A 135251-nucleotide genomic window follows, 5' to 3' on the forward strand; every position below is an offset into this window, starting at 1 on the left:
ATTTGTCTCTAAAAGCAAAATTTACTTCTATAAAAGGAAACACGAGGCAGGAGGGGAAGCTTCCATGGCCTGGATCATGCATGCTGCAAACCCTGCCCCTTGTAAGTGTCCCGTAGCATAAAATCTTTCCAGGGTTGATATTAACACTCAAAGGAGACCAGAAGGCCCTCACCCTAGACTTGCAGCTTTGACAAACACGAACCCTGGTTGGATTCCTTTCTATTCAAAGAACTAGAAGATTCACAGTGGGTAAATTGTGAATGTGGGCCGGCCAGTGGTGGCCCGCGCCTTTAATCCCAGCACTCGGGAGGCAGAGCCAGGTGGATCTTTCTGAGATCAAGGCCAGCCTGGTCTACAGAGTGAGGTCTGGCTTCCAAGTATTTAAAGACTGTCAGACCAATAACCCGATTTTTGTTGTGTTGTTTTAGTTTTTAAGCCGTGATTTCACTCTGTGATCCAAACCGGCCTAGAATTCACTGAGCAGACTTGAACTTTGGGCAATAGTTCTGCCTCAGTCTCTCAAAATTTGAAGATTACAGTCCAAGCCACTATGACCAGCTGAATAAACTGTTAATAAGATATATTCTATCCTCATAGCCTGGGGGAGGGGGGAAATCCCCTTAACTGGATAACATTTAAATGTGTTTCCAGCTATTTTTGTATATGACAGAAAGTAAAATATCAAAGACAGCTGAATTTAATTCATTTAATTCTTCAGGATCAAGTGTCTGTTTACTAAGGGAGCTGCTGACCATATTGGCGACTTACAGAGACATATTCAATATAAAGTGATTTGCATTTTTGTTTCTGAAAAACTTGTATTTTATGCAGTGATCTGGTCCTGAGTGGCAGTTCCTAGGGACAGCAGCTGCTACTCAGGGCGAAGGGACAAGGTACTACTACCCTACTTCCCATTGAACCATTCTCTGTCACCGCATGTATTAATTGGCTTAGTTATTATGGTGGTGTTTTTGGTTTTTCCTTTTTGTCCTGTTCCGGAGGAGTGGATAATCTTCAGACCTCCACAGGCACCAGACATGCACATGGCTCACAGCAACACACACACATAGATAAAATGAAATTTTTTTTTTTTTGGTTTTTTGAGACAGGGTTTCTCTGTGTAGCTTTGCTCCTTTCCTGGAACTCGCTTGGTAGCCCAGGCTGGCCTTGAACTCACAGAGATCCACCTGCCTCTGCCTCCGAGTGCTGGGATTAAAGGCGTGTGCCACCACCGCCCGGCCGATAAAATGAAATTTTTTAAAAAATAAATTTTTAGGGGTTAGGACGTAACTCAGTGATTATACCTGTGTCTAGCATTCTTGAAAACCTAAGAGAGATCCTCAGAACAAAGGGGAAAAATTATTATTTTTTTAAAATTTCACATGCATTGGTGTTCTCCCTGCATGTATGTCTGTGTGGGGTGTCATATCCCCTGGAGTTACAGACATTGTGAGGCACTACATGGGCGCTGGGAACTGAACCCAGGTCCTCTGAAGGAGCAGTGTGCTTAACTGCTCAGCCATCTCTAGCCCCTCCTTTGTTTTTCAAATGCAAGGTAGCCCTGGCTGTCCTTTAACTCAGACATCAACCTGCTCCTGTCCCCAAACGCTGAGATTAAAGGTGTAAACCCCCGCACCGGCTCAAAGTTGAACGTTTAAAATAATTTAAGCCGTTTAAAATAATTTAAGGCGGGAGTAGTGTCCAAAAGGTTTTAGTCCCAACCCTCAGGAGGCAGAAGCAGGCAGTTCTGGTCTACAAAGTGAGTTCCAGGACAGTCAGGGATATACAGAGAAACCCTAGCTCGAAAAACAAAATAATAATAAAGTAAATATAATTATGTATATTTAACCCTACTGCTATATTTCCATTAAAAAATATGGTTCAGGAGACAAAGACAGGCAGACGACTGAGTTCCAGTACCAAGAGGAATAACACCAGGAAACCAAAAGAGGAGAAAAAGCAGGGCATGGTAACACATGCCTTATAATTCCAGCAGTTTGGAGGCACCTATTCGACTTCAAAGGCAGCCTACCCTACATACTTTCACGACAGCCAAAACGTTTGGAAACAACAGAGGTTCAAGGTTCTGCAAGGAACAAAAGAAGCAGAGATACATATGAAGTCTAAACAGAAGCTAATTGGCGAAGACTGTACAAGAGCTTCCCTTAAAACCAGCGTCAGAGATTCCCCCGAGGGGGTGCACCGTTCCTGGAGGTACTGCAATACCAGGTCGATGCGTGGAGTGGACGGAGCAAGCTCCTATTCCAACTCCTACTTCCAAAAATCCATTTAATATATTGTCCTCGGATAGAGGACGTATCAGATATTAAACTGATAAGAACAGATACTACACTTGATCTTAGCCAAAAGGCCGAGAAGCGATGCTCACCACACCGCCCGGAACCATGCCTTACTGGCATCCTCCCTCTTGAACTCGTGGTGAGCTTCCAGCGTGGCTCTGTCTCCCTTCTGTGCCCCCCTCCTCTCCCATCACCACCGATGGCCTCTGGGACAAATTTGTCATGCCCCGCAGGTTTCACAAGAAACTTCGCGTGCGTGAGAGACCCTCGCTTTTCTCCACAACGGGATCATGGTCTCCGAGAGATTTGCATGCCCCGCCCCGCCCCACCGCGGAGGGGCGTGGCCGCCGTGAGCCGACTCCACCCCGGAGCTGTCCAAGGACCCCTGTGTGACAGGCTGGGGACTTCCTCTTACATTGCAAGTGAAGGACGGGAGGGAGCTCTTGGAGGCCGGCTCTTTGTCGAACACAACACGATGACGTACAACACGCACAAGAAAAGCCCAGACTTTAGTATACTTAGTTAATTAAGTAGCTAATTAGGTTATAAACAAGATTTCTCAACATAGCCCTGCCTTGTTTCAAATTTGTGATTTCTGCCTCGGTTTCCCAGGTCCTGGGATTGTAGGTGTGGCATCTAACAGCTCTTCATATGTTGAGAAGCACTTTTCCCGTGGTGTGGCTTGGATTCTTCCTTCGTTCGTTCCTTCCTTCCTTCCTTCCTTCCTTCCTTCCTTCACTCCTTCCTTCCTTCCTTCCTTCCTTCCTCCCTCCCTCCCTCCCTCCCTCCCTCCCTCCCTCCCTCCCTCCCTTCCTTCCTTCCTTCCTTCCTTCCTTTCCCCTTTTTCTGAGGTAAGGCATTCTGGGACTCAGTATATAGTCCATGTTATGGGGTAGTCACCAGGTAAGACTGCTCAGACAAGGGTTTAACCAAATAGAAAGTCTGTGTTAAGCCGGCCAGCAGCTACACTGCCTGTTTGGGATCCCAGTGTACCCCTGAACCTTTCCCAGGGTGAGCTTTTAAGCACAAAACCCATACCCTGGGTTGACACACTTCAGCTAACAAGAAGTTAGCCAGAAGCAGAATTGCAAAAGCCAAAAATCAAGATTACTACATTTATAGACTTTGCCAGAACTGTGGACTTTGATGGAGCAGGCCTTTGTTTTAGTTCAGGCAGGTGGTGTTGTCTATATGCCGAGTTTTACATCCTGAATGGTGCTGCCATCATGGAGTCAGTTCTGCTAAGGCCTGGAAGCCTACTAGGGTCTAGTGCCCTGTTACAGTCCATACTGGCTTTGAACTTGAAATCCTCCTGCCTCAGCAACCTGAGTGCTGGAATTACGAGTTTGGACTACCACCCCTAGATTTTGTTATTTTTTGTTTGTTTTTTCCAGACAATGTTCTCTGTGTAGCCTTGGCTATCCTTGAACTCAGAGACCCACCTGCCTCCAAGTACTGAGATTAAAGAATTGTGCCACCATGGCCAGCTCTGAATTTATTTTTTCAAATGGTGGGGTTTTTTGTTTGTTTTTTGTTTTTGCTGTCTTCTTTTTAAGATTTATGTATTTATTATGTATACAGTGTTCTGTCTGCATGTATTCCTGAAGACCAGAAGAGGGCACCAGATCTCTTTATGGATGGTTGTGAGCTACCATGTGGTTCCTGGGAATTGAACTCAGGACCTTTGGAAGAGCGACCAGTGCCCTTAACCACTGAGCCAACTCTCCAGCCCTGTTTTTGTCGTCTTTATCTGAGTGTGTTGTTTTGGGTGGCTTTTCTTGTTTGTTGCATGGCACCACCACCCCACCGTGTGTGTGTGTGTGTGTGTGTGTGTGTGTGTGTGTGTGTGTATGTGTGTGTATATGTGTGTGTGTGTCTGTGTGTGTGTGAGTGTGTGTGTCTGTGTGTGTGTGTGTGTGTGTCTGTGTGTGTGTGAGTGTGTGTGTGTCTGTGTGTGTGTGTCTGTGTGTCTCTGTGTGTGTGTGAGTGTGTGTGTGTGTGTGTGTGTGTGTGTGTGTGTGTGTGTGTGTTGCTGGGGCTCTCATCCACACAGGTGCTCTACTACCACTCTGCAGTCTGGCTGGCATATTGGTCCTTCATCAAAGGTCACGATAACACTAGCTGTCAGACCCACATGATTTCATGGTCCTCTGAACCTTGGGATGGGCTCCACATTTCAAGAGGGATGAAAAGCTTCCTAGTTCTAGTTCAGGGGTGGGTGGTTTTCCTAAGTGGTGCTGTATCAAACAAGGATGCAGTGAGGGAGCAGCAGCTGGACTTGAAAAGCCTCAAGAGCCTCAAGTCAGGGGACTGTGAGAACCCACAGGGGCTTCCTAGTGAGAACTTACTCAGGGTCAGAGAACCTGAGCTTGCCTTACTCACCAGGGCTGCATATCGAGATGATTTGACCATGGGCGTGGTTACCAGGTGTTTGGAAGGGTCTAGGCTTGGCTGTACGGTGTGCTTTGATCTTGCGAGGGGGAGGTCTTTTGCTCCTCCCCTTGGCATGTTATAAAAAGCCCTTTTCAATAAAGGACAAGGCTGTTGGGTATTGACCCTGGCCATCCTGAAGCTATCCTGTGTTCTTCTCATTGGCTAGGTCTGTCTCTCTGTCTGATATTTCCTCATTCCTCTCTCCTCCACCTAAGAAGCCTCCAAAAGATGGGAGCTATACTCCCATGGGGACTTCCCCAACTTTGCCTTATAACCTTTCATGCTCCACGCCCCGTCAGACCCTAATACCTTCCCCCTCCGCATGGCCCCCATTCTGCCTTGCAGGAAGTCCCAGCACCAGACCTTGAATCCTAATTCAGTGTCTAAAATCACCAGGGGGTGATTGAGCTCCCTTTGCCTCTGCCGAGAGAACCTGGGGGTTTCCTTTATGTTTAGTAAGGGCTCTGTCTGTGAGCCATGTCACAGACATTGGTCTCTAGCTGCCTTCTGATGGCCTCCAGGCTCATGTAATCCCTCCATGCCAGCTTGATCTAACTATAAAACCTCTCAGTCTTCGGGGAGCCACTTCTGCACGGGCCCAGTTGAGGTGACCTCTGCAAATCTGCAGTTACCTCCAGGCTGTCCTATCTGCTCTTGTTTCTCAGCCCTTAGACACTGGGGACCACTCTCCTTTCCCTCCAAGAGTCCCCATTTTCCTTTGCTTCGGGCAGCACATTTGTGTGGTCTTTTAAAGTCTGTTTCTGGTGACTGAAGGGATGGCTCAGTGGTTAAGAGTGTGTCCTGTAGCTGGGTGGTGTTGGCGCACGCCTTTAATCCCAGCACCTGAGAGGCAGAAGCAGGTGGATATTTGTGAGTTCGAGGCCAGCCTGGTCTACAGAGAGAGATCCAGGAAAGGCACCAAAGCTACACAGAGAAAACCTGTCTCAAAAAAACAAAGACAAGAACAACAACAAAAAAGTATGTCCTGTGGGGCTGGAGAGATGTTCCCACTCCTTAGAGCACTGGCTGCTTTTTCAGAGGACCCGGGCTCAGTTCCCAGCACCCACATGGCAGCTCACAACCATCTGTAACTTCAGTTTTAGGGGATCTAATGCCCTCTGGCTTCCATGGGCACTGCAAATACATGGTGCCCAGACATGTATACAGGAAAAACACCCATAAACATTAAATTGTTTAAAAAAAAATTTCAAAGGATGCCTATTTCTCCTTTTCATTCCCAATAGCATGCTATTTTCATTTAGGAGACCTTGACTCAAGCTCTGGCTGTGTCACTGAGAAGTCATGGGGGCCAGGCATCTGAGAGTCTTGAAGAGGGTCCACGGAGGTAGACCCGGAGTCCCACCTCGGACTCTCTGCTGACTTGCTTCACTGTCTTGGTTGAATCATTTCTTCCTAGGTCTCTTCTCATGCAAACCTGGGAGGCCAGACTCATGGGCTCTAGGATTATATCAGTGCTCTGCCTCCTTGAGCACCCGATTTCCAACCTCCTAGCCTGTCTTTTAGGGAGGAGGAGCTATCCTTGGTGCCGAACCCTTGACTGTTGGACTCCCGGACTAAGTTGGAAAGTTCTCAACACACTTAGAGCTACTGGGCTCAGAACATCTCAGAAGCCCCAGAAACTGTACTAGGAAGATGGCTCAATACATAAAGCTCTTGTCATTCAAACATGAGGACCCAAGTTCAAATCCTCAGGCACTCTGTATCTGTTTATCTAAATCTCTAGGGCAAGAGATGGGATGCCCTGAGGAGACCCCTTGTGCCGTTTCCTCTTCCTTCCCACAGTGCTTAGGGCCAGCCTGTAGTCACATACACCACCTAAACATCAACAAAAAGAGGTTTCAGCAAAACGTATTATTGTTTAAAAAATGTATTCTTTTTTTAAATTTTTATTTATTTATTATGCATACAATGTTCTGCCTGCATCCCTGCAGGCAGGAAGAGGGCACCAGATTTCATTACAGATGGTTGTCAACTATCATGTGGCTGCTGGGAACTGAACTCAGGACCTCTGAAAGAACAGTCAGTGCTCTTAACCTCTGAGCCATCTCTCCAGCGCCTAAAAAATGTATTCTATGTCTCCAAGAATAAGTTCAAATACCTTTCTTTTAGGGGGCTGCAGAGAAGGCTCCATGGGTAAGAGCTCTGGATGCTCTTCCAGACGACCCAGGTTCAATTTCCAACACCTACATATAGACAGTTGACCACTGTCTATAACTCTAGTCCTAGGGTCTCCACCACCACCTTCGGGCCTCCTTGGCCACTAGGCATGCGTGTGATGCAAAGACAAACTCACACCTATATATGCACAAATTTAAAATGCCTTCTGTTTATTAATGTTTATGATGTGTGGGGCTGATGAGTGGGGACCTGTAGGTGCCAAAGCACATGTGTGGAGATAAGAGGACAACTTAAGGGAGTCAGTTCTCTCCTTCTACATTATGGGTGCCCAGGTTCAAGGTCAGGTTGTCAGGATTGGTGGCAAGTGCCTTTACCCACGGAATTATCTTGCTGACCTTAACATAGGTATTAAAAGAAGGCTACATATTTGTTGGATATTAATGCTTCTATATCAGTTTTATTTTCTTAATAGTTTCTGTGGGTGTATTTTTCCAGCTTGTTACTCTTACAAGCTTTCCATACTCTATTTTGGTACAGATCATACAGCTGGATTTTGTGCATTTGTGTAGATATGTGTGCATGGAGAGGACAAAGGTCAGTCTTGAATGTTACTCTTCAGGCACCATCCACCCTGTTGATGTTGTTTGTTTGTTTGTTTGTTTGTTTGTTTGTTTGTTTTGTTTTTTTTTTGTTTTTTTTTTTTTTTTGGTTTTTTGAGACAGGGTTTCTCTGTGTAGCTTTGCGCCTCTCCTGGGACTCACTTGGTAGCCCAGGCTGGCCTCGAACTCACAGAGATCCGCCTGGCTCTGCCTCCCGAGTGCTGGGATTAAAGGCGTGCGCCACCACCGCCCGGCTTGTTTGTTTGTTTTTAAACTGGGTCAAAATTTATTAACACTGTAGTGGCCCTTGAAACAGGTTGCCAAGTCACCCGAAAACTGAAGGCACAAAACACACTGGCAAACAGGAAAGTATCCAGAGTCCAGGGAGCGACATGTAAAAGGCACATGGACTAGGACAGACTTGTGCTGTTTGTCCTCTGGATGCCGGGGTGGCCAGAGACAGAAAGTGGTGCAGACGCTGTCGTTCAGCAAGCGGAGAAGCCATCCTTGAAATCCTTTGTTACTGTCTTGCTGCAGTGGGTAAAGGTAGAGAACCTTCCAGACTCTGCTGTGGCTGCATGGTGACCTTGTGACTCCATTCTGGGACTTCCCCTCCCTCCACACCTCCTTTCTTCTCCTCCCTTTCCTCTCCCCTTCCTTTTTTTGTTCCTTCCTTCCTTCCTTCCTTTCTTCCTTCCTTCCTTCCTTCCTTCCTTCTTTCCTTCCTTCATTTTTGTTTCATTTATTAGATCTTTCAATTAGGACATTAAAGGCTTTTAAATTTTATAGTTAATCTATTACTATGATTTCATTTGTATTATTATTATTATTATTATTATTATTATTAGATGGGGACAGAGGACTATGGCACAGTGTTGAGGTCAGAGGTCAACTTTTGGGGGTCAGATCTCTCTTTCTCCTGGGGCATTCAGGGAGGCACCTCAGGTCATCAGTTCTGTGGGGCCGGGTCTTTACCAGCTGAGCCATCTCAATGGCTAAGGGTTGGGTTTGTTTTTCTTTTAATTTCTTCAACGAGGAGACTGTATCATTGGAAATCATCTCCCTTTTCTCTTTTCTGCCCCGAAAGCAAATGTGATGCCCGGGGCTGCAGTGGCCATGTTAAGACTATAAAGTCACACAAATACAAGGGCAGAGCATCAGTGCACAGGGTGCCAGGAAGGGAAGAGAGTCCAGGTCCTTGGTACCGTCACTCACCCTCTGCCTGGCTCTGCTCTGCTGTGTGGGGGAAATGAACCCTTATCACCTACAGCCGTGGTAGGTTTTTCTGTCACTTGCCTCCTAACAGATTCGGGCTGTTAACCCATGTGCTGGCTTGCTCACAAAACCCTGGGGTTCAGATTCCTGTTCTGTTAGTTGGGAGCTTAATACCATCCATCTCCTTTTAGAGCAACACATTCACAGCATCACTCCACCTGTAACTCCAGCTCCAGAGGGACCTGACTCCTCTGGCATCCAAGAAGAACTGCTTTCCTGTACCTGCCCCACCCCCAACACACACAAAAGAAAAACATTTGGGATCAGATTAACCATCTGTGAATGAGGATATGACCAACTGTCACCTCCCTGAGAAGGTGACAATCTCTCAATATCATTTGTCATCAAAAAGTCTGAGAGATGTCTGCTGTCTGTAACAAGGAGAAAGTTAGTCGTTCTCCCTCGGAAACAGGATGGAGAGTTTGACCGAGAGTAAAGGGAATTCTCAGAGCAGAGCTGTGTGGCGCCTGCCTCCCCCCTTCACTGCCTGAGAGATGGCATTTTTGGGAATTGACTGAAGTAGGCAGAACCCCAGAAGAGGACCGTTCGGGGAGGGGAGCCATTTTATGAAGCACCATTTGTCTCTAAAAGCAAAATTTACTTCTATAAAAGGAAACACGAGGCAGGAGGGGAAGCTTCCATGGCCTGGACCATGCATGCTGCAAACCCTGCCTCTTGTAAGTGTCCCATAACATAAAATCCTTGCAGGGTTGATATTAACACTCAAAGGAGACCAGAAGGCCCTCACCCTAGACTTGCAGCTTTGACAAACACGAACCCTGGTTGGATTCCTTTCTATTCAAAGAACTAGAGGATTCAACAGTGGGTAAATTGTGAATGTGGGCCGGGCAGTGGTGGCCCGAGCCTTTAATCCCAGCACTCGGGAGGCAGAGCCAGGTGGATCTCTCTGAGATCTAGGCCAGCCTGGTCTACAGAGTGAGGTCTGGCTTCCAAGTATTTAAAGACTGTCAGACCAATAACCTGATTTTTGTTGTGTTGTTTTAATTTTGAAGCAGTGATTTCACTCTGTAATCCAAACGGGCCTAGAATCCACTGAGCAGACTTGAACTTTGGGCAATAGTTCTGCCTCAGTCTCTCAAAATTCGAAGATTACAGTCCAAGCCACTATGACCAGCTGAATAAACTGTTAATAAGATACTCTATCCTCAGGCCGGGCGGTGGTGGCACACGCCTTTAATCCCAGCACTCGGGAGGCAGAGCCAGGAGGATCTCTGTGAGTTCCAGGCCAGCCTGGGCTACCAAGTGAGTTCCAGGAAAGGCACAAAGCTACACAGAGAAACCCTGTCTCGAAACACCGAAAAAAAAAAAAAAAAAAAAAGATACTCTATCCTCATAGCCTGGGGGTGGGGGGGAGGATTCCGTTTAACTGGATAACATTTAAATGTGTTTCCAGCTACTTTTGTATGACAGAAAGTAAAATATCAAAGACAGCTGAATTTAATTCATTTAATTCTTCAGGATCAAGCGTCTGTGTACTAAGGTAGCTGCTGACCATATTAGCGATTTACAGAGACATATTCAATATAAAGTGATTTGCAGTTTTGTTTCTGGAAAACAGGACCAGTGGCAGTTCCTAGGGACAGCAGCTGCCACTCAGGGCGAAGGGACAAGGTACTACTACCCTACTTCCCATTGAACCATTCTCTGTCACCGCATGTATTAATTAGTTTAGTTATTATGGTGGTGTTTTTGGTTTTTTTCTTTTTGTCCTGTTCCAGAGGAGTGGATAATCTTCAGACCTCCACAGGCACCAGACATGCACTTGGCTCACAGCAACACACACATAAATAAAATGAAATTTTAAAAAATTCATTTTTAGGGGTTAAATTTCACATGCATTGGTGTTCTCCCTGCATGTATGTCTGTATGAGGTGTCATATCCCCTGGAGTTACAGACATTGTGAGGCACTACATGGGCGCTGGGAATTGAACCCAGGTCCTCTGAAGGAGCAGTGTGCTTAACTTCTCAGCCATCTCTAGCCCCTCCTTTGTTTTTCAAATGCAAGGTCGCCCTGGCTGTCCTTTAACTCAGACATCAACCTGCACCTGTGCCCAAACGCTGAGATTAAAGGTTGTAAACCACCGCCACCGGCTCAAAGTTGAACCTTTAAAATAATTTAAGCCGGGCAGTAGTGTCCAAACGGTTTTTGTCCCAACCCTCAGGAGGCAGAAGCAGGCAGTTCTGGCCTACAAAGTGAGTTCCAGGACAGTCAGGGATATACAGAGAAACCCTGGCTCGAGGGGGGAGGGGGGAACCAAAAAAAAAATGGTTCAGAAAACAAAGACAGGCAGACATCTGAGTTCCAGTACCAAGAGGAATAACACCTGGAAACACAAGGAGGAGCAAATGCAGGGTATGGTAACATATGCCTTACAATTCTAGCGCTTGGGAGGCTCATCTTTGAGTTCAAAGGCAGGCCACCCCACACAGTTTCACGACAGCCAAAATGTTTGGAAACAACAGAGGTTCAAGGTTCTGAAGGGAACAAAAGAAGCAGAGATACACATGAAGTCTAAACAGAAGCTAATAGGTAAAGATTGTACACGAACTTCCCTTTAAACCAGCGTCAGAGATTCCCCCGAGGGGGTGCACCGTTCCTGGAGGTACTGCAATACCAGGTCGATGCGCGGAGTGGACGGAGCAAGCTCCTATTCCAACTCCTACTTCCAAAAATCCATTTAATATATTGTCCTCGGATAGAGGACGTATCAGATATTAAACTGATAAGAACAGATACTACACTTGATCTTAGCCAAAAGGCCGAGAAGCGATGCTCACCACACCGCCCGGAACCATGCCTTACTCTCATCCTCCCTCTTGAACTCGTGGTGAGCTTCCAGCGTGGCTCTGTCTTCCTTCTGTGCCCCCCTCCTCTCCCATCACCACCGATAGCCTCTGCGACAAATTTCTAATGCCCCGCAGGTTTCACAAGAAACTTCGCGTGCGTGAGAGACCCTCGCTTTTCTCCCCAACGGGATCATGGTCTCCGAGAGATTTGCATACTCCGCCCCGCCCCGCCGCGGAGGGGCGTGGCCGCCGCGAGCCAACTCCACCCCGGAGCTGTCCAAGGACCCCTGTGGGAGAGGCTGGGGACTTCCTCTTACATTGCAAGTGAAGGACCGGAGGGAGCTCTTGGAGGCCGGCGCTCTGCTCTTTGTCCAAGAAAACATGATGACGTAAACACACACAAGAAAAGCCCAGACTTTCGTATTCGTAGTTAATTAAGTAGCTAATTAGTTTATAAACAAGATTTCTCAACATAGCCCTGCCTGGCTTCAAATTTGTGATTTCTGCCTCGGTTTCCCAGGTCCTGGGATTGTAGGTGTGGCATCTAAGAGCTCTTCATATGTGAGAAGCACATTTCCCGTGGTGTGGCTTGGATTCTTCCTTCCTTCCTTCCTTCCTTCCTTCCTTCCTTCCTTCCTTCCTTCCTTCCTTCACTCCTTCCTTCCTTCCTTCATTTCTTTCCCCCTTTTTCTGAGGTAAGGCGTCTGGGACTCAGTATATAGTCCATGTTATAGGGTAGTCACCAGGTAAGACTGCTCAGACAAGGGTTTAAGCCAATGGAAAGTCTGTGTTAAGCCGGCCAGCTGCTACACTGCCTGTTTGGGATCCCAGTGTACCCCTGAACCTTTCTCAGGGTGAGCTTTTAAGCACAAAACCCATACCCTGGGTTGACACACTTCAGCTAACAAGAAGTTAGCCAGAAGCAGAACTACAAAAGCAAAAAGCAAGATAATACATTTAGAGACTTTGCCAGAACTGTGGACTTTGATGGAGCAGGCCTTTGTTTTAGTTCAGGCAGGTGGTGTTGTCTACATGCCGAGTTTTACATCCTGAATGGTGCTGCCATCATGGAGTCAGTTCTGCTAAGGTCTGGAAGCCTACTAGGGTCTAGTGCCCTGTTACAGTCCATACTGGCTTTGAACTTGAAATCCTCCTGCCTCAGCATCCTGAGTGCTGGAATTACGAGTTTGGGCCACCACTCCCAGATTTTGTAATTTTTTGTTTGTTTTTACCCGACAAGGTTTCTCTGTGTAGCCTTGGCTATCCTGGAACTCAGAGAGCCACCTGCCTCCAGGTACTGCGATTAAAGAATTGTGCCACCATGCCCAGCACTGGAGTTAAATTTTTAAATGGTGAGTTTTTGTTTTGTTTTGTTTTTGTTTGTTTGTTTGTTTTTGTTGTCTTCTTTTTAACATTTATGTATTTATTATGTATATACAGTGTTCTGTCTGCATGTATTCCTGCAGGCCAGAAGAGGGCACCAGATCTCAATCCAGATGGCTGTGAGTTGCTGGGAATTGAACTCAGGACCTTTGGAAGAGCAGCCAGTGCCCTTAACCTCTAAGCCAACTCTCCAGCCCTGTTTTTGTCTTCTTTTCTGAGTGTGTTGTTTTGGGTGGCTTTTCTTGTTTGTTGCATGGCACCACCAACCCACCGTGTGTGTGGTGTGTGTGTGTGTGTGTGTGTGTGTGTGTGTGTGTGTGTGTGTGTGTGTTGCTGGTCCTCTCATCCACGCAGGTGCTCTACAACACTCTGCAGTCTGGCTGGCATCTTGGTCCTTCATCAAAGGTCACGATAACACTAGCTGTCAGACCCACATGATCCATGGCCCTTGGACCTTGGGATGGGCTCCACATTTCAAGAGGGATGAAAAGCTTCCTAGTTCTAGTTCAGGGGTGGTTTTCCTAAGTGGTGCTGTATCAAACAAGGATGCAGTGAGGGAGCAGCAGCTGGACTTGAGAAGCCTCAAGAGCCTCAAGTCAGGGCACTGTGAGAACCCACAGGGGCTTCCTAGTGAGAACTTACTCAGGGTCAGAGAACCTGAGCTTGCCTTACTCACCAGGGCTGCATATCGAGATGATTTGACCATGGGCGTGGTTACCAGGTGTTTGGAAGGGTCTAGGCTTGGCTGTACGGTGTGCATTGATCTTGCGAGTGGGAAGTCTTTTGCTCGTCCCCTTGGCATGTTATAAGAAGCCCTTTTCAATAAAGGACAAGGCTGTTGGGTATTGACCCAGGCCATTCTGAAGCTATCCTGTGTTTCTTTCTTCTCATTGGCTAGGTCTGTCTCTCTCTCTGATATTTCCTCATTCCTCTCTCCTCCACCTAAGAAGCCTCCAAAAGATGGGAGCTATACTCCCATGGGGACTTCCCCAACTTTGCCTTATAACCTTTCATGCTCCACGCCCTGTCAGACCCTAATACCTTCCCCCTCCGCATGGCCCCCATTCTGCCTTGCAGGAAGTCCCAGCACCAGACCTTGAATCCTAATTCAGTGTCTAAAATCACCAGGGGGTGATTGAGCTCCCTTTGCCTCTGCCCACAGAACCTTTATGTTTAGTAAGGGCTCTGTCTGTGAGCCATGTCACAGACATTGGTCTCTAGCTGCCTTCTGATGGCCTCCAGGCTCATGTAATCCCTCCATGCCAGCTTGATCTAACTATAAAACCTCTCAGTCTTCGGGGAGCCACTTCTGCACAGGTCCAGTTGAGGTGACCTCTGCAAATCTGCAGTTACCTCCAGGCTGTCCTACCTGCTCTTGTTTCTCAGCCCTTAGACACTGGGGGCCACTCTCCTTTCCCTCCACAAGTCCCCACTTTGCTTTGCTTTGGTCACCACAGTTGTGTGGTCTTTTAAAGTCTGTTCCTGGTGACTGAAGGGATGGCTCAGTGGTTAAGAGTGTGTCCTGTAGCGGGGCGGTGGTGGTGCACGCCTTTAATCCCAGCACTCGGGAGGCAGACAGATCTTTGTGAGTTGGAGGCCAGCCTGGTCTACAGAGAGAGATCCAGGAAAGGCACCAAAGCTACACAGAGAAACCCTGTCTCGAAAAACAAAAACAAAAACAACAACAAAAAAGTATGTCCTGTGCTCCTTAGAGCACTGGCTGCTTTTCCAGAGGACCTGGGCTCAGTTTCCAGCACCCACATGACAGCTCACAGCCATCTGTAACTTCAGTTTTAGGGGATCCAATGCCCTCTGGCTTCCATGGGCACTGCAAATACATGGTGCCCAGACATGTATACAGGCAAAACACCCATAAACATTAAATTGTTTAAAATTTTTTCAAAGGATGCCATTTCTCCTTTTCATTCCCAATAGCATGCTATTTTCATTTAGGAGACCTTGACTCAAGCTCTGGCTGTGTCACTGAGAAGTCATGGGGACCAGGCATCTGAGAGTCTTGAAGAGGTCCACGGAGGTAGACCCGGAGTCCCACCTCAGACTCTCTGCTGACTTGCTTCACTGTCTTGGTTGAATCATTTCTTCCTAGGTCTCTTCTCATGCAAACCCAGGAGGCCAGACTCATGGGCTCTAGGATTATATCAGTGCTCTGCCTCCTTGAGCACCCAATTTCCAACCTCCTAGCCTGTCTTTTAGGGAAGAGGAGCTATCCTTGGTGCCGAACCCTTGACTGTTGGACTCCCGGACTAAGTTGGAAAGTTCTCAACATACTTAGAGCTACTGGGCTCAGAACATCTCAGAAGCCCCAGAAACTGTACTCGGAAGACCGCTCAATGGATAAAGCTCTTGTCATTCAAACATGAGGACCCAAGTTCAAATCCTCGGGCACTCTGTATCTCTTTATCTAAATCTCTAGGGCAAGAGATGGGATGCCCTGAGGAGACCCCTTGTGCCGTTTCCTCCTCCTTCCCACAGTGCTTAGGGCCAGCCTGTAGTCACATATACCACCTAAACATCAACAAAAAGAGGTTTCAGCAAAATGTATTATTGTTTAAAAAATGTATTTTATGTCTCCAAGAATAAGTTCAAAAACCTTTCTTTCTTTCTTTTAGGGCGCTTCTCTTCCACACGAACAGGTTCAATTTCCAGCACCTACATATAGACAGTTGACCACTGCCTATAACTCTAGTCCTAGGGTCTCCACCACCACCTTCAGGCCTCGTGGCCACTAGGCATGCGTGTGATGCAAAGACAAACTCACACACATATCTGTACAAATTTAAAATGCATTCTGTTTATTAATGTTTATGATGTGTGGGGCTGATGAGTGGGGACCTGTAGGTGCCAAAGCACAAGTGTGTAGATAAGAGGACAACTTAAGGGAGTCAGTTCTCTCCTTCTACATTATGGGTCCCGAGGTTCAAAGTCAGGTTGTCAGGATTGGTGGCAAGTGCCTTTACCCATGGAATTATCTTGCTGACCCTAACATAGGTATTAAAAGAGGGCTACGTATTTGTTGGATATTAATGCTTCTATATCAGTTTTATTTTCTTAATAGTTTCATTGGGTGTATTTTTTCCAGCTTGTTACTCTTACAAGCTTTCCATACTCTATTTTGGTACAGATCATACAGCTGGATTTTGTGCTTGTGTGTAGATATGTGTGCATGGAGAGGACAAAGGTTACTCTTCAGGCACCATCCACCTTGGTGAAGGTTTTTTTTTTTTTAATGGGTCAAAATTTATTAGCACTGTCATGGCCCTTGAAACAGGTTGCCAAGTAACCCAAAAACTGTAGGCACAAAACACACTGGCAAACAGAAGCCTCACAGAAGACCTTGGGCTGCTAGGAGCTTGGGCCAGAGAGGTGTGCTTGGAAGCTGGATAGGGTCACATGCTGGTGTGTGTGTCACTGTCAACCAAAGGCACCCTGAGGTGCTTAGAGGGCAAGCTGGACCTTCCAGTTTCCCTTTCCAAGAGGTCTATCTTCAGGGAACATTCCGAGTCAAAGTTGGGAGGGCTGTATCAATGTGTTAAATAATTTTAGCCATTTACGCGAAATCCGAATTCATCTGGGCCCCTCTATATTCTAATTGTAACACTAGAGTGACAACACCCTCTCCTGGCCTCTAAAGGCACCACACACATGGTATACATTCACACACACACACACACACACACACACACGGTATACATTCACACACACACACACACACACACACACACGGTATACATTCACACACACACACACACACATGGTATACATTCACACACACACACACATGGTATACATTCACACACACACACACACACACACGGTATACATTCACACACACACACACGGTATACATTCACACACACACACACACACACACGGTATACATTCACACACACACAGCATACATTCACACACACACACACACATGGTATACATTCACACACACACACACACACACACACACACACAGACACAGTAATTGAGACAGTGTCTCATTGTATGGTCCAGGCTACCCTCAAACTTGTGATGATGCTCCTGCCTCTGTCTCTCAAGTGCTGGGATTACTGGTATGTGTCACTGTACCCAGTCTGGACTTTATACTTTAAGTGAATTAGTTGTGTGCAACATAAATTATATACTGTGCATCATACCTCAATAAAGCCATTATGAGAAATGCTGCTGCAGATTCGGCCCTTGGGTCCCCTTTGAGCTGGCTCTTGTCCCTTTGATAGACCCAGTCTATACTTTGAGTGCTTTGTTAACTTTCTGGTAAGAGATAATTAAGATTTATGCCATTCCTGCTTGCTCTAGGTCTCTTTGTGGTTTGTCTTTCTTTTTTGGGGTTGGGAGGTAGGATGGTTTCAGACAAGGTCTCTCTGTGTAGTTCCAGCTGCTTTTTCAATGTAGACCTGGCTGACTTTGAATTCACAGAGATCCACCTACCTCTGCCTCCTGAGTGCCGAGATTAAAGGAGTGTGCCGCCATGCCCAGCTTCCATCTTTTGTTTAAGACAAGGTCTCTCAGAGGAACCAGAGCTTGCTGCTTTGGCTTAACAGCCTTCCCGGTGAGCCCAGGGGATCCAACTGTCACCACCCTGAATGATGATGCTGCAGATGCATGATCACCCAGTGGGTGGATCCTCTAGAACTGGAATTACAGGTGTTTGTGAGCTGTCCTGTGGCTGCTGGGACTTGAACTTGGGTCTTCTGGAAGAGTAGTAAGTACTCTTAACTTCGGATCCATCTCTCTAGTCCCCATAGTTCAGTGGGGTTTTTTGGTTGGTTGGTTGGTTGGTTGGTTGGTTGGTTTGGCTGGTTTTTTTGAGAGAGGATTTCTCTGTGTAGTCCTGGCTGTCCTGGAACTCCAATCTGTAGACTGTGGTGATTCCCCTGCAGGCTTTGCAGCAGGCAGAGAAAAAAATCCACTCGATTATATTGTCACTCATGCTGGACCAGGACTTCTGGAGTCTGGCCCAGACCATTTTATTTTAACTGTATTTAGGCACAGCACAATTTTTGAAAAAAGTATTCAGATAGTGATTAACTCAGTCCCATGTGCACATCAATTTTTTTTTTTTTTTTTTTTTTTTTTGGTTTTTCGAGACAGGGTTTCTCTGTGTAGCTTTGCGCCTTTCCTGGAGCTCACTTGGTAGCCCAGGCTGGCCTCGAACTCACAGAGATCCGCCTGGCTCTGCCTCCCGAGTGCTGGGATTAAAGGCGTGCGCCACCAACGCCCTGCATGCACATCAATTTAAGACATGTTTACATTGAGATTCCTTACAAAGTCCATCTGGCTTCTTTCACAAGAATAGGTCCTGTTGATGCAGAGATAGTGCCCCAGATTTAGGGTCTAGGGAGTTTGATTGAGGTAAACATAATGCCTGTGGTGTCAGGATTGGCATGGCCCTAAGATAACATAGAAGTCACTTAGACTGTTGTAAAGCCTAAGTGACATCACTTATAAGAGTGGGTTTATGGTCTAAAAGCAATGCTCAAGATTTAGGGGAAAAAGGTCTTGGTAAGTAAAAACGTCAATTCTGGGAGTCCTGGCCCAGCCCGTCTCCTAGACAGCAAAGGATCGCCAGGTTGTGAAACTCAGCAGTCCCAGCATCCCAGGAAGAGCAGCTATGCACTTCATACACTGAAGAGATAAGCTGTGTGTTTAACTGTCCTGGCTTCTCCAGTGCTTACCTTTGTGCACAAGGCTTTTTGCTCTCTACATGTAGACCAGGCTGGCCTTGAACTCAAGAAATTCTCCTGCCTCTGCCTTCCAAATTCTGGGATTAAAGGAGCATGCTACCTGGCCATAGTTTAGTTTTTTAAGACAGGGTCTTGCCATATAATTCAGGCTGGCCTCAAATTCGTGATCCAGCTGCTTCAGCTTCCCAAGTATTGGAATTACAGGCATGTGCCATGTGTCTTGGTTACTTGGTTCTATTGCTGTGAAGCAATACCATGATAAAGGCAACTCATAAAAAGAAAACATTTGTCGGGTGGTAATGGTACATGCCTTTAATCTCAGCACTTGGGGGGCGGAGGTAGGAGAATCTGTGAGTTCAAGGCCAGCCTGGTCTACAAAGTGAGTTCCAGGATAGGCAAGGCTACACAGAAACCCTGTCTCAAAAAAGAAAAAAAACAATCATTTAATTGGGAGCTTGCTTAGTTTTAGAAAGTTAGTCCACTAGCATCATGATGAGATGCAGACAGGCACATTACTGGAGCACTTTTACATCCCGATCCACAGGTATTGGGGGGGGGAGAGAGAGAGAGAGAAAGAGAGAGAGAGAGAGGGAGAGAGAGACTGGACCCGGTTACATCCTGATCCACAGGCAGCAGGCAGAGGGACAGAGACACTGGGCCTAGTGTGGGCTTTTGAAACCTCAAAGCTCACCCCCATTGAAACACTGCTCTGTCTAATAAGGCCACATCCCCCAATCCTTCTAATCCTTCTTAAACAATTCACCAACTGGGGACTAAGCATGCTGTAGACCAGGCTGGCCTTGAATTTAGAGACCCACCGGCCTCTGCCTCCTGAGTTGTGGGATTAGAGGCGTGTGCCACCACAGTTAATTAACAATATTAAAAAGGCGGGGCAGTGGTGGCGCACACCTTTAATCCCAGCACTCAGGAGGCAGAGTCAGGTGGATCTCTGTGAGTTCGAGGCCAGCCTGGACTGCAGAGTGAGTTCCAGGAAAGGCGCAAAGCTACACAGACAAACCCTGTCTCAAAAAACCAAAAAAAATAAACAGAAAACAAACAAACAAACAAAAAAGTTAAAAAGAGCTGCACTTTATTTCTGTTTGCTTCCTCATTTTGTTTTTAAGATAAAAATTGGAAGCTGGAGAGATGGTTCAGTGATTGACAGCACTGGCTGCTCTTCCAGAGGACCTGGGTGCGATTCCCGGCACCCACATAATGCTCACAACCATCTGTAACTCTAGTTCTGGGATTCTGCGACCCTGGCCTCCCCGGGTGCCATCACTCACATATTCAGACAGAGGCAGAGGGCGATGTATCTCTGTGAGTTCCAGGACAGTCAAGGCTACACAGACAAACCATGTCTGGACCACTCCCCCTTAAACAAAGAAACATTCCTGCGGATGGAAACATTACCTCATTAGTGAAGGGGAAGCTTTATACAACTCACAGAAAATTACAAAACACATAAGAAAATACAAGACTCCCCCTGAGGCCTCTCTCTTAGGTCTGCCTGAGGTCGTCTAGCAATAAGCAGAATGTTTTGATTTCTTTCTTCACCCGGCTATATGGGAGCTGGAGAGGTTGCTCAGGTAGTAAAGCGTTTGCCACCCACGCATGAGGACCTGAGTTCAGATTCAGACCTTGGCGTGGCAGTGCGTGCTTTTGATCTCAGTGCTATGGAGGGGACCAGGCAGGTGGATCCCTGAGGCTCAGGGGCCAGGGAACCCAGCCTACTTGGTGAGTTCCAAGCCTGTAAGAGACTCTGTTTCGGGCTGGAGAGATGGCTCAGCGGTTAAGAGCAGTGGCTGCTCTTCCAAAGGTCCTGAGTTCAATACACAGCAACCACATTGGTGGCTCACAACCATCTGTAATGAGATCTGGTGCCATCTTCTGGCCGGCAGGTGTATATGCAGGCAGAACACTGTACATCACTCAGACAGGAGTGTGCCTGAGACCATGAGGCCTCGGTGAGTGAGGCAGGAAGAGACTCCCACTGCGGTGGGCAGGTGTGGACAGCTGGGTGTCCCCAGTGACCCAAGTGCCAGTCCCAGGAGATGGTATTAAGCTCTCAACTAACAGGACAGGAATCTGAACCCCAGGGTTATGTGAGCAAGCCAGCACATGGGTTAACAGCCCGAATCTGTTAGGAGGCAAGTGACAGAAAAACCTACCACGGCTGTAGGTGATAAGGGTTCATTTCCCCCACACAGCAGAGCAGAGCCAGGCAGAGGGTGAGTGACGGTACCAAGGATCTGGACTCTCTTCCCTTCCTGGCACCCTGTGCACTCATGCTCTGCCCTTGTATTTGTGTGACTTTATAGTCTTAACATGGCCACTGCAGTCCTGGGCATCACATTTGCATTCGGGGCAGGAAGGAGAAAAGGGAGATGATTCCCAATGATACAATCTCCTCATTGAAGAAATTAAAAGAAAAACAAAACCAACCCTGAGCCATTGAGATGGCTCAGCTGGTAAAGGCCCCCCCACATACCCGATGACCTGAGGTGCCTCCCTGAATGCCCCAGAAGAAAGAGAGATCTGACCCCCAAAAGTTGACCTCTGACCTCCACACTGTGCCATTGTCCTCTGTCCCCATCTAATAATAATAATAATAATAAATGAAATAATAGTAATAGATTAACTATAAAATTTAAAAGCCTTTAATGTCCTAGTTGAAAGATCTAATATTAAAACAAAAATGAAGGAGGGAAGGAAGGAAGGAAGAAACAAAGGAAGGAAGAGCCAGGCAGTAGTGGCCCATGGCCGGGCAGTGGTGGTGCACGCCTTTAATCCCAGCACTCAGGAGGCAGAGCTAGGCGGATCTCTGTGAGTTCAAGGCCAGCCTGAGCTACCAAGTGAGTTCCAAAAAAGGCGCAAAGCTGCACAGAGAAACCCTGTCTCGAAAAATCAAAAAAAAAAAAAAAAAAAAAAAAAAAGAAAGAAAGAAAGGAAGAAAGAAAGGAAGGGGGAGGAAAGGGAGGAGAAGAAAGGAGGTGGGGAGGGAGGGGAAGTCCCAGAATGGAGTCACAAGGTCACCATGCAGCCACAGCAGAGTCTGGAAGGTTCTCTACCTTTACCCTCTGCAGCAAGGCGGTAACAAAGGACTTCAAGGATGGCTTCTCCGCTTCCTGAACATCAGCGCCTGCACCACTTTCTGTCTCTGGCCACCACGGCATCCGGAGGATAAACCGCACAAGTCTGTCCTAGTCCGTGTGCCTTTTACATGTCGCTCGCTGGACTCTGGATACTTTCCTGTTTGCCAGTGTGCTTTGTGCCTTCAGTTTTCCGGTGACTTGGCAACCTGTTTCAAGGGCCATGACAATGTTAATAAATTTTGACCTAGTTTAAAAACAAACAACATCACCAAGGTGGATGGTGCCTGAAGAGTAACATTCAAGACTGAGCTTTGTCCTCTCCACGCAGACATACCTACACACAAGCACAAAACCCAGCTGTATGATCTGTACCAAAATAGAGTATGGAAAGCTTGTAAGAGTAACAAGCTGGAAAAATACACCCACAGAAACGATTAAGAATATAAAACTGGCCGGGCGGTGGTGGCGCACGCCTTTAATCCCAGCACTCGGGAGGCAGAGCCAGGCGGATCTCTGTGAATTGAGGCCAGCCTGGGCTACCAAGTGAGCTCTAGGAAAGGCGCAAAGCTACACAGAGAAACCCTGTCTTGAAAAACCAAAAAAAAAAAAAAAAAAAAAAAAAAAAAAAAAAAAAAAGAATATAAAACTGATATAGAAGCATTAATATCCAACAAATACATAGCCTTCTTTTAATACCTATGTTATGGTCAGCAAGATAATTCCGTGGGTAAAGGCACTTGCCACCAATCCTGACAACCTGACTTTGAACCTCGGGACCCATAATGTAGAAGGAGAGAACTGACTCCCTTAAGTTGTCCTCTTATCTACACACGTGTGCTTTGGCACCTACAGGTCCCCACTCATCAGCCCCACACATAAACATTAATAAACAGAATGCATTTTAAATTTGTGCATTTTTGTATGTGAGTTTGTCTTTGCATCACACGCATGCCTAGTGGCCAAGGAGGCCCAAAGGTGGTGGTGGAGATCCTAGGACTAGAGTTATAGACAGTTGTCAACTGTCTATATGTAGGTGTTGGAAATTGAACCTGGGTCGTCTGGAAGAGCAGCCAGAGCTCTTACCCACAGAGCCATCTCTCCAGCCCCCTAAAAGAAAGGTATTTGAACTTATTCTTGGGGACATAGAATACATTTTTTAGGGGCTGGAGAGATGGCTCAGAGGTTAAGAGCACTGACTGTTCTTCCAGAGGTCCTGAGTTCAATTCCCAGCAGCCACATGATAGTTGACAACCATCTGTAATGAAATCTGGTGCCCTCTTCCTGCCTGCAGGGATGCAGGCAGAACATTGTATGCATAATAAATAAATAAAAATTAAAAAAAATAATACATTTTCTAAACAATAATACATTTTTGCTGAAACCTCTTTTTGTTGATGTTTAGGTGGTGTATGTGACTACAGGCTGGCCCTAAGCACTGTGGGAAGGAGGAGGAAACGGCACAAGGGGTCTCCTCAGGGCATCCCATCTCTTGCCCTAGAGATTTAGATAAACAGATACAGAGTGCCCGAGGATTTGAACTTGGGTCCTCATGTTTGAATGACAAGAGCTTTATGTATTGAGCCATCTTCCGAGTACAGTTTCTGGGGCTTCTGAGATGTTCTGAGCCCAGTAGCTCTAAGTGTGTTGAGAACTTTCCAACTCAGTCCGGGAGTCCAACAGTCAAGGGTTCGGCACCAAGGATAGCTCCTCCTCCCTAAAAGACAGGCTAGGAGGTTGGAAATTGGGTGCTCAAGGAGGCAGAGCACTGATATAATCCTAGAGCCCATGAGTCTGGCCTCCTGGGTTTGCATGAGAAGAGACCTAGGAAGAAATGATTCAACCAAGACAGTGAAGCAAGTCAGCAGAGAGTCTGAGGTGGGACTCCGGGTCTACCTCCGTGGACCTCTTCAAGACTCTCAGATGCCTGGTCCCCATGACTTCTCAGTGACACAGCCAGAGCTTGAGTCAAGGTCTCCTAAATGAAAATAGCATGCTATTGGGAATGAAAAGGAGAAATAGGCATCCCTTGAAATTTTTTTTAACAATTTTATGTTTATGGGTGTTTTGCCTGTATACATGTCTGGGCACCATGTATTTGCAGTGCCCATGGAAGCCAGAGGGCATTGGATTCCCTAAAACTGAGGTTACAGATGGTTGTGAGCTGCCATGTGGGTGCTGGGAACTGAGTCCAGGTCCTCTGGAAAAGCAGCCAGTGCTCTAAGGAGTGGGTACATCTCTCCAGCCCCACAGGACATACTTTTTCGTTGTTGTTCTTGTTTTTGTTTTTCGAGACAGGGTTTCTCTGAGTAGCTTTGTGCCTTTCCTGGATCTCTCTCTGTAGACCAGGCTGGCCTCGAACTCACAAAGATCCACCTGCCTCTGCCTCTTGAGTGCTGGGATTAAAGGCGTGTGCCAACACCACCCGGCTACAGGACATACTCTTAACCACTGAGCCATCCCTTCAGTCACCAAGAATAGACTTTAAAAGATCACACAAATGTGGTGACCGAAGCAAAGGAAAGCAGGGACTTGTGGAAGAAAAGGAGAGTGGTCCCCGGTGTCTAAGGGTTGAGAAACAAGAGCAGGTAGGACAGCCTGGAGGTAACTGCAGATTTGCAGAGGTCACCTCAACTGGGCCCGTGCAGAAGTGGCTCCCCGAAGACTGAGAGGTTTTATAGTTAGATCAAGCTGGCATGGAGGGATTACATGAGCCTGGAGGCCATCAGAAGGCAGCTAGAGACCAGTGTCTGTGACATGGCTCACAGACAGAGCCCTTCCTAAACATAAAAGGAAACCCCCAGGTTCTCTCGGCAGAGGCAAAGGGAGCTCAATCACCCCCTGGTGATTTTAGACACTGAATTAGGATTCAAGGTCTGGGGCTGGGGCTTCCTGCAAGGCAGAATGGGGGGCATGCGGAGGGGGAAGGTATTAGGAGCTGACTGGGGGTGGAGCATGAAAAGTTATAAGCCCAAAGTTGGGGAAGTCCCCTGTGGGAGTATAGCTCCCATCTTTTGGAGGCTTCTTAGGTGGAGGAGAGAGGAATGAGGAAATATCAGACAGAGAGACAGACCTAGCCAATGCGAAGAAAGAAACACAGGATAGCTTCAGAATGGCCTGGGTCAATACCCAACAGCCTCGTCCTTTATTGAAAAAGGCTTCTTATAACATGTCATCGGGAGGAGCAAAAGACCTCCCCCTTGCAAGATCAAAGCACACTGTACAGCCAAGCCTAGACCCTTCCAAACACCTGGTAACCACGCCCATGGTCAAATCATCTCGATATGCAGCCCTGCTGGGTAAAGCAAGCTCAGATTCTCTGACCCTGAGTAAGTTCTCACTAGGAAGCCCCTGTGGGCTCCCACAGTCCCCTGACTTGAGGCTCTTGAGGCTTCTCAAGTCCAGCTGATGCTCCCTCACTGCATCCTTGTTGGATACAGCACCACTTAGGAAAACCACCCCTGAACTAGAGCTAGGAAGCTTTTCATCCCTCTTGAAGTTTGGAGCCCATGCCAAGGTCCAAGGGCCATGGAATCATGTGGGTCTGACAGCTAGTGTTATTGTGACCTTTGGGCTGGAGAGATGGCTCAGTGGTTAAGGGCACTGGCTGCTCTTCCAAAGGTCTTGAGTTCAATTACTAGCAACCACATGGAGGCTCACAACCATCCAAACACAAACAAACAAACACAAAACAAAAAACCCCACCATTTAAAAAAATAAATCCAGAGCCGGGCAGTGGTGGCCCACGCCTTTAATCCCAGCTTTTGGAGGCAGAGGCAGGCAGATCTCTGTGAGTTCGAGGCCAGCCTGGGCTACCAAGTGAGTTCCAGGAAAGGCGCGAAGATACACAGAGAAACCCTGTCTGGAAAAAAAAAAAAATCCAGAGCTGGACATTGTGGCACAATTCTTTAATCTCCATACTTGGAGGCAGGTGGGTCTCTGAGTTCCAGAATAGCCAAGGCTACACAGAGAAAACTTGTCTGGAAAAAAACAAAAAATAACAAAATCTGGGAGTGGTGGCCCAAACTCGTAATTCCAGCACTCGGGATGCTGAGGCAGGAGGATTTCAAGTTCAAAGCCAGTACAGACTGTAACGGGGCACTAGACCGTAGTAGGCTTCCAGATCTTAGCAGAACTGACTCCATGATGGCAGCACCATTCAGGATGTAAAACTCGGCATGTAGACAACACCACCTGCTTAAATTAAACAAAGGCCTGCTCCATCAAAGTCCATAGTTCTGGCAATGTCTCTAAATGTATTAATCATGATTTTTGGCTTTTGTAGTTCTGCTTCTGGCTAACTTCATGGTTTTTGTGCTTAAAAGCTCACCCTGAGAAAGGTTCAGGGGTACACTGGGATCCCAAACAGGCAGTGTAGCTCCTGGCCGGCTTAACACAGACTTTCCATTGGCTTAAACTCTTGTCTGAGCAGTCTTACCTGGTGACTACCCCATAACATGGACTATATATTGAGTCCCAGAACACCTTACCTCAGAAAAAGGGGGAAAGGAAGGAAGGAAGGAAGGAAGGAAGGAAGGAAGGAAGGAAGGAAGGAAGGAAGGAAGGAAGGAGTGAAGGAAGGAAGGAAAGAAGGAAGGAAGGAAGGAAGGAAGGAAGGAAGGAAGGAAGGAAGGAAGGAAGAATCCAAGCCACACCACGGGAAATGTGCTTCTCAACATATGAAGAGCTTTTAGATGCCACACCTACAATCCCAGGACCTGGGAAACCGAGGCAGAAATCACAAATTTGAAACAAGGCAGGGCTATGTTGAGAAATCTTGTTTATAACCTAATTAGCTACTTAATTAACTAAGTATACTAAAGTCTGGGCTTTTCTTGTGTGTGTTTACGTCATCATGTTTTCTTGGACAAAGAGCGGACCGCCGGCCTCCAAGAGCTCCCTCCGGTCCTTCACTTGCAATGTAAGAGGAAGTCCCCAGCCTCTCCCACCAGTCCTTGGACAGCTCCGGGGTGGAGTCGGCTCACGGCGGCCACGCCCCTCCGCGGTGGGGCGGGGCGGGGCATGCAAATCTCTCGGAGACCATGATCCCGTTGTGGAGAAAAGCGAGGGTCTCTCACGCACGCGAAGTTTCTTGTGAAACCTGCGGGGCATGACAAATTTGTGGCAGAGGCCATCGGTGATGATGGGAGAGGAGGGGGGCACAGAAGGGAGACAGAGCCACGCTGGAAGCTCACCACGAGTTCAAGAGGGAGTATGAGAGTAAGGCATGGTTCCGGGCGGTGTGCTGAGCATCGCTTCTCGGCCTTTTGGCTAAGATCAAGTGTAGTATCTGTTCTTATCAGTTTAATATCTGATACGTCCTCTATCCGAGGACAATATATTAAATGGATTTTTGGAAGTAGGAGTTGGAATAGGAGCTTGCTCCGTCCACTCCACGCATCGACCTGGTATTGCAGTACCTCCAGGAACGGTGCACCCCCTCGGGGGAATTTCTGATGCTGGTTTAAAGGAAAGTTCTTGTGAAATCTGCCTTCACCTATCAGCTTCTGTTTAGACTTCCTGTGTATCTCTGCTTTTTTTTGTTGCTTTCAGAACCTTGAACCTCTGTTGTTTCCAGACGTTTTGGCTGTCGTGATACTGTGTGGGTTAGGCTGGCTTTGAACTCAAAGAGGTGCCTCCCAACTGCTAGAATTATAAGGCATGTGTTACCTATGCCCTGCTTTGTCTCCTCTTTTGGTTTCCTGGTGTTATTCCTCTTGGTACTGGAACTCAGTCGTCTGCCTGTCTTTGTCTCCTGAACCATATTTTTTCATGGAAATATAGCAGTAGGATTAAATATACATAATTATATTTATTTTATTATTATTTTGTTTTTCGAGCTAGGCTTTCTCTGTATATCCCTGACTTTCCTGGAACTCACTTTGTAGGCCAGAATTGCCTGCTTCTGCCTCCTGAGGGTTGGGACAAAAACCGTTTGGACACTACTGCCCGGCTTAAATTATTTTAAACGTTCAACTTTGAGCCGGTGGCGGTGGTTTACAACCTTTAATCTCAGCGTTTGGGCACAGGTGCAGGTTGATGTCTGAGTTAAAGGACAGCCAGGGCGACCTTGCATTTGAAAAACAAAGGAGGGGCTAGAGATGGCTGAGCAGTTAGGCACACTGCTCTTTCAGAGGACCTAGGTTCAATTCCCAGCACCCATGGGGGGATATGACACCCTCACACAGACATACATGCAGGAAGAACACCAATGCATGTGAAATTTTAAAAAAATAATAATTTTCCCCTTTGTGCTGAGGTTCTCTCTTAGGTTTTCAAGAATGCTAGACACAGGTATAATCAGTGAGTTACATCCTAACCCCTAAAAATATATTTTATAGCTGGGCGGTGGTGGGGCACGCCTCTAATCCCAGCTCGGAAGGCAGAGCCAGGCGTATCTCTGTGAGTTCATGGCCAGCTTGGGCTATCAAGGGAGTTCCAGGAAAGGCGCAAAGCTACACAGAGAAACCCTGTCTCGAAAAATAAAATATATATATATATATATATATATATATATATATATATATATATATATATATTATTTTAAATTTCATTTTATCTATGTGTGTGTGTTGCTGTGAGCCATGTGTATGTCTGGTGCCTGTGGAGGTCTGAAGATTATCTACTCCTCTGGAACAGGACAAAAAAATAAAATAAAATAAAAAACAAAAACAAAAACACCACCATAATAACTAAGCCAATTAATACATGCGGTGACAGAGAATGGTTCAATGGGAAGTAGGGTAGTAGTACCTTGTCCCTTCCCCCTGAGTGGCAGCTGCTGTCCCTAGGAACTGCCACTCAGGACCAGATCACTGCATAAAATACAAGTTTTCCAGAAACAAAAATGCTAATCACTTTATATTGAATATGTCTCTGTAAGTCACCAATATGGTCACCAGCTCCCTTAGTAAACAGACACTTGATCCTGAAGAATTAAATGAATTAAATTCAGCTGTCTTTGATATTTTACTTTCTGTCATATACAAAAATAGCTGGAAACACATTTAAATGTTATCCAGTTAAACGGATTCCTCCCCCCACCCCCCAGGCTATGAGGAAAGAGTATATCTTATTAACAGTTTATTCAGCTGGTCATAGTGGCTTGGACTGTAATCTTCGAATTTTGAGAGACTGAGGCAGAACTATTGCCCAAAGTTCAAGTCTGCTCAGTGAATTCTAGGCCGGTTTGGATTACAGAGTGAAATCACGGCTTGAAAACTAAAACAACACAACAATATCGGGTTATTGGTCTGACAGTCTTTAAATACTTGGACAGCCAGACCTCACTCTGTAGACCAGGCTGGCCGTGATCTCAGAAAGATCCACCTGGGTCTGCCTCCCGAGTGCTGGGATTAAAGGCTCGGGCCACCACTGCCCGGCCCACATTCACAATTTACCTACTGTTGAATCATCTAGTTCTTTGAATAGAAAGGAATCCAACCAGGGTTCGTGTTTGTCAAAGCTGCAAGTCTAGGGTGAGGGCCTTCTGGTCTCCTTTGAGTGTTAATATCAACCCTGCAAGGATTTTACGCTACGGGACACTTACAAGGGGCAGGGTTTGCAGCATGCATGGTCCAGGCCATGGAAGCTTCCCCTCCTGCCTCCTGTTTCCTTTTACAGAAGTAAGTTTTGCTTTTAGAGACAAATGGTGCTTCATAAAATGGCTCCCTGCCCCAAACGTTCCTCTTCTGGGGTTCTGCTTCCTCGTCTACTTCTATTTGTAACACTAGAGTGACAACACCCTCTCCTGGCCTCTAAAGGCACCACACACACGGCATACATTCACATGCACACACGCGCGCGCGCGCGCGCGCGCGCGCGCGCGCGCGCGCGCGCACACACACACACACACACGTAAAAAAACTATTGGATTTTATACTTTACTTTCAAATTTATTTTCAGTAATTGAGACAGGGTCTCACTGTGTTGTCCAGGCTATCCTCAAACTTGTGGTGATACTCCTGCCTCTGTCTCTCAAGTGCTGGGATTACTGGTATGTGTCATTGTGCCCAGCCTGGACTTTAATCTTTAAGTGAATTAGTTGTGTGGAACATAAATTATATACTGTGCATCATATCTCAATAAAGCCATTATGAGAAACGCTGTTGTAGATTTGGCCCTTGGGTCCCCTTTGAGCTGTCTCTTGTCCCTTTGACAGACCCAGTCCATACCTTGAGCACTTTGTTAACTTTCTGGTAAGAGATAATTAAGATTTATGCCATTCCTGCTTGCTCTAGGTCTTTGTGGTTTGTCTTTCTTTGGGGGGTTGGGAGGTAGGATGGTTTGAGACAAGGTCTCTCTGTGTAGTCCCAGCTGCTTTCCCAATGTAGACCAGGCTGACTTTGAACTCTCAGAGATCCGCCTACCTCTGCCTCCTCAGTGCCGAGATTAAAGTTGTGGGCCGCCATGCGCAGCTTCCATCTTATGTTTAAGACAAGGTCTCTCAGAGGAATCATAGCCTGCTGCTTTGGCTTAACAGCCTGCCCGGTGAGCCCAGGGGATCCAACTGTCACCACCTGAATGATGATGCTGCAGATGCATGATCACCCAGTGAGCCCACCAGACCCAACTGTCACTACCTGAGTGGTGATGCTGCAGATGCATGACGTCATGGCCAACTCTTCTGTGGGTGTTGGGGGTCCGAACTCAGGCACTCATACTTTCACAGCAAGCACTGGGCCATCTCTCCGTCCTAATTATTCTTTCTCCCATTGTTCTCTAAGCCAGTCAGATATAAAAACTGTGCTGGGTTAAGGGAATGAGAAAAGAAAAGATACTGGATCAGGTGGTGGAGGGAAAAGATGCTTAAACAGACACATAAAACATTAGTAATGTAGGCCGGAGATACGGCTCAGTGGTTATGAGCACTGGCTACCCTTACAGAGGACCCGGGGTTCAATTACCAGTACCTACATAATAACTCACAACTCTCTTTAACTCCTCTTCCAGGGGATCTGGCACCTTCACATGGACATTCATGAAGGTAAAACACCAGTGCACATAAATAATTTTTTTTTCTTTTTTTGAGACAGGGTTTCTCTGAGTAGCCTTGGCTGTCTGTCCTTGGCTATCCTGGAACTTGCTCTGTAGACCAGCCTGGCCTCGAACTTACAAAGATCCTCGTGCCTTTGCCCCCTGAGTGCTGGGATTAAAGGCATGCACCACCACCAACCAGCTGAAAATAAATAAATCCTTTAAAAAATTTATAATGCACTGACTTGATTTGTATTATTCAAATTTTATGAATATACAATCCAATCTGAAAATGAAAGAGACAAGTAAGAAAGAATTAGTGGTATAAGAAATCCACAGAAGGCCGGGTGTTGGTGGCGCACGCCTTTAATCCCAGCACTCGAGACGCAGAGCCAGGCGTATCTCTGTGAGTTCGAGGCCAGCCTGGGCTACCAAGTGAGCTCCAGGAAAGGCACAAAGCTACACAGAGAAACCCTGTCTCGAAAAACCAAAAAAAAAAAAAAAAAAAAAAAGAAAGAAAGAAAGAAAAAAGAAATCCACAGAAGCCTGGCAGTAGTGGCACACGCCTTTAATTCCAGCACCCAAGACATAGAACCAGGGGGATCTCTGTAAATTCAAGGCCAGCCTGGTCTACAGAGCGAGTTCCAGAACAGGCACCAAAAACTACCCAGAGAAACCTTGTCTTGAAAAAACAACAACAAAAAAAAAGAAAGAAAGAAAGAAAGAAAGAAAGAAAGAAAGAAAGAAAGAAAGAAAGAAAGAAAGAAAGAAAGAAAGAAAGAAAGAAAGAAAAAAGAAATCCACAGAAGCCAGGCGGTGGTGGTACACGCCTCTAATCCCAGTAGTTGGAAGGAAGAGGCAGGTGAATCTACAGACTAGCCTGGACTACATAGTAAGTTCTAGGACATCGAGGGCCACACAGAGAAACCCTGTCTTGAAAAACAAACAAGAACAAGTAAATGCACAGGAATGTATAAAGTATGAGAAATTTACATTGTCAAAAAAGCTTGTTAATGGTGATGAGCGCCCAGTAGTTTTGGTTGCTTGTAAAAATTCACGGAGATGTGTGTATTATGTCCTCTAGCTGGGGCTGATGAGTTGGAGGTGGATTGACTTCATCTCACATGCTCCTTAGGTCATAATCTTGAGCAGGAGCTGCTAGATTGGAAGACTGACCTTTCTTTGCTGCTCACCACCCTGTGTGTTCTTCATCAGTGCTCACCACAGAAGGCAATTAATCAATTGATTCAGGCACATACTACTGCTCAACAGAGTATCATTGTGTAGGGCTAATCCCGAGTACAGTGCTTAAATATTCTCCCCGTAGCCTTTAGTCTCCGTGTCCACACTGTAAAATCAGCGCTGATAGGTCTCAAGCATATGCAAGTTAAAATCTCTGATATTTGGGTTCTTACTTTTGTTATTTTGGGTTTATCTTGGCAATAGGCATATGGCAGTTTGACATCAGCCCCTGCCCTAAATAGCTCACGATTCCAAGAACAGACCAATTATTACTTTGGGTTCCATAGATGGTCACACGGGATAATGAAGTAAACCTAGCAGATTTTCGTTGAATAACCACAGGATACATTATAGTCCTTGTCTTTAGAAAGAAGGGCTGAACTGGGTTGTGAGGAGGACGTGTGAGTTATTAATCACTGGTGAGAGTGAGTGATTGCATCTGATTATTAACAATTGTTTGCCAATCATCTCAGTTGCTTGGATAGCAGAATCCATAATTTCCAGTGTTTTCTGTGGTGTGAAATAAAAAAAGCACATTTCAAAGGGGCTGGGATGTAGCTCAGTTGGGAGAGTGTTTGCCTAGCATGCACACAAAGTGCTGGGTTCGATCCCCAGCACCCTATGAAATTGGGTGTGGATGCACAGGTTTGTAGTCCAAGCATGTTTTGTATGTGGGTAGGAAGATCGGGAGTTTAAGATCATCCTTGGCTACACAGAGAGTTGTGTAGCATGGGTTACATGAGACCCTGCTCACCTCTCAAAATAAAATAAAATAAAATAAAATAAAATAAAATAAAATAAAATAAAATAAAATAAAATAAAATAAATATAAATAAATAAATAAATAAATAAATAAATAAATAAATAAATAAATAAATAAATAAATAAATAAATAAAGACTGTGGAAAGTAAATCAAGAGAGGCATCCAGGAGCCAGATGTGATGGTGCACCTCTGCAGAGGCAGGCAGAACTCTGCGAGTTTGAAGCCAGCATGGTCTACATAGTAAGTTCCAAGTCAGCCAGGGCTACATAGTGAGACTTTGTAGGAAGAGAGAGAGGAAGGAACGGATGGGAGAGGGAGGGAAGAGGGGGGAGAGGAGAGAGAGACCCCGCCCACCAAGAGTGCTCTCCCTGCCTTCTCTTAGCCTGGAGTTCGGCCTGAGCCAAACCATTCCACGCGCTGCCTCCTCCTCGGGACCTGCCAACCGCCGCCAGTCCAACCGCCACCACCGTGGGATTGCGGCGTATGGAAAGAAGAGTCTGCAACGCCGCCAACCCACTGGCCTCCAGCAAGCAAGCCCCACGTCCAAAGCCCTGGGCACTCAAACGTCTCGGTGTCAGAAACGGATATAGTGCAAACGAGACCGAATTAGATGTGCTTGTACATCGGACTGCCACTGAAAAGAATCCACCTGAGAAACAGGGGCGGTGCAGGAGGTGGGTGAATGGCATGCGGCGTGCAGTGGTTGGAGGAGAACAGGTGGAGAAGCTGCCGCTGTGAGTGCCCCAGGGACAGCTCCAAAAGAAGGGAGGAAGTTGTTACCGGTAGAGAGAACGTCTCAGCCCGAGATGTGGATTCTTAAAGCTGTTTTTATGGTGGCTGCAGAGATGGCTCAGTGGTTAAGAGTCCTTACTGATCTCAGAGAACCCGGGTCCAGTTCCCAGAATCCAGCTGGTGGTTCAACCATCAGTAACTCCACTTCGGGGGATCTACCACCCACTTCAGAACTCCAAGCATGCGCACTGTGCACATATATGCATGCATACACACACACACACACACACACACACACACACACACACACACACACACTCATACACGTAAGTCTTTTTAAAAGTTTTTATGACCCGGGCGATGGTGGTGCACACCTTTAAATCTCAGGAGGCAGAGGCAGGCGGATCTCTGTGAGTTTGAGGCCACCTTGGTTTACGAAGTGAGTTTTCCAGGACAGCCAGGACTACACAGAGAAACCCTGTCTCGAAAAACAAAAACAAAGTTGTTTTTATGGATATTTATAAGGTGGGTGCCATTGGTATGTTCATGCCAGGGCCAAGCTTCCCTTGCGCCTGCAGAAGCAACAATCACTTGCAGGTGTGGTGGGTTCCCTGTTTCCTCCAGGTCTGTTGGCCACCGCGAGGGTGAAAGGGCGGAAGTGACGACAGAGACAGCTTCAGCGAGTCAGCTCAACTTTATTCCAGAGTGTAGAGGACATGTAGGATTGGGGTACTGGGGCAAACCCTAGTTTACATTAGGTGGCACTCTCCTGTCATAACGCTGGGTTAGCGGCAGCAGGGCCCTACGGAAATGGCTAGAGCTATTACTTAAGTACCACGTGGGCAGCGGGGGAAGCGCGTCGGCAGGGAGCTGTGAGACATCCTCCAGATAAGGCTGGGAAGAGAGCAGGAAGCCCGCTGGGAGGAGGGAGGGAGTCTTTTGTATTGTGCGGTTCGCGGGGTGGGGCGCTGCTAAGCTATGGTAGACTGCAACCTCTGACCAGAGGGGCCTCCCAACATGCAGGGTGTTCCTAAACACACGCACGCGCGCGCGCACACACACACACGCACGCACGCGCACGCACACGCACGCACGGAGGAAGGGAGGGGAAGAGGGAGGCAGGGGGAGGGGGAGAGGAGAGAAGAGATTAAGCAGCCCTGGAGAAATTATTTAGTTGTGACTCAATTCCCTGTAAAATGGAGATTATTAATTTTTTTTAGATTTATTTATTATGTATACAGTATTCTGCCTGTATGTATCTCTGCCGGCCAGAAGAGGGCATCAGATCTCATTACAGATGGTTGTGAGCCACCATGTGGTTGCTGAGAATTGAACTTGGGTCCTCTGGAAGAGCAGCCAGTGCTCTTACCCTCTGAGCCATCTCTCCAGGCTAGAAATTATTTTTTTTTGTTTTGTTTTGTTTTTTCAAGACAAGGTTTCTCTTTGTAGCCCTGGCTGTCCTGGTCTGTAGACCAGGCTGGCCTTGCACTCACAGAGATCCACCTTCCTCTGCCTCCCGAGTGCTGGGATTCAAGGCGTGCGCCACCACCGCCCAGCTCCATTCAGCCTTTTTTTTTTCTTTTTTCTTTCTTTTGGGTTTTTTGTTTGTTTGTTTGTTGTTTTTTCGAGACAGAGTTTCTCTGTGTAGTTTTGGTGCCTGTCCTGGCTCTCACTCTGTAGACCAGGCTGGCCTTGAACTCACAGAGATCTGCCTGGCTCTGCCTCCCAAGTGCTGGGATTAAAGGTGTGTGCCACCACCGCCCGGCTCCATGCAGCTTTTTTAAAGAAGGAAAATTTTAAGAAGAAAACATTCCATAATGTGAACAAACCTTGAGGGGAAAAGAACTGGCCAGTCACAAGAGACTAGCACTGAGTGGTTCTACGTATAGGTAGGATCCAGAATACTCAAACAGATCAGCTCTTTTAGAAAATGTGTGTTCTGGGGACTGAAGTCACCTTTTATCTTCTAAGCTATCTCAACGGTCCCATTGAAAGCTTAGCTTTTGTATTTATATGGGTGTTTGCCTGCATGCATGTCTGTGCCCCATGTGCATGCAGTACCTGTGGAGGCCACAAGAGGGTGCTGGGTCGCCTGGAACTAGAATTACAGATAATCGCTAGCTGGCATAAGTGTGCTGGACTTGAAGCCCAGGTGCCCTGGAAGCACAGTCAGTGCTCTTAACTGTTGGTATCTCTCCAGCCCGGTTTGTTTGGAGACAGTTCCCACCGTGCAGCCCTAGCTGGCCTAGAATATGATATGCAGACTGAGTTAGTCTCAGGCTCTTAGAGATCTACTTGCTTCAGCTGCCTGAGTGCTGGAGTTAAAAGCATGCTCCACCTTCCTGGTGTGTATGGTGTTTGTATGGGAATTGCGTGCACTTCAATGCAGTATACACAGAGGGAATTTGCTACCTCGGAACTGCTGTTACATGCAGTTGTGAGTTACTACCAGTCATGAGTGCTGGGAACTGAACTCAGGTCCTCTGCAAAAGCAGCCAGTGCTCTTAACACTGAACACACTGTCACAGATGAGACATGTCCCTAATACTTCAATATACAAATTTCAACAGTCTTGTTGCCAAGAAGGGAATACACACACAGCATTTTATTATTGGGCTTTTGTTGCTGTTGTTTGAATCCTTGGCTATCCTGGAACTCTCTATGTAGACCAGGCTATCCTTGAACTCACTGAGACCCACCTGCCTCTTCCTCACAAGGGCACCACCATGCCTAGCGTCCTACATAGCATTTCTGTCTGTTTAGAGAAGAAAATAGTGTATTCTTTGCTGTGAAAAGCATGTGTGTGTGTGCGCACATGTGTGTACATGCCAGGGTGCACATGTGGATGTCAGAGGACACTTGCAGGGGTTGGTTCCCTGTTTCTACCAGGTAGACTCTAGGACTGAACTCAGGTCATCAGGCTTATGGGGCAAGTGCCTGCACTCTCTGAGCCATTTCACAGGTCCTGAAAGCTTAATTTTACTCCTTTTTTGTTGTTTTGATTTGGTTTTTCAAGACAGGGTTCCTCTGTGTAACAGCCCTAGCTGTCCTGAAACTCGCTCTGTAGACCAGGCTGGCACTTTTACTCCTTTATACACAGGTCCAGAAGCATACACTTCATTAACCCTTATGGAGATAATTATTGACACGTTAGACAAATAGATGACTCTTTTAAGTGCAGGAGGGTGGAAGTAGATACAATGAGCCTCATGGGGGGCACTAAAAATAGTCCTTCTAGGCCCTAAGGGCCCCACCACCACCACTTTGTGGGTTTTTGTTGTTGTTTTTAAGACATGATCTCAGATGTAGCCCTGGCTGTCCTGGAACTCTATCTGTAGACCAGTCTGGCTTCGAACTCAAGACTAGCCGCCCCCTGCCCCTGACTCAAGTGCTGGGATTAAAGGCGTGCACCACCAGCAGGCCTTTGATTATTTATATTTTGTACACTAATTCTTGCATGTTATGATATGCATTCTCATTCTTTAAAAAAAAATGCCTAGCAACAACAACAATAGAAGTTAGTCTGTGCCAACTGCTGTCCCTAGGATTAGCGGCACAGAAGTGAGGGATACAGGGTTCCCACCTTCTGGAACTCATGGGCTCATAGGGGCACAGGCTCAGACGTGCCAACCTATAGGTGATGAGGGGATGGGGATGGGATGCTTTGTGTTCCGTATTATAGATAGGAATCTGTCTGTGTGTATTGGTAACTTAGCACATGAACTCTGTTAAACGGCTCACAGGCAGCGCTGGGGAGAAAGAGGCAGGCGAATCTCTGAGTTTCAGGCTAGCCTTGTCTACATAGTAAGCCAGCCAGGATGCTGTATAGTGAGACCCTGTACTGTTTATGGGTGGCAGTGGTGAGGGGCGCTTTGTTCTGAGTTAACTCTCTAGCCCTGGTGGTGCCTAGAGGAGTATGGCTTGATACTAGCATGTACTAACTAGACTGTTCGAAGGTGCCTAAGTCCAGGCATCCAGAGAATGAGGAAGGAGTCCGAGGGGTGATAACGAGAGTCAAAATGTGCATGGCCATGTGACTAGAGGTAAAACTGCGCTCTGGAGTGACTGCCTTTGTTCCCTCCTCCCTCCGAAGCTTCAGCTGGAGAGAAGACGCAGGTGTTTTCTTTTCAGGCTATTCATCCACTAGTTTCTCAGATAACGACTTTTTTAAAAAGTATTTACTTATTTATGTATTTTTTAGGTATGAATAGTCTGTCTGCATGTATGCCTGCATGCCAGAGGAGGACATCAAATCCACCATGTGCTTGCTGGGAATTGAACTCAGGACCTCTGGAAGAGCAGCCAGTGCTCTTAACCACTGAGCCATCTCTCCAGCCCCAACGACTTTATTAGTAGAGGCCAATTTAAAAATTCAGTTATTGGCTGGCTGTGGTGACACAAGCCTTTAAATTAACACCAGCACTCAGGAGGCAGAAACAGGTAGATTTCTGAGAATTTGAGGCCAGCAAGTTCCAGACCAGCCAGGGCTACATAGACTCTGTCTTGTCTCAAAAAGAAAAAAAAAATTGTCTCCACTGATTGGCATTTGTGATATCTGGTGGCACCAGCTCCAGTATTCTGGTTACAAAATGGTAACACTATAGATGTGCAAAAAAGGAGTCAGCCATGCCTAAACTGACTCCTTCCAAAATGGTCACTTTCCCACAACTCCCTGCCTCTCTATTTTATAAGCATGTGCAAATATTTTGTCACTCTAAAGCCTCCATGCTTTCAAGGAACTTCAAATTGGCAGAAAAAAAAGATACAAACGTAACTATTAGAAAGTAAGGAGGGACTGGAGAGACAGTGAAGTGGTTAAGTGCACTTGCTGCTTTAGCCGAGGACCCAGGCTGGGTTCCTATCACGCACGCACGCACGCACGCACGCTCGCACGCACGCACGCACGCACGGCTACAATGGTCTGTAACTCCAGTTCCAGCAGATCTGATCCCTTCTCTGGCCTCCTTGGGTACTAGGCATGCGCATGATACATATACATTCATGGAGACAAAACACCCATACATATTTAAAAAAAACTTTTTAAAAATCTTATTCTCGGCCAGGTGGTGGTGGCGCACGCCTTTAATCCCAACACTAGGGAGGCAGAGGCAGGCGGATCTCTGTGAGTTCCAGGCCAGCCTGGTCTCCAAAGCGAGTTCCAGGAAAGGCGCAAAGCAGGGTTCTCAGTTGAAGCTGGAAGAATACGGAATGACGGGGGAGCAGAGGAGCTCTGACCTTGCGCACTTCATAAAAGTTTGTTTTGGATTTACTTTATGTTACATGTATGAGTGTTTTGCCTGCACGTCTATATGTGAGCCATGATCCGCCTGTGCTAGCAGAGGTCAGAGGAGGGCATCGGCTCCCCTAGAACTGGAGTTACAGATGTGCTGTGAGCCACAGTGTGGCTGCTGGGAACCAAATGCAGGTCCTTCCTCTGCAAGAACAGCAATGCTTGTAACTGTTGGGACATCTCTCCAGCCCCTGATCTTGTGCATTTTAGGATTTCAAGTAATGGTCACCTGGAAACTGCTACTGCTCTGTTGATCAATTCCACATGGGAATAAACCAGCTAAATTAAACATGTCTTCACCTACACCACAGATCTCTGCTGATATTTAAGGAGGATATGGTGTGCTTTTCTGTAAAGAGCTATTTTTCTTTCTTTCTTCTTTTTTTCTTTTTTTTTTTTTTTGGCTTTTTCGAGACAGGGTTTCTCTGTGTATCACTGGCTGTTCTGGAACACGTTCTGTAGACCAGGCTGGTCTGGAACTCAGAGATTGCCTGTTTCTGCCTCCAGGATGTTGGGATTAAAGGCATGCACCACCACCACACAGCCTGTGAAGGGCTTTCTGTTAGGGGGGTCTTGGATACGTCGGGTCAGAGCTCCCCAGTAGCTAGGAAGACACTGTATGGAGGTGAAGAAGGGCTTGGCCTGCTGAGGGTGAGAGGCGGCCTCTTTAGCCCGTCTGCCTGTGATCCCTCAGAAGACTGCCTGCACCCTGTGCACGTGGAGAGGACAGAGGGAGCTCTATGCACTCTACATGAGGTAGACGGTGTGGGTGTGAGGAGCGTCTCTTTCAGTCACTCAGATCTGCAGATGTGGGCGAACATTTTCTTCCAGCCCTGGAAGGATGGGGCAATGGCCTATGCTCAGGAGCCTCCCTGTGTTCACGCCGCAGTGATCTGACTAGGCAGCTATTTGGCCAATGACACTCTGTGTCCCTGCCATTTCACAGGTTTAAGTCTAGGTCTGCTTTTCCCCACTCATGGCACACCAGTATTTGCTGGCCCCTGATTCGTTTGGCTGGGGACGGTGGAAGGGCGGCCAGTCCTCTCTTACCAAAATCATTCCTCTCTTTGTTGACAGTTAAAGAAGCATCTTTGGGGAACCCGGGAGCATCCATGAAGGTGTTGCAGGACTGGAAGAACACCAGCACTGAGCTCGTTACTGAGTCAGAAAGCTATTCAAGAAAAAGATTATTGGGGCTGGACAGATGACTCAGAAGATAAGAGCACTGGCTGCTCTTCCAGAAGATCCCAGGTTCAAATCCCAGCACCCACATGGCAGCTCACAACTGTCTGTAATTCCAGTTCCAGGGGATCTAGCACCCTCACACAGACGTGCAGGCAAAACACCAATGCACATAAAAATAAATAAATGTTAAAAAAAAGAAAACACTAAGAAAGAAAGAAAGAAAGAAAGAAAGAAAGGAAGGAAGGAAGGAAGGAAGGAAAAGATGTTCTTAGCTCTTCTTCATGACTTTAACAACGAAAGTGATGTTATTAGTGCCATAAATTACATACTGCCGTACTTCTCAGAGGGAAATCTGGAAGATGCAATGTTAATGCCGTCACCATTCATTATACTACTTTTTTTCCTAATGTACAAGATGTAGATAATACCCTGGGCTCTTTGCAAAATGACAGACTCCTCCTCTAATCCACATCTAATACCTTGAGCTACAAAACTAAGCTCTACTTTTCCAGCAAATGTTAGATGCAGAAATCGATGAGGTTAGAAAGAAAGAGAAAACCGCCATGCTTATGCAGCAGTCTAGCCGCTTGGGTTCCAAATTTAAATGGCGGATATTTGAAAAGAGATGGGAACCTGCCCAGGCAGAGGAAAGCAGTCTTGCAGAGATTGAGAAGGCAGAGAAAAGGCTCCACAGGATGAACAGAGTGCTCCAGGGGACAGGAAGCATACAGAAAAGGCATTTCAAGGACGTGAGTGCCAAGAGCCTGTGGAGCAAGCAGAGTGACCACGCACCTGTGGAGAACATCGCCAAAGACGGGCAGCTCAGGAGCCCACCCACAACAGAGCTGCAGCAGCTCCATCCGGGGCAGAAGCTCAGGAAGTCAGGGGGAAATTCCTTCCACTCAGAGCCCTTGCTCCCAAAGGAACACAGGGAGGCAGTGTCTTTTCCCCCAGAACAGTCCCTGGTGGACGAGGCTCCCACTACAAAGTCTCTACCTGAGTTCATAGACAGACGAAAAGACTTGTCTTACACCATTTATGTTTTAGAAAGTGCAAATGCCAATGTGAAAAGAACGAAGGGGTCTAATCCTAATTTACAGTCTGAAGAGAGACATCGAAACCTTAGGAAGAAAAAATCTCATTTCCAGTTGATTGCAAAGAAGCCAGCATCCTCTGCAGTGAGGAGCCTGGTAAATTCCCCTGCGGGAAGGGTCTTTTCATCTTTAGGAGACCCGAGTTATGCAGGAAAGCCTTTTTTAGAACTATATCTTGCTTCAGAACCTTCTACAGAAAAAAACCTTGAAGAAAATCAGATTGTAACAGATAATACTGAAGAAAACATCCTCAAACCAACCATCACTGTGCCTTAAGAAGCTGCATCAGAAAATGCACCTCCTGAGAATCCTGCTATGGATCATTTTTTTTTTTTAATTTTATTTTTCTGCTACGGATTCTAATGTGCCTGCATTCAATTTAATTCCAACTGTTCAGCATATCAGCCAGCCACATTGAGACTTCATCTTGGGGTCTGACTCACATGACCATTTCAAAGAATTTGCTTACCCACTGCTGATGTCACCAGGTGATCACTTTGAATCTCATCTAAACCAGCAGCTGCGGCCCCTCAACCCAACAACGATGTGAGGAGGCTTATTTCTCATGTTATCATATGGACCGCTCTGACTCCCACGTGCAACTGTCCTGTGCCAAGCTCTTCTCCAGGATGTGCCTCCTGATGAAGCTTCTCAGTGAGCAACAGGAATTCAAGTTGTCCAGGACTGACTGGGATACAGAGCAGTGGAAAACCGAGAACTACATCAATGAGAGCACAGAAGCCCAAGGTGAACAGAAGGGTCTGGAAACAAGTAAGAACAGCTCTGACACGTGAGGCCTCAACCTCCCCATTGTTTGGGAGACATGAGCTAACCTGCCAGGCTTAAGAAAGGGTTTTGAATAATTAGCTTATATCCTTCACATCTCTTAGTTACTAAACAAAATGTGTCCTTTTACCTTTTTAGCTCACAAAAGAGGTTCCAGGGCACAGCTATAACAACAAACTCATCTGTGACTGTAGCAGTAGCGACAGTTTTGTTTATAATTTGCTGTCTCACTTAAGGACAATTCAGGCCGATGTCAAAATATATCCAGAGCTGACAGTTCAGAAAGAAAAATTCACACTTTGAAATGATGTTTCCAAAGAGGACTCCATCCTCTCCAGTGAGAAGCCTCGGAAGTTCCCTTCAGGAGGGGCCTTTTCATCTTTAGGAGACATGAGTTCCCTGGAGAATTCTTTGTCAGAATTATATCTTCTTTCAGAACCTACTAAAGCCGTGGTTCTCAACCTTCCTAATGCTGTGGCCTCTGACTACAGTTCCTCGTCTGCAGTGACCCCCTGCCGTAAAGTTATTTTAGTTATTACTTCATAACTGTAATGTTGCTGTTATGAATCGTAATATAAATATCTGATATGCAAGATATCTGATATGTGACCCCTGTGAAAGTGAAAGTCTTCTGAACCCCAAAGGGGTCACAACCCACAGGCTGAGAACCCCTCCTCTAGAGACAGCATTCCTGTAGAAAAACCAGGCTGCTTCCGATACTTTTGAAACCTGAAAAAGATGGGAGAGAACAGGGTGAAGCAGAATTCACGGCTTCCCTTCTGTTTTCTAGGTAGGAGTTTTCTGACTCAGGAGAACCCTGAGGCTTGGGGATTTGTACAGACCTCTGCATGCCAACATGAGAAAAAATGCAGCTCAGAATCTACAAGGCAAGGAGTCCTCGAGAGAGGAGGAGATTGTCAATAAGGATGCAGGGGAAATGGCTGGGGTGATCAAACATTCCTAGCTAAAATGAAGAGCTAAGGACAAGCTTATTTGGTCCATCTAAGGTTAAAAGTTCTGGTATTACTTACAAAGAGCTGACAGAGACTCCCGGGAGCAGCAGCCCCTCAGTGGGAAGAGAGGGGAGCTCCTGAGGAAAGAGGCTAACTTGGCCAAGTCACCCCATCCTGTAAGTTTTTATTCCTCCGTCATATGAAAAATATTAATAAATTTATTTTTAATAGATTCGTGAGAATTAAAAGCCTTTTGTAAATAAAAGAATGTGTGGGAGCTGAGAATGTGCCTACTGATCACAGAAATGCTGCCATTCTGCTGATAAGAAGCCTGGTCCCAGTCAGGGATGGTCAGCAGCCTTGGTCCCCAGAGGAGCAGTGTGCCTGGGGAACCACTGGCCTGTGTGGCTGGCGATGGCTCCAAGCGGAGCGAGTGGCTCTCTAGCCCTCACCCGCCTCCCGAAAGCTCCTTCTGAGCACGGATATCGGATATCCAGTGTTTCTCCGTGTGTCAATGTCAGTCAGAAACTTAAAGGACAAGAACGCAGAGCGTGAAGACGTGGGAAGCAGTGGAGGTCACACCCACCACTGCCCCTTAGGAATGGCGTATAGACTCAGTGCCAAGGCCTGGGCTGTGACAGCCTATGCCATTTAAGCCAACAGTCCACCACGGCAGCATTGGTTACACTGTCTTCTGCTAGGATTGTAAAGCTGGCACTTGAAAGGCTGAAGATATCAATCACCAGCGTGGACTACACAGTAAACTCCAGGCCTTTCTAGACTACAGAGCAAGACCTTGTCTCAAAATTAACTGTTGACAGCTTGAAACAAAACAAAACAAAACAAAACAAAAACAAAAACAAAATAACAAAAAACGTGTAGGTAGAGAGGAGCCTACGAAAGAGCCCTGGATCATTCATCCAAACAAAGCCTTAGTTTTTTAAGGCAGACTCCATTATACTGCCCTGCTACAGGGTACAGGAAGCTAAGCTGCACAAACTACGTGGCTATCGGCCAGTCCTCTACCAGGCCCAGTGCTCGGCACTTTAGTTACAATGTTGTGACAAGGACACAAACTCTTGAGGTCAGCTCCCACTGAAAACAGGAACCGCAGTGTTGATGCTAATAATAGCTCTGGACACAAAAGAGCTGACAAGAAAGCAGGAACAGAGACTTTCCCAAGTCTAGCCCAGCATTCCAGAGAGCCACAGTTCGGGGATTGGTCGGAGGGGCAGATATGAAACCCAGAACAAGAAGCCTGTCTGGATGGATGTGGCAGTGGCTGTGCATCAAGAAGAGGTTTAGTTCTGTGCCGAGTCAGCGTAAGAGGTGCTTGGCGCAAGGGAAGTAAATACGGAGGGGCGGGGGTTGAGTTGATAAAAGGGAGGCGGGGCCAGTGCAGAAGCAGAGCCATGGCCCTTCCGGGTGTTTGCGCTAAAGCCTGACAGATGACAGACCCGATCCCTGGCCTTGGTGACAGCATGGGAACCGTGGTATAAAGTGGTGAGAAGACAGAACCGAGTTCAGGCTGAGGACAGTCCTTTGACGCTGGCCTAAAGACAGAGTTATGCTAAGCAGGACAGTGCAGGTACAGACTGAGCAGGAAGGAGGAGAATATGGGCACCAGACAGGAGGCCTGAAGAGCAGGGTCTTTGCTGGCCCAGCAGGAACCGGAGACACCAATGGGAAAGGTGGGCTCCACAGCCTAATGAGATGGTCATCACCGGCAGCCTTCTTAGTGGCACAGTTGTTACTTGCTCCCCCATCCCCAGAAACATGCAAAGGCGTTCTGAGGGAGATCCTCTCCCTGCAGAAACTCTGCCTTGGTACACAGGCTGCCCCTCCTCTGGACACTCGGGATGAGGGGGTGAGTATACTTACGCATTTTGCCATGCGTCAACCCAGTTTATATTTGCAGTATATGTTGATAGTGTCTCCTTTGTGAGACAGGAGGCAAGGGGATTAGGAAAGTCAGCGAGAGGCTGTCATGGCAAGGACTGCATGCAAGTAACAATTTGCAGTCTGGGGCCCAAGTCCCCATCCAGTCCATGGATGGTCATTACTATACTGGCTGAGAGGGCCTCCAGTCTATCTGATACTGATTCCTCCCCAAAACAGTGGCTTAAGATGACATTAAGCACCTATTCTACACAACCTGTACCCATTAGACACCAGGAGTAGCTTCCTCGGTTCAAGCTCTGCCTCTCTCATGAGGCTCTCAAGATCCTGGCCAGGGCTATGGCCATCTGCCACCTTCACAGAAGCCCCAGGTTCCACTTTCAATGTTTGTTTGTTTCGAGACAGGGTTTCTCTTTGTAGTTTTGGAGCCTGTCCTAGACCTCACTCTGTAACCCAGGCTGGCCTCGAACTCACAGAGATCTGCCTGCCTCTGCCTCCACTGGGATTAAAGGCGTGTGCCACCACCGCCCGGCTCAATGTTATTTGGATGTTTACTCATCCATATGCCTAGTAAGTGGTGCTGATTGCTAAAGGCAGGTCTCAGCTCCTGTCCGCAGGGGTCTGTCTGTCCACAGGCGTCGGGGGAGAAAGGATGAGGAGGAAGAAAAGGACAAAGAGGAGGAGGAGATGTTCTTTACAGCTTAGCTCCACAAGCCCCCAGCATTACCTCTGCCTCAGCACATGAACAGAAGCCAGTCACCAAGTCCAGCCACATCCAAGGGAAGGGGATGCTAGACGCCATCTTTGGAAAAAGCCAAACCTGTGGGCCCATTTTACACTACCTGGGTGCGGGGTGAGCACACTTTGCTCAGCTGCTTCACTATTCTCAGGACTTCTGACACAAGTGGAGAGGGAGGACCCACACCGAGAACTTCCCAGCTCTCTGGGGACACCAGCTGCATGTCAGCTGAACTGGGCTCTAACTGGAGTTGGTGGCAGACTTCCCAGAGAAGGCTGGGCTCTACCAGGGGCCGTTCAGATGGCAGTCCCAGTCCAGGTTGTCACCTCAGGGTTGGTCACCTTCTAGGAGGACTTGCCGAGCCCAGGAAAACAGTTCCCTTCCTACTGTTGATGTGTTCCACAAAGAATTCAGGGGCTCAGGGAACAGCCAGGGGAGGGGATGCACAGGTGAGGTGAGCTGGGAAGGCTCCCATGGAGTAAGGAGCTGGGGGGCAGAACATTCCTTCTGTGTGTGTGTGTGTGTGTGTGTGTGTGCACACGCACGCGCGCGCTCATCAACCCAGAACCGTTATGATCCTGGGTTTGGAGACTTTTTTCTTTCCTTTTTTTTTTTTTTTTTTTTTTTTTTTTTTTGTATTTTGAAACAAGATTCCTCTGCAACAGTCCTAGCTGTGTCCTGGAACTCACTCTGTACACCAGGCTGGCCTCGAGCACAGAGATCCATCTGCCTCTGCCTCCCCGGTGTTGGGATTAAAGGTGTGGGCCACCACCAGCCCGTCTTTGCGGATTTTTATGGAGCCTTCAGGCCTGGTTGACTGCTGAAATGTGTACAGTTCTGTCATATAGCCTAGGAAGAGGCTGAGAATGCAGAGAAAAAGAGGAGGATGAATGGAGGCCTCAAGTGGCCATAAAGCATCCAGAAATGGTACACCAGAGAAGGGACTGAGAAAAGGAAGGCCAGCATCCAGGCCCCTGTGAAGGGCACCAACTCAGGAGCTCAGGCCCCATGGAGCTGGCAGCTTGATACAGCAGGAAGTTAGTGGGAAACCCCTTCTGCCCTGAGTCCTCACTCACAGGAATGCAGGCTGCAGACTCCCCTCTGCCGAAACCGTCAGTGATGGAAGAAGCCTCCATCTGTAAAATTCACTAAAATCTATGGAGAGAAACGAAAGGAAGGACTTCACCTAGACTATTTTTGTTTTAGGAGACACAGCTGCTGGAGTTAAAAGCAGGAAGCCTGTCAAGCCAGTACAAAAGCCATCTCCTCTATCCTGTGGCAAATCAATGCCAAGGACACTCTTTATTTTTTTTTTTGTTTTGTTTTTTTGAGACAGGGTTTACTCCGTGTAATTTTGGTGCCTGTCCTGGATCTCGCTCTGTAGACCAGGCTGGCCTGAAACTCAGAGATCCGCCTGGCTGTGCCTCCCAAGTGCTGGGATTAAAGGCGTGCACGCCACCACCGCCCGGCTAGAACACTAACTCTTGAGAAATGCTCATGATTTTGATTGATGCTTACAAAGAGGCCTCCATGGGCTGCAGTGAATAGCCTTGTAAATTCCCTGTCAGGTCTGGGATGATTTTGCTCTTTGTGGTTGTGGACCCAGATCTGAGTGGATCTCAGTGAGGTGCCGAGATGCATCTTGGGAGAGACAGAAAAAAAAAATGATACGATCAATAGTTGTCTTGTGCCAGCCAGTGTTCCTGTTAGGGAGCTTCCTTTTGGTATCTATAGCACAGGTGCTCACAGGAACATGACAGTCTTGTAAGCTTGGGGCTTGGCACTGTGACTGGCGGGGAGGAGAACTCATATTTCCTTTTCTGTTTTCTGGTAAAACTTTTTTCTGGTTCAGGCAACTAACCTTTGAGACAGGTAGTCTTGTTATATAGCCTAGGTAGAGGACGCTTGGAAAAAGCTGAGGGATATGTACAAGCCTCACTGCCACACAAGAGAAAAAAATGTGGCCCAGAAGCGATAAGACCAGGACTCTTCCGACAGGGATGAGATTTTCCACAAGGATGCAGGGGAATCAGCTGGGGTGACTTAAAATTCCTAGCTAAGTCTAAGAGGGAAAGACAAGCCTTAACTGGGCATTTCAAGAATCAGCCTTGGCTTGCACTTTGTTGTTGTTGTTGGTTTTTCCAAGACAGGGTTTCTCTGTGCAGCTTTGCTCCTGGCTCACACTTCTTAAGAGCGCAATGAAGCCCTCACAGAAGCCCCACACAGAGCTGGCCCCTGAGAGGAGGAAGGCTCAAAGCGGCACTGACCCTGTTCCGCTGTCTGGGCAACAGGCACATTTTTATTTTCAGACACAGGATGCTCAGCTTTGGTTATAAAGTATCTTTTCATTCACACAGCACAAGGCGCCTCTGGGGGGCAGATGGCATATTATTTTAAAGGTTAATGATTTTTAACCAAAATCCCAGTTGTCTTGGTGCCTTCTCTGGTTCCTCAGGAGCCTGGCATTTCTAGGCGGCTAGCCTGTTGCCCTCAGGGCGTCTCCCTCCTCCTGGTCCACTCAAAGGAGTCCGGTCACTCGTGTCATTTGGTCTACCTCTCTGTGGAGCTGAGTCTTTTTTCCCCCAAGTCCTGAAACTCAAGTTCTGGCTTGGTAGGGTGTTCTCCACCCTAACAAACCGCTGGAAAATTCACATTGGTTTGTTTTACTTTTTAAAATATAAACCCATGGACAGCTAGAGGCAAGGTGTTAGGGGGACAAAGTAGAGACGAGAGAGATCACTTCGGGAGATTGCTCTCTGCAGGCCTCTATGGAGTACCTCAGCAGCTCTATACCCCACTTTGGGTCACATGCGTGCTCCTCGGCTTCCCCCAGCTCTGCCCAGCCTCAAATCTGCCTGCTTCCTGTTCTGTTCAAATTGGATGCACAGCTGTGAGATTCCCAAGGGATGGTTTGCTCACAATGTTCAGTGGACGGAGGGAGACTTCTGACTGTGACCCAGGACGTGGCCTTCTCAGGGATGCCAGATTAGAAGACAGCCTGCAAACAGAGGCCAGCAAAGCCTGGGGGGTTGCAGCAGGGAGGGCCGTCTGCACTGTACACATTGAGCCATTTGACATCCATTCACTCAGCGAATGCCGATTAACGGCCAGATACACACTGAGTACTGTCCTGGGTCCTAAATCCCACCCTTCAAGATGGAAAACATTAAAGCGAACGTGCATGTATAATTGTGAGCATATCTAATACCTGTGTCTGTGTTTCTGTTTCCAACTGCATACACACCAGAGGCTGACCAGTGTGTGAAAAAAAGGCAGGCGATGAGGGGCCTGAGGAAGAAAAGCCCTGGGTGGGTGGAGGTGACTCTTTACAGCACTATACTATAAACTGGATAGTACTTCTATTTCAGAAATGAGAAACAGCGGTGCATTTAAGAATGTGCATTTAAGTGTGCATTTAAGAGATGCCTATGCGGGACCGGTAAGATGGCTCAGCCAGTAGAGACACTTGCCGCCAAGTCCGATGACCCGAGTTTGAGCTCTGGGTCTCACAAAGTGGAAGTGTTGTGCCCAGATCGTGACCCCCAGAGAGACCACCAAAGACGAGCATGCCAGAATGCAAAAGCAAGGTTTAATTCTGGATATCCAAAAGCAATACAAGCCTAGGCAGGGACTTCGTCCAATACATCCAACGCAGTGGAGGCTGGAGGAAGCGCCCACCTGTCTGCAAGCTCAGTTTTTAAAGGGAAAAGTCACAAGCTTACATCATTTAGGGGTGCTAGTACGGGTACAATTCTGATTGGCTCGCTTCTAGGGACTTCTAGAAATTACTTCTAAGGGAGTGGTTGCCTGCCACCATTTCTCATTGGCTGCCCTCAGGTGGGGGCATTTCTGTGATCAGTTACCCTGGAAACCAGGGAGAGGACATTCCATAGTCTGGCAGGCATTACCTCGTGACTATCTTGTGACTCTGTACTTTTACACTTCCTGGTTTCTGGAATCTGAACTGACTGGTTTCAGTAACTAATGGCCTATTCCCAAAAGGAGAAATCTTAGGCCTTAATTTTAGGGTGAAAGCATTTTGGTCTTATTTCTAAGATGGCTCATTTTGGTCTCACAGAAGGAGGACTGTGAAAGTTTCCAACCGACCTCCACACACACGGCATGCCCTCTCAACGGCAGTGATCACCGGCCCCTGGGAGCCTGTACAGTGTGCTGCCTGAGGCTTGCGGTGGCCGCTCCCCGTCCTGGAAAAGAGCCGGGTACGGTGCATCACGGAAGGCACGCCAGCCCTGCGACCACCAGGCAGAAGGCTAGGAGAGAGTAAGAAACCTGTCCCAGCCCCACTGCCAGCGTGCCCACTCCATGCTGACTGTGGAGGATGTGCTTGAACCTGATACTACCTGTCAGCATTTTGGCATGTCACCACAGGTAGTGTCTATTCTTACCAACTTACTATGCGTTGAGCCTCCTATCCCAGCGTAACACCTTCAGTGGCCTTCAAGGAGACGGGACGGGAGCTTACTCCTCTGCTCCGCGCATTGATTTGATCAGTGTAGTAGAACCAGAGCTATAAGAAAACATTTCCTCCTTTTCTGTCCTATGGTGTTCAAATGCACCTGCTCTCCACCCTCGCACAAAAAGCTTTTGGGAGTCCATCTTATTAGTCTCTGGGCTCATCCACTTCCTCCAGGAGCCCCAGTTCTCCTAACTCCGCCTGGTTTCTGATTTCATGCCACAATTCCCTCTGCATCCGTTTTCACAGACTCTCCAACTCCACTGAGTTTTGGAAGCCTCATTCTCCCCTCCACACAGGGCTGGCTCTCACACCTCACTTTCCCCTCTGTAAATGTTAGGATTCTGTTGCCACTCCAGCTGCATGGCCACACATGCGCAGTTCAGCAGCTAAGTGAGGAGTCTTGCGTCTTCCGTCATCAATGCGCACTGGTGATCGCGTGAGCGCGGCATGGTCACACAATCAGTGCATGCATGGCACAGCTCCGTAATCCTACCTGCCCGTGTTCACGGGAATCCTTGAAAAACTGGACACAGACTCCTCCCCTTTCTCTGTTCTGCTCTCTCTTCCCCCCATTACCTCTGTCTGTCTGTCTGTCTCTCTGCTCTCTGCACATGCTTCTTCCCCAGGCCTGGTTCTTTTGTCCCCCTTTTCCTCCTAATAAAGCTCTGATACTGGGTTTTGCCGTGGCTCGTGCCTCATGACCTTCCTGCGCGGTAACTAGCGCTGCTTATCATTTTAAAAGAACAACATTGGTGCTCTGACGAGATAGGCTCTTCCAGCGCTCTGGGTCCTGGCTCTGCATCCGGGATCCTGTACCATGGTTTACTGGACCTGTGACGGCCCGCTCCGCTTTTTTCATTTGCCCAGCCACCGGGACTACTCCACACAACACACCCGCTAACCAGACTGGTGAGTTTCCTCTTTCCAATCCCTCACCATTTCCCGAGACTGTAGCCTGTGAGATATATTCCTCCCGCTGGACCCCCAGTGGGTCCTCAGCTGTCTGCCACGACACATTCTCTCTTGATGAAGTGTTGAATGCTGTCTGGACTCCCAGGGAATCCTCCGGTACATACACCCAGCCCTTGTTCTTCTCGTGACAATGATTGGGTAATTCGTGCTGTTAATTTATGCTGGTCCACAGACTGTCTATCTTCAACAACGCTTGAGATGGGAGCCTGGGATCCCATTTGTTATTTTAATTTTTTTTTTCCTCTTGGCTGCAGTCGTGGGACATGGAGGCTTCCTCCTCTTGGTTCCACTCCTCCTTTGAGAAATGCCTTAAATCCCAGATCCCAGTAAATTTGGCCATGTAATGGCTGCTTGAACGTGATATTTCACAGAAATTATCTAACCTCTGCCAGTGAATGGACAAATAAAATGAGTTACCTTATCCCCACGCTTTTTACCTAAGCTCTAAACCCTCCCTTTCTGATTCTCTCTCCTACCTATGTGCATTCCTGAACCTAAGGAATCTGACTCCAAAGACCCTTATCTGTTCTCTGGTACTGGGCAGGCTGCTAAGCATGGACAGGTCTGGGAGCAGGCTAGGATGCATGCAAATAAGTTTATGATCAGGACCCACAAATAATCTGGATGGCTCTCTAGCCAGAGATCAGTTTACAGCCTGCCTCCTGGCAGGTCTTCCTAAAGCTGTCCTCAAGCCATCACCCCCCCTCCAAAAAAAAAAAATCAAGACACAGAATAAAATCCATCTCTTGTTTCCCAGAACTCCCTCGTTAGGGCTAAAACTTGAGCATCTGGAGAGCAAGGCTCCTGACCCCACAGGCAGGAATGTTCATGGTGGCATTTAAAGTGTACCATGGGAGAGATGAAAAAGCCCAAAAGAGAAACTGCCAAATGCTGGCACACACTGTCCAACCGGCTCCCTGAAAGCCACCGGGTCCCTGTTTTAAGTGCAGGAAAGGAGGCCTTTGGGCTGGGGCTTGCACCTCCGCCCCATGGAGGGTACCGATAGGGCCTTGCCAAAATGCTGCCAGAAGGGCCACTGGTCAGCTGACTGCCCCAGGGCACCTAGCAGCATGGGGACACCAGATCAGGACGACCCTCCAGCTGATTTCCTAGGCTTGGCCTTCAGCGACGACTGAAGCTGCCCGGTTCCCAGCCCGGCTACTCCCATCTCACACAGGGAACCCAGGGTAGTCATAATAATATCTGGGTGATCCATCTCCTTCCTTCTGGACACCGGAGCTACTTACTTAGTCCTGGGGCATTTGGGGGTCACACCTCTCCTCATTTCCCTATTGTCGTGATAGGGGGACAGCCTTACCCACCTCACCAGACTTAATTGTTCTTTCAAGGTTACTTAATAGGAAAAAATTTTCCAGCTAAGGTAGGAGCTTTCATTTCATTTGCTCCCTCCATGTGCCTCGTTCCAGACCGGCCAGCAGTGACACAGACAGGGCCCTGCTCTCAATCCAGAGGACATCAGGATCCACTGCCTGTCCCCAATTCCAGAAGAATGAGACCTCACCCCACAAGCTTTTCTCTTCCTGGTTCCCTCTTCTAATTAACTGCCGCAGACCACCCAGAGGGAGACCACCACTGCGGGAGAACCAGGGAGAAGGCTCGAGGAGAAGTCAGGAATCGGCGAGGAAAATGACAGACAGACACACAAGGGATTGTTGTGAAGCTGTGTTTTTACTTCTGCAAAATCAATGCTTATATATTTTTACAATCAAGGAACTCGGCAGGGGATTACATCAGGCCTTTAACTTTTACAATTACTAAGAATCAGCAAAAAAAAAAAAAAAAGAATCAGCAAAAAACAATAACAGAGAACATCAGAATCTATTTCTGTGTATCACTTCCGTGGCTGCAGTTCATTGCGGTTATTGCTTAAGGGCATGATCTCAGAAATCTGTGAAATCTGTCTCGCACCAGAGACCACATCTGTGGGAACTTAATCTTTTACCAGCCAAGGTTTAACTCACCCTCTCTATACTTTTGTATAATTTCATTTATTTCTTCCTCACTCCTATATATCCACTTATCCTTCCAGTTGTCATATACCCTTCTATACCAATACCTTAGGGCTGGCTTCATATTTTCTATGATCTGCTGTCTTTCTTCTTTGGTGAGAATACACCAGGGCTTTCTAGCTCTAGCTAACCTTTCCATAAAAGGCAGGTCATTCCACAGTTGTTTTTTCCCTTCATGATTCACCCATCTATTCCTAAATTCATCATAACTTCCCGTGTAAGGGAGTGGGTCTCGGTAGTTTCCACTCTCGGGGGTCCATCTGGGAGCGGTCCACCAACGCCCTCCTATGTAATACTGTGTATACCCCCCAGGAATTGTACGCTGAGGGATTTTCCCTAATTCTTCTTCCCTTCTTGCTATGTTTATTCCCACGAAGCATTTCTATTTTTACTTTCAGTTTTTGATCCTCCGACTCTGTTTCTGATAAGAGCTCACGCTGTTCAACCTTAAAAAGAAATGCTCCTAAGGACATATTGGGGGTTACATTTTGTGCTTCCTCATATACTGATTTAATAAATGGAGGCGCCCCGGGTACGAGGTCATCTGGGTCAGACGCGTTGGCGCTGGCCAGGACTGGATGGGCAGTCATCTGAAGAGTACACAGATAAGACATCACAGATAAGACATACAGAGAAACATCATAATTAGTGCCAACAAGGACTGTCGCCCTGGAATCCTCAGGCTGCATGAGGACCGCTGATTGTGGGGGAACTGCCTGAGGCCCCGCTCCAGGAAGCTCCAACCTCAACCCTTCAGCTGCCGGACTCCAGCGCAGCTGCAAGCTTTGCTACAGCTACACAGGTGTCACAGCTGTGGGCGTAGCAGTTCCCCCTTTTCTGTTTTTAAAATGAAGCTCGAACACGTCCTGTTGCACTGTCTTTACAGAAGTATAAAGACACTTAATGAGACAGGGAAAGAGAAAAATGACAAGCACCACCAGTAAAATAAGCACTCCAATGACTATAAAATATTGAATCCAATCCATAGGATTTAAATCTTTGATTCTTTTTTTTACTTTTGATGCTAAATCCTGTAAACCCCCTATTTGTAAGTGAGCCTGACTCATAGCAGAGATATCTTTCTGAAGTGCATCTAAATCATGGGTGATATCTGTATCTTGTTAGACACCTTGTAAATGAGCTTTCACCTTGTCCCAAGGCTGAGAATTATTATAAGGAAGAGGTGTAACACAGATGGACTTAAAACCTCCGTGGCAGCGAGCAGACATTGTGGTCTTGAGATCTGAGATGTCCTGTCCCAAGGCTAGGACAACCTCTTCCAAGACATTAATTTTTGATTCTAATTTTTTGTCTATAGCTTTTTGTTCTAAAAGGGCCATAGTGGCATTCTTATTTAAAGTGTTCACATAATGAGCAGTATGAATTTTTTGCACCAAGGCTGTAGTTGCTACAGCAAAGGTAGTTATAATAGAGATTAAAGCAGTAATGCCCAAAATTAGTGCAGCAACAAACCGCTTTGGCCGAATTAAATCCTTTAAGGCATTTAAAACTTGAAGAGCTGAATCATCAGACCAAGGTTCAGTGCCTAACTCTACAGGCAGCATAACAAAAGGAGGCCGTCGAACTATAATAATAGTTCCCAAATGCTTCTGCTCAGCGGAAGTGACACACTCTGTTAACTTACAGGAATAACATTGTATTTGAAATGAATTACCAACTTGAGAAATATTTACAAATGACTACTGAGCCAATAATAAAGCATTAGGATAAGATGCACAGGCCCGAACACCAATGGCTTCTGATTTTGTATGATTAGGCCTCTTTTCTAACAGCATATTTGCTGCTGCCACAAGAATAAAGAGATCGGGATGTTTTCTAGGGATATTGCCTTGCTTAACAAACCAGGTGGGCTCCACAAGGCCTGGAGAAAACCACCTCCTAAGAGGTTCTCCATGTCCCTCAAAAACATAATTATTAAATTTTTTCTTGTGGGTATTCAGGTAATTTTTATAAGTCTCTCCTTTGTCATTAGAATTAGAGTAGTCCCAAACTTTAAGCACATCCAACGACCCCCGTGGTTCATACCACGCAGCAGCATTAGGAAAGCCACAAGTCAACCAAGCTGGAAACTTGGACAAGGAAGAATCCCAAAATTGATCTTTGTCTCTATATTTTTGAATGCAAGGAGTTATAGGAACAGTATTAACTTGAGTAAAATTATCTCTATACAGTCTGTCTCCTCAAGTTTGTATCCGTAGCTCCCAAACCCATCGGCTACCAGCACTCGCCTTGTCCGGACCGTCAGTCAGGAAGGTTCTGTAAAATGTCGGAAAGCAGCCGTCAGGCACTTTCCCCTGCAACGTCAGACAGATCGGTAGCCAATCTGCTCTGCCCTCAAAATTTATAAGAGAGGAGGAGCTGCTTCGTGCGTCAGAATCCTGAGCACCTCCCAATCTGACTGAATTGTTTAACACTTGAATGGGCTCCCGATCAAGCCATCCTACTGGCTGAATAATCGGGGGATTAGGAACATACACCCAATAGGAAACCCCCTGGACTGCGGGTAATGGAGCTGAAATTAGAGATAAGAAAGCAATAAAATAGAATGAAGCCGTGAGGGGTTTTCCTTGCTCAATCAGCTGCTTCTTTGCGTTCTGAGTCAGAAGCCGAACCTGCGACCAAGTCACTTTCATTTTCTCGCCGCCGAGTTTCATCTTCTTCATTTCCGCTACGAGGAGCTTCTTCTGCTGTTTTCTCCAGCGGCGCTTGCGCCTTCTTTTTTCCTTTTGCAGGTCGGATAAGGCGATCCGGGATCCAAATCGGGGAGTCGGCATCCTGTGGAAAAACACAAGCATACCCTCGTCCCGCGGTTATGAGGACATCCGGTCCCTTCCATGTGCCAGACAATAAATCCTTCCAGTACACTTGTGGCAGTGGAGTTTTATGAAACTCACGGTCCCAATGGATCAGGGCCGCAGTAAATCCTTTGTCATTAGTATTTAGATGGTTGAGGACAAACAAGGCATGAGATAAAACATAATGAGGAGTAAAATATGAATTAGAGGCTTGCAACCTTTCTATTTGTAGCTTTAGATTTTGATGAGTCCTTTCTATAATAGCTTGTTCCTGTGGGTTATAGGGTATTTCAGTAATATGCGTGATTCCCCATTGATTACTAAATTGTTCAAATGCCTTTGAAGTGTATGCCCGTCCATTATCTGTCTTTATTTGTGATGGAAGGCCCATAATCTGAAAGCATTGCGTGAAATGTTGAACCACATCTTTGACTGCTTCCCCAGTTCTGGCTGAGGCAAAAGTGAAGTGAGAATAAGTGTCCACTGTAATATGGACATATCCCATCCTACCAAAGGAGGAGATATGAGTCATATCCATTTGTCAAATGACATTTGGTTTTAAACCTCTAGGGTTTACACCCATTTTTGGTGGGTGATGAATAGGAGGGCAATGTGTACATTCCCTCACTATTTGTCTTGCTTGTTCCCTTGTTATTGAAAACATTTTTTTTAATGCAGATGCATTCTGATGATGTAGTGCGTGACTCTGTTGAGCCTCTTGTATAGTAAAGGTTCCTAATGGAGTCTGAGTTAAAAAATCTGCCATAGCATTACCTTCAGCCAGGGGGCCAGGTAGTTTGTTATGTCCTCTAATATGGCCTACATAAAACTTATGCGATCTTTTCTGTACTAAAGTTTGTAACTTTTGTAAAAAAGGTAATATGGGGGACTTTCCTGACAAAAGAGCAGTTTCCATAGCTGGAAACAAATTAGCTACATATTTAGAATCTGTAAAAAGGTTAAACTCTTGAGGAAACTTCTCAAAAGCTAAAATAGCAGCTCTCATTTCTGCTTGCTGTGCAGAAGTCTTTTCTTCTTCCTCTACCCACAGCCCATGTGTCTGGGTAAAAACCGCAGCTCTTCCTGAGGAGGAGCCATCTGTAAAAATATTTACAGCGTGATCTAGAGGGCTGTGTGAGAACCAGACAGGAAATATTAATTTCACATGCCTTGCAAATTCTATTATAGGATGTCTAGGGTAATGATACAATATTTGTCCTGTATAATATTGTAATGTCAATATCCAATCTTCATTAAATTGATATAAATTTTCCAGCTGTGCTTTATTATATGGAATGATAATAATATGAGGCTCTCTGCCAAATAATTTTTTGGACCGATTACGACCTTTATTTATTAATAGGGAACATAAATAAGGGTAATCAGCTAACATTTTTGCCTGAGTATGTGGTAAATGCAACCATTCCAGCACTCCGTCCTGCCAAAGGCAGGCAGTAGGGGTGTAGGAAGTTGCAAAAATCAATAATGACCATGGCTTATTATAATTTATTTGCTTAACCCTAGCAATGGTCAAGGCTTGTTCTACCAATTGTAATGTATTAATAGCTTCTTTTGTTAATTCCCGTTTGGATCTTGGATCTGAATCACCATGAAGAATGGAGTAAAAAGGGCTTAGCATTCCTGTAGTCATTTTTAAGTAAGGCCTAAGCCAGTTAATGTCCCCTAGAAGTTTTTGGAAATCATTTAAAGTCTTTAATTTATCCCTCCTGATGGAGATTTTTTGGGAAGTAATATAATCTTCCTTAATAACTTGACCCAAATAATTTAATGGTCGGCCCCTTTGTACCTTGTCAGGAGCTATCACAAGGCCATATAGGGTTAATGCTTCAATAGTTTTTTCTAATATTTTTTCTAATTGATCTTTATCCTTATGAGCCAATAATATATCATCTATATAATGTATGAGATAAAGATCTGGGTATGCCAATCTTATTTTTTGTAAGTCCAGATCCACAAATTTTTGACATAGTGTGGGTGAATTTTTTATTTCTTGTGGTAAAGTAATCCATTGATACCTCCTAAAAGGCTGCTTAAAATTTTCAGAAGGAACACTGAAAGCAAAATATTCACTATCTGAGGGATTAAGTTTAATGGTAAAGAAACAATCCTGTAAATCAATGACAATTATATGTCATCCTTGTGGTACAGCCACTGGTGAGGGGAGGCCTGGTTGCAAAGGCCCCATATCCTTCATAACTGCATTAATGGCTCTAAGGTCCTGTAATAACCTCCATTTTCCTGATTTTTTCTTAATAACAAAGACAGGAGTATTCCATGGACTATTGGATTCTATTATATGTCCTTTTTGTAGTTGTTCTTGTACTAATTGTTCCAGAGCCTGTATTTTTTCTGTTGTAAGGGGCCACTGACTCACCCATACAGGCTCCTGAGTAAGCCATTCTATCTTATCTGCATAAAGATGTTCTGCAGTGGCCCCTATGAAAAATTCTGATCACTAATCTGATCTGATGTTACCAATTTTATGTCCATGGAGTCTAGCATGTCTCTTCCCCATAAGGGAAATGGGAGAGAGGGAAGTACATAAGGCTGTATTCGTCCTTCCCTGCCTTCACTTTTCCATTTCAACAATGCAGTGCTTTGCATGACCCCTGAAGCAGAGCCTAATCCTAGCAAAGAGGATCCAGTCTTATGGACAGGCCAACTGCTGGGCCAGTCAGAGGCCGAAATGCATGTCCGGTCTGCACCAGTGTCCATCAGACCCCTGAATTTCCTTCCATTCAATATGATATATTTAAAAGGTCTTTCCCCAAGGTCTTGGATCATAAAGGCCCCTTCGGTGGATCCAAATTGTTCTTGTCCCCTAGTTCCCTTCATAACAGGATTAGGTAATTTTACAAAGGGCAGAAGGACCAACTGGGCCAGCCTTTGTCCTTTATGAATTTGAATAGTTTCAGCTAATGGTTTAACCATTACCTTTATGGTATTTTTTGTATCTGTATCAATTATTCCTGGTAGAACTTCAAAGTTCTTTTTATAGTTAGAGCTTTGCCCAATGACGAGCCCTACTGTCTGGGGCAATAAAGTGCCTTTTACATTAGTGGGAACTAAAGCTACTCCATCCCATCTTGACAAAATCATATCCTTAGTGCTAGCAAAATCCAAGCCAGCCCTCTCAGGAGTCGCCCTGGGCAACTCATGAATGGTAAATTTTGGAGCATCAGGGTTCAACCCTGAAAGAGGTGCTTTTTTTTTAAATCTCCTCTCCCTTGGGTGCGGGGTTAGTAGAACACCCCTGATTCAGTTTTTTGTCTCATCTTTGTCATCAAAACCCTCTTTCAGAGGCGTTCCGTCTTTGTGGAATTTTGATTTACATTCATTCCTCCAATGTTTACCCTTCTTACAGCGAGGACATAGTCCGGGAGCCCCCTCTTTGGGTCCCGTTTTGCCTCCCTGTTTGCAATCTTTTTGCATGTGTCCTTCCCTTCCACATTGAAAACATGTTGGTAATGAGGCGGTTTTCTTTCCACCTCCATATGTCTGTTTAACATAGGCGCTATATTTTTGTCCTTTCATAGCTGTGGCGTAGGCCATTCCTTGTACCACAACCGGTGAGGCATCTTGGCATGTTTTTATATAGTCCTGCAAGGTTCCAGTCTTTCTAATCAGATCTTGGCATAGAGCATTGGCATTTTTCCAAGCTAACTGTTTCAAAAGGATATCCGTTCCTTCAGAAGGAGGGAGCATTCTGGACACAGCTTCTTCAAGCCGGGCTATATATTCTGGATAAGGCTCCTCAGTGCCTTGCCTAATGCTAGCCAATGCTCCTCCCTTGGTTCCCTGAGGAGGAATCTTACGCCATGATTGTACGGCGTTGGTTGTTATTAATTGTAAGATATCTCTAGGTATCTTAGTTTGAGACTGTGGGGTGGCGAAATCCTCCGTCCCCATAAGCATTGACATAGTGGGCTTAGGGCCACGTTTTTTGAGAGACTGTACCACAGCTTTTTTACTCCTGTCTTCATACTCAGTCCTCCAGAGGATATAATCCCCGGGGCTGAGAGTGGCTTTTGCGGTTTGCATCCAGTCATAGGGTGTTAACCACGAGCTGGCAACCGCATCCACTATTTGTAGTGTGTGGGGAGCAGAAGCCCCAACACTTTTTACTGCAGATTTCAATTCTCTTAACACCTTTAATGAGAGGGGTTCCCATACAGGACCCTCATCCTCCCATGATTCTGTAACAGGAGACACCCCAAAAGAGGCGTCCCCCGTCCTGCGTGCCTCTGCCATAGCTCCCTGAAAGCCAACAGGTGGCAAAGGAGGATATTTTCTTGGCTTTGGCACCGGTCGCTTACTGGCTGCAGCGCCGATCACTTTGAGAGAGCGGGGATTATTGGTATGATCCCGATAACCATCTTCCCATTCCCGCTCTGCTTGTTGATCATCAAGGCCCCGATCATCATTAGTGTCTTCTATTTTCCTAGTGCTATATTGCAGAGGAGGAGCAGAGGCTGTAAGCGGCATACGTTCCTCCTCATCTCCTTCCTCCTGGCCTACTTCATCATAAATAGGGGATTCCCCCGGATCAGAAGCAGTTTCCCTGCAAAGTCCCTGAAACGGGGTTGTCTCTGACAAGAGATCTCTCAAATGAAACCATAATTGAAATGCCTGTGGAGGCAGAGTCTTCTCACCATTTGTCTGTACATATTTACGCATCTCTATCCCCACTCTCTTCCATTCATCTAAAGTCAAGGAGCCTTCCTCAATGAACCAAGGGCTAGTCTTTCTTAGAAATTCAATAAACTGTTCCACATCTGAAACTGATGTCCGGAACCCTGATTTGGTTAACATGCGTTGTATAATAGTAACCAACATTTTCTCATTCTTAGTCAATGCGTGCCCCATGATTCCTTGATTACTTACTCTTAACCGGTGATCCTTTACCGGCGGGACTACAGCTCCCTGGTAAGAACCGTACCTGACTTCTGAAGAAAAGAGAGAAAAGAGGGGAAAGATTACCTGTCCTTCAGGTCCCTGTTCGGGCGCCACCTGCCGCAGACCACCCAGAGGGAGACCACCACTGCGGGAGAACCAGGGAGAAGGCTCGAGGAGAAGTCTGGAATCGGCGAGGAAAATGACAGACAGACACACAAGGGATTGTTGTACTGCTGTTTTTACTTCTGCAAAATCAATGCTTATATATTTTTACAATCAAGGAACTCGGCAGGGGATTACATCAGGCCTTTAACTTTTACAATTACTAAGAATCAGCAAAAAAAAAAAAAAAGAATCAGCAAAAAACAATAACAGAGAACATCAGAATCTATTTCTGTGTATCACTTCCGTGGCTGCAGTTCATTGCGGTTATTGCTTAAGGGCATGATCTCAGAAATCTGTGAAATCTGTCTCGCACCAGAGACCACATCTGTGGGAACTTAATCTTTTACCAGCCAAGGTTTAACTCACCCTCTATATACTTTTGTATAATTTCATTTATTTCTTCCTCACTCCTATATATCCACTTATCCTTCCAGTTGTCATATACCCTTCTATACCAATACCTTAGGACTGGCTTCATATTTTCTATGATCTGCTGTCTTTCTTCTTTGGTGAGAATACACCAGGGCTTTCTAGCTCTAGCTAACCTTTCCATAAAAGGCAGGTCATTCCACAGTTGTTTTTTCCCTTCATGATTCACCCCTCTATTCCTAAATCCATCATAACTTCCCGTGTAAGGGAGTGGGTCTCGGTAGTTTCCACTCTCGGGGGTCCATCTGGGAGCGGTCCACCAACACCCTCCTATGTAATACTGTGTATACCCCCCAGGAATTGTACGCTGAGGGATTTTCCCTAATTCTTCTTCCCTAGAAGGAACTGACACGCTATGTTTATTCCCACGAAGCATTTCTATTTTTACTTTCAGTTTTTGATCCTCCGACTCTGTTTCTGATAAGAGCTCACGCTGTTCAACCTTAAAAAGAAATGCTCCTAAGGACATATTGGGGGTTACATTTTGTGCTTCCTCATACACTGATTTAGTAAATGGAGGCGCCCCGGGTACGAGGTCATCTGGGTCAGACGCGTTGGCGCTGGCCAGGACTGGATGGGCAGTCATCTGATAAGACATACAGATAAGACATCACAGATAAGACATCACAGATAAGACATACAGAGAAACATCATAATTAGTGCCAACAAGGACTGTCGCCCTGGAATCCTCAGGCTGCATGACGACCGCTGATTGCGGGGGAACTGCCTGAGGCCCCGCTCCAGGAAGCTCCAACCTCAACTCTTCAGCTGCTGGGCCCCAGCGCAGCGGCATGCTTTGCTATAGCTACACAGGTGTCACAGCTGTGGGCGTAGCAATTAACTATTCAGCTAATTGTTACAGGATCATCATAAAGCCAGAATCCAAGGACCATCAAATATATACCCAGGTGGTAACGGAACAATAACAGTTAAAAGGTATTTACATCCCCAGACCAAAAAGGGTCTGGGCTCTGTAAAACAAACAAACAAAACAAAACAAACAAAAACAGACTTTAATATAACCATCTATTACTGTTGAATGCTCTCAGCAATTGACCACCTGTATCTCCTAAATCCTAAACTGATAAAAGAAACAGGTGCCTTAAAATAATCTGTCTCTGATAAAGCTTATCTCAGGTAAAAATTAAAAACATAGTCTAAATATCTCCTCGCCCCCCTCACTAACATTAACGAGCAGAGTACTAAACACTGCAATGGTTACCAGACCAAGACTAATTTTCTCCTGGCTGCTTCTTAATATGTTCAAAATTTTCCCCAAGCTCCAGAAACCAGCTTAAACTCATCCAGCAGGTTGGATCTACTTCAAGGTAAGTGCCAAACCCAAACTTTTCTGGTCTTGGGACCCCCTCTATCACCCTGGGAACCCCCAAAGGAAAAATAAAAACAATTCTTTCTTCTAAGCTTGTCTCTGTCTCACCAGCATCCTGATAGACACAAAAACAGCCAGAGTGCCAAGCCAAGAGAGATGAACGGCTCTGAGGTAGCAGACGACAGCCCACCATCCCAGGACGCCTGTCTACCTCAGAAGCCCCTTTCCCTACCTGCCCCAAGAGTCAACCAACGCCCATCAAGTCAGCTGGAAGCAGTCCCCCCCCCCCCCCCGCCCCCGGAAGAAACAGCGTCCCTATTCCTGCTCACCTGCTTTTTTATAATAAACAAAAAGTCTGGAAATTTAGAATTCTGCCCCTGCCAGGAGCCATTCCCGGAGGTGGATGGGTCCTGCAGAGGATGTAAGGAGTCGGAGGGAGAAGGAAGTGAGCCAGGCCATGGTGGTCAGGAGAATCTTGCAGCCTGACTGACTAGGAGCCAGTGTGTTTTTTTTTAAGACTGATTTATTTATTATACATACAGTGTTCTGCCTGCATGTATGCTTACAGGCCAGAAGAGGGTACCAGATCTCATTACAGATGGTTGTGAGCCACCATGTGGTTGCTGGAAATTGAACTCAGGACTTTTGGAAAAACAGGCAGTGCTCTGAACCCCTGAGCCATCTCTCCAGCCCCCAGAGTGTTTATTTATACAGAATTTAATTAGCAAGGATACATTCATGATATTCCAAAACATAGATCATATCATTTTTGGTTTTGGACATGTGTTTTGCTTCCTTTTGCTCATCTTTTAGTCATCATTAATAAACTATGACAGAACAGAGTTATTATTTCCAATCTTTTTCCCTCAAGTTTTGACATCATTAATAAACAGAGTTATCATTCTTACTCATTAACCCCATAACCCAATTTTTGAGACTCTAGAGACATATGGCAGCCTGTGCTCAGGCTGGTTGCTTTGGTTGCTTCAAGGACACTAGACCAAAACAAAATCTTCAACTTCCCTGGGTATTTTGCCGTGTCTCAATCAATGTATTATTAATTCTTAGTGGTCAGAGAGCCCAGGAAAAATCCTCAGGCTAACGCTGCTGCAGTTATTATTCAAAATTCTGGCATAATACTATGTTCACATTTATATCTTTATAGAATTTGCCTATTTGTCTAATCCTGGAATTCTGTTGTTCCTTGGTCATATGACATTTTAGTGGCTCTACATGAGCTAACGTCTAAGAGAGGGAGGTCTTGCCGGGCGGTGGTGGCGCACGCCTTTAATCCCCGCACTTGGGAGGCAGAGGCAGGCGGATCTTTGTGAGTTCAAGGCCAGCCTGGGCTACCAAGTGAGTTCCAGGAAAGGCACAAAGCTACACAGAGAAACCCTGTCTCGAAAAACCAAAAAAAAAAAAAAAAAAAAAAAAAAAAAAAAAAAAGAGAGAGAGAGAGAGGGAGGTCTTAACACCTCATACTTTCATCATCTTTCCACTCCATACTTTGTTCATCAATGTCTCTGTGTAGGGCAGAGTTGTATGCTACATAATTGTCTGAGTGTACAGTGGGAAGAATAATCTGTAATCTGAACTGTGGCCAACTCCTCTAGCCCATTGGATCTTGTTGACATTTTTGAATTTATTTTGTTTTGAATATCTTGTTCCAGTGTAAGTACAGGGACAGATGTTTCAAGAATGTCTCATAGCCTCATGAAGAGACCTCTGTGTAGCAGGAATCTTAAAAGTTCTCGCCGGATCCTCAGCTGGTCTTGTCTCCTCAGATTGGAGGCCTCTGAGTCCTCATCCGGAATGGGTCTCAGCTGAATTACTGCTCAAAAGCCTGAATGCTTAACCAGCCAAAATCTCTTAGTTTCTGGTCCTCACGCCTTATATATCTTTTTGCTTTCTACCACCACTCCCTGGGATTAAAGGCTGGCTTTCTGGGATTAAAGGCGTGTGTCACCATGCTTGGCTATTTCCAATGTGGCCTTGAACTCACAGAGATCCAGAGGGATTTCTATCTCTGGAATGCTAGGATTAAAGGTGTGAGTGCCACCATTTTCTAGCCTTTGTATTTAGTGGCTGTCTGTTCTCTGACCCCAGATAAATTTATTAGAGTACACAATATTTTGGGGAACACAATACCACCACAGCTCTGGCTTCTCTATGTGTCACAACCTCCAAGGTGTAAGGAAGACCTTCAAGTAGATAAGGATATCTCCCTCAAAGTGGGGGCAGGGAACAGTATGTTCAGGACTGTCCTGGGGAAGCTTAGAAGCAGCATTCCTTTTTAATAATGTGTGTGGGTAGGAGCACTAAAGTGTAGGTGCCCATAGAGGCCTGAAGAGGGCGCTGGATCCCATGCAGCAGGAGTTACAGGAGGTTGTGAGCAGCCTGCAGTAGGTGCTGGGAACAGAACTCAGGCTCCCTGCATGAGCAGTGCAAACCCTTAACTGCTGACCCATCTCTCAATCCCCTCAACTAAATAGTTTTAGTTCCGCCAAGCATGGTGGAGCAGGCCAGTAATCCCAGCACCTGGGAAACAGGATCGGGAGTTCAAGCTTTGACAACTACATACTCCATCTCAAAACAGAAACAAAACTTATGATTTGTTTTTTAAGACAGCCTTGCTATTATAGCCCTATCCGCTGCTATTCTCTGTGCTAGCCTTGAACTCTAGCTAATCCTCCAGCCTCCTTCTCCTGAACGCTAGGATTACAGGCCTGAACACTGTGGACAGCTTGACATTTCTGTGCCTGTCTGCTCTTTGGGTGACCGCTCATGGTTTTAGCATCACTGTAACAAAGTCAGCTCAGAGCTGGGTCACGTGGCCCTTTCCCTTTGCACAGCCTCCCAGTTCACACGCATCTCCAGCAGCCGGTACCATCAGAACGGCAGCTGGGCTCAAGCCTCGGCACAGTCCTCTCTCTAGTTTCAGCCTTCCTGTTCCAAACAGGAGTAGTCTGCCCGTCGCAGCCTCTCTCTCCTGCCAGATCGCCGCTTTCCCTGCGCGCCCAGAGAATCGTTGCCCTTCATCTATATGGTGTCACTTTGTGGGGCTGGTGCTTGCTACATTTCTTGCAGAAAGTCTGGGAGGGTCGTGGGAATGTTCGCCATGTTTGCAGGAGTGCTGGCAGCACAAATGACTGGGTTTGGTTTTTGAGACCAGGTCTCACTATTTAGCCTGGCTAGCCTGGAACTTGCTGTCTATGTAGACCAGGCTGGCCTGGAAATCAGAGAGATCTGCTCGCCACAGCCTCCTGAGTGCTGGGATTAGAGATGTCCACCACCTTGTCTTGTACATTTTTTTTTTGTATTGGACAAAAACAATAATCAAGAGTAAAAAAAAATTACTGTTTCATATCCTTTTTCTTTCTTTTTGTTGTTTGTTTTTGAGACAGGGTCTATGTAGTCCTTGGTGTCCTTGAACTTGTTATGTAGGTCAGGCTGGTGGACAATGCCCAGCTTGGTGTCACATATTTTTAAGGGAGCCCAGTACTCTGCCATTTCTTTATTTACACGGTTTTTATATGGTCAAACGTATTCATATTGGGGCTGGAGAGATGGCTCAGTGATTAAGAGCACTGGCTGCTCTTCCAGAGGACCCGGGTTCAATCCCCAGCACCCACGTGGCAGCTCACAACTGTAACTCCAAAATCTGACACCCTCACACAGGCAAAATACCAATGTACATAAAATAAGAATAAGTAAGTTTTTTTTTTCTTACGTCTAGCCAGCGGCCTTCCAAGTTATTTTTTTAAAAGTATTCATATTGAAGGCAGAGTGTGATATCACAGGTCTTTAATTCCAGCACAGAGACAGGCGTATCTCTGTTAATTCCAGACCAGCCTGGTCTACACAGCAACTTCCAGGCTAGCGAGAGCTACATAGTGAGATCCTGTCCCCGGGGGTGGTCAATCGTCCTACTGAGATGCAGGGAAAGCTCTCAGCACGTGTCTTGCATTTGGAGGTGGTGGAAAGGACCCCCCCCCCCCCCCCCCGGCTGCTTTGGCATTCATCCAGCTGGTGATATCAGTGAGTGCTGCCATTTTGATGACCTTGGCCTTGGCTTGCTCTCCTCTCCCCTCCTCTGTGGGAGATTCCTATGTTACCTAACCAGATATTTGCAAAGACACATAGACCCCACTTCATTTTTTTTTTCCTTTGGTTTTCCAAGACAGGGTTTCTCTGTGTAGCTTTGCAGCCTGTCCTGGAACACACTCTGTAGCCCAGGCTGGCCTGGAACTCACAGAGATCTGCCTGCCTCTGCCTCCCGAGTGCTGGGATTAAAGGCGTGCCCCACCACCGCCTGGCCAGACCCCACTTCTTAAGAGCACCCTGTTCAAAGGAAGGCCTTGCTTCCCTCTGTCCTCAAAGCGCCTGTCACAAGCACACATGCCAAGCCATTCCTGACGCAGTCTCAATGACACCCCAATGAAAAGCTGAATTTGCTGCACTGCAGGGGGGTTCCTGGTGGTCTCTGGCTACAAGTTGTTAACAAGTTGTAAGAAACTCCCAGCAGGGCACAGTGGCCCATGGGGGTAATTCCAGGTACTTTGGAAGCTGAGGCAGGAAAGTCACCAATTCAAGGCCTAAGCAACATAGCAAGGTCCTGTCTCTAAATATTAAGAAAGGGCGGATGGTATAGCTCCATGGTGGAGCACTTGCCTGGAATGTGCAAGGCCTTGGCTTCAATCTTTAGTGCCACTAACAGGAAAAAAGTGTCTCCACTGTTGTGGAATACTCCTTTACACCGTGTGAAAATATGTCACTGATTGGTTTAATAAAAAGCTGTATGGTCAATAGCTAGGCAGGATGTTTAGAGCAGAGAGAACACTGGGAAGAAGGTGGAGATGCCATGAGATGCAGAGCGAGCAGGATAGGCAATACGGTGATGAGGTAAGGAAGCCACAAGGCAGAAAGTAAACTAATAGAAATGGGTTAATTTAAGTTAGAAGAGCTGGTAGAAACAAGCCTAAGCTACCAGCCCAGCTTTCTTAATAAGAAGTCTCCGTGTTGTTTATTCGGAAGCTGGCTGGCGGGGCAGAGAAATCCACAGACAGTGCTCATCCCAGCGTGGTGTCCGAAACTATTTAGCTGTCACTTGATTGTGGCTGTCCGACATCCATCTCTAGCTTGTGACTCCAAACAGATCTCAGAACAGGGCACACACCTCTGCAAACTTGGTACTCTCCAACTCAGCATATGGCAACCGTGTCCTTCAGTAGCTTTGGCCAGAGCTCTTGGAGGTACCCTCTATTTCTGTCTCTCAAACCCATAGCCCTCATGTTGGCAAGTTTGAGCATGCTCTGCTATCCCAGTACACTCTGAATCTGGTTACCTCTTACCTGCTACACTGCAAGTTCTAGGATCCAAGCCTAGTCATCCTTCCTAGAGAATGGTATCAGTCACCACCACTCCCCCACCCCACCCCACACCTGTCTTCACCTTGGGGCTGGTCTGAGCATTCCAATGAGGTCTTTCTTGGCCAGCTCGTCCTCCATCCCTTTCCTTAGCCTTTGGCCTTCTTCAGGGAGGCCGCCCCATTTAGGCCCTGGATCTAGTCCCCTGGCTCACAGCTCCACTTGGGTGTTGATTCCTTTCCAGAGGGAGGGAGGAAGCCTGTAAAGAGGAAGGAGGGGCTGACTGATGGCTCAGCAGTTCAGAGAGTGGCATGTGACATTTTCTGGGCAGATGTGAGCACAGCTCTTTCGCTCCAGAGAAAGCATTGATGACACACTGAAGAATGGATTCCATCTGAGTCTGGCTTGGTGAGCCAGTGAGTTTGCTGGGGTTACTTACAGGAGCATGGGTGGTTACTTAAAGAGCGTGGGTGACTCCCAGGCAGCTTCATCGCCAAAACGCCCAGCCTCGTGATACTGCATTCTTGGAGTTCTCTGAAATAACTCACAGGCGGCTGGGCTAGTGGGGAGTCTCCTCTGCCCAGTAATCATTACTGCAAACATAAGGTTAGAAGGACCTTGCTCTGAATCCTGTAGGTTTCCGCAGCTTTATACTCCCTGAGTCTTGTAAATTTTATTTACTTCTTATGTCTTTTTTTTTTAGATTTATTTTATTTATGTGTATGAATGCTTTTCTTGTGTGCTTTGTATGTATGTGTGCCACGTGTGTGCCTGTTAGCTCCCCCGGAACTGAAGTTACAGGCGAGCTACCATGTGGGTGCTGGGAATCTCCTGGATTCTCTCCCAATCAAGAGAATCAGATGACCCTGCCTCAAAACAAAAACAGTGAGGTGCATATCTAAAATAAGCTGGAAATCAAAAGGCCCCTTTCCTCAAGGATCCTTCTGTCCCTTGAGCTGGTCAGCGTGTGCTTTCTCCGGGGGTTATACTCACCATCAGCGCCCTACCCAACCCCATTGTTGATCTCGCCGCTTAACAACACTCAAGCCTATATATAAAGTGAGGGAGGCAGAAAATGGGAGGAAGGAGGGAGAAAGAGAGAGAGAGAGTGCGTCTTGTAATAGGTACTGTCAATTCTGTGTCTGAAATATCTCGAAGAACCTGGCAGCTCAGAGACTGAATATGCATTGGGCGGGGCATGCAAATGAGAAGGTGGCCGCGTCTCCCAGGAACTCTGGGAGCGAAAGGAGCAACAAAAATATCCTCGGCCCACCTGGATCTCGCAGGCTTTCCCTGGAGTGAAGGTCGTGGTCAGGGCAGGGCAGGAGAGTGGGTGTCGGGCGCGTGCCTTTGGTCGCGTGTGTGTTTGCGACCGTGATGTAAAGGTGTGTGCGCACGTAAGTGTCGCGGGCGGTGGTGAGGGCTGAGTTATCGCTTCTCGGCCTTTTGGCTAAGATCAAGTGTAGTATCTGTTCTTATCAGTTTAATATCTGATACGTCCTCTATCCGAGGACAATATATTAAATGGATTTTTGGAAGTAGGAGTTGGAATAGGAGCTTGCTCCGTCCACTCCACGCATCGACCTGGTATTGCAGTACCTCCAGGAACGGTGCACCCCCTCGGGGGACTTCTAGTGCGGGTTCGAAGAAAAGACCAACTCACCTCTTGACACATTGTTCAAGTCTTTTGTTTACTTTTAAAACTCAGTTTTCTTTTTCTGGGTTACTTCTCAAAAACGTCTGACTCTGTTGTGTCTCTATGTAGCTCCCTTTCTGGAGTTGGTTTTGTATGCTACCAAGTCGGCTTTGAGATCAGGGAAATGTCCCCGCTGACTCAAATGCTGGTGTTAGAGGCGTGCACCACTACCTTAGCTCCATATATGTGTTAGTTTAAACAAGAATTTCCGTTGCCAGTGATCTATCTGTAAGACATCAAAACCGACAGAGGAAACTTAGAGCAGGGGAAACTGGTTTGGTCGGGTTTGCCAAGAGATGTCTTGACTTTTAGTTGTTATAGCTCTTCAGGTTGTCTCTAGTTTGGAAGCTCGGCGCATGGATATAATTTGTAAGAAGCACTAGAGATACGAGTTTTAAAGATGTTCATATATAATTAGTCACCTAAACTCATTTAGCACTCGGTAGGATGTGTCTGAATATAGGCAGTTATTATTACGTAGTAAGGCAATGGTATCGAAATAAACTTGAAATACCTGGTCTGCGTTAAGTTTTAGGGAAGTCGTGGGAGTCTGGTCTCCGCCCCTCGCTCATCTGGCACCGCCTCTTGTGTGCGATTTCCCTCGGAGTTCGCGGTAGTTTCTTGCGCAGGCGCAGTGCCTTTACCATGGCGGAATTGATTTCTTTCGTGGTTCCCACCCAGAGTGACAAAGTTTTGCTGGTGTGGGAGCTGAGCGCTGGTCCCCCAGCCGAGGCCTTAAGAGTGAGGGGCTGCGCGGAGGGGCGAGGAAAGGGGGGGGTAGGGGAGAGACCCGGAGGCAGGAAGCAGGGGCGAGGAAAGGGGGGGGGGGTAGGGGAGAGACCCAGAGGCAGGAAGCAGGGGCGAGGAAAGGGAGGGGTGGGGAGAGAGACCCAGAGGCAGGAAGCAGGAGCCGGGGGTCGGTGAGCCAACAGGTCCCCGAGCCACCAGTCTCCCCAGGGCAGGTCCCTGTTCGTGCAGGGAGGAGTGCTCCGGGTGGAGAGGGGGGACTCGTGGGAACTGGGTTCGTCGTGGGGCCGGAGGTCGGCGCTCACGTCGTGCGCCCCCCGCAGCATTCTCTGTCTGCAGCGTTCTCCCAGTTTGGCCTTCTGTATTCAGTCCGAGTCTTCCCGAACGCCGCGGTGGCCCGCCCCGGCTTCTACGCCATCATCAAGTTTTACTCGTCAAGGGACGCGCAGAGAGCCCAAAGGGCCTGCGACGGGAAGCCTCTCTTTCAGACTTCGCCAGTGAAGGTGGGTGCCGATGCAGGAGCTGGGGTGAAGTTCCCAGTGCATCCGTGAGCTAGCGTTTGTGCGGCCCTCTGGTTCACACGGTGCTTCCAGGGGCGTTTCCACTGAGGCTCTGGCTCCAGGCATTCCTAGATGAAGAAACTCAAACTTGGGATGGCTGGTGATAAAAAGGTTCATCATGACAGTCGCTGCTCAAAGCCAGGTGTACCGATGAAATCCCACGTCCTTCTGTTGAAAGACCCCCGGCTGAGATCTTTCTCCGGGAGAGACCCCAAACCCAAGGAACACACCGAAACCACAGATCAGATGCAAAAGCAAGAGGGTTTATTTAGACCAGGTACCTGGGGCGAAGTCTCTTGGAGGACTTGCGCGCTTTCCTAGGGCAAGGGGGACTTTTTATGGGATCCCAGGGGCAGAGGCGCGGTTACAGAAGCAAGAAGCATAGTTACAGGGTCCCTATTGGTTGTTTCAAAGAAGGCCAGGGTGAACTTGGGGTCGTATGTGTGTGGCTGATTTGGCCTTGTCCAGGCCAGCTGCTTATTTCTCAAGGCCAGGGGGCCAGCCATAAAATATCCTGATTTGACTTAACTGTCTTTCTCTCAAGGCCGCCGACCACAGTTATCTTTCTCAAGGCTGGCCATAGCTATCTCTGTCAAGGCCGGGTGGCTGGCTACGGCTGTGAACTCCTGTTTTTCTGATTCCTTTAGAATGGCGTTTCTTAGGCTAAGTTATGGGGGGGGGGGGAGCTTTTCATTGGCCCAAAGCCCCATGTCCTCATAATGGAGCGGGGGTCTTTCACTGTTGCCTTAAAATTTAAGAAATATTCCATAAGCGTTTTCTATTTTACTTGGACTTAAAATACTGTGAGTTTGATAAACTGTTGTAACATAACGGATGCTTTATTGGCTTTATTGCCATCATTCTCAAACGGCCTATCCAGAAGTCCCCTCAGGTCCCAGAAGGTGGGCAGAGCATCTTTTAATACATTGTAGACTCCATTCCATATTAACAGCAAACCCACTGACTTGCCCAGAGCCACAGGACAACATCTCACTGTGTTTTCATTCCCACCACTTTTTTTTTTTTTTTTTTTTTTCCCGGTTTTCCGAGACAGGGTTTCTCTGTGTAGCTTTGTGCCTTTCCTGGAACTCACTCTGTAGCCCAGGCTGGCCTCGAACTCACAGTGATCCGCCTGGCTCTGCCTCCCGAGTGCCGGGATTAAAGGCGTGCGCCACCGCCCGGCCTATTTCCACCACTTTTTAAAGAACCATTTCAGTTTCTGATTGGCTACTCGATCTGCCCACTTGCTGCTGACCCCAGTCTATTCTTGTCCCTGGTGCTTTCCTCCTCCACTGAACCTTGATTGAATCTGAGAACTCTAGCCCGTAGTGACCCCAAGCATACAATCTCTACATCTGTACACTGTTCAGGACCACCTTCTCTCCTAGATCCAAGTACTGAAGTGATTATTGAACTTTGTATGTTTTTAACCTGTGACCATGTGTCAGTCATAAATATTGTATGTGGTACGGGGAAGATTACTAAGCAGTGAGCTTCCCGTGCTCTGGCACAATGAGACCGTTTTGATAGAGTGTTGAGGGAAATCTGGAGAGATGGCTCGGTCGTTAAGAGCCCTGCCTGCTCTTTCAGAGCACCCAAGTTCAATTCCCCGCACCCACATGATGGCTCACAGTCACTTCCAGTAACTACAGTTCCCAAGGATCCCATATCCCCTTCTGGCCTGGGCACCAGGCATGCATGTGACTCACAGGAATATGTGCAGGTAAAACACACACACACACACTTTACAAAATTCAATATTTAAAAAAACAACAATTCAAGGAGCAGGGTGTGAGTGAAAGGCTAGCCAAGTGAATGAATTCCAGGACAACACAGAGAAACCCTGTCTCAAAGACCAAAAACCAAACCAAACCAAAAAAAAACAATTCAAGGTACTGTTGAGGGTGAGAATAGTCACTTTAGTTTATTTACATATTTGTTTTGTTGGGCACACATACGTTCTGTGTGTGTTATAAGATCAAGGAAAGGCCTAAGGCACCTTGAGAAGTACCACCCCCACACACACCTTTGGCATTGTCTCAATCACGGTTATTAGTACTATGAAGAAACACCGTGACCAAAAGCAAGTTGGGGAGAAAGGACTTATTTGGATTACACTTCCATGCCTCTGTTCACCACTGAAGGAAGTCAGGGCAGAACTCAAGCAGGAAAGCAGGAGCTGATGCAGAGGCCATGGAGGCGTGCTGCTTACTGGCTTGCTCAGCCTGCTTTCTTGTAGAGTCCAGGACCACCAGCCACCCACAGTGACCTGGGCCCTCGCCCATCAGTCACTAATTAGGGAAATGCTTCACAGCGGAACCTTATGGAGGCATTTTTCTCAACTGAGGTTTCCTCCTTTTAGATGATTCTAGCTAGTGTCAAGTTGACATAAAACCAGCCAGTACATACCAAAAAGAAAAAAAAAACCAACAAGCCGGGGCGGTGGTGGCCCACGCCTTTAATCCCAGCACTCGGGAGGCAGAGCCAGGCGGATCTCTGGGAGTTCGAGGCCAGTCTGGACTACCAAGTGAGTCCCAGGAAAGGCACAAAGCTACACAGAGAAACCCTGTCTCAAAACAACAACAACAAAAAAAAACACCTCTTTACCTACTGCTCTGCCTCCTCTACCCCCCTTCTTTTTCTTCTCTAAAACAACTCTTGTAGCCCAGCCTGGCCTCCAACCTCATATTTAGTTAGAGATGATGTTCATTAACCTCCTAACGAATTTTTTTGTTTGTCTTGAGACAGGGTTTCTCTACATATCACTATCTGGAACTCATTATGTAGGCCAGGCTGGTCTTGTATTCAGAGATCCCCTTCTGCCTCCCAAGTGGAAGCAAAGATGTTTTTTGCCATACCCAGTGACATCCTAATTTTTTTAAAAAAATTTATTTATTATGTGTACCGAGTTCAGTTTGCATGTATCCCTGCAGGTCAGAAGAGGGAGCCAGATCTTTTTTTTTTTTTTTTTTTTTTTTTTTTAACAATACTATTCAGTTCTACATAATAGCCACAGATTCCCTTGTTCTCTCCCTTCCTGCCCCCCTCCCCTTCCCCCCAATCCACCCCCCATTCCCACCTCCTCCAGATCAAGGTCTCCCCTGAGTACTGGAATCGACCTGGTAGACCCAGTCCAGGCAGGTCCAGTCCCCTCCTCCCAGATTGAGCCAAGCGTCCCTGTATAAGTCCCAGGTTTCAAACAAACAGCCAACTCATGCAGCGAGCCCAGGACCTGGTACCACTGCCTAGATGCCTCCCAAACAGATCAAGCCAATCAACTGTCTCACCTATTCAGAGGGCCTGATCCAGTTGGGGGCCCCTCAGCCTTTGGTTCATAGTTCATGTGTTTCCATTCATTTGGTTATTTGTCCCTGTGCTTTATCCAACCTTGGTTTCAACAATTCTCGCTCATATAAACCCTCCTCTTTCTCACTAATTAGACTCCCAGCGCTCCACCCGGGGTCTAGCTGTGGATGTCTGCATCCAGATTCCTCAGTCCTTGGATGGGGTTTCGGGCCCAACTATCAGGGTGTTTGACCATCCCATCACCAGAGTAGGTCAGTCCCGGCTGTCTCTCGACCATTGCCAGCAGTCTTTTGTGGGGGTATCTTTGTGGATTTCTGTGGGCCTCTTTTTTTTTTTTTTTTTAGCTGAGGATCAAACCTAGGGCCTTGCGCTTGCTAGGCAAGCGCTCTACCACTGAGCTAAATCCCCAACCCCCTAATTCTTTTATTTTTATTTTTTTGTTTCATTTGGTTTGGTTTGGTTTTTCAAGACAGGGTTTCTCTTATGTGGCTTTGGAGCCTGTCCTGGAACTCACTCTGTAGACAAAGCTGGCCTCGAACTCACAGAGACACACCTGCCTCTGCCTCCCGAGTGCTGGGATAAAGTTAACCACCAGAGATGTGTTCTCCAAATAGGCCTACTACCCCTTCATCCATGTGTCGTTAGCCAGGCTTACAGTCCTGAGTCCCATCCTGTCCCTCAAGGCGTCTTCAGTCTGTTCAGGGAACAGTCAGTTACCGCTCAGCAGCCAAGCTGTCGCACAACCGGACAGATTATGCTTTGCAAATGGTTTTCTTTATATTCTCTTTATCCTGGATCATCTCCCCTTCCTCTCCCCAATCCCCCTGCCTCCCTCCCTGCCTAAGCCTTTCCACCCACAGTACTCCCCTCCCCTTTCATTTCCTTTACCTTCTGCTCTGCCACCCCCTCATCCCTCTCCTTTAAAGTAACCCTTCCTCGCCTTCCCTTCCTTGTGCCCTCATTTGCAAAGGAATTTTAGGTGTGTGTGTGTGTGTGTGTGTCTGTCTGTGTGTGTTTAAGTTCTGTATATGTATGTGTGTCTGGGGTGTGTGTGTGTGCACAAGTGAATGCTGGTGCCCAGGGAGAAGAAGATGTCAGACCCCCCTGGAGCTGGAGTTACTTAGCCATGTGACTTGAATGCCGAGAACGGAACATGGTCCTCTCCAAGAGCAGTCGCCACCTCAAGCTCCAGGGAGCTTTGAAAGTAGTGGCCGAGAAAGAACATGCGTAAACATAATCCATGGGTAATCAATACATTGACTTTATTTGTATTGTTCAAATTTTTCGAATACACAAAACTTTCTAATAATGGAGACTTCTAAGATGGAGTTAGTGGAGTACGAAATACACAGTAATGTGTCAAGTATGCAAGGCTAACACCTGGAGGACCTGTCAGATAAGCTTGACATGTGATTGTTCTGGTGAAACTCGTGTGTGTGTGTGTGTGTGTGTGTGTGTGTGTGTGTGTGTGTGTGTGTAAGGTCTCACTATGTAGCTCTGGCTACCCTGGAACTCTCTATGTAGACCAGGCTGGCCTGGAACTCAGAGAGATCTGCTGGCCTCTGCCTCTTGAGTGCTGAGATTAAAAATGTACACTGTTGGCCTGATGGCACATACCTTTAATCCCAGCACTCAGGAGGCAGAGACAAGGGGACTCTCTGAGTTCCAGGCTAGCCTGGTCTACAGAATGAGTCTAGTTTACTCAGAGAAATGCTGTCTCAAAAGAGGGTAAAAAAAACAAACCCGCACACCACGGTGCCCAGGCCTGTATTATCACTTGTGTGGAGTTACTGACTTGGAGCTGGCAGGAGCTACTGGATGGGAAGCCCGGAACAGTGTCCTGGCTAACTCGCAACCCTTGACTCTTTCTTCGGGGCCTCCTTGGTTATTTTTTCTAACCCCTTACACTGTAGGCTAACACTCCACCAACCGAGCTCCAGCCCCGCCCCCAGGACAACCTGCCACTTAACCAGGGATCCTAACCATGATGGTGGACAGCACTGAGGCTTAGATGGACAGATAGCATGTGTGTGGGGCTCACTCTGACGCAGGACTTGGAACCTCCTTCTGACCCCCTGATCTTCACTGTCCCTTACGGACTTGGAATTGATTGACCTCGTGTCTCCAAAGTAGAACCTGGCAGGCTGTGATATTTGTGGGTCTCTCTCCTGACTGCAGGTTCGTCTCAGCACTAGACATAAGGCCCTGCGACATCAGGCCTTTGCCCTAAACAGCTCACGATGCCAGGAACTGGCAAATTTCTACTTTGGCTTCAATGGATGGTCAAAAAGGATCCTCAAGGTAAGCCTTGTTCATTTTTCGACTAACCACACTCTCCCTTTTACATTAGAATCCTAGACTTTGAGGAGGATTGAACAGGGCTTCCGGGAGGACATGTCAGGCAGGGGCCAGCTATGGGGGGATTAGGTGGATGTGTCTGAGAGTTAGGAAAAACTGGTCCCAGTTCGCTGGCCGATGAAGTCCATAGTTTCTCAGTGTGTTCGCTAAGACTTGGTTGCCTAGAGCAGCATCCCTTTGCAAATCTTCCTTGCTTTTGAAGCTCTAGGGTGCTCCAGCTGTTAGCGGGGATCTGGGGTTTAGTTTTGTATGTTTCTCCGTTGAAGTCTTAGGCAGGCTGGGGATGGGGCTGAGGGGTGCAGAGCTTGCCTAGCAGGGTGAAACCTCGGGGCTGATTCTAGGAGGACTCGAATCCCACCCTTCCCAGCTGCAGGAGCTCCCTGGAGCGGAGGACAAGGCCCTTGCGGGGCCCGGGCGGAAGCAGAGCCTCAAGTTCTTCTGTGCTGTGGAGGTGGTGCTGCCGTCCTATGGATGCAGGAGCCCTGGAGTCGGCATCGCTGACGAGCCTCTGCACCAGCTGGAAGAAGGTCTGTCTTCGGCGCAGGGAGGGCTGCAAGAGTGGATATATCATGTGTCCGTCTGTCTGTCTTTTCTTCCTTCTCTTCACTCTCTGCCAGCTACTAGCCAGGCAGGCCCTTCCACCGCTGAACTACTGAAGTCCTAAGGCAGAATTTTTATGCCTTATAATATAGATTTTCACTGAAGCACGTGCCAGCCAAAACCTTTACATTTACAATAGAGCTGCCCTCCTGCCCAGAGGCTCAGGGGAGGCAGGACATCCTGTGCCTCTAGTTTTTGGTTAAGGACTTGCTTTGTGTTGAGATAATTGGTCAGAATCCTTTGTCTTCAGTTATCAGCAAGATCCTGCCGTAGGACGGGAGAAACAGCCCAGCACATAGGAGCACATACCGCCCTTGCAAAGGCCCTGCATCCTGTTCCCAGCACCCACTCCAGTGGGATCTCACGCCTCTCCTCGGGCACCTACACTAGTGTACACAGAGAAAGCCACATGCAGACATGGACATGCCATTTATCATTATCTAAACATTGCATAAACCCTTGTATAGACAGACACTTAATCCTTTGATAATGGAATGCTTGAACAGACAAAAAGGCCAATGTGAAAAGGTACTCTAATTGATTTTAAGCTATTTTTCTAGACTCCATGGTCCTCAGCATGAGGAGTCCAAGTCAGATGTAAGGAGTTAGTGGGGGGCGTGGAGTAGGCTCCTGAGGCTGCTGGATAGATAACACCCACCCTCAGGACCGTCACCTGACCTTGTTCCATCACCTGACCTTGCTCAGTGTGAGTCCAGCCCTGAGCTGTAGCAGGCAGAGTCTGCGGGGAGACCTGTCAGTTTGGAATTGGCCAGTGATAGGAGCTGTGTACCTGTGCCTCAGTTGGATCCCGTAGTTATTACATAAGGAATTTCAGAATACACTGGGCCTGTGAGATAATGGGCCCTGTCATTATGTACCTTCAGCAGACCCATTCAGCCAGCTCCTTGTGCTACATCCCTTTAGTTGCTCAAATAATGATCTGAGACTGAATCATAAATGTATTTTCTTTTTAAACAAAGAATAATTGCTATCCATACAAGTATTTACTTATTTTTTACTTTGTGTGTATGGTGTATTTGTGTGTAGTGTATGCAAACATGTGTGCACACAAAGTGTGTGGGCCTGTGTGTGTGTAAGCCTAGAAGCCAGAAGAGGGTGTCTGGTGTACGCTTCTCTTTTTCTCTTTTTTTTTTTTTTTTTTTTTTTTTTTTTTTGGTTTTTCGAGACAGGGTTTCTCTGCGTAGCTTTGCGCCTTTCCTGGAGCTCACTTGGTAGCCCAGGCTGGCCTCGAACTCACAGAGATCCGCCTGGCTCTGCCTCCCGAGTGCTGGGATTAAAGGCGTGCGCCACCACCGCCCGGCAATGTACGCTTCTCTTTATTCATTTGAGGCTAGGTCTCTTCCCTGAACCTGGAGCTTGTCTGTCCTTGGCCAGCTAGAATATAACAGCCCTGTCTTTGCCCGACTCACTGTGGGATTGCAGACATGCACAGGGTCGTGCCCAGCTGTTACACGGGCACTGTGTCCAAACATTGGTCCTCCTGCGTCTGCAGCAAACACGGAGCCTCTCGTCAGCCCCCATTCAGGTATTTGAAATCTGTCTGCTTTTGCTCGGCTCCAGGACAGCCATCGTTTCTCATGAGGAGGAAGACCGCTCAGAAGCTCGCGATCCAGAGCGCCTTGTCAGACGCCTTCCAGAAGCTGGCCATCGTGGTTTTAGGTGAGCCTTTCTTGATTATCCTGAGTGCTCAAAACTCAGCAAGCCGGAAGGTCATTTTAAAACATAAATAGTATGAAAATACTAATATCTGGAACATTCCGAATTCTGCTTTCATTCACGGAACTCTGCTGTGGCAGTGGCCTCAGATTTGTCCGTACAAATATATGTACGTAAGAGGGACAGGGCCTACCAGTGGGAGGCTGCAACTGTGAGACATTTCTTGTATCTTGTGGAAGCTCATTTCTTTTCTTTTTTTTTTTTTTTGGTTTTTTCGAGACAGGGTTTCTCTGTGTAGCTTTGCGCCTTTCCTGGAAGCTCATTTCTTGAGGAGTAGAAAATTGCCCATTGCTTCTAATCCAGTGTCCTCTATGCCAGGTCTGAATTCACTTTGTCTGCCACCTACGCCTCAGGTTTCAGCCATTTGAACCTTTTTTATTTCCAATTTCTTGCTATGCCCTAGTCCTGTATCTAAAATACCAAAGTTGTTTGAACTAACATGCTTGATACCTCATTTTTTTTAAAGACTTATTTATTTATTATGTATACAGAAGAGGGTGCCAGATCTCATTACAGATGGTTGTGAGCCACCATGTGGGTGCTGGGAATTGAACTCAAGACCTCTGGAAGAGCAGTCGGTGCTCTTAACCACTGAGCCATCTCTCTAGCCCCTCATTTTTTTTTAATGTGCATTGGTGTTTTGCCATGGATGTCACGTTCCCAGGAATTGGAATTACAGATAGTCATGAGCCGCCATGTGGGTGCTGGGAATTGAACCTGGATCCTCTGGAAGAGCAGTCAGTGCTCTTAAACATTGAGCCCTCTCTCCAGGCCCCCCCCCTTTTTTTTGAGAGAGTCTCTCTGTAGCCCTGGCTGTCCCGGATCTCATCATGTAGACCAGGCTGGCCCAGAACTCTCAGAGATCCGCCTGCCTGGGCACCACCATTCCTGGCCCTGCTCATATATTCTTTAAGCAGATGGTTCTGATAACTGCAGCGTGGGATGCGACATTTCTAGAGACATGCTCTCCTTTAGGCTTTAGAGACTATAAGCCTTCGTCGGGTGTGACTGTTGGACTGTGTTGACAAGTTTGAGAACAAGAAAAACTCTGAACCGATCCTCACTTTCAGAAAGTGGCAAGGTCGCGGTAGAGTACATTCCCAGTGAAGAGTCCATAGATGCCGAAAGTGAGGAAGAGCTACAGAGTTTAATCCAGGTACGTGGAAAACCTAAGCCGAGGTTTCCGTAGCTGGGGTAGCCAAGCCTGAAGCAGCTAGCAGGGTCCGGAAGACTGCACCGTGCAGCATCCTCAAGGAAGTGTGGACTTGAAGTCCATTGAAGTACAGACGATTTGGGGGCCTTTCCCTGAACTCCTAGCCCTGGCCTCTTCCCCCTTGTGTGGAGTTTGACGAGAACTGAGGTCCCTGACAGCATGACTGTGACTGTGGCCCCCAGATAGTTGGGAGGTCCCTGAGCAGTGATCATTTCAGAACTTCCTCCATGAGTCCCAAGAGCACATGGAACAGGGCAGGTCTCTGATGTGCTACCACCAGGGAAATCATCTCTCTCTAAATAACTGTGTTATTTAAACCCTTACATTTCCCTTCTCTCTAGCAGAAGAACTTCCTATAAGTTTTTTTGCCAAAGACCTTCTTATAAATCAGTTATATAAAAGGTCTTAATCAGAGAATAAGTTGCCAAAGTCACTTCAAGAAAACGGTCACTATTACATAGAAGATGTATTAAAAGCAGTAGTGGCCGAAATGTGTTCTGCCTCGTGGGGATGTCATTTGGGGGGGGGGGTTTGATTACTTACTGCACCCCAGAACTTTGAGGTGATTTGCTTTGAGCAGGTAGAGTGGTCGCTGTCTCAAAAAGTAAAGTTCTCCATGGAAAGCAATGGTTTGGTTCAGCTTCAACGGGGATCTCCTGGGTAAATGTTTCCCCATGGCTCCGTTCACCGCAGAGAGGTTGGGGTGGGCTGCCCCGAAGTGAGGACAGGGGCCTTGGGCAGTGGTGTCCATTTATTCTTTTACTTTTTACCAAGTGTGCCAGAGAGAGAGAGAGACAGAGAGAGAGAGAGGGAGGGAAGGAGTCAGTTACCACAATGCAGGTAATGTTACCCTGAAGCTGGTGTCTTGAGTCTGCAGACCCTTGGCTGGTAAAGGAATATAATTGGCAGTTGGGCAAGTGGGATCTTCCTTCTGTAGCCAGAAGATGTCTTCATAAGAGGCATTCATCAGGAGGGAAGGTCCCAAGGTTCAGCTGTGGTTTCTTTGGCTCCATCCTCGTTAGTTACCCTGCCTAAGAAGGAGACACAGCTACCAAGACATAGCTGCAGTTTGGTTTGGGTTTTTGTTTTTCGAAACAGGGTTTCTCCGTGTAGTTTTGGTGCCTGTCCTGGATCTCACTCTGTAGCCCAGGCTGGCCTCGAACTCACAGAGATCCGCCTGCCTCTGCCTCCCGAGTGCTGGGATTAAAGGCGTGCGCCACTATGCCCAACAGTGTTGTTTTGTTTTTTGTTTTTTGAGGCAGGGTCTTAAGTAGCCCAGGCTGGCCCTGAACTTTGATTCTCATACTTCCCCCTCCAGAATGTTGTTGGCCTTCCAATTATGTACTGCCAAACCTGGTTTAGTGCAGTGGTTTGAATGAGAATGGCCCCCATAGGCTCATATATTTGCATGCTTAGTCCCAGTTGTCGAGTTAAGGATTAGGGGGTGTGGCTTGTTGGAGGAGGTGTGGCCCTGGAGGAGGAGGTGTGGCCTTGGAGGAGGTGTGGCTTGTTGGAGGAGGTGTGGCTTGCTGGAGGAGGTGTGTCACTAGAGTGGGCTTGGAAGTTGAAAAGCTCGCGTGTCAGGTCCAGTGTCTCTCTCTGCCTGCTTCTCGTGGATCAGAATGTAGCTCTCAGCTACTTCCCCAGCACCATGCCTGCCTTGTGTACCACCACGCCCCCCACCATGACGATAATGAATAACCCTCTGAAACTAAGCAAGCTCCCAATTACATGCTTTATTTTTAAGAATTGCCTTGGCAGTGGGACCAAGTCCTGTGCTCATTCCATGAGTTGGCTGTTTGAAACCAGGAACTTATGCAGGGACACTTGGCTCAGTCTGGGAGGAAGGGACTGGACCTCCCTGGACTGAGTCTACCAAGTCGATCACAGTCCTCGGGGGAGGACTTGTCCTGGAGGAGATGGGAATGGAGGGTGGGCTGGGGGTAAGGGGAGGGCGTGGGAGGGGGGAGAATAGGGGAACCCATGGCTGATATGTAGAACTGAATGGTATTGTAAAATAAAAAATATATATCACAAAAAAAAAAAAAAAAAAAAAAAAAAAAAAGAATTGCCTTGGTAGCCGGGCGGTGGTGGCGCACGCTTTTAATCCCAGCACTTGGGAGGCAGAGGCAGGCGGATCTCTGAGTTCGAGGTCAGCCTGGTCTACAGAGTGAGTTCCAGAACAGCCAGGGCAATACAGAAAAACCCTGTCTTGAAGAATCAAAGAGTCGCCTTGGTGTCTCTTCACAGCGTAGAACAGTGACTGAGACACAGGACAAGCACGCTACTAAAGAAGCTCTACCCCAGTGACATTTATCACACTTTCAACAAGTCCAGCTTTCGTCCTGTGTGGTGACACACACCCTTAATTCCAATGCTCAGGAGGCAGAGGCAGGCAGATCTCTGTGAGTTCGAGGCCAGCCTGGGCTACAGAGTGAGTTCCAAGCGAGCCAGAACTACATAGTGAGACACTGTCTCAAAACCAAGTCCACCCTGGTGGTGTGGCCCACGCCTTTAATCCCAGCACTCAGGAGTCAGAGCCAGGCAGATCTCTGTGAGTTCGAGGCCAGCCTGGGCTACAGAGCGAGATCCAGGACAGGCACCAAAACAACACAGAAACTCTGTCTGAAAAAAAAAAAAAAAAACAAAAAACAAAAACCAAGTCCAGCTTTCTGTGAGTGTGAGACGGAGCAATCAGCACTGGATTCTGAAATCTGACTGCAACAGTAGATTATTCACCGATTAGAGAGGAACTATTAGAAATAATTCCATTTTAAAACCACCACTGCGTGCCCAGCTGTGCCAGGACACTGGTATGTCTGGTTATGTGCGCATGAGTGCAGATGTCCTAGGAAGCCAGAGCTAGAGTAACAAGTGGTTGTGAGTCACACATGTGGGTTGTGGGTCTTGGAAACCGAACTCAGGACCTCTAGAAGAGCAGTACTTGCTCTTAACTGCTGAGCCTTCTCTCCAGCCCCAAAATGAAGGCTCTTCTTGCAAATCATAATATACATTGTAAAAGCGGCTCCGAAGTAAGTCAGCTAGGCATCTTCTCTGTGTTGGTGTGTGAATCTCTGAAGTGGTAGCCATGCCTGTGAGTCAGTGTGGGATGCGGATGCTTTCCCGGGCCATTGGAAAGGCTCCCCACTTTGATACAAAGCTTCTGGCTGAATTACCCACCCCCAAATCCCTCTGCAGAAGTGGAGGAGTGGTCACAGATTCTATCCTGGCTCAGCCCAAGCAGTGGTGAGTTGGGAACCATGGTGCCGGATGGTGAGTGGCTGAGGGATAGCAACCCTGGAGTAACTGCTGTGTACTCTCCCACCGCCCTGGTGGCCTTCATCCTGCAGGTCAGCTCCTTTCCTTGGAATCAGCCCGGCCAAAGGGAGGAGGAGTGTCTCTCCGATTTCAGCTTGGAAGAGGAAGAACCGGAGCTGTAAGAACTGCACTAGCTCTGTGTCGAGGCAAGGCCCTGCCATCTCACTCTCCTGGGAACGTCTACATTTCTGATCTGTGGGCTGTTGGCATCCCTCAACACCCAAGTGTGAGGCCCAAGTCTTGCCCAGCACCTCGGAAGAGGTCTAAGAGGCTGGCTGCTGCCTTTGCCTCAGGAATGACCCTGGGATGGGAAGAGGTTCCCTGTGCAGAATGGCACTGGGCCCAGAGGAATAAAGGTCGCCTAACAAAGGTGTCCTGTTGTGTTAGTGGGTGGTTTGGGTCCCCGGCTTCAGGAGCGTCACTAAGGTTTAGTTCCACAGTGAGGCTGTCTTTGAAGGGACAGTCTGACCCACTTTTCCTGGGGCCCAGGTAGTTCTCCCAGAGAGAGCCTTGAGGACAACCGACCCCTGGTTTTTGTATTGCTTTGGAATTGCCCTGTAGCCTACAGCCCAGACAGCACCTGGCCGTTTTGTTTTTTATTCAGTGTGTCTCTGTGTGTGTGTGTGTGTGTGTGTGTGTGTGTGTGTGTGTGTGTGTGTGTGTACACGTACCAGAGTTGGCTCTCTCCTTTGGCCACTTGGCCTTTTGAGTATCTGGGGTCCACTACCCCCTCATTGGTGTTTACCCCACGACAGGCGTTCACAACAGTTTGCTTTTGTTCCAGGATACCAGTGTCTCTTGGCACATATACCCTGAATCAGATCAGTTGTCTGTTCCACCCCAGAATGTGCCCTGCTAGCCGACTCGAATCCCAAGGCTCCCAAAGGTGGTTCCGGTGCTGGGGGGATCAGAACAGGGCTCTGCTGAAAGAATCGGTGTCGGCTCAGGACCTCCAAGACCAAGTTCTCAGGACAAAGGAGATTTATCTGCCCCAGAGGGACAAAGAACAGGGAATAAGAGACAAAGACAGGAGACAGAGGATGAAGGGGAAGGGAATGGGGGGAGACAGACGGACAAAGGACTGCCTCCGGATAGAAAGAAGACAGATGTGGCTCATAGGCAAATGGTGGTTTATAAAGGGAAAGGGGGAAACCTTGTGTTAGATTGAGGTGTTTAATTTTAATTGGGCATGTTAATTAGGTGTGCCACAGGGGGCTTTTGATTGCTGGATTTCATTACTTTGATAGCTGGACCTTGATAATTGTTGGCCTCAGAAGGAGGACGTGGCCAAATAAGGGAACAGACCTTGGTGACTAGCTTTAGGGATGTGATCTAATGTTTTTTTAGCAAGGCAGAGGGAATGGGGGAGAAGGGCAAGGCCTGCCAGAGCGGCATGTTTGAGTGGGTTTCTTAGATCCTAGTTAGCAGCAGAAACTCTATTTTGTCCCAGTCTGCCCTGAGCTGCTACCCACAATTTCCTGAGGCCAGACGGCAGCCCTCGGAGCCCCTCAGACACGTGTAAACCACGACCGGTCCAACCCCTTCTGATTGGCTGAAAGTGTCACCTGGAGAGTCCCCGACCGCTTCTCCCTGCATAGGTTATGATTGGATGGGACTCCAGAGCTGTCTCTTTGTGGTTTTCCCCTTTAAAACTGGCTGCTGCCCCTGCCTCAGGAATGCAGGTGGAGCCCAAACCCTGTTGCCTCCCTGACACCAGTTTTTTAAAATAAATTTTGGCTTGCTTGAACCCAGTCTTTTGTGGTGGATTATTTATTCCCAGATAAATAATCTGGGACCCTAACAGGCTACTCTCTTTTCATCAACTGTGCTGCTTTCTTAAAAAAAAAAAAAAAAAAAAATGAGATAGGGTTTCTCTGTGTAACAGCCCTGGCTGTCCTAGAATTTTCCATGTAGAGCAGGCTTAACTTGAACACAGAGATCCACCTGCCCCTGGAGTGCTGGGATTAAAGGTGTGTGCCACCATACCCAGCCCTCAAAATATAGGTTTATTTATTTATTATGTATACATAATATGTGTTCTGCCTGCATGCATGCTGCGGGCCAGAAGAGGGCACCAGATCTCATTCATTACAGAAGGTTGTAAGCCACCATGTGGTTGCTGGGAATTGAACTCAGGATCTCTGGAAGAGCAGCCGGTGCTCTTAATCTCTGAGCCATCTCTCCAGCCCTCAAAATATTTTTTATTCTGTGTCCCAAGAGGCCAGAAGATGGCATCAGATCCCCTGAGCTGGATTCACAGGCAGTTGTGAGCCAGCTGACCGAGGGCTGGGAACTGAACTCTGGTCACCTGAGATAGCAGTAAGTGCTCTTAAGGGCTGAGCCATCTTTCCAGCTCCCCCTAACACCCCCTCCACACATTTTTGGAAACAGGTTCTCTTGTAACCTTGAGATGTCTAAAGTTCCATTGATGGCTAACTTCATGTTTAGAAGTTTAAAATTCCTGTGCTTTAGAGAACTGTAAAGCATCAGTGGACTTCCAAATGTTAAGGGCTGTTACTGTCTGTTCTTGTACAATTTTAACAAAACTGTTCTTTGTGCAAGGTCATAGGTCATAAGGTCAACCGCTGTTTCTGATTCTGTAAACAAAAGCTTGCTTTGCTCAAGATAACCTTCAGAATGTATCTTTGTCTTTACCTTTATAAACTCCTGACTGAGGTGGCTTGTCCTGCATTTGGGAATTCGGAGTCCCAGTGCAGACCTGGCCCCTGTATGTGAATAAAAGCCTCCTCTTTGTTAAAATGTATTCGTGGTCAGACTGGTGGATTTCTGAACGTTCCAGACCCATAACAGTCTGCACTGGTCTCAAATGATTTCTTTCCCTTCTTAGAAATAGGAACAAGAGGGTTTATTAGGAAAGGGTAAGGGCTGGAGAGATGGCTCAGAGGTTAAGATCACTGGCTGTTCTTCCAGAGGTCCTGAGTTCAATTCCCAGCAACCACATGGTGGCTCACAGCCATCTGTTATTAGATCTGGTGCCCTCTTCTGGCCTGCAGTCATACATGCTGTATACATAATAAATAAATAAATCTCTAAAAAAAAAGATTTAAAAAAAAGAAAAAAAAGGAAAGGGTAAGCAAGCACTCTGGAGAGGGGGGGCATTTGCTTCCAACTCAGGAGAGCGAGGGATGAGCTTGAAGGAATGCTGCACCCTCCCCTTCCAGGTCCGCTGTCTGCACCTCATCCACTAGGTGCCCTGTTCTCCCAGAGACTCCTGTTGCCCCCTGCCGCACTCTGCACTAGAGACTGTAAAAACCTCAGCTCACATCTTTAAGAGAATAAGACAGTTTATCCTAGAGCCATTGCGTGACCGTGGCCCGGGAGCAGATTTAGGTGCCCCCAAATTCCATGTTCCAATGTGAAAGTAGTTTCACAAGGTTTTTATAGTTTTACAGAACAAAGAAAGTCTTAAGGCAATTTTAAAACACATTGGTGAGAACCCCAGAGAGGCAGATACGTAGGGATGGGGGGCTATTTTACAGGCCTCATATGCTATGTACAATCTCAGCTCTTAGGCTGGTGGACACTTGCGTTCTGGTAAGTTAGTAGCTCCTAAGGTTTTTATTCATTATCACACACAAGGTGTTAGTTGAGATACAGAGTGGAGCAAGGCATGGCTGTCCAGAGCCGAACACCAGGCCAAGATGAAGTAATCAGGCTCTGAACCTACAAAATTCCAGTCTCGCCACAGTACTGAAATCCCATCTGTCCACCAGTCTGCAGACACAGACTCCTTCAGGAGCTTTGTGTTCATGGTCACACACGAACCTTTTTAGGGATTTTCATTCACAAGATCCAATCTGGGATTTTCACTTAATAGGTAAATGCTCTGTGACTTGTGATGGGCAATGTCATGTTGATGGCTAACTTTATGTTTAAAAGTTTAAAATTACTGTGCTTCAGGGAATCATAAAGCAAAATTGGACCTACCAAATGTTAAGGACTGTTAAGGGTTGTTTCTGTAATTGCCTAGTCTTGTACTACTCTAACAAAACTTGTGTATGCAAGGTCATAGGTCACAAGGTTAACTTTGGTTCTGATCTTGTAACCAAAAGCTTGTTTTGCTCTAGTTAATTGGGATATTTGCAAGACATCTGTTTGCAAAACAGAATGTATGTAACCTTTGCCTTTATAAACTCTGACTATTGTGGTTCGACACTGCACCTGGGAATCCCCAGGCCTGGTGGAGACCTTGAGCCAGTATCTGAAGAAAAGCCTCCTCTTCGTTAAAGTATATTCATGGCCAGACTGGTGGATCTCTGAATGACCCAGATCCATAAAAGACCGAGCTTAATATCCCAGTTCCTCTTTTTTTTTTCTCAAATTATTTATTTATTTTATGTACATTGGTGTTTTTCCTGCATGCATGTCTGTATGAGGGCATCAGATCCCCTGGAATAGGAGTTACAGACAGCTGTGAGCTGCCATGTGGGTGCTGGGAATTGAACCTCGCGGGTCGTCTGAAAGAGCAGCTAGTGCTCTTAACTTCTGAGCCATTTCTTCAGCCCCCCTTTTTTAAAAAGACAGTCTCAACCTGGTGGTGGTGGTACATGCCTTTAATCCTAGCACTCTGGAGGCAGGGGCAGGCCAATTTCTGAGGTCAGCTTGGTCTACAGAACGAGTTCCAGGACAGCCAGAGCGACAGAGAAAGCCTGTCTCAAAAAACCAAAAATAAAAATAGAAAGTCTCTTTCTATAGCCTGGAATTCCTCAGCTCAATATGTCCTGAAAACTTACTGTGTTGCCTAGACTGGTCGCAAAATTCACAATTTTCTAGCCTTCATTCCCCAAGTGCTAGGATTACAGGAATACAACACTGTTGTGTCTTTAGGGCTGCAAGAATATATTATAGAGATTTGGCTCTTAGTAAAGCTATACTTTGACTAGCCAAGGGTCCATCAAATGGGAAGCCATTATCATGGAATATTTGGTGTTATACACCTTAATATTTCAGCCGTCTTCTGGTATGAAATTCTCGCGTGCCCAAATACTCCCAGACCATATTGACAAACAGCTAAGCTTCTCAGATGCTGGTCCACTAGATAGCTAACACCCTTACAAGACCTAGGAGACTAGCAGGAGGCAGGTGCATAGCTTTGTTTCTTGTGCAAATGAAGCTCAGACCATCCCTTGCCTTCAAGGCTAGGGGCAATCTATTGAGGACAACAGGGCTTTTTGCACAACCAAAGACTCGAGTGGAACTCCACAGGGAGAGACAGAACCGCGTGGCCAGGGAGAGGAGAGGAAGACACAGATTCTGTAGAGGGTAAGGCAGATCTCGTGCAGAGTTTATCAGGGCCAGGGGTAAGGAGCCAGGAAATATAGATGGAGGACGAAGGAACAGAGGATGAAGATGAAGTCAAAAGCATAGGAGCTTATTAAAACTATGAGGACAGGAAAACTGGGTACAAAGAGGAACCGAGACTCAGGACAGAACTGAAGCTGTATAGAGTTTTGTCATAAAGGAATAAAGTAAATGGACAAAAGAGCATAGTGTACGTAGATTCCTTTCCCTCAGATACCCCACATTGTATGTAGTATCTTTCCCAGGACTCAGGGAGGAATTTTCTCAGGACAGGAACTTGGAGAAATTCTGTTATCCTTAGTTGTACAACAGTTTCCTCCAAGATTAAAACACTGCATCTTGCAGAGCAAGAAGGCAAACAACCCAAAATAGCTCCAGGAAGTCCCTGAAACTGACCAGAATCACTAGGCCACCCCCACCCCCGACCTGCCAGAGTAAACAAAAAAGCTCAGAGTCCCTCTCAGAGCAAAGCTGAGCTGCAAAGACTCTTAGACCAGAACAGTTCCCTGGAACAGGTTTAGACCAACTGAGGCGCCTGGAAAGGACACTCCAACCTGCTCATCTGCCTGCAGGCTGTGCAGTGTGCTCCAGGTTCCCAGCTTTGTGAGCTGTCACCCGTGCTGGGGTGGTCCGTGGTGATGCAGCTGTCTTTGAGACATTTCTGCTCCTGTAAGTGATCCCTCACCCATATTCCTGTAAGTGACCCCAATAAAACTCATGGTTCAGGAGAGCCACAGCTACACAGAGAAACCCTGTCTTGAAAAACAACAGATTACCAAAAAACCTCATAGTTCACCAAGTTGGACTTTGGTGGTCTCCATACGTGGGTCAGTTCCTCCTTTTCCTCAGCTCTATCCCTCTCCTGTGCTACTGTCATGGTGAAAAACCCCCGCTCCATTATGAGGACATGGGGCTTTGGGCCAATGAAATGCTCCCCACCCCAATAACTTAGCCTAAGAAACGCCATTCTGTAGGAATCAGAAAAACAGGAGTTCACAGCCGTAGCCAGCCACCCGGCCTTGACAGAGATAGCTATGGCCAGCCATCCAGCCTTGAGAGAGATAACTGTGGTCGGCGGCCTTGGGAGAAAAACAGTTGAGTCGAATCAGGATATTTTATGGCTGGCCCCCTGGCCTTGAGGAATAAGCAGCTGGCCTGGGCAAGGCCAAATCAGCCACACACATACGACCCCAAGTTCACCCTGGCCTTCTTTGAAACAACCAATAGGGACCCTGTAACTATGCTTCTTGCTTCTGTAACCGCGCCTCTGCCCCTGGGATCCCATAAAAAGTCCCCCTTGCCCTAGGAAAGGGCGCAAGTCCTCCAAGAGACTTCGCCCCAGGTACCTGGTCTAAATAAACCCTCTTGCTTTTGCATCTGATCTGTGGTTTCGGTGTGTTCCTTGGGTTTGGGGTCTCTCCCGGAGAAAGATCTCAGCCGGGGGTCTTTCATTTGGTGGCCCGTACGGGGATTGAGACCCCTCCCTGGGACCACCGACCCACCATCAGGAGGTAAGCCGGCCGGCCTTGGTTTATGTCATCCCTGTCCTGTCTGAGTGTTGTCTGTTTGTCTGAATGTTGAATGTTGTTTGTTTGTCTGCGCGCCTGATAATCTGTCTGTGTCAGTGGATCTGAAAGGGGGGGCCGACGGGCCCGGACTTCGCCACTGCGAACCTGGAAGACGTTCCACGGTTTGATCTGTCTGTGTCAGTGGATCTGAAAGGGGGGGCCGACGGGCCCGGACTTCGCCACTGCGAACCTGGAAGACGTTCCACGGTTTAAAGACCCCTCTGGGGCACGGTTTTTCTGGTTTTGCTTTCGGTTTGGAACCGAAGCCGCGCAGCGTATGTTAGTCTCATTTATGTTTGTCTGTCGTTTTTTTGTTTTCTGTTTAACCGTTCTCCTCCTAGAAACAGTCATAGGAAGCCGGATCGGCGGATCTCTCCCGCTCCCTGTTCCTCCCGACCCCTCCACCAGCGTGTCGTTTCCTCTCCCCGCGTTCTGCCGCTCTGGCGGTGGCGGCGGCGGCGGGCGCCGGTGCGCCCCGCGCCTCCTCCCGTCCGCGCGGCCGCGGCGCGGTCGCGGGGGTCCGGGGCGGCGCTGGGGGGGGGCTCCCCTCGCTCCCCGCTCTCCCCGGCCGGCCGCGTCTCCCGCGAGGGCGGAGGAGTCCGCCCCGCCGGGCCGCGGTTTTCCGCGCGGCGCCTCGCCTCGGCCTGCGCCTAGCAGCCGACTTAGAACTGGTGCGGACCAGGGGAATCCGATCGCGAAGGCCTGCGGCGGCGCAGGCGGGCACGGGATGTGGCTGGGGCGCGCAGGCGGGGCCGGGGATGGGGTCGGCGAGGGACTGCCCCCCAGCCGGCGACCGGCTGCCGAGAGCACTTCCGCGCGATCAGCCGCCGAGCGCACTTCCACCGCGGCGGTGTCCGGCTCCGGGACGGCTGCGGGACCGGTGTGGGGAAGGTGGCTCGGGGGCGGCGTCACCCGTGGACGCCGAGTCACCCCGCCCCGAGTGTTACAGCCCCCCCGACAGCGCCGGAGGTACCGGCAGCCCCCGCCGCGGCCTCCGAACAGCTTCTACAGCGGGAGCGGGAGGATGAGGCGCCGGTCGCCTACGAGGAAGGCATGACAAACCAGCCAAAGACAGCTAGTCTTCCTAGAGGCTCGGAGGTTCCAGGAGACAATAAAAGACCCACCCAATTGCCTAATGCAGCCTTTCCCCTCACCCGCCCGAACTGGGACTCCGCGACCCCAGAAGGTAGGGAACACCTATGTCTCTATCGCCAGTTGCTCTTAGCGGGTCTCCGAGGAGCCACTAGGCCCCCTACCAATTCGGCTCAGGTTACCAGGAAAAGACGCCGACAGCGTTTTTAAAAAGACTTAGAGAGACACGGAGGGAGAGGGAAAAAAAAAAAGTCCTGGCCACTGTAATGTCTCAGGGACAGGTCAGAGAGGGAGTTAGGACGGGAGATCAAAAAAGGACACTGCTTGACAAAGACCAGTGTGCTTACTGTAAACAGAGAGGACATTGGGCTCATGACTGATCAAAAAAAAGCCTCAAGGGTCTTAAAAAAACTAAGCCAAGGGCCACAGACCTCCTCAATCTAGAGGATTAGGGAGGTCAAGGCCAGGAGCCCCCCCCCCCAGCCTAGGACAACTCTCAAGATTGGGGGGCAGCCAGTGACCTTCCTAATGGACACCGGGGCTCAACATTCAGTCCTGACCCATACCGGAGGCTCTCTCAGTGACCGCACAGCTTTGGTCCAGGGGGCCACAGGTAACAGGAGGTATCGAAGGACCACCGAGAAAAAGGTTCAGCTGACATCTAGACAGGACCCAAAGGGACCCCCCTACAAGTCCTAGCCCTTTGAACTGTTCGTGGACGAGAACTCAGGCTTTGCAAAAGGAATGCTGGTACAGAGACTGGGGCCATGGAAGCCCGGTAGCTGCAGGATGGCCCCCCTGTCTGCGCGTGGTAGCCGCCATTGCTGTTTTGCTCAAGGATGCAGGGAAACTGACTTTGGGACAGCCATTAACTGTGTTATCCTCCCATGCGGTGGAAGCTCTGGTCCAGCAGCCCCCAGATCGAGTGGTGTTCAGACCAGTTGTCTCCCTCAACCCCGCAACCCTGCTGCCCTTGCCAGACCCATCCAAGAAACACAATTGCCTCCAGATTCTGGCGGAGGCCCATGGCACCCGCTCTGACCTAACAGATCAACCACTGTTGAACTCAGATTTTATCTGGTTCACGGATGGGAGCAGCTTCCTCCAAGAAGGAGAACGGAGGGCCGGAGCAGCCGTCACCACCAAATCGGAGATAGTTTGGACCTCACCACTGCCACCTGGAACATCGGCCCAAAAGGCAGAGCTGATCGCGCTGACCCAGGCCCTCCGGATGGCGGAAGCCCAGAGGACCAGGAACTAACAAAGAAAATGGGGGCGGAATGGAGCCCTGAGCGACAAGCTTACATCATAGATGGACAGAGGCCTTGCCTACCAAAAAGAAGACCGCTAACGTGGTAACCAAGAAACTCCTGGATGACATCTTTCCCAGGTATGGAATACCCCAGATATTGGGGTCAGACAATGGGCCCGCCTTCGTCTCCCAGGTAAGTCAGAAGGTGGCCAGGCTACTGGGGATCGATTGGAAACTTCATTGTGCATACCGCCCCCAGAGCTCAGGACAGGTAGAACGTACAAATAAAACCATTAAAGAGACTTTAACCAAATTAACGCTTGCAACTGGCACTAGAGATTAGGTGCTCCTACTCCCCCTAGCCCTTTACCGAGCCCGGAATACTCCTGGGCCTCATGGCCTAACCCCGTTTGAGACCATGTATGGGGCTCCCCCACCAATTGTAAATTTCCTTCACCCTGATATCTCCTCTTTTGCCACTAGCCCTCCAATTGGTGCAAAAGACGGTGTGGAAACCCCTGCCTACCGGGAACAACTGAACCGCCCGGTGGTGCCTCACCCATTCAAGATTGGGGACTCTGTCTGGGTCCGACGCCATCAATCCAGGAACCTAGAGCCGAGGTAAAAAAAGACCATACACCATCCTGTTAACTACTCCCACCGCACTCAAGGTTGACGGGATAGCGGCTTGGGTCCACGCGTCACATGTAAAGGCTGCCAAGGAACCCGACGAAGCTGAGGGCACCGAGACATCTAGTTCAACGCTCTCCAAACCCACTAAAGATAAGACTCACCCGGGGGTCCCCTTGATCCCCCTAATAGTCCTCCTGACATTAAGAGGGACATCACCAGAGAGCCTGTTTCCCTGACGCTGACCCTGTTACTGGGAGGAATTACCATGGGCGGAATAGCTGCTGGGGTAGATACAGGACCACAGCCCTTATGGAGACCGGCCAATTCAGACAGCTCCAAGTAGCCATGCTCAACAGGGATGGTTTAAAAGATGGTTCCAAAGGTCACCATGGTTTACGACCCTTGTCTCCACCATTATGGGCCCCCTAATCATCCTCCTGCTCATTTTATTGTTTGGGTCATACATCCTCAACAGATTGGTGCAATTCATCAAGAATAGGGTTTCTGTTGCCCAGGCTTTGATCCTAACCAAGCAATATCAGAGGCTCAGACAGTCAGAGATGGAGCTAACCCCTTATTCTCCATCCTAAAATGAAAGATTTCATTTGGTACAAAAGAAAATGGGGGAATGAAAGACCCCCGCTCCATTATGAGGACATGGGGCTTTGGGCCAATGAAATGCTCCCCACCCCCAATAACTTAGCCTAAGAAACGCCATTCTGTAGGAATCAGAAAAACAGGAGTTCACAGCCGTAGCCAGCCACCCGGCCTTGACAGAGATAACTATGGCCAGCCATCCAGCCTTGAGAGAGATAACTGTGGTCGGCGGCCTTGGGAGAAAAACAGTTGAGTCGAATCAGGATATTTTATGGCTGGCCCCCTGGCCTTGAGGAATAAGCAGCTGGCCTGGGCAAGGCCAAATCAGCCACACACATACGACCCCAAGTTCACCCTGGCCTTCTTTGAAACAACCAATAGGGACCCTGTAACTATGCTTCTTGCTTCTGTAACCGCGCCTCTGCCCCTGGGATCCCATAAAAAGTCCCCCTTGCCCTAGGAAAGGGCGCAAGTCCTCCAAGAGACTTCGCCCCAGGTACCTGGTCTAAATAAACCCTCTTGCTTTTGCATCTGATCTGTGGTTTCGGTGTGTTCCTTGGGTTTGGGGTCTCTCCCGGAGAAAGATCTCAGCTGGGGGTCTTTCAATGGTTTACACACTTGTGCACGTATGTATCTATATAAAATCAAGGAAGCACAGGTAAGAGAAAAGGCTTGATTGGCTTAATATGACTATCTGCATTGTTTCTGCTGCAGACAACTGAGTTGATTTTTATGGCTGAAAACTTACATTGTAGACATACCACATTTTCTTCATCCATCCCTGCTTTGGGACACTGGGGACAGATCCATACCTTACTGCCGTGCATGGGCTGAAACAAAGGCGATTGTGACAGTGTCTGATTTCAAGTCCTTGATGTAAATACCCAGTATAGCTGTGCTATGTGGAAATCTATCCTTACTTTGGATAAACTGCAATATTGACTTCCATTGTAGCTAGACTGGTTTGATTTTCACCAGCACAGTGTAAGAACAGCCTCTTGGCTAACTTCTTGCTGGCATTTCCTGGTTTTTGTTGTTTTTTAAATCTTTTTTTAAAAGACTGATTATGGGGCCTGGAGAGATGGCTCAGAGGTTAAGAGCACTGGCTGCTCCTTCAGAGGTCCTGAGTTCAATTCCCAGCAACCACATGGTGGCTCACAACCATCTGTAATGAGATCTGGTGCCCTCTTCTGGCCTGCAGACATACATGCAGGCAGAACACTGTATACATAATAAATAAATAAATCTTTAAAAAAAAAAAAAAAAAAAAAAGACTGATTATGTATACAGTGTTTTGCCTGCAGGCCAGAAGAGGGCACCAGATGGAATTATAGATCCATTGTGATGGGTGCTGGGAGTTGAACTCAGGTCTTCTGGAAGAGCAGCCAGTGCTCTTAACCTCTGAGCCATCTCTCCAGCCCTTGTTTTTTTAAGTCTTTTTGTTTTGTTTTGAGATTGTCTCACTGGGTGCTCCAAGATAGCCTGGAACTCCCTATGTAGATCTGGCTGAAATCTGAGACCCACCTGCCCCTGTCTCCTGAGTGCTTGGATTAAAGGTGTACGCCAAATATGCCTGGCTCTGTTTTCTTTAAAAAAAAAAAAAAAAGAGTGGGCTGGAGAGAAGGCTCAGCGGTTAGAAGCACTGGCTGTTCTTCCAAAGGTCCTAAGTTCAATTCCCAGCATTCACATGGTGGCTCACAACTATCTATAATGAGATCTGGTGTCCTCTTCTGGCCTGCAGGCAAAACATGCAGGTAGAATACTGTATACATAATAAATAAATCTTTTTAAAAGTGTTATGCCCAGATTAGGACCCCCAAAGAGACCACCAGGAGACCAGATATATCCAGAATGCAATAGCAAGGTTTACTTGTTGGCGCAATACGAGCTAGCAAGGAACCCTCGTCCGCAGTGCCCAGCGCAGCGAGGCAGGGAGGAGAGTTCCTCTTTCTTGGGGAGATTAGCTTTTGAAGGCAAAAACCACAGAATTCTTCAGAGAGGAGGGGGTTAGTACGGGTCCACCCTTGATTGGTCCAGTTTTCCTGAGTTTGGACTTTTATCTTATTTTTTGCTCTGTCAGGAGTTTTATAGCCCATCTCCAAAATTTGGTCATGTTATCTCAGGGGAGGGGGGTGTCTCGTGGTTAGCTACCACCAGACAGTCTGATTTTGTACTTTTAAAACTTCTGACTTCACCCTGTCTGGGAATGGGGAACTGACTTGGTTCTGGCTATTTTAAGATGTCCCTTTCCTCAGCTCTCCCGGCCTTAGGGGTGACTGGGATGGGGGTCTCTCAAAAGTAAGTTTTTAAAAAATTGTTATTGTGCATCTGTGTGTGGTGTGTGAAGGTGGGCACTTGAGTATGAAGGGTCGAAGGAGACTTGGTGGGGTAGGTTTACTCTCTTTACACTGGAAAATGAGGCCTTGCTCCGATCTGTTACTATCTAGAAACCTAAAACCTGCCCGATTGGCCCCACTGCCCTAAGGATAGGCTCCTCTTCTTTCGTGATAGCAATAGCATTTCACTGCGGAATACAGGTTGGAGCCAGCACGCTGTCCAGTTGATTGCTCATGATTAACAGGTGTGTGCCACCATGTGCCACCTTAAGTCAGGTTTTTCTTTTTTTAAGTCTCACTACGTAGCCCTTGACTGGCCTGGAACTCACTGTATAGACTACACTGGTTTCGAGCTCATTAGGCGATCTCACCTGCCTCTGCCTCCCGAAGGCTGGGACTACAGGCATGAACTTCTATCCTCCAGGTTGACCTGGAACTAAGAGATATGTCTGCCTTTGCATCCCGAGTGGTGGAATTAAAGGCATGCGAAACTACCACCTGATTTATTCTGTTTTTAAAAAGGAACCCGGCTGTTGGGCCCGGCTGAGGCGGGAGGATCACGGAGTATTTCAGGTCTGCACTTTCTAGGCGAGAGACTCCATGTGAAACCAAGGCGAACAGGGAAAGGAAGGAAGGAACGAAGGGGGCGGCGGAGGCAAAAACCCCAGGGAGCAGCGTCACAGCAAAGGAGCTGACATTCCAAGGGCCCGGCCCCCAAGCCTCCGTCCACCCCTCCCCCGGGCCACACCCGGGCAGGGCACCGGCCCCCTCCCCTCGGTCGCGGATGCCATCTCGGGGCGAGACGAGATTCGGCCCAATGGACTAGATAGAAGGGGGGTGGGGAACCTTTTGTGGCAGGGACCGTCAACTCCCGCGTCTGAAAGATGAAGAACCCGGCAGAATGGCGGGCGGGGCTCTCTCGGCGCTGCGCAGCGCGGAGATGGAATGCGCGCTGGGCGGGGCATGCAAATGAGGAGGTGGCCGCGTCTCCCAGGAACTCTGGGAGCGAAAGGAGCAACAAAAATATCCTCGGCCCACGCTGGATCTCGCAGGCTTTCCCTGGAGTGAAGGTCGTGGTCAGGGCAGGGCAGGAGAGTCGGCGTCGGGCGCGTGCCTGTGGTCGCGTGGGTATTTGCGACCGTGATGTAAAGGTGTGTGCGCACGTGAGTGTCGCGGGCGGTGGTGAGGGCTGAGTTATCGCTTCTCGGCCTTTTGGCTAAGATCAAGTGTAGTATCTGTTCTTATCAGTTTAATATCTGATACGTCCTCTATCCGAGGACAATATATTAAATGGATTTTTGGAAGTAGGAGTTGGAATAGGAGCTTGCTCCGTCCACTCCACGCATCGACCTGGTATTGCAGTACCTCCAGGAACGGTGCACCCCCTCGGGGGACCTCTAATGCGGGTTCAAAGATAAGACTAAGTCACCTCTTGCCTTGTTGCCTCAGGTCTTTAGCCTCCCATCTAAAATCGGCTTTCCTTTTTCTGCTTACTCTGCGAAACGTCTGGGCGTGTGGTGTCTCTCTCTGTACTGGGCCTACAACCGTCTTCTCAAGGACTGAACTCATTTCAGTCTTAAACTGTCCTGTGACTTGGTAGGCTGCTCTGAAACCTCAGGCTTGTACTTTTAACTAATGGACACTTTAAAGCCTCCCGAGGCATGTATGCGTGTTTCTAGATGCTGCTTAGTCCATCCTCTCTCTGTCAGTTATAGATTTTTCTCTCATTTTGCCTCCTTCACTCAACTGACAGTTTTCTCTTTTTGGTACAGACACCTTTTAATTTCATGCAATCCTCTTTTAATCATTGGTTTTATTTCATGAACGATTGGAAGTCTGTTTAGAAAGTCCTTATTGATGTGTGTGTGTATCTTGAAACATGTTTCCTACCTTCTTCCTATGGCAATTTTTTTAGGTATTTTGCTGAGGTCATTTGAAGGTTGTTTTGTTTTGTTTTTGGTATGGGGTAAGAGATCAGGATCTACTTTCGTTATTTCACATGTAGCCATTTGTTGACCATGGTTTCCCCCCACACACACCTCCAATGTGTATTTCTTGGTACCTTTGTCAAAAATCAAAAGGCTATGTGGCCTTATGTCTTGCTCCTTTGTTTATTCCAGCTGGCCCAGGTGTCTTTACTACTTTTATTGTTGTGCCTGTAACTTGAAATCATGTATGGTAACAACCCCAGCAATATTCTTTTTGCCCAGGATTGCTTTGGCTTTCCAGCATCTTTCATGATTTCATACACACTTTAAGACACATCCACCCCATATTTGTAAAAGAGAGTCACTAGCTTTTTTATTGCAATTGCATTGAACCTCTAAATTGCTTTTGGTACCCGGGCAGCGGTGGCCACGCCTTTAATCCCAGCACTCAGGAGGTAGAGCCAGGCTGATCTCAGTGATTTCGAGGCCAGCCCGGGCTACCAAGTGAGTTCCAGGAAAGGCACAAAGCTACATGGAGAAACCCCTGTGTAGCTAGAGTTTTCTGCCTTGCCCACAGTCAGGACAAATCTTTGTCACCCGCCAGTCCCACAGCCGCTCAGACCCAACCAAGTAAACACAGAGACTTATATTGCTTACAAACTGTATGGCCGTGGCAGGCTTCTTGCTAACTGTTCTTTTATCTTAAATTAATCATTTCCATAAATCTATACCTTGCCACGTGGCTGGTGGCTTACCGGCATCTTCACATGCTGCTGGTCATGGCGGCGGGTGCAGTGTCTCTCTGCATCAGCCTTCTGCTTCCCACAATTCTCCTCTCTCCTTGTCCCACCTGCTTCCTGCCTGGCCACTGGCCAATCAGTGTTTTATTTATTGACCAATCAGAGCAATTTGACATACAGACCGTCCCACAGCACCCCTGTCTAGAAAAACAAATAAGTAAGCAAATAAATAAATAAGTAAATTGCTTTTGGCATGATGGTCATTTTCTCAAGATTTTATTTTGGGGTGGGGGGCGGGTTTGGAGACAGGGTTTCTCTGTAGCTTTGGAGCCTGTCCTGGACTAGCTCTGTAGACCAGGCTGGCCTCGAACTCACAGATATTCGCCTACCTCTGCCTCCCGAGTGCTGGGATTACAGGCGTGCACCACTGCCCAGCATTCAAGATTCTTTTGAGCCAAGAGACAGGCAGTTTTTCCATTGTGAAACCAAATCAGGAGCCACATTGTTATGCATTGTTATTAAGTCTCTATGGCTTACTAAGTTTCTGTTTCTTAACCCTTTTGTATCCTGCAAACCATGTTTTCAATCTACACTAAACTTGTAAGCCTATGCCTGCCCCTTTGCCCTGCTAAACTCCTGAACCTGTGAGCTGATGGCCCTTTTGCTTTTGCTTTAGGAAAATGTCATCTTAGATACCTTGATTCCTCCTCTTCCACATGATAAATTCTTTTTTTTTTTTTTTTTTTTTTTTTTTTTTTTGGTTTTTTCGAGACAGGGTTTCTCTGTGTAGCTTTGCGCCTTTCCTGGAACTCGCTTTGGAGACCAGGCTGGCCTCGAACTCACAGAGATCCGCCTGCCTCTGCCTCCCGAGTGCTGGGATTAAAGGCGTGCGCCACCACCGCCCGGCCCACATGATAAATTCTTGCACTTATCTTTATTACCTCCTTTTTAACTGCCTATTATCCTGACAGCAGATTTCTATCACACTGATCTACCCCATAGGCAGCCTTGAAGCCCTGAGCTCCACACTCATCTGTCCTGGAGCAAAACAATTCTTTTTTTTTTTTAAAAAAGAACATCACTTTTTTTTTGGGGGGGGGGTATTTATTTATTATGTATACAGAAGAGGGTGCCAGATCTCATTACAGATGGTTATGAGCCACCATGTGGGTGCTGGGAATTGAACTCAGGACCTCTGGAAGAGCAGTCGGTGCTCTTAACCTCTGAGCCATCTCTCCAGCCCCCAATTCTTTTTTTTTTCCAGAGCTGAGGACGGAACCCAGGCAAGTGCTCTACCACTGAGCTATATACCCAACACCAACAATTCTCTTTTTAAAAAGACTTTTTCTAAAAAATAAATAAATAAATAATAAAACTGTCTCAGAAACACCCCACCCCACACCCCACACCCCGAAGGGAAGAAAATACAAAAAAAAAAAAAAAAAACCAAAAAAAAACAACACAAAACAAAACCAAAAAAAGAAACAAATAATAAAAATAAATGTGGCAGGGGGTGGGTGGGGATCAGTTCAATAAGAAGGTTTGGTGCCTGATCTAAGCATAACCTACAACTGTGCTGTTAAATACAACAGCTACTTATAGCTCTGTCATTTCCCATTCTAATGGGAGATATTAGATAACCAAGGTAAGATTCGTGAATGGGAATGATGGTACTGGAATTGATGTTTCTTGGTTTTATGAAGACTATAGACTGGGAGAGTCTGACTCTCTGGAAGAAGAAGACCAAATTAGTAGCATATGAAAGAGAAAAGAAAATCCCAGGGCGGGGGAGACCAGTTAAACCAAAAGACCAGGGGCTGAAGAGATGGCTCAGTTGTAAGAGCCCTTGCCGTTCTGTCAGAGGAACTGGATTTGGTTCTCAGTATCCACATGGCAGGTCACAACTGCTTGTAACTCCAGTTACAAGTGAATTGGATGCTCTCTTCTGGCCTAGATGGGCTCCTGCATGCATGTGATACATGTATACTCACATATGATCACACAGAGAACCACACTAGAGACTGAAGAAAGAGCACTGACCTCCACAGGAACTCTTTGTGCAGAACATCAACCATGAAAAAGATCTGCAGGGTAGTCAGGATGCTTTAGAAGCAATGACCTTTGCCAAGTAGATACAATTTAGTACACAAAACTGCTAGAAAGGGAAGAGAGTGTCCAAACAGACTGATACTTAGATCTGAAGTTCCTGTTAGAACACAAGCTCATGCGGATTCCAGAATGGCCTTCAGGATAAAAACCACTGATACTCAGGGGCCAATGGGGTTAAGGTTGGGGACTCAGAAAAGGAACAAGAAAGGTAAAAGAAAAAACTTGTCAACCAGGCTGGCCTTGAACTCAGAGAGATCCATCTGCCTCTGCTTCCAGAGTGTGCTGGATTAAAGGTCTGTGTCCACACACACACAGAAAAAAAAAATTTTTTTTCTTTTATAATTTATTTTTATTTTATGTGCATTACTGTTTTGCCTGCATGTATGTCTGTGTAAGGGTGTCAGATCTTGGAGTTACAGACACTCTTGAGCTGCTTTGTGGGTGCTCAGAATTGAACCTGGGTCCTTTGAAAGAGCTCTTTAAACCACTGAGCCATCTCTCCAGCCCTAAAACCATTCTCTTGCCAGCTGTTTTCTATTAATACTGAACTCTTCCGGTAAAAGGGACCTCAAAGCCAGTGAGGGCTGCTGTCTGAATCCCAAATTTGGGAGAGGATCAGCTGGCCAGTTCTAAATAGAGCTTGCTTATCTAATCAGGTGCCTCCCCCCATCCCCCTGATCTAACATCCTCTAGGGTCTGTCTGCCTCAATCTTTCTCCAGTTTTTGTTTTTAAGTCAGGGTTTCTTTATGTGTCCCTGGCTGACCTGGAATGTGGAAACCAGACTGGCCTAGAACTCAGATCCACCTGCCTACTTACAGCCATGACTGACTTCCTTTTTTGGGGGGTTTGTTCTTATTAAAGATTATTCTAAGGGCTTTTGTTTTGTTTTGGCTATTGTGGATGGGATCGGTTCTGTTTAGGTTTTTGTGTATTTATCGTGCTTTGTTTTGTTTTGTTTTTGAGACGTTTCTTTGTGTAGGCTTGACTGTCCTAGAACTCACTTTGTAGACCAGGCAGGCTGGCCTCGAACTTAAGGATTAAAGGCGTGCACTACCCACCACCCGCTGGGGACCAGCCTGGAAGGTGCAGTAACAACTCAGAGACAGTGTTCGTTCAAGCTGACAGGTCACCGGGCTTCTGCAGTTGGTAAGTAGCTTCTTTGCTACAGCTTCTGCTTTTGCCCTGGTAACCTCAGTCTTTTGTTATCATAAGCAAGGGGAAACAGAAAAGGGGAAATCACCCAATGCGGAATGTTCTCATGATTCCAAAGGTTATTCTTAGAAAATCATCAATACATTCTTCATCATCTTTAACTAAACACAGGAACTGTCCCAGACTTAACACCAAAGCAAGCATAATCTACTTTTATTATTAATGATTTTACAATCTGAGCACTTGACCCAGAGGTTAGCAACAGGCAATTTCACAAAAAAGAAAAGGTTAATACACCAGACCGTCATTTCCTTCTCACACAGTCTGCTCCGATCTCAGGACCCCTGTAGCCGCCTAAGTTCCTCCTCAGCCCTCTGCAAACACCAAGCCCCATGACTGGTGGGCCACAATGACCTCAGACAAGAGATCTGCCCCTGCAAGTCAGCGACTTTTGTCCTTCTTATCCCACAATTCCAAGAAGACCAAATCAATTTTCAGAGCTTCCATGAAAGGAAGCTCTCCTTTCCTGGTAGTTCTTTTCAATCTAGGAACCCAAAAAAACTTGCAGCAATCACTCCAAGCATTGCCACATTGTTCCACACTCCTTCAGGAGGAATCAAAATATCCCGATTAAAGTTGCCATCTCCCTTTCTTGGTGGAGGCCACCATCTTCCTCCTATTCTAGGTTCCTATACTTTCTGTTTATCATCCCATCTATATGATACTCCATCTACAGTCTTCAGCCCACACCCCTTAGGGTCTCAAGTTTTACACAATGCCCTTGGAATATCCTCAGAAACTGAATTATTCATCGTGGCCAATTTGAATCCAGTGTGTTGATACACATCATACCATGTGCTATAGTTGACCACACATTCGGTACATTTATCCAAGCCTGAAAAGCTTCCCCAGGCTGTAGGTTATTTCCCATGACCTGCATAACTGCCTTAAGCCTAGCCTGAGTGGTCATCTCTGTATAAAATTCTGTGAAATCTACTTTACTCCTTTCCTATATCACAGAAACCACCATTGACCTAGGAACACAGAACATGAAGATCAGATAGAAGAAAAAGACTAGCATTAAAAAAATTATATGGAGGAGAACATGACATGTGCATGCCATAAAGCATGACCTTGGGACATGTTAGGCGTTTCTGCCTTGGCCCTCTAGAGGCATGCTAAGCAGAAGATCCAGAGTTCAGGAACATATGGAGGGTTGATGGTCCACAATCTCAGGTCCCTCATCTCCAATCTTATGTGCCATCCCCAGCAACCACCCAGGATTTTTTTTTTTTAGATTTATTTTTACTACTTCAGGTGTTCTGCCTGCATGTACATCTGTGCACCACATTCGTGTTTGGTGCCCAAGGAGGTGGTGAGCCACCACGTGGATGCTGGGAATTGAACCTGGGTCCTTTGCAACAGGAAGAAATACTCTTAACCACTGAGTCAACTCTATAGCCTTATGGTGCATTTAAAAAAAAAATCCTGCCAGGTTGTTGAAAGTGTTTTGAGTTCTGAGTTTTCTGGTCTTTAGACTACAAATAATTGTGAGAGTTGCCAAAGAGGCTATCAAATAGAGCTGTGTGTACATCTGTGGGTGTGCCAGCAGAACATCCCTGTCTGCTTCAAAGGCCTCAGGTTAAGGTGTGCCAACCTACCTAGCGTAAGTTTTGTTTAGTGTTTTATATGAGACATAGTTTCTCTGTGTGGCCCTGGCTGCCTCAAACTCATACCCAGCCCCCCCATCTCCACACACCACTTGCATGGTTCAGAAAATTTAGTTTTGTTTTCTGTGTTGTGTCAAGTAGCTAGTTCTAGTTTAAATATTTTGTGGTGAGAAACTGAGAAAATAAATGTAGAACCTCAAAGAGCCAATGTGATACAGGAAACAAATACTGTGGGCAAAAAAAGGTTAGTCTTACTTTTGAACCTTCTGTGTGTATGTGTCTTAAAGTGTGTATGAAATCATGAAAGATGCTGGAAAGCCAAAGCAATCCTGGGCAAAAAGAATATTGCTGGGGTTGTCACCATACATGATTTCAAGTTACAGGCACAACAGTAAAAGTAGTAAAGACACCTGGGCCAGCTGGGATAAACAAAGGAGCAAGACATAAGGCCACATAGCCTTTTGGGAAATACACATTGGAGGGGGGGGGAACCATGGTCAACAAATGGCTAACGAAAGTAGATCCTGATCTCTTACCCCATACCAAAAACAAAACAACCTTCAAATGACCTCAGCAAAATACCTGAAAAAATTGCCATAGGAAGAAGGAAGGGAACATGTTTCAAGATACACACACATCATCAATAAGGACTTTCTAAACAGACTTCCAAAATCGTTCATGAAATAAAATCAATGGTTAAAAGAGGATTGCATGAAATTAAGAGATGTCTGTACCAAAAAAAAAAAAAAGAAAACTGTCAGTTGAGTGAAGGAGGCAAAATGAGAGAAAAATCTTTACCAGGTCTATCTATAACTGACAGAGAGAGGATGGACTAAGCAGCATCTAGAAACACGCATACATGCCTCAGTCCTTGAGAAGACAGTTGTAGGCCCAGTACAGAGAGAGAAACACAGTGTACACACCCAGACTCTTTTGCAGAGTAGCCAGATAAGGGAAAGCCGAGTTTTGAGAGAAGGCAGAGGACTTGAGCCAACAAGGAAAGGGATGGGCATGAGTTAGTCTTATCTTTGAACCCGCATTAGAGGTCCCCCGAGGGGGTGCACCGTTCCTGGAGGTACTGCAATACCAGGTCGATGCGTGGAGTGGACGGAGCAAGCTCCTATTCCAACTCCTACTTCCAAAAATCCATTTAATATATTGTCCTCGGATAGAGGACGTATCAGATATTAAACTGATAAGAACAGATACTACACTTGATCTTAGCCAAAAGGCCGAGAAGCGATAACTCAGTCCTCACCACCGCCCGCGACACTCACGTGCGCACACACCTTTACATCACGGTCGCAAACACCCACGCGACCACAGGCACGCGCCCGACACCCACTCTCCTGCCCTGCCCTGACCACGACCTTCACTCCAGGGAAAGCCTGCGAGATCCAGCGTGGGCCGAGGATATTTTTGTTGCTCCTTTCGCTCCCAGAGTTCCTGGGAGACGCGGCCACCTCCTCATTTGCATGCCCCGCCCAGCGCGCATTCCATCTCCCCTCTGCGCAGCGCCGAGAGAGCCCCGCCCGCCATTCTGCCGGGTTCTTCATCTTTCAGACGCGGGAGTTGACGGTCCCTGCCACAAAAGGTTCCCCACCCTTCTAGTCCATTGGGCCGAATCTCGTCTCGCCCCGAGATGGCATCCGCGACCGAGGGGAGGGGGCCGGTGCCCTGCCCGGGTGTGGCCCGGGGGAGGGGTGGACGGAGGCTTGGGGGCCGGGCCCTTGGAATGTCAGCTCCTTTGCTGTGACGCTGCTCCCTGGGGTTTTTGCCTCCGCCGCCCCCTTCGTTCCTTCCTTCCTTTCCCTGTTCGTCTTGGTTTCACATGGAGTCTCTCGCCTAGAAAGTGCAGACCTGAAATATTCCGTGATCCTCCCGCCTCAGCCGGGCCCAACAGCCGGGTTCCTTTCCTAAAATTTGAGACAGGGTCTTTCTGTGTATCCCTGGCTATCCCAGAACTTGCTTTGTTGACCAAGCTGGCCTCAGACTCACAGAGATAGGTCTGGTCCTGCCTCCCTAAAGCTGTGGGCTACCACACCCGGCACTTTATTATTATTATTATTATTATTATTATTATTATTATTATTAAACAGTCTAAAACTCATTTTGGATTCAGCTTTATGGGGCAGACCTGTATTCAACTCCACAGGCTGGTCCATAGGAAGACCCAGTGTTCCAAGCTGGATCGGGCTGTGTAGGGAAAGGCTATGAGCAAGCGAAACTAAAGAAACTCTTTCGGGCAGGAATGCCTGTAGGACCAGATCGAGCCTGGAGTCTCTTCCCACTCCCTACTTCAGAAACTGGCACTTTATAAAGGATGAGGAGGAAAGCATCAGAATTATTGTGTATTGTAAGTGTAATTCTAGTACTTGGCAGACTGAGGCAGTGAGATACTTGAAGGAAGAGAAGAAAAACGAGTGTGTGTGTGTGTGTGTGTGTATAGTTCAGTTGGTGGAGTGGTTGGTTGCCCGGCATGCACAGAGACCTGGATTTGATCCCCAGCAATACACAAAACTCAGCCTCTTGTCGCATATCTGAACTTGAAGTACTCTGGGCTATAAGTAGGAGAAATGCCAAGGTCATTTTGGCTACATAATGAGTTCGAGGTCCACCTGGCATACACAAGCAAACAAAAAAAGAGAAGGAGGCAGGGCTGTAGATCAGTGATAGAGTGCTTCAGGGAGGAAAAGACCCCGGTTCAACAGTCACTCAACAAAGCAAAAACCGCATGTTCGGCAAACTCCGTCAGCTGCTCAGGTTTTCGTCAATATGACAAGGGTCGTTGGGGAAGAGGAAACTTCAATTGAGAAAAATGCCTCCATCAGACTGTCCTGTAGGAAAGTCTATAGGACATTTTCTTGGTTAATGATTGATGTGGGAGAGCCCAGTCCACTGGAGAGGCTGCCACCTCTGGGCAGGTGGTTCAGGGTGGTACAAGAAACACATTGACCTATCCTCTCCATAGCTGGCCCCTGACATGTCTTCCCGGAAACCCTGTTCAATCCTCCCGGATGTCTAGGATTCTAATGTGGAAGGAGAGAGTGCGGTTAGTCGAAAAATGAACAAGCCATACCTTGAGGATCCTTTTTGACCATCCATTGAAGCCAAAGTAGAAATTTGCCAGTTCATGGCTTCGTGAGCTGTTTAGGGCAAAGGCCTGATGTCTCAGGGCCTTATGTCTAGTGCTGAGACGAACCTGCAGTCAGGAGAGAGACCCACAAATATCACAGCCTGCCAGGTTCTACTTTGGAGACACGAGGTCAAGCAATTCCAAGTCCGTAAGGGACAGTGAAGATCAGGGGGTCAGAAGGAGGTTCCAAGTCCTGCGTCAGAGTGAGCCCCACACACATGCTATCTGTCCATCTAAGCCTCAGTGCTGTCCACCATCATTGTTAGGATTCCTAGTTACATGGCAGGTTGCCCTGGGGGGTGGGGATGGAGCTTGGTTGGTGGAGTGTTAGCCTAGCATGCAGGAAGCCCAGGGTTCAAGCCTGAGCAGCATCACAAAAACCAGGTGTGACAGCATTCCAAAGAGAGAGAGAGGGCCAGGTGTTGGTGGCACATCCTTTTAGTCCCAGCACCTGAGAGGCAGAGCCAGACGGATCTTTGTGAGTTCGAAGCTAGCCTGGTCTACAGAGTGAGTTCAAGGAAAGACACTAAAACTACACAAAGAAACCCTGTCTCGAAAAAAACAAAACAAAAAAGAGAGGGAGAGGAAGGAAAGAAAACAGCAAAAAACTGTGGAAACGGGTTGAGTTAGCAAATAAAGAGTTTCTCTCCCCATCTAGTGGCTCCTGTTTGAGAATCTCACACAGCAGAGGAAGTGAACCATCCATCCACCCCTCTCCAAGTTAATGACCCCTATTACAAAGTAGCACAGAGGCTCCTGGCCAGTTAACAATCTTCTTCGGCATTTGAAATACCAAGTCTTGAGTTTACATACTTTACACATTACTGTGGATTCCTTATGGAAAGGGACCTTAGAGTTGGCACAGAACACACTTGGACACCGATTCTTAACATTAAGGAGAATTCATGACCCGAGAGGGGCAAGCTGGGATGGTGCTGGAGGGGTGTGGAGGCTGCAGCATCAGCAGCAAGGAACAAGCAAGGTGTCTTTTGTTGTTTTTGTTTGTTTTGAGGAGTTGGTTTTTAAGGAGAGAAGAGGGAGGTCTGTGCTAGGGGGAATCGTTAAGTCCTGGTTATACAGCCCTATATTAGCCAGAGTAACCAAATAATGAATGTTGATTGCTGGACCTTGGTGATCAGTCTCAGGAATGAGTCAGTGGCCAAGCGAGGGAATGGATGGGGGGGGGGCGCTAGCCTTAGAGATGTGATGTCACGGTTTAGCAAGGGAGAAGGAAGGAGGAGCAGGAAGGAGGGAGACTTGCTGGCACCACGTTTACAACGTTCAGGCCTGTTAGGGAGTCCTTCACCTTACATTACTGTTCCTTCCCAGAAGTCTTCCCTCATCATTAGAAAGTGGTGTTTGTTGGGGATCTCCAGCTCAGGGGCCCATTCCATACACACACACACACACACACACACACACACACACACACACACACGGCTCCCCTGGAGCAGCCCTCACCAGACCCTACCCAAAGAAAGCCTGACAAACAGCAGCTCCTCCCCTGGAGGGTATTTAAGGGACCCCTCAGGAGCAGCCTTGTGGGTTCCCCTCTTTCCCTGAGTCCACCCTGGAATGCTTTGCTAGGATTAAAACCCAGACTTCAATTTGGCCTGATCTGATTTACTGCATCGGTGGAGAAACCCAGTATTGGCATATGGAAGCCTTTCATTGTTATTCATAAAACTTGAATAATAAAAATAAACTCAACATATTGTTAGTTACTTACGCATCTGTTTATGCGTTCTCTTAAGTATCCAAGTGGCCAACACCTTCATTTTCTGATTCCAAGAACCAAGTGTGTAGTTCATAGCTTCTAATAGAGGATCGAGGGAAGAAGTAAATAAAACTTGCAAGGCTCAGGAAGTTTCTGAAACCTAGCTGCCCCACCTTGCCCACTTAAATAAGCAGTAACAATTGTGGCCAGACTCTTCAGGTAGCCCAGAAGATACTCAATGGGTAATGTGTTGGGTTTTTTTGTTTGTTTATGTGGGTTGGGTTGGTTTTTTCAAGACAGGGTTTTTCCATATAGCCCTCTATAGACCAGGCTTATAGCCATCTCTTTTACTGTTCATTATAAAATCACGGACAAATATTAAAGATTAAAAACCTTGCCGAGCGGTGGTGGCGCACGCCTTTAATCCCAGCACTCGGGAGGCAGAGCCAGGCAGATCTCTGTGAGTTCCAGGCCAGCCTGGGCTACCAAGTGAGTTCCAGGAGAGGCGCAAAGCTATACAGAGAAACCAATATTTTTTTTTTTTTTTTTTTGGTTTTTCGAGACAGGGTTTCTCTGTGTAGCTTTGCGCCTTTCCTGGGACTCACTTGGTAGCCCAGGCTGGCCTCGAACTCACAGAGATCCGCCTGGCTCTGCCTCCCGAGTGCTGGGATTAAAGGCGTGCGCCACCACCGCCCGGCCGAGAAACCAATATTTTTAATATATAATATATATATTAAAAACCTGAGGTAAAGCTGGGTGGTGGTGACACAGGCTTTTAATCCAGCATTCGGGAGGCAGAGGCAGGTGAACCTCTGAGTTTGAGGCCAGCCTGGTCTACAGAGCGAGATCCAGGACAGTCTTCAAAGCTACACAGAGAAAAGATATCAAAAATAACAACAAAACTCCGAGATAATCGTAAGCGATCTCGACCCACACAGCCACTAGGCACTTCCTGGCAAAAAGCCAGGGCAACCCCTTGGCCCCGCCTCATCCTCTTCCAGGTGCCTTTCTTTCTCATGTCCCCAGTCAGCCAGGGAACTCCATGATTCATTCCGGCCTGCTGAATGTGAACCCCATCTCTCAAGCCAAACACTCTATTCCATTGGACATCGGACAACAACATAGACAAAATTCCTGTAACATAGGCTGGCCTCGAACTCAGAGATCCGCCTGCCTCTGCCTCCTGAGTTCGTGTGCCACCACCGCTGGTTTATGTTTTTGTGCTTAAGAGAACTGTAAAGCAAAGCTGAACTTCCAAATATTAAGGGTTGTTACTGTCATGGCCTGGTCTTATACATTTATTTATTTATTTATTTTTGATTTTTCAAGACCGGGTTTCTCTGTGTAGCCCTTGTTGTCCTGGAACTCACTTTGATTTACCTGCCTCTCCCTCACAAGTGCTGGGATTAAAGGCTTACGCCACCACCATCCAGTGGTCTAGTATAATTTTAACAAAACTGTTGTTTATGAAAGATACTAGGTCATGAGGTTAAGCACTGTTTCCGCTTCTATAAATGAAAGCTTGTTTTGCTCAAGATAACCAAGACTTCACAAAATAGAATGTAACCTTCTGTTTGCAGGTGAACACAATGTAATTTTATGTTCTTTGCCTGTATAAAGCTGACTAATGCAGCTCTGGGCTACATTTGGGAATCTTGAGTCCTGGGTGTAGCCTGGTGTCAGTATCTGAATAAAAGCCTCTTCTCTGTTAAAATTTATTTTTTTTATATAATTTATTTTTATTTTATATGCATTGGCATTTTGCCTGCATGTATGTCAGAAGCCCTGGCTCTGGAGTTTCAGACAGGTGTGAGCTGCCATGTGGGTGCTGGGAATTGAACCTGGGTCCCCTGGAAGAGCAAACAGTGCTCTTAACCGCTGAGCTGTGCACCCCTTGTTAAAAGTTATTAATGGTCAGACTGGTAAATCTCTGAATGACCCCAGACCGTAACAGATAACAGCATTCATGAGTCTTTTAGCAGGGGTGGGCTGCTAAAGCAGCTGCCTTTGACTTTTCTGTGTTCCCACAAGTCACCCATTTCCTTGGATCCATAAGTATAACCGGATACGGATACCCTGTTCTCCAGCAGAGTGGGGGAATCTTTTCTTTTGTCAGCTAGCAATGCCTTTTCAGGGTGTGAATCTTTCCCTAGAAAATGTGTCACACACCACTCTACACTGTGTGGTTCATCTCTGGCTTGCTCTCTCTCTTTAAAAAGATTTATTATGTAGACAGCGTTCTGCCTGCACACCAAAAGAGGGCGCCAGATCTCATTACAGATGGTAGTGAGCCACCATGTGGGTGCTGGGAATTGAACTCAGGACCTCTGGAAGAGCAGTTGGTGCTCTTAACCTCTGAGCCATCTCTCCAGCCCCCTATCTCTGGCTATTTAGCCCCCTTCTCCCTGCAGCCCACCGTGCTGATTGTTGGTGCCGCCCCTTGAGTATGTCAATTGCGGGTTCCTGCTTTTTCAGGCTCCTTCTAGGATTCGACACGGAAGCACAGGATTTTGAAGCTGCATGTAATGGCTTTCACCTGTAATCATAGCACTAAGGAGGCTGAGACAGGAAGGTTGCAGTAAGTTCCAGTCTAGCCTGGGCTGCAGTATGAGACACAATTTCAAAACAACAAAAAAGAAATATGTAATAACAAACAGGTAAGTTGGAATTCTAAGGGTCTCTTTCCCGAAGGGTCCGTGCACCCCTTGACCTGGTCAGAGTTTGCATAACTAGCGGACTGTCTTGTGACCACTGGCACTCCCCAACTGATTGTTGAATGCATCTCTTCATAAAGGAGCCTAGGCTCAGGTATAAAGGTAGAGAAAGGGAAAAAAGGAAGAAAAGTGGAAGAGAGTGATGATCTCCTGTGGTCCTCAATCCTGTATCTGAAGTATTGTGAAGAAACTGGCAGAGTTTATGGGTCTGTGGGTCGGACACAGCGAACGGGTTGAAGGAGCCATCCGTCTTGCTTCCGGTTATGAGCTATTCCGGACGCAGCTGCGCGCTGGGCGGGGCATGCAAATGAGGAGGTGGCCGCGTCTCCCAGGAACTCTGGGAGCGAAACGAACAACAAAAATATCCTCGGCCCACGCTGGATCTCGCAGGTTTTCCCTGGAGTGAAGGTCGTGGTCAGGGCAGGGCAGGAGAGCCGGTGTCGGGCGTGTGCCTGTGGTCGCGTGGGTATTTGCGACCGTGATGTAAAGGTGTGTGCGCACGTGAGTGTCGCGGGCGGTGGTGAGGGCTGAGTTATCGCTTCTCGGCCTTTTGGCTAAGATCAAGTGTAGTATCTGTTCTTATCAGTTTAATATCTGATACGTCCTCTATCCGAGGACAATATATTAAATGGATTTTTGGAAGTAGGAGTTGGAATAGGAGCTTGCTCCGTCCACTCCACGCATCGACCTGGTATTGCAGTACCTCCAGGAACGGTGCACCCCCTCGGGGGACCTCTCACGCTGGTTCAAAAGAAAGACTTATTTCTCTCTTGTCTTGCAATACCATAGGTCTCTATCTTATTATAAGTTCAGCAGCCTAACAGTCTTTTCTCTAGTGTTGAGTGTGCTTTTCTCCTGCTTATGTGGTCTTTAGTAATTTTATTGTTATAGTTTTATTTTAATACCGTGTTTTTCTGTGTTGGTGTGCGTTCTGTGTTGGTGTTGTGTTCTGTGTTGGTGTCTTGTTTTCAAGTACGGACTCACTACAATTATAAACTGGCCTGTAACTTGATAGGCTGCTTTGAAATTTCAGTCTTGTAATTTCTTACAAGCTGGTTCAAAAATCACAGTTTTGAGGGCTGTAGAGATGTGGCTCAGTGGTTAAAAGCACTGGTGGTCGTGGAGATCCTAAATCCAATTTCCCAGCACCCACGTGGTGGCTCACAGCCATCTATAATAACATCCGGTGCCCGTTTCTGAGATGCAAAAATACATGCAAGTAAAGCACTCATATACGTAAAATACATAAACATTTTAAAAAGTCAGACTTGTCTTTTTCTTAGTTGTTCTTTTGTTATTTTTGTCATAGCTGCCGTTTGTTAGAGTTGGTAACGACCCATCTCCTCTCCACATTTCCTATGGTTTTCTTTAGACTGTACTCGGTGCTGTAGGCTCTGAGTTGCATTTCTGGAGCACCTACCCACCATTTGTAGGTTTTTGTTTTGTTTTGTTTTTTTGTTTTTGTTTTCGAGGCAGGGTTTCTCTGTGTAGCTTTGTGCCTTTCCTGGAACTCTCTTGGTAGCCCAGGCTGACCTCGAACTCACAGAGATCCGAACACTCACAGAGATCCGCCTGGCTCTGCCTCCGGAGTGCTGGGATTAAAGGCGTGCGCCACTACCGCCCGGCCCATTTGTAGTATTGACATAGGGTAACCGCTTCTTGGTTTCAGTTGTGGGAGTTCTGATTACACAGGCGAGCAATAACTAGACAAGTACCCAGGAAGCGATTTAAATCCTGTCTTGAACAAACAAACCAACAAACCCACCACAATATAGAAATTAGAATTTATGCTCAGATAATGTTAGTTTAAATTTAATTTCCTCTTTTTTCGAGATAGGGTTTCCTCTCTAGCAGCCCTGCTGCTTCTGCCTTTTTTTTTTTTTTTTTTTTTTTTTTGGTTTCCCGAGACAGGGTTTCTCTGTGTAGCTTTGCGCCTTTCCTGGAACTCACTTTGGAGACCAGGCTGGCCTCGAACTCACAGAGATCCTCCTGGCTCTGCCTCCCGAGTGCTGGGATGCTTCTGCCTTTTGAGCGCTGGGATTAATGGCATGCACCACTGTGCTTGACTCTGTTAATTTAAATTTCATTTTCCTCACAAAAAAAGAATAAAAATGAAACGAGTATATTTGTACATTTTCTAGCTCCAACTTGAAGCCCTACAAATACTATCAAAAAGAAAATTTAGGAATTAAATAGTGACAGATTTCTCCACCAGGAGGCAGCATCTGCTAATTTCCAGCCGTAGGCTCTAGTATAAAGTTTAATGGTTTTGGGATGATGGCTCCTGTTTGGGAAAAACAGCCTTTTCAACACATACCTTGCTCCAGCACCCATTATGAGAGACAAGTTGGGTGTTGTTGTGTATGATTGCTCTCTCTCCTTCTCTCACGTTCTGTCTCTCTGAAACAGGGTCTTACTGTGTATCCCAGGCTAGTCCTAGGATGGTCTCAAAATCAAGACAATCTTTGGGCTGCCCAAGTGTTGGTCTTAAAGGCATGGACAACCCCACGTGGATGTTTCTCCGTTTTGTTTATAAAATTAAAGAACTGGGATTTGAAAGTGGTGGTGGAGGAGGCGGATGGTGGAGGCGGATGGTGGAGGCGGATGGTGGAGGCGGATGGTGGAGGAGGTGGATGGTGGAGGCGGATGGTGGAGGCGGATGGTGGAGGAGGCGGATGGTGGAGGCGGATGGTGGAGGCGGATGGTGGAGGAGGTGGATGGTGGAGGCGGATGGTGGAGGAGGTGGATGGTGGAGGCGGATGGTGGAGGCGGATGGTGGAGGCGGATGGTGGAGGCGGATGGTGGAGGCGGATGGTGGAGGCGGATGGTGGAGGCGGATGGTGGAGGCGGATGTATGGGTCTGCTGGGAAGAATTTTTGCGAGTCCCTCGATGATAGCTGCTCCTCACGCACTCCCCGCAGCTCCCACAGACCCCTGTCTCCATCTCTTCATTCAGGCATGTTCTTGGTTAAGATGCTGTGGGGCAGGCCGGGTGGTGGTGGCGCACGCCTTTAATCCCAGCACTCGGGAGGCAGAGCCAGGCGGATCTCTGTGAGTTTGAGGCCAGCCTGGGCTACCAAGTGAGTTCCAGGAAAGGCGCAAAGCTACACAGAGAAACCCTGTCTCGAAAAACAAAAAAAAAACAAAAAAAAAAAAAAAAACTAAAACAAAACAAAAAAAAAAACCAAACTCTCCCAGTATTTTATTTATTTATTGTTTTTTTATAAAGATCTGTTTATTTTATGCATTTGAGTGTTTTGTCTGAAGGTATGTCTGTGCACCTTGGGTGTACCTGGTGCCTAAGGAGATCAGAAGAGGGAATCAGATTCTCTGGAACATGGAGTTACCATGTGGGTGCTGGGAACTGAGCATGGTCCTTTGTAAGAACATCAGGTGCTCTTCACCAGTGAGCCAGCTCTCCAGCCCTGCTTACTTACTTTCTTTCTTTTTTAAACTGGCAGAATGTTATTTCCTGTGGAAATCTACATGTTTACAGCATATGATCCTAGCAGAAGATGTCAAAGCCATGCTCACTGAACTTCGCAAAGAGGTCGGTCTACTCTTGTTAAACGGACACAAAGGGAGAAGGTAGAGGCTTGTGCCTGCCAGTCACTTGACTTGGATGCTGTTGTTGTCGGAGAGCAGAAAGAGGAGAAACCTGCACCTTCAGAGGAGAGCAGAAAGAGGAGAAACCAGCACCTTCTGTATTTTATCACTGCTGAGATCTCCTTGGAGTGCAGCCGGGAGACTGCATGATGGAGTGTGTGTTCAGCAGTGTGCCTGTGGAGGCCAGAAGACACGGGTGTGGAGTCTGTTCTCTCCTTCAGGCGTTAGGTGTGTTCTAGGGATTGAACTCAGGTTGTCAGGCCTGTGGGGCCAGGGCCTTTGCTGGTTAAATCATGTTGCTGACCCCTTCCCAATATTTTAGGCAGGATCTCATGTAGCCCAGGCAGGCCTCAACCCCAGTTTGTAGCTAAAGAGAATTTTGAACTTCTGATCCTTTGAAATGCAGTTTCAAGTCCAGTCTTAGTCAACCATTACTAACAGAAACCCTGAGGGCTCAAGGACCCCAGCCTGGTAATCTCATACACTAAAGGTAAAGGCTCGGTGATAGGGACTCTCCTCGGTGTATTTAATCATTCCATCTTGCAGAATTTCTGGCTTGGAGGCTGCCACACACAGTGTGTGCTCAATGTAGCTGCAGATAAGAAGAGCAAGCTTCCACCCTCCGGGGTTCAAAGTGCTTGACCAAACAGCTGGACTCTGATCCAGGTGGGAAGCCAAAATAGGAAGCAGTAGCTGCCAGCTCATCTGTCCTACCCTGCCTGGGACACCTCTCTAACTCCAGTCACTTAACTATTGTTTCAAAAGCCCCTCCTTTAAAAGGTCCCACTGAGTAATACCATCACCCTCAAGCAAAAACAAACAACCCATCAAAAATGGAAAAAACTCCTTCCTGTCTCCCGCCCAGGCCTCACCTCCTCCTTCCCATTTGTCCGTCCACACGTTCCCTGCAAACAGGAAAGATAAAGGGTGAGGTGGGGGAGTCAGTTTCATTTTCCTTATCAGATCCATGACAGCTTCCATCTTGGGTGTGAATCCCATGGTTGGAGGTGTTAAAAAGATGTCCGACAACTTGTGTATTTTCAGTTTCACAGTCATTAAAGCCTTTGTTCAAAGCTACAATTGTTGGCACGATTCCTGGGGAGGTGAGTGACCTTGGATAAGTCGTGTAGCCCTTTTATGCTTCAGGTTTTTTTTTTTTAGACAAAACATACCCCAATCCTGGCGTGTGTGTGTGTGTGTGTGTGTGTGTGTGTGTGTATATGTGTGTGTGTGTGTGTGTGTATGTGTATGTGTGTATACAATTATGCTCATAATTAGATTTAAAGTCTCGGGTATTTGACAGTCTTATCTCACTGCCTAACTGCACTCTCTCTCAGGCTTTAAAGTCTCCCCCCTCTCTCCCTCCTTCCTTCTCTCTCATGTTATTAGTGGTGTTTGCTTGCTTTTGAGACAGGGTCTTCTTGGCCCAGGCTGATCTCAGGCTTGCTGTGTAGCAGAGGATGGCCCTAAGCAATGGATCCTCCTGCCTCTGTCTCTCAAGTGCAGAGATGAGAGGTGTGGACCACTGTACCCGACTTTCTATTTTTATGTTTTGCAAGAACATAAACATTGGCTCTGTAGCACTGGCTGTCCTGAACGTCGTCAGGTGGACTAGGCTGGTCTGGAACTTGTTGCCTCCCAGTACTGGGATCACAGGGCTGTACCCCTGTGCCTGATTCAACTATGACTTTTCAAAAAGAAAATCATGTTAAGCTCTTAGACATGCAATGCCACTGTGCAGGGTGGCGCTCCCTGTGCCCTCAGCCTACCCCGTGGTTCTCCTCCCCCAGCTTCAACATGCTCATCTCTGCCTCTGGGCCTCAGCTACCATTGCAGTCGGTCCCATCATCCCCATTTGGGGGAGGTAAAAAAGTTATTTTGTGAGGTTTTGGTCCTAGGCTAATTTCTGAAGATCTCTAGGAGGAGTTTGGAGGCTCCCTGAACTGCCGGGCAAGTCAGGTGGCTGGTTTTGTGGTAGGGAGGGGACAGAGAGGTGGCAAGCTTGGCATCTGTTGTTAAACATGTGGAAGCTTTTTATCAGCACTTGCTGGAGGTGGCCGGGCAGGAAAGGGCTGGACCCATGAGTCCAGCACTAACTTTCCCTCCTCCCTTCCCAATCCTCTTTACACTTCAGCTTTTAAGAAGGGTAATCCTGTTCTCCTTTTGGTCACGTTGCCCTTTGTGACATCTCCTCCCCTTCAGGGCAACCAGAACTTGCAGCTGCTAAGGATGATGCCCCCACCCAAGTCCTGCATCTCTAGAAACCTTTCCCGAAGCTTCTGGCTGACAAGGTCTTTACCTCCTCTGAAATCCCACAGGTCCCTGTTGGATGATCTGTAAAAACTCAATATGTGTGTTTTCCTGAACTGCCACTGCCTGTCACTCATTATCTGTAGTTCTAGAGCCCTAGCTCATGCAGAGGTGTGACGTCAACTGGAGCTTTATTTTTATCTTTACTAACTCACCGACATACTGGGGATAGAATCCCGAGTCTGTGCAGGCCAGGCAAGTGCTCTGCCCCTGCACCAGCATGCCTGGTTCATCTGTATTTTTGAAATAGGTTCATGTTAATGTGCCCAGGCTGGACTTGAACTCACTATACAGCTAGAGAAGTTCTGAATGTACCATCCTTCTGCCTCAGCCTCCAGAGTACCTGGGATTACAGCAGACTATGGTGGTTATGCCCAGATGAACTTCGTCCTTTTTTTTTTTTTTTTTTTTTGGCTTTTTTGAGACAAGGTTTCTCTGTGTAGCCTTGGCTGTCCTGGAACTCTCTTTATAGACCAGCCTGGCCTTGATCTCAGAGATCTACCTGCCTCTGCCTCTGGGATTAAAAGCATGCACCACCACTGCCTGACTTTGAACTTTGTCTTTTAAAGTCTATTTTTATTGTGTTTTTCAGACAGAGCCTCACTGTGTAATGCTGGCTGTCCTGGAACTCACTATGTAGACCACGATGGCTTTGAACAAAGAGATTCCCCTGCCTCTGTATGGAGTGCTGGCACTAGGTGTGTGCCCTTATACCCAGCCTTTAAACGTCTGTTTTAACAAGATAGGCCCTTGGAGTTCTGCTGTTGGTCTGGGAAGCTTTGATGGAGGAATCTCCACTAGGGCTGCCTAGCCCCATGATTTGCCTATGAGGTGTCTAGACAGGTGCTGGGTGTCCAGGCACTGAATTCAGACAGATTCTGCTCAGCCATGTACTACCTACATGTGATTGTAAACAATTCCTTTAACCCTTTGGGGCTTTCTGTACCTGTAAGATGCATACAACAGTCCCTAACCGGCTATTGTGAGAATCAGTAGAGGTAGTGGCCAGTAATCCCAGCACTCAGGAGGCTGAGGCACAGAGATTGCCATTGGGCCCAGGCCAGCCTGGACTACACGGTGAGATCCCATCTCAAGACAAAACAAACAAACAAAAAAACAACCAAAACCCCCAAAACACACAAAACAGAGCAGTTGGATATGATGCCCGATGTCTTTCTTTCAGCATTCTAAGGCAGAGGCAGGTGGATCTTTGAGTTTGAGGCCAGCCTGGTCTACATAGTAAGTTCAAGGATATCTAGGGATATATAGAAAGATCCTATCTGAAAACAAAACAAAACCCAACCAAACAACCCTGCCCCCCACCCTCCAAATGGTTGAAGTGATGGCCTAGTGGTTAAGGGCACTTACTATTCTTCCAGAGGACCCAGGTTCAGTTCCTAGCGCCCATGTCAGGCACTCACCACTGTCTGTAATTCTTGTTCCTGGGGATCCGACACCAGAACACACGTGGCATATATCGACACACACATAAACACATAAGCAACAATAAAAATATCAGGTAGAGCAGGGCGATGATTGCGAACGCCTTTAATCCCAGCACTTGGGAGGCAGAGGCAGGCAGATCTCTGTGAGTTGGAGGCCAGCCTAGTCTACAGCGCCAAGTTCCAGAACAGCAAGGGCTACATAGAGAAACCCTGTCTCGGAAAACAAAAACAAAACAAAACAAAAATGTACTTGGGAGGTAGAAGTGGGAGGCTCAGGAGTTCAAGGTCGTCCTTGCTACCAAATAAATTCAGAGCCAATGGGCTACGTGAGACCCTGCCTCTGTAACGGGCTTAGTACTATGAATCAGCTGTGTGCGGGTTCCAGGGAAACACTTGTGTTGAAAACTGGACGCAGAATGCTAGAAGACGACTGAAGGAGGAAAGATTCCAAACTTGTCAGCATCTCTTGGAGCAGACCCTTAGGTAGAGGGAGAAGACTGCGGGAAAGGGTGGTGTCAGTGGCAAGACGTTCCTCTCCCTGCTCTCGTCAGACGCGGCCACGCCTGTTCCTTCGGTCCTTCCCACCTATCAGCTCTGATGAATTCCAGGCTCTCTTCCAAATACTGGAATAAGGTAGAAAAAGATTAAATAAAGCGGTTCCGGCGAGAGCGAGCTTCCCTCCCCGGGATGGGGCTGCAGAGCCCGGCTCGCTCCGTGCCAGGCTCCGCCTGGGGGACGCTGATTGGCCCGCGTCGTGTGACGTCACGAGAGGGTTTTTAATGCTCAACCTGACCGGCGGCGCCGCGAAGTCCGCTGTGGATGGAACGCGGCGTGCGGGGCTCCGGTCGGCGTCGCTGGCGGGGAGTGCGGCTGACTGAAGGTAAAGGGGGGTGTCCCGGCGGTGCAGGGCCGCCGGCTTGCGGGGTTTGGGGGAGCCGGTGGCCGCCACGGGAGGAAGGCAGGCAGGACAGTCGCGGGACCGTGGGGATGGCGGTCACAGCTCCCGAGGGCGTGTCGGCGGTGTGGCTTTGCGGAGGGCGTGTGGGAGCCGGACAGGATCGGGGCTCGCTCTTCGGGCACACTGCCCTGCCGCCTCCCTCCTGCGAGGATTCTCCTCCCGGGAACGGAGGTCATAGCGTCTGCTTCCACTCCTCAAGCTGGGAGAGGCGCAGCAAAACGACCTTCCGCGGGATCTAGCCCGCAGGATCCCGCACCCTGGAGGATCACAGCCCCTGAGGGTTTCTCTGGCCTGGGGCCTCTCCTAGGGCCCCTTGGGCAGGAGGACGCCTGTGTTACACCTGTAGCTCTTTTTTTTTTTTTTTTTTTTTGGTTAAGAAAGGGGGAAGAAGGAAGACCCGTGAGATGGTTCAGCGGTTAGAAACGCCTGCCCTAAAGCCTGAGGACCCTATTAAATCCCTGAGACCCACACACTCAGTTGTCCTGACTCCCACACTCAAGCTGTGTGTGGCTTACACATGCACAAAATCATTTTTTTTAAATTGTTTTAAAAAGGCACCTAACAGCCTTTTTTAATAAAAGGAATTTTTAGAAGGGTGGGATGTTGATTTAGGAAAGGATCCAGAAGCGTCAAATTGATGTTTATTCTAAACGGTTCTTTTTTTTTTCCTCTCTTGACTTTTCCTTGTTTAGATAACCCAGTTTGTGCTACCTGCCGTTTCAAGGCCTCCTCCTCCTCCTGGCCTCTACTGGAGCCCCAGACCTGCTCCTTAGGTCCACCCTGCACCCTAGCTCGCCATGGGGAACCACTTGACCGACATGGCACCCACGGCCTCATCCTTTTTACCCCACTTCCAGGCCCTACATGTTGTGGTCATTGGGTTGGACTCAGCTGGGAAAACTTCCCTTCTTTACCGCCTCAAGTTCAAGGAGTTTGTCCAGAGTGTCCCCACCAAGGGCTTCAACACTGAGAAGATCCGCGTGCCCTTGGGGGGGTCCCGTGGAATCACTTTCCAGGTGTGGGATGTTGGGGGTCAGGAGAAGCTGCGGCCGCTGTGGCGCTCCTACACCCGCCGGACCGATGGACTGGTGTTTGTGGTGGACTCTGCCGAGACCGAAAGGTTAGAGGAGGCCAAGGTGGAGCTCCACCGGATCAGCAAGGCCTCAGACAACCAGGGGGTGCCCGTGCTCGTGCTGGCCAACAAGCAGGACCAGCCGGGGGCGCTGAGTGCGGCGGAGGTGGAGAAAAGGCTGGCGGTCCGAGAGCTGGCGGCCGCCACGCTCACCCATGTGCAGGGCTGCAGTGCTGTGGACGGGCTGGGTCTGCAGCCAGGGCTGGAGCGTCTGTATGAGATGATTCTGAAGAGGAAGAAAGCGCCTCGGGCGAGCAAGAAGAGACGGTGACACGAGACTGCCCCTACCCTACCTACTAGGGGTCAGTACAGATGATAGGCAGGGCCTGTGACCTCTGAGCCAGCCTGGGTGCTGGACCTGTCCACCTCAAAGGACTGAAGGAGCATGGGGAGGGGGTCCTGATTCGGTGCCGCGTGGGGGAGGGGAGATGAAGTGTCTTCTCTGCTCCTCACCTCTAGAGGGTAGAGGCTGCAAGAGCTGAGACGTAAATGTAAATGCTGACTCTACCTCGACCCTGGTTCTCCGTGTCCTTCCCTGGCCTTTTATTTGGATGTGTATTTTTATTTTTTTTGCAGGGGGAGGGTGCACAGAGAGTTGCCCAGAGAATGCATTTGGGATGAATGGAGAACACCTCCTCTCGCCCCACAGTTGGGGGAGGGGTCTCCTCAGCTGCTCTTCTAGTCTTTATGTGTCTGTGAAAGTGCCAAGAACCCCCCCCCCCGTTTGTAGATCCCCATCCCTTTTTATAAGCTTGTGTGTCCTCTATATTACTGTTTTTTAGCATTTGCCTATAAGTTATTAAAGTTGGATGATTCTAGCTCATGTTTTGATCTGGCCATTTCTTCTCACTTATGTAGCCCCGTGGAGAGTTGGGGATGTGCCTGGAGCGTAGGGGGAGGGGGACCCGCTTCTCCTGAACTGACAAATTAAGACTGTGTACTTATGGGGTGGCCAGTACAAATTCTGCAGGTAATTGAAAACCCCTAAAGCTGTTGTTGCCTAGTTTTAGGGGTCATGGCTCCTTTCTGATGTCTCACCTCCTCTGGTCCTTGCTTCTGAGACCAGCTGCTCCTAGGTCTTCACTTGTGGAAAGTCTGTCTGCTCTTAGGTCTATCAGTACCCAAGCCCTTGAGGTATTCTGACATCACTGCTGCCCTAGAACTCCCGTTGGTCTGATTTCTCTCCCCCCACCCCCACCCCCACTCCCACCCCCCACCCCCTTGGAGGATGTGGTAGGAATGGAAAGTAATTCCTGGCCTTAAGCCACCTCCAAGAGCTCAATCCTGCTGACTGCAGTTCTCTGGCAGCAGCTGGTGTTGGGAGACCTGCATTGGCCTGGTGACTAAGCCTGAGTCTTCAGCAATGGGAACAGCTCTTCTCCCCAGAGGGGACGGCCGTCATAATCTACCCCACTCCCAACCTGTGAGACGAGATGGGGAAAACACCATCTGCACACGTTCCTGGAACAGGCGCAGGCCGAGGGTGGTGAGGTCTACACCTGCAGTCTACACCAGCCTCTGGAGAGTAGAGGCAGGAGGGTCAGGAATCCAAGGCTAGTCTGGGTGACGTGAGAGACCCTGCCCCCCACACAATAGGTGGTAAGATAACACGTTAAGGTTGCCAGGTCGCCGAGATCCTGCTTAGGCTTCCAGGGGCCCCGCCCCCTGCAGGAAGGCCAGCTGTGTCTGAGCAGAACAATAAGATTCTCCTAATCTTGCTGGCTGGGAGTCCCGAGGAAGCCAAGGACTGTCTTTTCCAGCCCCCAGTCCCACCCACAGCCCTGGTGCAAACAGGGGATCCTTAGAACTGCTTGACAACCCTGCCCCGGGATCTGATAAAAGGCGGGGGGGTGGGGTGGGGTGTCTCTCTCGGCAGCTCTCTCTGGGGGAGGCTGCTTTTCCAAAAGCTGAAGCTTGCTGCAGAGTCTAGGCCCATCTAGATTTGTCCTTCAGCTTCCTCCAGGCCCTTGACAGGATGGGGGTGGGGGTGAGCGAGCATTGATCCGGAAGGCTGCCCAAGTGTGCGTCAGTGTGAGGGACTCTGCTTGACGGAGCTGCTGGGCTGGTTCTGCCAGGAACGTGTGCTACCTGACCTCTGTGACACACCTGATTGATGGCTTTCAGTCCTTTGGACCGGAGTCCTGCAGCTTGGGGACAGTCCCAGGCTGGGAAGGACAGGGGCTGGAAGAGCGCTTGCCCTGGGAGATCTTTCCTCCCCACCCCAATTCTGCTTTCATCTAAAATCTTCAATGACACTTTTTTATTTATTTATTTATTTATTTTTTTTTTTTTAAGCATCTAGTCACCTCTAGGATTAAGGTCTTTAGATCTGGGGAAAGATGTTCAGGGATGTGTTCCCTGCTCTGTCTCTCCAAGGGGCTTCTGAGGCGCCGGCTCTTACTGACTCAGCTAAACACCAGTCCTTCTTAGCTCTTTAGAACCAGAACCTTCTCGTTTTACGTTCTAGCCATGGGGCAGGTCAGGGATCATGGTCCACAGGAGGCCGGTAACTGTTCCAGGCCCCAGACCCCTTGGACTTCACTGTTCAGCTGGCCGTGGTGGAGGAGGGAAGGAAGGCTGGCAGAGGAGAGCTGGAAAAGCCAGTTGCTTTGACAGCATGGTGGAGAGAAGAGAGCCCTGGGCAATTCTTAGTCAAAAACCACACTGTGTAGCGGGGCCTTGGGGGACATTGGGAGCTTTGGAATAATCCCGCCTTGACCCATCCATAGGACTGGAGAGCTGCCTTCCTGTCTTCTGGACAGGGAGACGGGGTTTCCCACTCTCCAGCCCTGCCTGGGGGTTCTGAATTTTGGACACTGGGCCAATGGGGTGGACAAGGACTGGAGGCAGGTTGTTTCTCCTTTGTTCTTGTTCTGGAATGGATACTTTTCTCTCGCTGAGGGGAGGGTCCCTGGAGCAGGAGTGGCGGCTGGAACTGGATACCTGTACAGCGAAGTTGGAAGGAGACCTGTCGGCCCAGGGCCCGGCTCCCTTCTGATTCAGCCTTCCCCTCACTGGCCACCCTCTTTTCTTGCCTAAGTCTGAACGCACAATCCAAAGGGAGGGCATTTTCCTCACAAACCTTCCCTCCTTGGAGCCACTCGTTCTGGGGGCAGAGATGGTAGTGGACTCCATTCCACTGCCCTCTTCAGTCCTGCGGTACTGCACATGCGCTCAAGGAAATGAGGGAGCCCCTAAGGATCAGAGTGGGCAGGGGTCTGACCACAGGACACACAGCCACATTCGCATCCTTGCTCCCAGGCGAACAAGTTGCCATCACTGAGCTTTCGACTCCCACCCTCCCTCCATCTTTCCTGTTCTCTCTCCTTGATTAGATTAAGGCCCAGCTTTTGGCGTCTCCCCTCACTCCCTTCCTGGGGAGAGGAAGGTCTTATCTCCTAACCTAAGGAGGAGCTCTTGCTTCAAATCCGGCCAGAAAGTCCACACCCTCCTTTCATACTATGTAACAATAGCCTTTCTTTTCTTTTCTTCTTCTCCTTCTCCATCTTCTTCTTCTTCTTTTCTTTGTTTGTTTGTTTGTTTGGTATTTGGAAACAAAGTTTCTCTGTGTAGCCCTGGCTGTCCTGGAACTTACTCTGTAGACCAGGCTGACCTCGAACTCACAGAGATCCACCAGCTTCTGCCTCCCAAGTGCTGGGATTAAAGGTGTGCGCCACGACCTCTGTCTGGCTCATCAGTCTTTTCTTTCTTTCTTTCTTTCTTCCTTCCTTCCTTCCTTCCTTCCTTCCTTCCTTCCTTCCTTCCTTCCTTCCTTCCTTCCTTCCTTCCTTCCTTTCTTTCTTTCTTTCTTTCTTTCTTTCTTTCTTTCTTTCTTTCTTTCTTTCTTTCTTTCTTTTTAAATAATTTGTTTTTGTTTTATGTGCATTGGTGTTTTGCCTGCATGTACGTCTGTGTGAGGGTGTCAGATCCTCTGGAACTGGAGTTACAGACAGTTGTGAGCTGCCATGGGGGTGCTGGGAATGGAACCTGGGGCCTCTGGAAGATCAGCCAGTGCTTAACCACTGAGCCATCTCTCCAGCCCCTCCTCAGTCTTTCTTTCCTAAGGCAGACATCTCCCAGAGGGCCTGACTCAGCCCAACACAAAAGCATAAACTAAGCAGTCTGTGCAATTTTTGCAAACTCAGGTGGCGGTTCTCCGGCTTGAAAATTGGTAGATGGCAACATTGTATCACCGTATGAGAAAGTCTGGCAAAGGCTGGGCTTGGTAGCACAGGCCTCTTCCTGGCTCTTGGGAGGAGTCAGAGTCAGGCAGATCACTGTGAATTTGAGGTCAGCCAGGGCTGGTGACACCTTGTCTTTAAAAAAAAAAAAAAGTTAGGCCTCCTTGCAAAGCATGGCCTATTGTCCATCAGGGGCCTGTTTTGAAGGGGGTCTAGTGGACGATTAGAAAGGGAAAATCAGAGGAGAGGAGTCTTCAAAGTCCCATTCCCAAGTTCCCCCTTATCTCCACATTCCCTCCTCCCTACCTTGACCCAGTACATGCCTTGGAAGGAGCAGGCCGCACTACATTTCCAAGGGCATTTACTGCTGAGCAGTCTGGGTGGAATCATGAGATCTCCTCCCCTGGTTGAGCCAGAAGGAAAAAAATCTTTCCTTAAAAGTGTTGTCAGCCGGGTGGTGGTGGTACATACCTTTAATCCCAGCACTCGGGAGGCAGAGGCAGGAGGATCTCTGTGAGTTTAAGGCCAGCCTAGTCTACAGACTGAGTTCCAGGACAGGCTTCAAAGCTACACAGACAAACCTTGTCTTGGGGGAAAAAAAGTGTTTAGCCAGTGATGCCGGTATTCGGAAGGTTGAGGCAGGAAGATTGTATAGAGTTCCATGCCAAACTCTGCTACAGAGTGTGAGGAGCCCATCTCAAAACAAAGAAATACTGGGTTGGAGCTTGGGGATCTCCTACCAGTTACATTTCTTCTAAATACTGTTAAAAACTGTCACTGGCTGGCTGGGTGGGGTGGTGCATACTTCTGATCCCCAGATCTTGGGAGACTGAGGCAGGAAGACCTCTGTGAGATCCCAGGGGGAACTGTTCCACATAGACTTACAGGCCCTCCGACATAAAGAAACTTTGTCTCAACAAACAAACAACCATTCTGGGACAAGGGAGCAGGAAAGATGGCTCAGTCATTAGGAGAACTGGTTACTCTTCCAGAGATCCTGGGTTCAAGTCTCAGCAGGCACATGGTAGTTCACAAATGTCCTTCCCTCCATCACCCGGGCACCAGGGACCCATGCCGTACGAACACATACACACAGGAGCAAAGTAAGAAAAAACTTTTACTGACCATTCTCCATGGCAAAGGTGATATAGATCTTTACTATGAAAGAAATCTAAACTTAGAAAATGCCTTGTCTGGTGTCACATTCCTTTAATCCCAGCACTCAGGAGGCAGAGGCAGGCAGATCTCTGAGTTCAAGGCCAGCTGGGTCTATAGAGCGAGTCCCAGGACAACCAGGGCTACAAAGAGAAAACCTGTCTCGGAAAACCAAAAAAAAAGAAAGTAGAGAGAAACAACCTAATCTAAACTTGAGCTAAGCCTTACGAACAAGTTTTGAATCTATTCTTCCAAGTGTTTTTCTTTGCATAAGGATAAAAAGATATGTCTCTCCAACCACACACAGGGTTATGTAAGGTGTCCTGTTCAGTTTTGCTTTTTTCATTTATATCTTGGACATGATTCATTGCTGACACCTGTGATTTTTCTCATTCTTTCTGATGACTACATGAAATTTCATTATGTGAATGTATCATCATTTTATTAACGAGCTTATATTGAATTGAGTGTGTGAATGAACCATGAACCTCCCTTGTGTATTTGTGTACACTTGGGGAAACTTCCTTGTGTCTAAGGGTGCTCTGTGGGTGGGTAAGATGACCTAGTAGGCTAAGTCCTCTGCTGCCAAGCCGGACCACTAGGGTTTGACCCCCTGCATGATGGAAGGAGAGCACTGACCCCTGATACTTGTCCTCTGACCCTGAAAGTTGTTTTGATTTCCACACTTGCACCATGGCACACTCACACAGACACACACACACATGCACACAAAATAAGGTTTTTTTTTTTTTTTTAAATGTAGTAGATTTGGGAGTAGTGGCATATCCCTTTAATCGTAATGTGTGCATCTCTGTGAGTTCAAGCCCAGCCTGGTCTATGTAGTGAGTTCTAGGCCACTAAGGCTGCACAGTGAGATCCTGTCTCGAAAAGCAAAACAAACAAAAAACGAATACAATTTTTTTAAAGGGGGTATATGTGGCCAGGCATGGTGGCACACGTCTTTTAGCCCAGTCCCAGTGGGAAGCAGAGGCAGAGGAGTACAAGGCTAGCCTGGGCTACATAGCTTTTTCTGTTTTTAAAGGTGCATTGAGGATATGTATTTAAGGCTTTGCCAGAGTTTGAGGGAGGGAGAGAGAAGTTTAAAGTTTATCCAATTCCACCCTCCAACGCTGATCTCCAGGCCTCTGGGGACTGATTGTACAGAGTGTCTTTCCTTGGAGAGGGCAGAAATACACCGAGTAACTGGGTAGAGGATTCACTTGGGTGGGGAGTAGAGCTCAGTCTCACCACCACTGCCGGCTGCCTGGCTGGTGGCGGAGGCTGGCAGATGGTGAGGGCTCCCCAGCACCCGGCGGCGGCGGCGGCGGCGGCGGCGGCTTGTCACAAACGTCAGGCAAAGTAGGCGAAGCAAGCCCTGAAATAAATCCTGGGGTGGAGGGGACTTGGCTCCGGGAGGGAGGCTGAGACCAGAAATGCTTGCTCAGAACCGAGCAGGGAGGAAGTCTCCAGCCCTAAAGAGGACAGAGGAGGTTCTGGAACATGCCTTCCGCCCCCACCCCCTCGCCTGCGCCCCTGAGTGACCCCCGCCTAACCCTTACAGTGGGGATTCCCACTAAATGCCATAGTTGAAGGACCCTGATTGATGGCTCTGATTGCTAGAGCGCTCTGGACTGTTTGGGGCCTGGCCATTCTGGTTCCCTCAGACCTCTCGGTTAATTCTGGCATACCTCCCCACTACCCCTTCGTGGAGTGGGGTGGGAAGGCGGGAGGCTAATCTCCTTCGTACCCTGCAAGCCCTTCCTGGTTAATCTAGTAGAAAGGTCCTTAGAGGATGGGAAAGGTTACAGCTGCTTTTAAAGTGTGTTGAAAGTGGGGTGTCTTGTCTCCCTCATCCTGCTAGAAGTCAGAAGGCACACAAACTTAGCCCAAAATAAGGTCATTTCACAGGGTGATAAGAGGAGGGAGAGGGAGGGAGAGAGTGTTACTTCCATTTCCTATTGGTAATCATAAAATGAACCAGGAGCTGGTAGGTGTGGGTCAATGTTGAGAGTGTTTGCCAAGCATCCATGAGGCCCTGGGTTCAATTCCCAGTAGCACAAAAACAAAACAAAACAACAGCAAGGAAAGCTCCTGCCTGATAATGAGTTCCAGGTCAGTCAGAGTCCTACTGTGTGAGGCTGTCTCAAAAAATAACTACTCTTGCCTACCCCTGGCCTAAGCTGAGCTTGCTGGTGCATGCCTGTAGTCCCAGCACTGGAGAGGCTGGAGGAGAAGGATCAGGAAAACAAGGCTATGTTGAAACACCATGACCAAAATCAACTTGGGGTTGGGGAGGAAAGGGTTTGTTTGGCTTACACTTCCATGTCACTGGTCATCACTGGAGGAAGTCAGGAACACAAGACAAGCAGGGTGCGAACCTGGGCAGGAGCTGATGCAGAGGCCGTGGAGGGGTGCTGCTTACTGGCTTGCTCCACATAGCTTGCTCAGCCTGCCTTTTTCTTTTTCTTTTCTTTCTTTTCTTTTCTTTTCTTTCTTTTCTTTCTTTCTTTCTTTCTTTCTTTCTTTCTTTCTTTCTTTCTTTCTTTCTTTTTATTGTTGTTGTTGTTTTGGGGTTTTTTGTTTTTGTTTTTGTTTTTGGAAACAGACCTTCTCTGTGTAACTGCCCTGGCTGTCTTGGAACTCAATTTGTGGACCAGGCTGGCCTCAAACTCAGAGATCTGCCTATCTCTGCCTCCTGAGTGCTGGGATTAAAGGCATGTGCCACCATGCCTGGCTTCCACCCTGGCATCACCCGCAATGGGCTGGGCCCTCCCATATCAATCACTAATTAAGAAAATGCTCCTCGGGCTTGTCTACGGCCCATTTTCTCAATTGAGGTTCCCTCCTCTCAGGTGAATACAGCTTGTGTCAAGTTGATGGGACTTGTTGACCGGCCAACACACCATCCAAGGCCTTCCTTTATAGATTTAGATGTAGGATGGGTAAACCTAGGAGGGGAAATAACCTGGCCATGATCGCAGTTAGTTCAAGGTCATCTTACCCTTCAGTTACTTTGTGGGTTACTCCTGGGATATAGTCTGGTCAGACTGGGGACTGTTCTCCCCCATCAGGCTCAGGGAACTCGGGAAAGCACAAAGTGCTTCTGCTCTAGAGTGGAACACAGTGAGTGACTTTATAAAAACACAAACCAAGGCTGGAGAGATGGCTCAGTGGTTAAGAGCACCTAGTCTGTTCACTGCTCTGTTCCCAAGCAATACCTATCTCTGGGACACTGGGTGTCCCCAAAGGCTGGAGGGTGGGGTAGGAAGTGGTTTTAGTTTATAAATGTTGACATTCTCCAGGAAGGACAGCCAGCAGGTAAGATTGGAGACCTTATCCTGGAAGACTTCCTGGAGGAGGAGAGGCAAGGAAAATAACTCTGAGCCAGAACAAAGCATCCTGATTCAGGAGAGATTCTGACCAAGGAGCATCCTGATTAAGGAGGGACTCTGAGCACAAAGCATCTCCATTAGGGAGGGACTCTTAGCACTGGCCTAGAACTGTCCTGGCCCTGCCAGTCACTCAGGAGGAAAGGCCTGAGTCTGGAGGGTATAAACCCAGTTTCGTTCCTCCCTTCCCTGTAATTACCTGACCTAGGACACTCCCCAGAGACTGTCCACCACTCCCCTCCCCCAGCTCTTCCCACTGTCACCTGGGGACATTCGAGTTCTGTGAGATGCCGGAGATGGCCCATTATTGGGCCAACAAGACGGCACTGTAGGTAAAGGTGGCTGCTGAGCTCAGTCCCCGAGACCCACATGGTGGGAGGAGGGATCTGACCTCCACATGCGTCCTGATACACACACACACACACACACACACACACACACACACACACACACTCAATGAAATATAATTTAAAATTTGAAAATGTTTTTTTAATTAGTTTCATTTGTTGGTGGTGCACACTTGTAATCCCAGCACCCAGGAGGTAGAGGTGGAAGGATCAAGGTTGTTGCTGGAGAGATGGTTCAGTGGTTAAGAGCATTAACTGCTCTTCCAGAAGACCCAGGTTTGGTCCTCGGCACCCATATGGAAGTTCACAACCATCTATAACTCCAGTTCCAGGGATATCAGACCCCCTCTTCTGGCCTTCTTGGCCTTCTCAGAAACCAGGTATGTGGCAGACAGACAGACATGCAGGCAAAGCACCCATATACATTTTAAAAAAGAGTCCAAGGTCAAGGTCATACTAGACTATATATTGATATATTGAGTTCCTTTGCTGCCAGCCTGAACTACATGAGACCCTATCTCAAAAACAAACAAGTTATTTTTTCCCAAGTATTTCTTTTCTTTTCTTTCTTTTTTTTTAATTTAATGCCAAATGCTGTTTATTGAAGGAGGGAAGAGGTCTTAAATACAGGCTTACAGCACAATGGGAGAACCCTGGAGGGCAGAAGTTCGCTACTGATGTTTTACAATACAAGTTATTAATTAATTAAAAAAAATTTTTTTTGAGACAGGGTTTCTCTGTGTAGCTTTGTGCCTTTTCCTGGAACTCACTCTGTAGCCCAGGCTGGCCTCGAACTCACAAAGATCCGCCTGCCTCTGCCTCCCGAGTGCTGGGATTAAAGGTGTGTGCCACCACCGCCTGGCTTAAAATTTTTTTTTTTTTAAAGATAGGTTTTTTCTGTGTCCTTAAACTTACTCTGCTTAAAAAAAAAAAAAGGTTTAATTTGTTTTTATCATTTCTTTTCTTTAATTTTTTTTTAATTTATTATGTTTGTTTTTTAGATAAGGGTTCACTATGTAGCTGACTGGAACTCTCTTTATCAGTGGTTCTCAACCTAATGCTGTGACCCCTTAATGCAGTTCCATAAAATTATTTTTGTTGCTACTTCAATTTTTTGCAACTGTTACGAATCATAATGTAGATACCTATATTTTCCTATGGTCTTAGGCGATCCCTGTGAAATGGTTGTTGGACCCCCAAGGGGTCATGATCCATGTGTTGAGAACTGCTACTCTCTATAGACCACAGGTTGGCCTAAAACTCCTGGAGATCCATCAGCCTCTGCCTCCAGAGTGCTGGGATTAAAGTCCCCAGATACCAGGCCTGGCCTTAACTGCTTTCTTGTTTGTTTATTTTCGCTTCTTTTGGAGCAAAGTCTCCTGTAGCCCAGACTGGCATCTAGTTCACTTTGTAGCTGAAGTGAGCTCCTGATCCTTCTGCTTCCATCTCTCCAGGGCGGTGCTTACAGGCATGTCCATAGTCTCCCCTTCTCATCATCTTTTTCCTTCATCTGCAGTGTTGGAGTTCAGCCATGGCCTTGCACACACTTGGCAAACCTTATACCACTGAATGACATCTTTAGCCCACATCTCTTTCTTTTTAACCTTTAAAGAATGTGGCTGCCAGAGCCGGGAGTGTGGCTAAGTGATCCTTTGTCTAGCAAGTTAAAGGCCCCAGGTTCAATCCTCAGGACCTTAAACAAACAAAAAAGAACGTGGCTTCAGGAAATATGGAAGTCACACCTGTGGGTCATGCCTGTTGACGATGTGGGTCTAGATATTTGGGAAAGGAGACTTTAGTGAAAGATGTGTTGCTCTTCCTTCCCACTGAAATCGGAGGAGAAAAGGCCCAAACCTTCGGCATACAGAACAGACTTGCAGGGAGGCCCCTTGGCAGGGAGAACTGAAAAAACCCGAAAGATCTGCCTGCTCCCTTCCTGGAAGGCTCTCAGAGCAGCAGCAAGATTTGCATATCTTGAGTGATTTTAAGATATCTTCACACTATGGTCTTCCATGACCCATGACTCAAACCTAACCTAGTTAGGCAGTGATCTCCCAAGCTCCCCCCCCCCCCTTTTTTTTGAGATAGGGTCTCGCTATGTGGCTCTGGATGTCCTGGAACTTGCTATATAGATCAGGCTGGCCTGGAACTCCCGGGGATTGCCTTCCCCTGTTCCCTGAATGCTGGGATTAAAGGTGTGTGCCACCACACCTGGCTTCTTCTTAGCCTCTTTGAGGGTGTTTTTATTCTACAGATACTTCTTAACTCCACCTGGTGACAAGCCTAGGTTATGTGACATCCACAGGAGATGCCTGACACGATTTCATCCAATAGTGTCTGATCTCTCATCAGACTGCTGGAGCAGCAGCCACAGTATAGACAGCCTGAGGTTGCATCATCCTGCCCCTTCACCCCCACCCCGAAAGGTGCTGGAGCAGTGGGAGGGCTCCCATCCTCAGAGGATGATGCCAGCTGGGGATCTGGATAATCCAGAGACTGGATTATCTGCCTCCAATTTTGTACAAACATAAGCAGGTAGTGTATATGTAAGCTGGATGTTAACGTGTGTGTGTGTGTGTGTGTGTGTGTGTGTGTGTGTGTGTGTGTGTGTTGAGTGGAGAGGGCAGTCCTATTTAGGGTTGGCGATCTGACACACTCTAGCCACTGGAGATACAATGTTTACACAAAGATATGTTTGAACTTGTTGCTCTTGCAGAGGACCTGGGTTCTGTTCCCATCACCCACATGGTGGCTCATAGCCATGCATAATTCCAGATCCAGGGGATCCAGTGAGTACCAATAGGCATTCTCATATACACATAAAATAAATAAACCTAATAAAATAAAATAAAAGAAAGTGGATTGGGAATTTAGGACTTTAGTTCAGTGGCTGAGTGCATGCTCACTCTACACAGGCTGTAGTACCATCCCATCAGCGTAAAGGAGAAAACTGTCTCTGGTTTGCTCCATGGAGACACAAACAAGGGTCCCTGGTTTACAGTGGAGCATTCTCTCTAGAGAAAGGGAGAGGAACAAAATGGATCACAGGAGCCAAGCAAAGCTGCCCTTCACAGCTCAGAGTCCAGCTCCGACTGGACCCTGCAGAAAGCTTTGAAGATGCATTCCAAAAAGAATCCTGCCTGGTAGCTAAGGCTGATGGTTCACACCTGTGACCCCAGTGGTTCAGGAGGCAGAGACCAGAGGATGGCTATGTGTTTGGGACCGGGTTGGGCTACATAGTGAGACTTTGTCTCAGACAAAACCAAAAAGAACCTTTCTCCTCCTCTTCTTCCTCTTCTTCCTCCTCCTTCTTCCTTTCCCAGGGAGTTTTTATTAGTAGTTGCATCATGATTTAGGGTCCCAAGGTAAGGACCATCATATACCCAGGTTCCCCTTTACTATCTGGGAAGGACAGAGAACAGGGCAGAACCAGGTCAGATCTTCCCAGGAAACCTGCCTTCTGCTCTGGGGCCATCCCAGGCTGAGACCCATGATACTGGGCAGAGGGACTTGTGTATACACTGGTACCAGTCACATGCAGAGATATCCTCAGTACACACACACACACACACACACACACACACACACACACACACACCTTATGGTCATTCCCTTCTAGAAGTGGTGGAAGTCCTGGTTAAAAAAAAACAAAAACAAAAACAAAAAACATTTACTCCTAAAAGAAAGAAAGAAGGGGAAAACCAAAAACAACCTGCACGAGGTGATCCATGCCTGCAGCCCCAGAGCTGGGAACATGGGTTGAGAAGCACCAGGAGCTGGGCCAGCCTTGGCTATATAGTGAGTTTGAGGTCAGCCTGGGCTACAGGAGACCCTGACTCAGAGAAAAAAAAAATAAGTTGGGCATGGTGGCAGAGGCAGGCAGATCTCTGTGAGTTTGAGGCCAGCCTGGTCTACATGTGAGTTCCAGGATAGCCAGGGCTATGTAGAGAGACCCTGTCTTAAAAAACCAAAAACAAACTAAACCCCAATGAAACAAAATGAGGCTAAGCATAGGGGAGCAGGCCTGTAATGATAGTGCTTGGGAAGCAGAGGCAAGAAAGTCAGGAGTTCAAGGCCCTTAGCTATATATTGAGTTTGAGGCCAGGCTTGGGCTACATGAGACCCGAGCTCAATCACATCTCTATGCCTCCTGCACACACACACTCATACACACACACACACACACACTCCACAGAAGAAGGCTGGTCTTTTATGTCTGCATCATCAGATGACTAGCTACTGGTAGCTCTGCACACCCTCTAGGCCGAGGGCAAGTGTCCAAAGAAGGGAAGCTTTTGGCAGCCAACATGAGCCCCCCCACCCCCGACAGTATAGGGCACCTAGGTGGAGTCTCAAGGGCATCTATTCAGTGTGTAGCTGGAAAATGCAGGCTGACCCGAGCAAGCCACTGCCTGGATCACTACTCACCCTGCAATTCAGCCCTCCCTCCCTCCCTCCCTCCCTCCCTCCCTCCCTCCCTCCCCACCTCTCTCTCTCTCTCTCTCTCTCTCTCTCTCTCTCTCTCTCTCTCTCTCTCTCTCCTCTCCCTCATCTGTCCTCATTCCACCTCATTCCACCCTCCATTCCCAACCCCTGGATCCTGCCTTTGATCTTGCCTGGTGGACCTTGACATTTATCCGGAAGTCAGGATGAAGCCCTGAGCTTTTTTGCGAACCGCCAGGGAGCTGGGACTCGGGGTCTTCCCTGACTGTTGCCCTTGCTCAGTGGGTCCTTAACTGCCACAGCAGAAGGCTCTGGGGTCCCAGGGGACACCAGACATGAACTCGTTCTCTTGGATTTTCTTTTTACTGTTTCAATCCAACCTCACTTCCTGTCACAGAGGAAGGACTGCTCAGGAGCAAGTCACACACCCCTACCACCACGATCTCACACACACACACACACACACACACACCCCTACCACCACGATCTCACACACACACACACACACACACACACCCCTACCACCACGATCTCACACACACACACACACACACACACACACACACACCCCTACCACCACGATCTCACACACACACACACACACACACACACACCCCTACCACCACGATCACACACACACACACACACATACACACACACACACACACACACAGACACACACCCCTACCACCACGATCTCACACACACACACACACACACACACACACACACACACACACACACACACCCCACACCACCCTGAGGCTCAACTCCTACTTAGATACCACAGGACACATTCCCTTGACCAGGAAGGGCGGGCCTGGCCTGGTTTCCTTTGAAACTTTAGATCAGAAACGACACCTCCTTTCCTGGTCCT

General features: G+C 47.7%; 2 protein-coding genes, 3 long non-coding RNA genes and 7 other non-coding genes across 12 annotated transcripts; 8 read left to right on the forward strand and 4 right to left on the reverse strand.

The window, feature by feature from the left end:
• Positions 1-2192: 2192 nt before the first annotated feature.
• On the reverse strand, positions 2193-2383 carry LOC143267107 (U2 spliceosomal RNA). Its single transcript, XR_013042031.1, has one exon. It is a non-coding gene; the product is annotated as a U2 spliceosomal RNA (small nuclear RNA).
• Positions 2384-11349: 8966 nt separating this feature from the next.
• On the reverse strand, positions 11350-11540 carry LOC121831957 (U2 spliceosomal RNA). The gene has a single exon (XR_006075545.1). It is a non-coding gene; the product is annotated as a U2 spliceosomal RNA (small nuclear RNA).
• A 15455-nt stretch (positions 11541-26995) lies between these two features.
• On the forward strand, positions 26996-27186 carry LOC143267108 (U2 spliceosomal RNA). Its single transcript, XR_013042033.1, has one exon. It is a non-coding gene; the product is annotated as a U2 spliceosomal RNA (small nuclear RNA).
• Positions 27187-33196: 6010 nt separating this feature from the next.
• LOC143274440 (uncharacterized) lies at positions 33197-42998 on the forward strand. Its single transcript, XR_013053085.1, has 2 exons — positions 33197-33400; positions 39826-42998. It is a non-coding gene; the product is annotated as an uncharacterized LOC143274440 (long non-coding RNA).
• A 7651-nt stretch (positions 42999-50649) lies between these two features.
• LOC143274439 (uncharacterized) lies at positions 50650-52468 on the forward strand. The gene is made up of 2 exons (XR_013053084.1): positions 50650-50790; positions 52281-52468. It is a non-coding gene; the product is annotated as an uncharacterized LOC143274439 (long non-coding RNA).
• Positions 52469-52523: 55 nt separating this feature from the next.
• LOC121831465 (uncharacterized) lies at positions 52524-60850 on the reverse strand. The gene is made up of 2 exons (XR_006074918.2): positions 60701-60850; positions 52524-55679 (listed from the first exon to the last, which is right to left on the reverse strand). It is a non-coding gene; the product is annotated as an uncharacterized LOC121831465 (long non-coding RNA).
• Positions 60851-69336: 8486 nt separating this feature from the next.
• LOC121831953 (U2 spliceosomal RNA) lies at positions 69337-69527 on the forward strand. Its single transcript, XR_006075541.1, has one exon. It is a non-coding gene; the product is annotated as a U2 spliceosomal RNA (small nuclear RNA).
• A 662-nt stretch (positions 69528-70189) lies between these two features.
• Positions 70190-83810, forward strand: Rdm1 (RAD52 motif containing 1). Its single transcript, XM_006970632.4, has 7 exons — positions 70190-70343; positions 70673-70852; positions 76394-76516; positions 76941-77100; positions 78755-78853; positions 79981-80066; positions 83474-83810. The coding sequence occupies exons 1-7, from the start codon at positions 70248-70250 to the stop codon at positions 83561-83563; spliced, it is 834 nt and encodes a 277-aa protein (XP_006970694.1). The 5' UTR covers positions 70190-70247; the 3' UTR covers positions 83564-83810.
• A 13627-nt stretch (positions 83811-97437) lies between these two features.
• On the forward strand, positions 97438-97628 carry LOC121831954 (U2 spliceosomal RNA). The gene has a single exon (XR_006075542.1). It is a non-coding gene; the product is annotated as a U2 spliceosomal RNA (small nuclear RNA).
• Positions 97629-104894: 7266 nt separating this feature from the next.
• Positions 104895-105085, reverse strand: LOC121831955 (U2 spliceosomal RNA). Its single transcript, XR_006075543.1, has one exon. It is a non-coding gene; the product is annotated as a U2 spliceosomal RNA (small nuclear RNA).
• A 6857-nt stretch (positions 105086-111942) lies between these two features.
• Positions 111943-112133, forward strand: LOC121831956 (U2 spliceosomal RNA). The gene has a single exon (XR_006075544.1). It is a non-coding gene; the product is annotated as a U2 spliceosomal RNA (small nuclear RNA).
• A 7401-nt stretch (positions 112134-119534) lies between these two features.
• On the forward strand, positions 119535-121269 carry Arl4d (ARF like GTPase 4D). The gene is made up of 2 exons (XM_006970631.4): positions 119535-119649; positions 120420-121269. Exon 2 carries the CDS (start codon positions 120525-120527, stop codon positions 121128-121130), a length of 606 nt encoding a protein of 201 aa, XP_006970693.1. The 5' UTR covers positions 119535-119649; positions 120420-120524; the 3' UTR covers positions 121131-121269.
• Positions 121270-135251: the final 13982 nt, after the last annotated feature.

Source organism: Peromyscus maniculatus, chromosome 8, assembly GCF_049852395.1.
Source record: "Peromyscus maniculatus bairdii isolate BWxNUB_F1_BW_parent chromosome 8, HU_Pman_BW_mat_3.1, whole genome shotgun sequence".
Taxonomy (NCBI): domain Eukaryota; kingdom Metazoa; phylum Chordata; class Mammalia; order Rodentia; family Cricetidae; genus Peromyscus; species Peromyscus maniculatus.

Coding starts and splice junctions, on each gene's coding strand:
- Rdm1 (XM_006970632.4), top strand. CDS start 70,248: ATGGCGGAATTGATTTCTTTCGTGGTTCCCACCCAGAGTGACAAAGTT. Junction 70,853..76,393: donor TTCAGACTTCGCCAGTGAAG/GTGGGTGCCGAT, acceptor TCCTGACTGCAG/GTTCGTCTCAGCACTAGACA. Junction 80,067..83,473: donor AGCTACAGAGTTTAATCCAG/GTACGTGGAAAA, acceptor TTCATCCTGCAG/GTCAGCTCCTTTCCTTGGAA.
- Arl4d (XM_006970631.4), top strand. CDS start 120,525: ATGGGGAACCACTTGACCGACATGGCACCCACGGCCTCATCCTTTTTA.